The sequence below is a fragment of the Doryrhamphus excisus genome, linkage group LG1 (assembly GCF_037039965.1).
Source record: "Doryrhamphus excisus strain RoL-2023G ecotype Guam linkage group LG1, RoL_Dexc_Guam_v1.1, whole genome shotgun sequence".
NCBI lineage: Eukaryota > Metazoa > Chordata > Actinopteri > Syngnathiformes > Syngnathidae > Doryrhamphus > Doryrhamphus excisus.
In genome coordinates this window covers 2,904,554-3,022,500 of record NC_136357.1, presented here as the reverse complement: position 1 = coordinate 3,022,500, position 117,947 = coordinate 2,904,554, and the positions used below count along the sequence as shown (strand labels likewise).

Below are 117,947 nucleotides of genomic sequence, written 5' to 3'. Positions count from 1 at the left end.
CAGCTCCCAGGCCCAGGAGAGGGAGCAAGAAATGGTGACCCTCATGAACAAGGAGAAGATCCAGGAGAACGGTAACACAGAGGAGTTCACCGCCATCACGCTAGAGGAGACAGCTGATAAAGAGGCGTGAGGAGGGAAGGCGGGCGGGTCGGATGGCTGGGCGGGTGGGAAAAAGTGGCGTTCTAAATTGCTTTGTTGGTCAGCACTGGAAACACACCGGGAGGGTGTTAGCACATAGATGTGTGTGTAATTTAGAAACCTAGAAATGGCACAGTAATGGACCCTCATGTGCAGCATATTGTTTGTCCGGTGTGCCATAATAGTGAGAAGGGGAAGCATGCGTAGGCTGTGAGTGTGTTGTGTGCCAGTTTTTTGTGACATGTTTCTTTATGACAAAAGGGCTGGGTGTGAAAAAGAAAAAAAAAGTGTTTTTTTTTTTATTATTTCTTATGGAAGTGAACTTAACGTCACCCATCAGCCAAACTGTGGCACTTATCCACCAAACCATGACAATGAAATTGACTGAAGAATCCTGTGTCATATAAAATATGAGTGAAACAATCATTAACAATGTTAATTATCTTGTGTATTTTGCCTGACATTTATTGTAGACTACAGTTTTTTTTTTAAAGACAGCAGGAGATACCACTTTTTTAATTTATATTGACTTTCATGGTCTGTGTATATAACAGTTTTATTCTGAAATGCCCATGCTGTAGTAGCTGCCAGTTCTTATTCTGGTAGGAAGAGCTTTGTGTACCTTTTGAATAAAAGAATGTGCCATTTCCCTTTACTTGTCGTTGACTGTGGTGATCTCAAATATAAATATATAATATATTATGAGATATCTGGCAGTGATGCGTTATCAAAATAACTATAACACCTTACATTTTTCAATTTTTTTTTTACAGTCAGTGGTAAAAACATCCCTCAGTCTGTTATGTCAACACTTCCTGTTTGAGTATTTCCTGCTTTTTGGTCTTACATAGAAGTGTACACTGGCTGTATTAAAAACCAACAAAGCATGAAGCTTGACGGAGTCCCCAACTGAAATAAAGGAATATCATAAAAAAGAAAGAGACTCAATGACAAGAACGTCAAGAGGAAGTGAGGTTTCCATGGCGCCACGGCGATGATGCCAGGACGTGCCAGCACAGGAAATGAAGAGTAAAAGAACGGTTGATATTTTTAAACAGGAAGAAATGTGCCGTGTGAAGATGCCATGCCAGGCACATTAAAATGACAACGTTATTTTGCTCATTATTTGTCAAGGGAACATTTTTTTTTGTTAGAAAATGTGCATGTTACATATTATATTCATATACATTTAGCTCTTATTTTGAGCCCAGTGCCATACAAGCTTAACAAATTAATTAAAATTAATTAAAATTAATAATAAAAAAGATAGATACCAAAAAATATGATGTATCTGTATGAATAACCCTTACTACAAAAATAAAAGAATAAATCATAATACTTACATTTAATTATGATGATGGGAATAATGCATTTTAGTATAATTACATTGAAGGTGATTTTTTTCCTCAATTTGTTGGCGCCCCCTGGAGGCCACGGCACCCTTAGCATCTGCCTATATTACCTAATGGGCCAATCGGACCCCTTTTTTTCCAGTGTGTAATGCAGTCAATCAAGATTGAAAAAAAAAAAAAAACAGAAAGAAGAAAGAAACCCGCATGGAGCTGAAAATGTCCCGTTTTACCGTGACAATCAAAAATAGTTTGTAAAATGTCAATGAATCCATTGACCTTTTAGCTTTGGAACAGCTTGCCACAGGCGGGGTAAAATGGTGAATGGACTTTCACTTGTATGGCACTGTTCTATTTTCAAGGTGCTCAAAGCGCTTTGACACTGTTACTGATGACGCAGCAGCATGGGCAACTGGGGGTTCAGTATCTGGCCCAAGGATATACTCACGGGAGGGGGACAGAGGATTGAACAAGCAACCTTCAGGTTGGGAGACGACCACTCTATTCCACTTCAGCCATGTTAAAGCAGTTAACAATGATCATTAACCTATGTTAAATTCATTGTACACTAAAACTGAGTTACAAAAAATTGGTGTCAAATAGGTATCCTCAATAAGGTGTCCCTTATTTGGCAACCCTACTGTCAAAGCTCCCGTTTTTCCTGGGAAAATTACGCATTTTGCCTCAGAAAACGCCTCAGTCATGCAAAAACTCAATGACTGAAACAAACTTTTACCGTTTTATAATGTTGCAATCGGACAATCGGATGAAAAACCATCATCATACAGAGTCATGCAAAATCATCATTTGTAGGTTAAATAAAAGGCAAATAAAGTAAAGAAACAAAAAAGTGGTTTTATTTCCGAAAAGTACATACAATGCTATTCTGTTTCATTATGTTTTAAAAATGAAATCAGTTGGTAACCCATAACAAGATGGCGTTTCCAGCTGGTACGGGATCATGTCTACCAAGATTGAAGTGCAAACGGAATGCTCGTTGTGTTGAAGTTACAGATTTGTTTGTTTTGATAAACGTTTCCACAATGAAAGCACCAATTCATGGCAGCAACTGAAAAAGAAACGGAAAACGATGGCATTATAAAGAAACGAAGCAAAATGCCATTACATGTACTTTTCGAAAATAAAAACACTTTTTTATTTTACTTTATTTGCCTTTTATTTAACCTACAAATCACCAATTCATGGCAGCAACTGAAAAAGAAACAAAAAACGATGGCATTATAAAGAAACGAAACAAAATGCCATTATATGTACTTTTCGAAAGTAAAAACACTTTTTTGTTTTACTTTATTTGCCTTTTATTTAACCTACAAATCACCAATTCATGGCAACAACTGAAAAAGAAACGAAAAACGATGGCATTATAAAGAAACGAAGCAAAACACCATTATATGTACTTTTTGAAAATAAAAACACTTTTTTGTTTTACTTTATTTGCCTTTTATTTAACCTACAAATCACCAATTCATGGCAGCAACTGAAAAAGAAACGAAAAACGATGGCATTATAAAGAAACGAAGCAAAACGCCATTATATGTACTTTTTGAAAATAAAAACACTTTTTTGTTTTACTTTATTTGCCTTTTATTTAACCTACAAATGTGTCATGGCTGCAACTGAAAAAGAAACGAAAAACAATGGCATTATAAAGAAACGAAGCAAAACGCCATTATATGTACTTTTTGAAAATAAAAACAGTTTTTTGTTTTACTTTATTTGCCTTTTATTTAATCTACAAATGTGTCATGGCTGCAACTGAAAAAGAAATGAAAAACGATGGCATTATAAAGAAACAAAGCAAAATGCCATTATATATACTTTTCGAAAATAAAAACATTTTTTTTGTTTTACTTTATTTGCCTTTTATTTAACCTACAAATCACCAATTCATGGCAGCAACTGAAAAAGAAACGAAAAACGATGGCATTATAAAGAAACGAAGCAAAACGCCATTATATGTACTTTTTGAAAATAAAAACAGTTTTTTGTTTTACTTTATTTGCCTTTTATTTAACCTACAAATGTGGCATGGCTGCAACTGAAAAAGAAACGAAAAACGATGGCATTATAAAGAAACAAAGCAAAACGCCATTATATGTACTTTTTGAAAATAAAAACACTTTTTTGTTTTACTTTATTTGCCTTTTATTTAATCTACAAATGTGTCATGGCTGCAACTGAAAAAGAAACGAAAAACGATGGCATTATAAAGAAACAAAGCAAAATGACATTATATATACTTTTTGAAAATAAAAACACTTTTTTGTTTTACTTTATTTGCCTTTTATTTAACCTACAAATCACCAATTCATGGCTGCAACTGAAAAAGAAACGAAAAACGATGGCATTATAGAGAAACAAAGCAAAATGCCATTACATGTACTTTTTGAAAATGAAAACACTTTTTTGTTTTACTTTATTTGCCTTTTATTTAACCTACAAATGTGTCATGGCAGCAACTGAAAAAGAAACGTAAAACAATGACCTTATAAAGAAACAAAGCAAAATGGCATTATATGTACTTTTCGAAAAATAAAATAAAATAAATAAATTTTTGTTTTGCTTTATTTGCCTTTTATTTAACCTACTAATGTGTCAGATCATTTTGCCTGACCATGTATAAAGCACCTATCTCCCAACAGAAGAGCGAGTGGAATGGCAGATTACTATCACTGCCCTGCTTCACTATCTATTAGGAATCAATAATATAAACAAAACAGCAGCCAATATTAGTTATGAATCAACATTTATTAGTGATATTTGTATATGTACACCAAAGGTACAGCACATTTAGATATGTAGAAACATTTTTTTTATGTATAGCATAATATCGAGGAAAGAATTTTTTTTTTTGTCTTTTTCTCAAAGTCTCCCTCACACGTACTTTCTGCCTTTACATCAAAATAACAGCAAAAGCTTTACAAAGAAGGGAAGGCCTCGAAAAGTAAGATCAGGAAGGCAAGTTCTTAGTTATTGTAGACAGGTCGGTTATCTCCGTTTAAGGGCTTTTCCTTTCACAATAAAGACGCATTTCGATAGAAACGCAAGTGTGGAGATGGACGTACTGGCTTTTAAGTTGAAGTGTCGTTTTTTTTTCCTTTTCGTAGCGGTACCGTTAACTCAGCAGGTATCAGGTGGCTTTTTGTGCATATTGTGCATTGCGTATTGGAAAAAAAGGCAAGCGGGTAAAGGCAGGTTAACTATTGGATATGTTGGACGGTAAAGGCATGATGACGGAGTTTGCATGTGTGGCGATGGTGGTAATGTGGCACTTTAACAAAGAACCGAAAAGCAGTCTGGAGAGATATAATGCTACTACCCAAGCACCTTTATGATGCCTATATACGTATATATATGACAGAAGGCTGTTCTTTGTAATGGAACAGACACAACAGATGATTCACCTGAGGAATTTTACTCAATACTATAAAGTGATATTTAAAAAAATGTTCGTTCACTCCAGCCTACGTACAGGTATCGAATTTGTACCCTCTTTTCGACAACTTTTCTCACACCACAACTAAGTCATGTTGGCCCCTTTTTTCACAAACTCTCGTTTTTCCCTCCTCATGCTTCAGGATATTCTGTATTTCCACGGAACAGAACATTTATATATTTATGTATATACAATGATATGAATGCACGCTGCTTATCATCATTGAACAAACATTCAAAAGGCTTACATTAGATACAAAAAAAAAAGATATTTATACTGTATATTGTTGAGTGACAGATAAGTAAAGCAGCTAGTTGACAATTATTAGAGAATACAAAAAGAATAAACAAGCAGTTTGTTACACAATTTCCTGCAATTTCTCTAATCTAGCTCTACTCGGGACATAATTGATATATTTCCTAGAGGATTACTTGTCATCAAACTATAGTCCTACAAACCATTTCAACAAAAAAAAAAAAAGATGAAATCCAACAAACAACAACAAAACACTGACTACAATATATACACAAAAGTGCAAGGAGGCACTTCAAATATCATGCTTTTTAAGATAGTGGTGCAAAAAAAAAAAATTATTTTATATAACTCATGCTTCTAAAAATAGCGAGTTTGAACGTAATAGCGCTCCAACTCTTATCGTAACGGTGTTCGATGGTCTCTTCAGCGACTTTGTTCCTGAAGGTCATAAGGGCGTGCTTGTTATGTGCTCGTCAGCGTCTCGTCACTCTTCAACACGTGAGTGTATTATTTATCATGCAATTGTTACGTCGACTGATCTGATGTACTCTGAGTTAGCTTCTCCGTTGTTGCTCTCACATGCGTTTGTCTTTCTTTTATCGGTGCGACACAAAACAAACTTCAAGTCGAGGTTGTCGTGGAGTATAAATGAAGAGAAACAAGACAGGAAGGACACAAATCACAGAATGGTCACGCACACACGTTCATTTGTGCAGGAGTTTTATACAAGAGTGGATTTTATTACTGGATTTTAGTCAAATGTATAAGTGTCCCCTGTATAAGTGTCCCCGGTTGTGCTATTATGAGTGAAATCTTGGATATGGGCACACAGCTGCAGCAATCGAGGGTTTGTAGAAACAGTCTTGAGCTCTGGTGGATTAAAAATACGGAACTGTTTGCCTTTGTACATGTGGCAAAACAAGAATCTTCCAAGGCTCCTCAAGGCTGAGTATAAATATCTATGGTCTGGTCTCTATTTGTGCATGTTATCAATTCCACCTGACAGCCGAATGCTGCTGCACACTTTACACTTTTACACCCCTTCCGAGTTTGATTTAGCATTTAATATCACACACAAAAACGGAGGATCAGTCGATTACCGTAATGTCACAATGTATATACCGATGTTACTTTTACAAATAAGCCATTTGCGCTACACGTGTTCATTATGAAATATTCGATATGTTGTGCTATAATGTCTATTTTCATAACAAGAACAAGCAAACATAAAAGGCCTGAGAAACAGTTAACAGTTACAGCCTCCTGGAATCAAATACGTGCATTATTTTTTTGTGCCGAGTCAATTGTGCTTGAAATAATTTCTTGTTTGTGCCGTCATTGGATTAAAATTTTTTTTTTTTTTTAATTTTGATTGGTATGACTATATCATTTTGGGCAGTGACCAGCTTATTTAATATGGACATACTGATTGTATTCATGTAAATGGACAATGTGTCACTTGTGGCAGATTACAGACTTTTTGAGTCCATTTGACCTGCCAGTTTGGTCCCAGTAACTCACTTGTTCATAATCTATGTCTCTCTCACACACACACACACACAAATATAAAGGTTTTATGTCAAACACAGGAGAAAAACGTCCCTTTTCTAGAGTAAACAAAAAAAAAACACATAGAGGCATAAAATTGTCTCCATGGTGTAATTTGTGCTTAAATGTTCCAGTGAATATTGTCATAAGCGGCTTCACAGGGATTCTGGGTCACATGTTGCCAGGTGTATTCTGACTTGTTAGGATCTTAGCAGATGTGCTTGTGATGCTACTAAAAAAAAAAAAAACAAGGAAGTAGTTGACATGACAATTTCTTCCTCTATTAAATGCCCCCAGGTTTGAGCATGCGGTGTAAAATGCAGACGTGGGTTGTATTGCTAGGAATAGTGAATACTAAGTCATGTACCTGTATTATTTTTCTCTTCCTTCCCTCCCTCGGCCTTGAAGTATATTGTGCAAGTCTGCTATTAAGGACATAATTGTGCTCTACCTTTGTTATAATTTCACGGTTAAGTGAATTAGTAGCATATATCAGTCAGGGAGACAGTTACAAAAACATCTTAAAGGGACTACAAAAAAAATGAAAACTAGACTACATCATAAACAATTAGTAGTTCTGTTCATATGACTTTTTTTTTTTTCATTCACTCCTTTTTCACCAGATAGGAAAGCTTGAGGAGCCCAGGAGCAGGGGATGACTTTGCTGCCATTATTCATGTTTCCATGGTTCCTCCTCAACAAGCGTGCACTCCGCAGCAGAGCCGTTTGTGGCTGAGGTTACCTGCAAGCAGTTAGCAGGTAAATCCAAACAGCACATTGAAGGGAAAATAAAATGACATATATATATATATATATATTTTTTTTTTACATAATAGTTCATTCAGGGCTGATTACATCCCAGGAAAATGGCACCCGGATTTGCACAGCTCTGTTAGATTAGTGTTTTGGAATTTACTACAGTGGAACCTCAAAAGTCAAATGTCTCTAAAGTTTCATTTGGAATTGCTCCAATTTTTTTTTTTATAAATATACGACTCTCTAAAGGCGTAATTGTTAGAATAAATGTGTACATTTCCAAGAAAAAAAACTCATAAAATGCAAATAATGTAATAAATGAATGACAAAATGAAATACTTTATAGGGCCATTTTGTGAAAAAAAACCTATCTGCGATTTAAGTTGTAAATTAATGCAAATAAGGTTGTAAATTTACAAGAAAAAATTTGTAATATTACAAGAATAAATACAAATATAAATTCAAAAGAAAAAACTCGTAACATGATGAGAATAATATCATAGATATACAAGAACTATACAACTTTATGGGCTATTTTGAGAAAAAAATTACCCGAGATTGAAGTTGTAAATTTACGAGAATATAGTCAGAAATTTATAAAAATAATGCTGTAAATTTACAACTTTATAGGGTCAAATTGTAAATAAAATCTGAGGTTTTTGTCGTGAATTTATGTTTTCTTTTTTCAGAAGAGAAAAAAACTCATACAATGATGAGAATAATGTCATAGATATACAAGAAATATATAACTTTATGGGGCTATTTTGAGAAAAAAAATTACCAGACATTTAAGTTGTAAAATTTGCGAAAAAAGTTGTAAATTTTCGAAAAAAAAATTGTAATATTAAAAGAATAAATATATGAAAAAACTCGTAACATGATGAGAATAATGTCATCGATATAAAAGAAATATATTTTATGGGCTATTTTGAGAAAAATAAATAACCCAAGACTGAAGTTGTAAATTCACGAGAATAAAGTCGGAAATTTACGAGAATAATGTTGCACATTTACAACTTTATAGGGTCAAATTGTGTTGAGTTTTTTGTTGTGAATTTATGTTTTCTTTTTTCAGAAGAAAAAACTCGTAACATGATGAGAATACTGTCGTAGATATACAAGAAATATACAAGTTTATGGGGCTATTTTGAGAAAAAAAATTACCCAAGATTTAAGTTAAAAATTTACGAGAAAAATTTTGTAATAATAAAGTTATAATTACATGAAAAAACTCATAACATGATGAGAATAATGTCGTAGATATAAAAGAAATATACTTTATGGGCTATTTTGAGAAAAAAACAATAACCAGTTGTAAATTCACGAGAATAAAGTCGGAAATTTACGAAAATAATGTTGTACATTTACAACTTTATAGAGTCAAATTGTGAATAAAATCAGAGGTTTTGGTCGTGAATTTTTGAGAATAAAGTCTTAAATTTATGACACACAACAAATGTAAATGTACAAGAAAAAACTTGTAACAGTACAAGAATAAAATCGTAAATGTACGAATTTTCAGGGCTACGTTGAGAAAAAAATTATGCTCTATTTTCCCTCTGACATGTAATCTTATGACTTTTTTCTTATAAATGTTCAACTTTATACTTGTAATGTTAGAAGCGTTTTTCTCCGAAAAATTCAATTTTACTTAAATTTTTTTCTCTCAATGTGGCCCAAACATTCATTTCTACTGTTCGGAGTTTTTAATCAATTTATTCTGACCGATCTCAGAAAGGGGGAGAATTGACTCACATTCAAAACAATAATACTTTCTTAACAACGTTAAGGCACAGTTTTAACAGTTGTTTACTTCTTTTGTGAATAAAATGATATATATTTGGATGTAATATTTTTAAAATGCTGATTATTGCTTCCTATGTACATATACACTTTTTCTTACACTTGTATGATTGCTAAGAATATTAAAATATTACCTATAATTGCCAGCACATTTAATAAATGTCTTAGAATAGTCCACTGTATGATAAAAATGACTTATTTCTATATCCTATGTAGGGATACGTATGGAAACTCTGTACTGTAAAGGCACCCATGCTGACATACACGCTAGTGTAGACTGGAAAACGTGAAATTAATAAATTAATCATTGATTTTGGATTACGTTTTAACATTTTTTTGTACTTTTTACCATTACAAAACATGTAAACAATAATCATTCCTAATGGTATAGACCATGAATGGATTGTCTTTGACCTCTAAGGTCCCACTGTGTTTGGGGTAATAAAAGCCACATTCAGGTTACTGTATTATCAAGTGCTACAGTAATGTAAAGTACTGTACTTTGGAAATATAATAGCAGCAATATTACTGTACAGTATATGCAAACACTATAATGGAATGCTGGAACCCCAGGAGGACCACATGATTATAATAGTCCTTCGAGTGACGTTACTGACCTGGGAACAGACCAAACATTTACAATAAACAAAACCTGAAAATCCAGTAAAAAAAAAAAAAAACGGAAAACTAAACCAACAAAACACGTTTTCATGCAAAACAGTGGCACGGAATTTAGTACAACCATTTCTGAATGAATACGTTGTTATGTTTAGGCTACTGTGCAGGCACTCAAAAGGATGTTTGCATGCTCAGGCGAGAAATGTGAATCACATGATTAACAGACAACAAATGAACAAAAATAGCCAGAGGAGAAACTGGAAATAGCAAGCCTTTGTGCCACATGAATATGTATGCGTCTGCTGATAAATGGAGCCATAAAAAGTGGATGTAACTTATCACTAAACAGATTGCAGGTGCCGGCGTTACTAGGCAACACGCCCCATCCTTTAAAAAATGAATAGCGTGTACGCATGTTTCACTGAACATACATGCACCAGCACTCCCGTGTATTGTCATAGACCCCTAAACACATTCAAATATGGGAGTGTGTTTTTTTTTTTTTTTACATGGTACGATCCTCACAAAAAAAAAGCTTTTGTCTAAAATAGGAATCCCCGTGTGGAAACGGCTCGGTGGATATGTGGTTGATGTGTCTCGGGAAAATATGAGCCGCTAATTATCTGCAGCACTTTCCATCTTTGGATTTCAAATGCCTGCAAAAGGTGACCCATTGGAAATCTGTTAATAATTAAAATAACCTATAATTAGATGAATAGCAGAGTACATGAGGGAGTGAGCCCAGGAAAAAAAAATGTCTGCAGGAACTGAAGCAAATTAGAGGAACAATTTCTTATTAAAATGGGTTTTTAAAAATGGACGTAGAATGAACGTTTGATAGATGAGACCACTGTTGAATAATTTCTCAGTAGGAAGTAATGAGGATGGCTTTTTAGAGCCAATCCACAACAGGCTAAAAATATCAAAAAAGGCTGAATAGTTGCATACAGTAGATCACCACACATTCGCAAAAATTGTCCAAAAATAGGCTGTAAAGACATCTATTTCGTCATTGTAATATTTTTAAAATATGTGATAATATAGGTAAAATATACAGCATACGTGCAATAATGTTTAAAAGAAACACAATATTGCTATGTTTATGTCTTGTGTCATTTCATGATTTCATATCTGTTCATTGGTTCTTGAACGCACCATAGTTGCGGCAGACACAAGGGAGCTTCAGAGTGAGGTGGAGGCAGCCCCACAACAGACTCGAGCCCTTGACTTTGATTCATCTGCTATATCAATCATCATTATCATTATCATTTTTTGGCGGCACGGTGGACGAGTGGTTAGCGTGCAGACCTCACAGCTAGGAGACCATGGTTCAATTCCACGCTCGGCCATGTCTGTGTGGAGTTTGCATGTTCTCCCCGTGCATGCGTGGGTTTTCTCCGGGTACTCCGGTTTCCTCCCACATTCCAAAAACATGCTAGGTTAATTGTCCAAATTGTCCATGAGTGTGAATGGTTGTTTGTCTATATGTGCCCTGTGATTGGCTGAATAGTAATTGAATCAATAGTCATTTTTTCCATGTTCGGGATTAACCGTGATTGTGTATTTAACCGAGCGAACAATGACAATAGACAAGCGGGTCCTGGAACTGAATCCAGTCTAATAATTACAGCATTCACTTTTATCGCAAATGTTGATCTGAAATCGGATGAGAACATCAATGTCAAGCTAGCTGGATTTCGGACATTTGTGTAGAAGAAAAAGGATCTACCGTATAGCAAACTTTCAATACTTTTGGATGTGTGCTTTTTATATGAACACAAAAGCTGCTTTTTTTAAAAAAAAAAAAAGACAAACATGCAATGTGCCCATGCTTCAATTCCATCAAGTTAGTGTGTTACAGTTGAAAAAGTCAAGCAAAGATGCAGAGTGAGCATGCAACTACAGAGATGATTATATACAAGTCTCTAGATCAGTAAGCATTAATTGTACCTTGCATTCATCTACTACAACAGAAGTGTTAGCATTTGCGGTAGGCGTTAAGACGCACTGGTTGGAATTGTTTTCGTGGTGGTTCTTCATGTCGTCGTAATAAGACTGGGTCTTTGTCATCATTTCGATGTCGTCCGATTTAGCCGTGTGCGCATCCAGCTCGTCGAGCTCCGCCTTGGACATGTGGTACACGATGCCTGCACCGTAGGAGTCCCCAACCACATTCACAGAGGTCCTGAATCGATCCCTGAAAAAATGGCATTCGTGTAAAAAAATTGATATCTGTGGACATTGGGGAAAACTGCTCGAAGAATTGTTTTGTCCTTTTTTTTCAGCATATATGCTATAATTAATTTATTGGGTGTGACTGCGCTATTGTACTATGGTGCACATACTGTAAGGTTCTACTACACAGATTCTACCTTGTGGCCACAAATACAGATATAAAAGTAATCCAAGTATTTCTGCTAAAACATGTCTGTGCATCTGCTAGTTCACTAAAACATACATCGTATTAGTTCTGAATTCTGGAAGAGATATTGGAAAAAAAAACACATGAGACAGTAGCCACGTTTACATGGACCCAAATATTCCAATTCCGTTCGAGTTGTTTGCTCAAACGGAAAGAATCTAACCTTTGTATACACCTCATTCCGAAAGAAAAGTGCCAATCCGAATGAATATATAATGGGATTCACAGGGGTGGAATATTTCTTTCCCTAATCCGATTGAGGTATCTTGTACCCAGTCAATCGGAAAGTTGTCAAGGTGTGACGTAACACGCAGATGTCTCTTGAAAATGGCGTCGAGCAGTCATGACTGGACTACAGCGGAAAGTTTGTTTTTGATACAAACTTTAAAAGAACTGAACTGAACTGAGATTGGAATAGTCCTTTCCATGTATACACTGTTTTCTGGTACGTCTTTCGGAAAGATTCCATTCGGAAAAAGGAAATCTCCTCATGTAAACGTGGCTATTGAAAGAAAGTACTGTATTATAGTATGTAGTAGTGGCGGATCTTTCCCATTGTCTTGTGTTTATTATGACACTCACAGCAGCCAGTCGACAGCAACCAGCAGACTGATGTCCTGGGTTGGAAGCCCCACAGCAGTCAGGATCAAAAGCATGGTCACCAGTCCAGCACTGGGAATACTGGCAGCTCCAACACTGGCCAGTGTAGCTGTGAGACTGGGAGAAGAAAGGAAAGTCAGTACGATTCCTGAAGAGTAAAGCAACCAGAGTGAGTTGGTCCTTCATCTAGTCGTTCTAGAAGATTGTAGAGTCTATCTATGGGAAATTGTGTCCATTAATTGATAGTAGAAGAACATTGTGAGGTCAAGTGACACTGACATTAGACGGGAGAGTCTAGCACACAATCTCGTTGATGTCTTGGAATGGGTCGAAGGCAGGACTCTCGGTTTCTTCCACATCCATCCATCCATCTTGTAACGCTTATCCATCTCTCATTCATGTGCTCACTGCAGATCCTGAAGTGTTCAAAGACCAGTTGAGAGACCTAGTCTCAAAGTGTTCTGGGTCTTCCCTGAAGCCTCCTACCGATCGGTTGTGCCTTGAACACCTTCCCAGGGAGGCATCCTGAATTCATCCTAACCAGATACAAGCCCCGTCATCTGGATCTTCTCAATGCGAAGGATCAGCAATTCTACTCTGGATCTCTCCCAGATGACAGTGTTTCTTAACTTTTCTCTAAGGGAGAGCCCAGCTACCCTACGGATAAAAACGCATTTCAACCGCTTGAACTTGGATCTTGTCCTTTCCGTCACTACCCAAAGCTCATGACCATAGGTGAACGTAGGAACATAGATGGACTGGTACATTGGGAGCTTCCGTTTCTGTTCAGCTGTCGCTTTACCGATGTCTGTATCATCACGAATATGCCTCTTGAGTTCACCTTCCATCCTTCTATCACTCGTGAACAAGTTTCTTCCACTAGCTTGTGCAACGACGCATCGTAACGACCAAAATGTAAACAACGCAAGTTGCAGAGAAGTAAGCACAGAATTGACATTGGCAGCCATCTGTAATTTGAAATGATATCATGGTACTTTGAATATTAAATACACTGATATACCACAATGTGTACTTTCTGACCTGACAGTGACAATCTGACCAGGGTCCAAGTGGACACCATTCATCTGGGCAATAAAGATAGCAGCCACGGCCTCGTACAGAGCAGTTCCGTCCATGTTGATGGTGGCGCCGACCGGAAGCACAAAACGAGTGACTCTTTTGTCAATTCCGAGATTCTCCTCCAGGCAGCGGAAAGTGACGGGCAGTGTGCCGGCACTGGAGAACAAAAAAACAGTTTACCAAAATGTTCTGATTATCTGCATGGACGTTCGTTAATGCTGACCTTGATGCAGTTCCCAGGGCAGTGATCCAAGCCTGGAATATACCCAAGAAGAATTTGAAGGGATTCTTCCTGACGATTACAAAATAGATGCTGGGCAGGAAGATAGCTCCATGAATGATGAGGCCAACGATCACAGTGACCATGTACATGCCCAGTTGCCTGGCCACCACCTCCAAGTCATTGATGGAGATGATCTTACCACAGATCAGGCAAGCGATACCAAAGGGAGAATACCTGGTAAAAAAGCAACAAAGCTTTGATTCTATTTATATCATCATCTCAGTGTACTTTTGATTAATATTACCAAACCCTAAACAAAATACACAGCAAATGAGTTCACTAACCACATGATCATGATGACAAGTTTCATCACAATCTCATTGAGGATGTTGAAAAAATCAATCATCAGTCTGGCCCTCTCGCCCATCTTGCCCATGCAGATGCCAAAGGCAATAAAGAAACCAATCAGACCTGTGAGATTAAAAATTCCCACAGTGTCAGACATTAACGATTCAAGTGGACCAGAGAAAGAAAATGAATTCCAACACAAAATATGAACATTTTAACGTAATACAAACCCAGAACATTCATGCCGCTCTTGAACTGCAGGGACTTTTTGATGACAAACTGAGGCTCCTTGGTAATATTAGCCAGTAGGCCCTCCACGGTGGTGGCATTAACATTCTCCTCCACAACCACTTCCACCTTCTTTGTCACCGTTTGGATCTAGAGTGAAAATGTCATTTACGTAAGTGATTCTGGATTTTGGCGATAGAATCTGGAGAGGCTCTGTTTTGGTTTTATGGGTCAAATTGTTGTCCTACCTGTTGGAAACAAGCCTGCACCAGGTTCTCGGGGAACAGGTTCCTGATTAAATCAAAAAAGGCATCCAAACTGGACACATCATCGTTTTTCTCGCCCTCTCCCAGATTCTCCTTCAGTTTGGGGTTGCCGGGGTGGATGACTAAGACCAGGATGACTCCCAAGATGGCGGCAATAATGGTGGTGCTCATGTAGTAGACCATCGCCCTGGTTCCCAGACGGCCACTAGATTTTGCATCCAAACCCGCCAGACCTGTAGCCAGGGAACGAGAGAATCTGTTCTTTTCTGTTCATACCTGAAATGTGAATGTTGAATGTTTCTTGGCAGATCGTGTGTCTAAAGTTACATCTTTTAAAATTACACCAGCCTAGACAAAATCTGTCAAAAACTAATTGTGATTATCCATATGAGCTGTAAAAAAATATGGTAATGGTTTTATTTCATTTGAACATGCATCAGATTACAATTGAATGCATCACATAATCAGTTCACAGTTCCACATGTCCAAAAGGAGTAGGAAGAAGCAAAGCTTATTAAATACTACCCCTCCATCTGGTATTTAATTTAATTTAATTTAATTTAATTTAATTTAATTTAATTTAATTTAATTTAATTTAATTTAATTTAATTTAATTTAATTTAATTTAATTTAATTTAATTTAATTTAATTTAATTTAATTTAATTTAATTTAATTTAATTTAGTTTAGTTTAGTTTAGTTTAGTTTAGTTTAGTTTAATTCAATTCAATTCAATTCAATTCAATTCAATTCAATTCAATTCTATTCTATTCTATTCTATTCTATTCTATTTTATTTTATTTTATTTTATTTTATTTTATTTTATTTTATTTTATTTTATTTTATTTTATTTTATTTTATTTTATTTTATTTTATTTTATTTTATTTTATTTTATTTTATTTTATTTTATTTTATTTGCCTCAGATAACTATAACTAACTATAACTAGAGCAAATATATTGATTTCAAATGTGTGGAAAGTGGTGTGGAAAAAGTATGAACGCCGCATTTCAGAAGAAAACATCATACCAACAGTAAAATACTGTGGCGGTAGTGTGATGGAGCTGTCTTGCTGCTTAAGGACTTGATCTATTACGTTATAGCAGTCAAGCATGTGACGAGTTATGACTCTTGGAAAAATAACGCATGTACGGAGGTACCTGTGATTAAACTAGAGATGATAAGAGGCAGGATCAGCATCTTCAGCATCCTCATGAGGATATCTCCAGGAAAGGCGATCACCATGACAATGTCTGGGTGAATTGGGGAGGCAACACGAAGCAACATCCCTGACACTGCTCCTAAGATCACACCTGAAGTAGAAGCACAAAGAAAGTAGTAGTACCATACCAAAACAATACCTTATTGTACTGTACGTTATATTTCATTTAATTTAACTTTAGCGGTACTGCAAAGATATGTGAGCTGCAGTCCCACAAGAAACGACAAGCATTGATGTGCACACAATGGAGGCTCATAGAAATGCATTGACAGGCAGCAGTTAAAGTAATGACATTTTTGTGGGTGGAGAATGTTTTTGACTGACTGGCGATTATAATGCTGGGCATGTTGCACAAAAAGGCAGTTAGTGAACAGATTTTGGGATGCCATAAAACTTAATGCTAATATGTCATAATAATGTTTTTACTTCTTTATCCGGTTTTCTGGCCTACAAAATAGTGAGATTTATACATCTCCCCTCCATAACCCCCCCCAAACCCAGCGCCGCACTTCCTCCCCTTCAACGTCTACTGCCAAAGACCACACAACCCAAGAGGTTGTTTTATAACACACGCTGGAATGAAACGCCTTCCATCTTTTGTAAGCTGTCCTCCATCCATCCTCCAGCAGCATCCTGTGGATTCTTGACATGCAAGTGATGGCGCTTGATTTCCATTTGCAAGTTCCCCATTCAGGCTCTTTTGCACCCGGTGGCAGATGATCAATGATGCTGCTTGCTCGCTCGAATCGTGAGAATCCTTCAAAGTAGCGTGAGATGTACACATACCTAAATACCCACATTATAGTATAAGCACCCGTGCATTTTAAACCCATGTTTGTATATACGGTGTTGACGGAGGGGGCCCAGACGCTAAATGCTATACGTGGCTGCAGGCCATGCATTCTTGCATCTCCTGTCAAAGAAAAAGCCTCCTTTTATGCGAGCTCGCTGGAATCATAATAATTTTCATGCACCACCAGAGACTGTTTGGGTGACTGGATGAGTGCTGCCGAGAGCTTATAATTACAACAGGTGGTGAGGAGGGGAGGAAGGTCAGGACAGCCAGTCATCTCACTGTCTGGTATGTTGAAACAGTACAGATGGCTGCTCCTATTATTTACAAGCTGCAGCCAACTGAACAGCGTACAAGAGAAATGAGGAGAAAGATGCAAAAAAAAAAAAGAGGTACTGACCAAGGACGGTGAGAGTTAGCAGAAGGTTCTTGAACATCTTGGAACACAGTCTGGCGCATTTGGACTGAGGTCGGGCCTCGATGGGCTCCAGGTGACTCTCATGCATCCTCACCTCCACTTGTTTAGGCATACTGTTGGCACTGTGATGCAAAGAGAATACAATCATTGGTTAAAAATACAACATCAGTGAATAAAACTGGACATATACTGCAAATACTTGATAGCTAGTACACTCACTAAAAGATGTCAACAAAACCATTTAATATAATACATTTAATAATACATTTACAGAGAAAAAGCTACTGTTAGGCACCTAAGTGTGATGGTGAACCGCCATTCCAATATTATGCTTCACGGTTGCTATGGCAGCAAACAGATGGAAGCTGACGACAATCTGCTGCCTGTAACATCGAAGCCTCTTCAGCAAGTTTATTAAGAGAAGATTTCTTTTATGTTCTCTAGTGTATCATTTCGTAACTCGATACGATATTTTATGAGGTCCATTTGTGCAGCATGATCCATGACAACTCTGAAATAAGAGATTATTATTTCAATATTTTGTTGCTACAGCAGCAATATAGTTTGTTATTACTAATAACATTAAATGTGTGACTTGTTTTGTTATTGTAAGCAAAGGTTTTCAGTGTTTGGGTAATCATCATCCAGCGACACCAGATCCACGTTAGAGGATAAGACAGGCAAAGACAACCCTTGAAAGTACTCAATTTCCACACATGATTGCATGTCGGCATAATTGAAATCATACAAAACCTCAAATACAATGGCAGAATCAGGCAGATTAGTCACACAGCCTTATTAATTCAACGAGAAGTCATTTTTCCGGAGGCGTTTGTCTGCTTTTCCGTTATGTGAATGCAAGACGACAGCCAGCTGTGTCAGTCACCAAGTCACTAAGGCAGGTGTGCAACTATGTATAGATGGCAGGAGATGGAACTGTCTGCAGAAGTCCATTGTAACGGCAGCAGTGAAACCCTTGGGGTTCGAGGCCAAAACCTAAAAGTTGCAGTTTATTCATTCATTCATTTTCTACCGCTTATCCTCAAGATTGCAGTGGTGCTGGAGCCTATCCCAGCCGTCTTCGAGCGAGAGTCGGGGTACACCTTGGACTGTTCGCCAACCAATCACAGGGCACATATAGACAAACAACCATTCACACTCACATTCATACCTATGGACAATTTGGAGTCGCTAATTAACCTAGCATGTTTTTGGAATGTGGGAAGAAAACCGGAGTACCCGTCGAAAACCCACGCATGCACAGAGAGAACATGTGGGGTGGAATTGAACTCGGGTCTCCTAGCTGTGAGGCCTCAGTGCCAACCACTCGACCACCGTGCAGCCCCTCACTCCATCAGTTATTAGTAATTCATTAAGTGGGAACTATTTATCTGTTTGCATATAAACTCCACACAAAAATGGTCGAGAGTGGAATTGAACTCGTGTCCCCAAGCTGTGAGGCCTGAGTGCTAACCACTCTCTGCTGTGTCGCGCCACATTTTTATTATTTCACAATTATATTCTGACATGCATACAACTTTCTAAAGGAATATAACTGATACATTGGGTAAAATTTATTTGGTTAACATCCGTTTTGGTTAGAGTCAGACCTTCTGGAATGAATGAATGACTCTAACCAAGGTTTAATGTTTTCACCACTTCAGTGCCCGTGTTCGCATCACCAACATCACCAACATTTTAAAGTACTGCTTGTTTTACAAAATGTCAGCAAATGTACAGTATTTGGAATTTACTGTCCAAGTTGTATCAGGTCTCCTAACTGTGAGGCCCGTGTGCTAACCACTCGCCCACCGTGCAGCCCCAGATTCCATCAGTTATTAGTAATTCATTATGTGGGAACTGTTTATCTGTTTGCATGTAAACTCCACACAGAGATGGTCGAGGGTGGAATTGAACTCGGGTCTCCTAGCTGTGAGGCCTACGTGCTAACCACTCGTCCACTGTGCAGCCCCAGATTCCATCAGTTATTAGTAATTAATTATTTGGGAACTATTTATCTGTTTGCATGCAAACTCCACACAGAGATGGTCGAGGTTGGAATTGAACTCGGGTCTCCTAGCTGTGAGCCCTGCGTGCTAACCACTCCTCCACTGTGCAGCCCCAGATTCCATCAGTTATTAGTAATTAATTATTTGGGAACTATTTATCTGTTTGCATGCAAACTCCACACAGAGATGGTCGAGGTTGGAATTGAACTCGGGTCTCCTAGCTGTGAGCCCTGCGTGCTAACCACTCATCCACTGCGCAGCCCCAGATTCCATCAGTTATTAGTAATTAATTATTTGGGAACTATTTATCTGTTTGCATGCAAACTCCACACAGAGATGGTCGAGGTTGGAATTGAACTTGGGTCTCCTAGCTGTGAGACCCGCTTGCTCACCACTCACCCACCGTGCAGTACCAGTTTCAGTTTAGGACATTATTATTTTGGTGCCCTGCTATCCTCCGCCCCATCAGCTCATGACTTAATTTCTGTGACATGAAGCACTTATAAATCATGCTGCTGTGAAATGTTTCTTTTCAATAGTGATGGAAGGCCTTGCAGGGGGTCATCACATTGTGAAACATTCCTTACAATCAAAGGGCTTTTTATGGTCTTATGTGTTGGTGCATAAGTAGCCACTAATAATTGCATAGTATTACACAAACGCTCACAATAGCTCCTCAAGCTTTGTGGATTGCTGTAAGATTGACTATAGAAAGACCACCTGGGAAGCTTCCAGGCACACAGATGGAGTGTTCCTATCTCTTCTTATTAACTTCAAAGCCAAGTGTGAAATACTGAAAGTACATGCAAACAGCAGGCAAATCATTCCCATCAAAATTCAACTCTGCATGTTTTTAATGCTTCGTACGAATTGCTGAAAGTGCTGAAAAAAAAAAAGGTTGAAAAAACGAGCAGGATGGCGGCTGCCGTTCCATAGGAGTGATGGGAGCAGTTAATTACATTTTTAGCCCTTCTCTCCTGGTTTGATATTTTTAGCAGTCTAACGCGAGGGAGCAGATGTTAAAAGTCATAGAGGTCGGATATTACTCCGCCTTGATATTCTCATTAGCGTTTCCCTCACACACACATGTGTGTGAACCGAAGGAAAAAAATGTTTAGTGAATAAAAAATTTCAAATTATATGAATATATATAATTTCTAATGAATTCAATATTAATAATACATAATGCTGATTATAGGGAACACACAAAATTCATAGAACGGATTGCGTAAAAATCTCATGCAATGAGCCAGAATGTCTGATATCAGTTATTCCTGCATCAATTCATATTTAAAAAGTTGTCATTTATAATATATTCGAAATGTATTCATTCATTATACAATGTTTCTGTTTATTTACTGAACTATCTATTTATTATATATTATTATGTTCATTCCCTTATAGAAAATAGTGAGCAAATAAGTTATTGGAAGTGTGAAGATGTTAAAGACGTGCATAGACTATTTATCATTGCTGACATGGTTTCTTCCTATTTTATTTCAGGTATGTTGAAAGTGAAATTTAATTACAGAAAATTAAATGAATATAATAATATAAAAAAATAACATGAAAATATATAAATAAAAAATTATAAATATTATTATATTATATAAATAATAAATATATATATAAATAATAATTTATAAATATTATTATACTATATAAATAATAATTTATAAATTTTATTATATTGTATAAATAATAAAAACATATAAATAATAATTTATAAATATTATTTTAATATATAAATAATGTAAAAAATATATATAATCCTGCATAATTCTCTGACAACACTCAGCAGTCAATAACTATCTCACAGGTTCAATAAATTAAAGGACAGGAACTAAATCAATCACTGACTGACTTGTACTTACTTCATTTCATGTGATGTTGAGGTAAGAGCTATGTACACTGACCAGGATCACTTCTCCAGGCTTTGGTAGTCAGTCGTGCATCAGTTCAGTAACATTGCGAATCCTCCATTTAAAAAATAAAAATATCTAGCAACAGATGATAGCTTCCCAAGTATGGCTCTCGGCGGGTGGACACCAGGGATCTTGCTGGGATCTCTCAGATGTCCATCAACTCTTCCTAAGCACCCACAGAAGAGAAGCCCACTCGGACCAGACCACTGACCAAGTCACTGTTGGGGCCACCTTCATCGCCCCCATCCTGAAGTCTGCAGCCCCCCCACTTTCTAGCTTAGCCCCCACCCACCTGACTCCACCACCAAACATTCCCTGCTCAAAGACAGATAATAATAAACCCAGATAAATAAATCAAATGTGTAGGGAGGAGTTAATATCTGAGATTACAAGTACAATCCCTAGGAACCTCCATTCCCGGGACATAGTAATCCCCGGTTTGAACTGATCCACCTCCATGGAATATAGTCATAATGATGCCTGCTAATGGCACAATATGCAGACCTTTTACTGAAAATGCCGTCTTGATGGACAGCAGATGGGCGGTCCATGCTTACAGTTCTATGTATGATTATGCAACAATATATAGCGTCTCCCTGGTGATAAACACCAACCGCAAATGTCATCAAGTGAGTTATATAAATGCTTATGGTACATGAAGGCTAACCATCAATTCACGTCTTTGTAAAGCCCAGCAAAAAAAAAAAAAACCCGGGAGAACAAATGACCATCGTGATTCATGTGAGGATCGAGTCACGCTGATTTCTCTCTCGTCTCCCAGCAGCATGGGACTTCACTGCATTCAGCAGTATCGCATTATTCTAATTAGGGAAATGTGTTGGAAAGCTATTTCCTCTCCAAACAAATACCCGGCTGCACAACAAAAGCAGGCGGAATGTCATCTTTGTCGGGAAAGGTTGTGTCATGAGAAATCCCTCATCCTTAATCCCTTGACATGTCATACACATTCAAAAGGCTTTCTCCGGAAAAGGTAGCATTTTTTTTTTATATGAGAGTAGGAGGGCACAGAGAGGAAGGGGTTACAAGGGGACACTCAGAAGGAAAAGGGGGTGCCGCGGTCCCACAACCTCCTCTCAGCCAAAAGAGGGGCCTAAAATGGGGCGAGCTGAGGCAGCCATCCCTGCTCTTGGCTGGTACCATGTGAAGCGCTCCGTTTCCTCTCTCTTCCTTCTGAGCGGCTTTGTTTCACATGCAAACAGTGGAAGTGGCCCCAACTTGCCTGGCCAAGCACTGCATCCAAACTGGCAGGGGTGAGAAAACCGAGTGGGGGGTGCAAATTTGAGGATAAGAATATAGCCAGAAGGGAGGGCAATGGGCACGCCGGTTCTTTCAGGCCGCTGATGTCATGCCTGTGCCCACCGTGGGAGAGCAGCGGAGGGACCAAGACGCCCCTTTTCTCTTTCTCCCTCTTTTTTAACCCGGGATGAATGAATCTTTCAGAAGCCGCGGCTCATTGTGAGCCGTAATCGACGGCGATTATCCCGATTTTATGCTGCCTTCCCAGTGTGAGGAGGTTCCCTGAGTGCCGGCTTTCAGGGCCGCTGTGATGCAGCCAGGACCACAAGGGGTTGTCCTGGCAACACTCTGCAGCTTAGAGAGAAGGGGGATGAAGAGAAAGGAGGTCTCAGCTCCCAGCCATACAAATACACTGCATACGGACATTAGCATACACCCACGGGGCTAGCATCTAAGGATGGGGTACAGCCTGACTGAATAGCAAGCACATAAGCACCTAAATGACTCCCAAAGAAAATAGCAATTTAAGGAGCTGCTTTAAAAATTCAACAAGTTAATTGAATTGCATTTGTGTCTGTGATCTACCCGTTGTGTCCAGTACACATACTGACCTTTCCATTACATAACAGTTTGTATTGAAGCCAAATTATCTGTACCGTTGCTGTCAGGTGTATTTTTTTTTTTTTTTTACGAAACCAAGAACACAGAAGAAGATGTAAATGAGAATACAAGATTCCCATTGGTGTCTCAGCGGGGGGTCCAATGCCAGTTCTCATGACTGGAGCATCACAATATACTGCGAGGTAAAGACAACTGGAGCCGGGCCAGGCTCCGGATATATCAGGCCCCACTGGGCCTCACAACTACTTTGCTATGTAGTGGGAAGAAATGGGCTCACACATACTGGCTGCCTAGGAGCTGCGAAAAAAAAACAAAAAAATGAAGCCCTCAGCAAACACTTCAGGTTGTGCGGCGCATAGGAAGTGGGAGATAAATTCCAGCATCTAAAGAAAGGGGACTTTTCTCATTCTGTGCCTTTTAATTACACTTTATACCCCAAGATGGTTAGTTAAGTGAATGCATCCAGGAAACAGAAGTGATGCAACCTCCAGTCAGCAATAATGAAATCATCTTTGGGGTTCTACTTTACATTTGCAGGGATTTACACTCACCGACCACAACAGTAGAACACCAAGTACAATCCAATAAACTTCTATAACGATTTTCTCCCCGATGACATAAACACCAGAATCAACTGGTGGTTCAGTATCTTGCTGGAGGCTGCTTCGACATCGTGGGAGAATGGAGGATCGAACTAGCAATCTTCAGGTTGGGAGACGACCAGAAACCAGCAACAGGTAGCACTAGCCTGTAAAAATTATTGTTATAGCCATTATTACTACAATTTACTTACATTTATTTACCAAAGTGGTAAGTGGTAATAGCGTAAAATATTAAATTGTCTCCATTCCAACTAATATAAAAACTAAGGTTGTCCCGATCCACATTTTTTGGCTTTAGATTTTTACCTATCTGATCCAATCTGACCTGGTACCAATTATTTTTTAAGTATTATATATATTATAATAGATATAAACTACATTATATACATTATAGTTTTTTTCAGGTTGCATGGTGATCGAGTGGTTAGCAAGCAGACCACACAGCTAGGAGACCTGGATTCAATTCCACCCTCGGACATCTCTGTGTGGACTTTGCATGTTCTCCCCCTGTTTTCTCCCACATTCCAAAAACATGCTAGGTTAATTAGCGACTCCAAATTGTCCATAGGTATGAATGTGAGTGTGAATGGTTGTTTGTCTATATGTGCCCTGTGATTGGCTGGGTGTACCCCAGTAGGCTCCAGCACCCCCTGTGACCCTCGTGAGGAAAAAGCTGAGTGAACAATGACAATAGACAAGCGGGTCCTGGAGCGGAATCTAGTCTAATAATTACAACAGTCACTTTTATCGCAAATGTTGATCTGAAATCAGATGAGAATGTCAAGCTAGCTGGATTTCGGACATTTGTGTGGAACAAAAAGGATAGGAAATTAATGAATGAATAGTTTTTTTTCAACATTCTTTTATTACAAACATGAATTTGTGGCGTTGAATATGGTTATGAAAATAGCTCTGGAAAGTATTAATAATGCAACCAAAACATTTGACATGGTTATAGATATAAATTTCTAATTTTAATAATAAAATTAAACAAATTGTCTGCAACGCAATTGTAATTTATTGATGGTCCCTAGTATTAACAACCAAAAGTTATTCCTCTGAGAGCTCCCCACACCAGGACACAGCAGTCCATCACACGGTGAGGGGGAACTACCGCTGTAGCAAAAGATATCCAACGTCCAACTTGAAACAATTACACAACCACCTTTGATCCTGAAGATCGGATCGGGACATCCGGGACATCGGACATACGGCATCTGTAACTTGTAGCCATGGTATATATTTTTTTCTTGCTTTCTTAGTCATGCTTTCTTAGCAGGGCAATAATTCAGTACCATGGTCAGTGACCAACCAGTCCTGAAGGAGCTGATCCTTCAGAAAGATTTCAACAAGTATAGTTTCCATACAAATCCACACATGGAATGCGTATTAAAATCCAATCTAATGTGTTCCTGAACATCAGAAACCCTGACTTGGAAACGACCATTACAGAGGCTGCTGTTGTTATCAAAACAACAACTCGTTTTTGTATTTTAACCATATCCTTTCCATTTTTATCATCCACTCCCCCAATCAGGTTGCATCGCATCCTGGCGACACATGACTGAACAATATTTCGCCGCCCTGTAAGGTTTCCCTTTGTGTTCATAATGAGGCAGTCATTAGAGAGAGAGAGAGAGAGCCTCTGGGAATCTTGAGGCTCGTGTTGTAGTCTGCATACTGTAGGTCTCTCAGATGTGACCAGTTCAACTCTAATTATGCGCCAAACTGCCTATTACGCTGGAGAGGGGCCGGGATAGACTGGATTGCATCCTTTCCATTCATCTGAGTAAAGCTGCAGAGATACTTGAGTTAAATTAAATGTAATCCATCTCCACTCTTCACCACCGGAGCCACAGTAAATATCAATTATTATTCCCACGTGACTTTACTACACGTCTCGTATGTTGTCTTCTTAAATGAGGCATTCCAAGACTCAGAATCTCCTTTGTGGTCAACATATGAGGCATTTTTTTACTCAGGATGAGCTTCAAAAACTCTGTCATTGTCGTATTTCCCAGATCCTAACTGCCATCGATCTCCCACAGCTGCACAGATGAAAGGCCAGAAAAGAAAAGAAGACCATCCATATTCATGGTTGCTTTTTCTGTGTGGGTTTCTACACCTTTAGCAGACGCCCTCATCTCTCTTTTTTTTTTCTTATAGCTGCACGACTCTTCATGCAAGTACAAAGCAGCGCCGCTATCATTAGCAAAAAGGCGCATCTGTTTAACAGATCTGTAGATATGGCAGCATACAGCTTCTGATGGCTTCGGCCCGATTCCCCACAGGAGCTCATTAAATCAGCTAGTAAGGCAGGACCACCCCACCCCCCCCCCTACTACAAGCGGCGATATTACTCGCTGCATAGCTTCGAGGAGAATGCCAGAAGATGAGGGAGAGGTGTATAGCAGACAGAAAGGTACAAGGGGGGGGCAGGCAGGAATGCCATATAAAGATAGATGTACAGCCATGTATGGACAAGCGTAACCAATAAAAGAAGGGCGGGGTAAGAATGAAGGTGTGGCTTCTGCGAACAAAGACAAAGGAAGTGAAGAAGAGTTGAGAAAACGAGGGTGGAGATCAAATTAAAAGCAATCACTGAAAGTGTCTCGCATGCACGGTTCATCAAGGGGTTCTATGTTATCAGGTTATTTGTTGGCTATATAAAGAACCCACAGCTGTGTTGGGTAGCTCCGCCTGTTAAATGGGATTACTGCACAAATCATGTTTCATACATCGATAGACTCACCTGCCGCTATCAAAAATAGACACACGACGACCGTGTGACATGCCTTCACTCGGACTGTCTTGCACATTTCCTTCACGTTAAACATGAAATTGCCTGGCAGTTACACACAATATATTACACTCTCGTTTCTTGTCATAAATCTCAGTTGGATAGAGTCCCGAGGCGGAGGTGAGGGGTCTCGGTATAGTTTGAGATTTGCCAATAAGAGGAGTAAGGGGGATGGATGTTCTCGAACTAATTAAACATTGGAGTCTGTTGGGACTGTGCACACCGCCTGCAGCAGTAGCAATGCTAGGCTCTCCTCACACCACCCCTCAGTGTTGACAGAAAGGGCATTCCTCCACACATATACACACAGCTCATTACATCAGTCAGCTAAGCCAGACAACTACACACACACACACACACATATATATGCACTACTCCACAATCCTGGAGCACTGGGAGCACTGGGGTGTACCTCCAAGAAGCCCATGACTTGTTTGAGCATGACAAATTCTCACTGAAAAAAAATCATGTTTGCTACAGGATACACCATCCAATTCAAATTTCACCAAAATTATTATATTGTAATCATCAATAAATACTACATGTACTACTGTTACAAAAATGTACCCAATTTTACATGCCTAAGTCTTTGTTTCAGCTGCACGGAGGTCGAGTGGTTAGCGCACAGACCTCACTGCTCAGCCTCACCCTCTGCCATCTTTGTGTGGGTTTTCTCCGGGTACTCCAGTTTCCTCCCAAATTCCAAAAACATGCTAGGTTAATTAGCGACTCCAAATTGTCCATAGGTATGAATGTGAGTGTGAATGGTTGTTTGTCTATATGTGCCCTGTGATTGGCTGGAGGATAAGCGGTAGAAAATGAATGAATGAATGAAGTCTTTGCTTCATATTTTTCTATCAAGCGTTGAGATTTCGCACTTTGTTTGGCGGTACGTGAACACATCATAGTTGTGTGCCGTGACTTTCCACACCATGACTCCATCTGTTCATCAATCATCTTCCATTGTCCATATTCCATACACTTTATTGCTCTCTGGTATTAATTGAATTAGCTCACAGCAACCACAATAATCCCTAACATGGGCTACTGTTGTTGTCGCAAACCAAAGCCAAGCATGCACTCAACGACAATAACACTTCCTGTTCCTAGCACGGGAACGCATTTACTGCAACACACACAAGCAAGAGTCTTATTTATGTCTTAAAAGCCTTATTTTCTCTCATTATGCCTACTATATTGGGTAACAGGAGGGTTATTTCATGATTAGAGATAATGTTAAAAACCTTATTTAGAAGGTCGTACACAGAAATATTTATACATAAGGAATTAGGGATTACCGTATATGAATTGGCAATATGTCTGACAAAGAGCAGGTATCTACTAAGACAAGAAACAAATACAAATGTCATTGCTTTTACTGATATTCCAGCTATAGTTTAAGAATAGTTTCCTATTTACTACGGAACACAGCCTATCCCATTGTAAAGACGTTTTCTGAATTCCTGCAAAAGCATTTTTAAGCATGGGAATCCGCCTCAGCAGAGATGGAAGCTTACAACAGAAAGTGTCAGAAACACTGGTGTGACTCAGATTACATGAGAAACGCAAGCTGGCTTTGATCCTTGATGGTGCGAAAACTGCTATGTTGTTTGTAAATGTAATTATTCTTTAAGCTTCTGTCATCATTGAGGTTTGAAGTCAATTTGGATGGATGGACGAAGGGATGGATGGACCGACAGACAAATGGATGGATATGGATGGATATGGATGGATATGGATGGATATGGATGGATATGGATGGATATGGATGGATATGGATGGATATGGATGGATATGGATGGATATGGATGGATATGGATGGATATGGATGGATATGGATGGATATGGATGGATATGGATGGATATGGATGGATATGGATGGATATGGATGGATATGGATGGATATGGATGGACGGATTGATGGATGGATTGACAGATGGATAGATATGGATGGACAGATGAATGGATGGATGGACTGACGGACAAATGGATGGATGGATGGATGGATGGATGGCTGACAGACAAATGGATGGATATGGATGGATATGGATGGATATGGATGGATATGGATGGATATGGATGGATATGGATGGATATGGATGGATATGGATGGATATGGATGGATATGGATGGATATGGATGGATATGGATGGATATGGATGGATATGGATGGATATGGATGGATATGGATGGACAGATTGATGGATGGATTGACAGACGGATAGATATGGATGGATAGATGGATGCATGGATGGACTGGACGAATGGATGGACGGACAGACAAATGGATGGATATGGATGGATAGATGGATGGATTGACAGATGGATAGATATGGATGGACAGATGAATGGATGGATGGACCGACAGACAAATGGATGGATATGGATGGATGGATGGATGGATGGATGGATGGATGGATGGCTGGATGGATGGATGAACGAACAGATGGATTGACAGATGGATAGATATGGACGGATGGATGGATCGACAGACAAATGGATGGATGGATGGATGGATGGATACTGATAGATAGCTAGATAGATAAATGGATGGATGGATGAATAGATGGATGCATGGATGGATGGATGGATGACTGGATGGACGAATGGATGGACTGACAGATTAATGCATGGATATGGATGGACCGACAGACAAATGGATGGATGGATGAACAGATGGATGGACAGATGGATGGATACTGATAGATAACTAGATAGCTAGATAGCTAGATAGCTAGATAGCTAGATAGATGGATAGATAGATAGATAGATAGATAGATAGATAGATAGATAGATAGATAGATAGATAGATAGATAGATAGATAGATAGATAGATAGATAGATAGATAGATAGATAGATAGATAGATAGATAGATAGATAGATAGATAGATAGATAGATAGATAGATAGATAGATAGATAGATAGATAGATAGATAGATAGATAGATAGATAGATAGATAGATAGATAGATAGATAGATAGATAGATAGATAGAAGCAAGTCCTAATTAAGCAGTGTATAAAGTGGTGAGCCAAAAGCTGCAAACAAAACCCCCTCTGTGTTCATCGGCCATTGATGCAGAGCGCTCTTGGAACACGCCATCCCTACTAGAATAATGGGCCACTTTACAGGCCTCCAAGTTAGTTCACAGAATATCAAGCTGGGAAACCGCTAGCATAGGGTTCATGGGGAGGAGGGGTAATTTAATTGTTTCCTTCGCTTTTTGTTTTTGCGAGCTCCACCGCCCCTCTCTCGCCTCTTTCCCCTTTCGGTTCTGAAAAGGGGTTCTGACAAACAGGCAATGAAGGGGATTGTTGTGTGTCCCGCTGCACAAGTGGGTGAGGTAAACAAACTAGACAGTACGCTCTATCAGCTGTGCTTTTGGGGATGGGATAGGCTAAGCGACGGGAGACGCTCATAAGGTGAAGGCTGATTGGTTAGGGATCCTGGGGTAAGTGGGGTGCAGGGTGATGGGGCACAGAAGGGAGACATAGAAAGGGGTGACGGGTAAAAGCTCCTGAGAGGGGGTTATTCCGGAAGAAATGTGAGGTGGGTATGGGTGCAAGGTTCTCTTCTTCAAGTGTGGTCATTGTGCTCGATGCTGAAGTTCCGTTAGGGCTCCCTAAAATGTCCACAAGTGATAGAGCTCTCCCACATCTGAGCAAACAAGCGGCGGTCCGGCTCTTTTTGCTCCCACAGCCCAAAGCCATTTACATGCTCAAGAGGAACATTAATGCCTGCCGATTCACTCGGAGTGAACAAAGACGCACACAGACTTTCCTCAGAGGCCCGTTGCGCACTTTATTGAGGATTTGTGAACTAGAAAAGCAGACTAAAAGGATGTGGGTTGCAAGGACGGGCGAGACTGAAAACAATTTGAAAAATGATGTTTTTTTTTTGTGATGATGAATCGATTCCCTCTTTTCCCCTTCATCCGCCACTCAACCCCCCACTTACAGTATATTTACCAACAGGTCAAAACCAACTGAAGTATAATCGATTCCTTCTGGATGCATCCTGAAGTATCTTTGAACTGAAGTTTAAAAAGTCTTCTTTGAACAAATCAATTACAGAGCTTTAATTATCATTCTTGGTTTTCGCATAATGGCTTGATTGTTCTCAGTGGCATAGGGGTGCCACCCCCTCCCCCCCATTCCTGGGTCATTTTACCCCCCGCCCCATCCCAATCCTCTTTAACATTCACTGTCAGTGCAATACCGTGACTCCCACTGCTGACCTGAATTCTGATAGAGCTGGTGCCAAAAAGTGGTTGCGTTCGTTGGATCAACGTAAACACGTTTCACTCCCACCCCGAATGTATCTAAATGATGGTGTTTAGAAGGGGCAATCAATCACGTTATTGATCATGTGTAATTCTACTTACAGATATATGGTGATAGTATAAGGTGTCAAGGTGCAATACTGTTACTGTGACTATGATAGATCTTTTTTAGCAGGCTATTTTTCCTGCATCCGCTTGGTTAAAACTTGGTTAAAACTCCATCCACAATTTTGGATTTGGTGCCAATACAGCATTTCTATCTAACATTTCCCAGTTGGATGCTACAAAAAAGTAAACCTTTCCATGATTATATGGGGTATTATATCTGATATCTGTTGTTTCATAGCAAAAAATGAAAGACATGTCCTAACCACGGGCCATATCACCCAGAAGCATGTGTTGTCCTGTTCCTGTGCAGTCAGACAGAAGTGAAGGGAACGGGGCTCTTTGTTTAGTCAACCCATGGGAAAGACCTCATTCTGTGAAGCCCTCTGAGAACTGAAACACCGATTCTATAGGCGAGACTACACAAGCGACAAAAAGGACATATACCCCATATATTGGAAGATTTATTCTACGGATTTGCTGATGAATACCATGAATAAAAAAAAAAGCCCTAGTCAATGAATGACAATATATACAGATAAAAGTGTCTGAACCAAAAGTGAAAGTAACTAATAAAAAGATGAGTGCAGATGTGAGAAAAAGAGAAACAAGTATAGACAAGGCAGAGGGTGGTAGAGAGTGAAAAGAGGAGTTGGATGGGACTTTGGCATCCTCTGTGTGTTCCCAGGAGGATTACACAAGCAGTGGCGTCCACACAATGACGGTAGGAACTCCGTGAATGGAAAATACCAACATGGAAGTGAAGAGGGAATTCTGGTGTCTAATTCACATTATTTTTCTCTCTTGTATTCAGTTTTTGTCTCGTTTTTTAAATGCTGCATTTCAGCAGTCGGCCCACCACGAGCAGGTAACATATGCTGAACCTTCCGGCTGATTGTGCTGCCCTTCTATCTCACCACACAGCCACCACTCTGAGTCTCAGATTGCCCCCCTTTATCATCAACATTTTGAATATGTATTTATCAATTCTAATGTCTGCACTCTTTTTGCGTCACTCCCACTTTGACGCCCACTCTAGATCACACGTCTGGCGGTGTTACATCGCAAGTTTATCTGGCAGTAACGAATGCTTGAGCATGTTCTATAAGGAATAAAAGTTCAGACTAGCTTTAGTCCAACTGTTGGGTTTTACTGTAAGAATACATTTATACCTTAAATCATGTTTGAGCTTATTAAAATCTATAAAATATGTTTTTAACCAAGTTGCACGGTAGTCAAGTGGTTAGCGCATAGAACTCACAACTAGGAGACCAGGGTTCATTTCCACCCTCGGCCATCTCTGTGGGTTTTCTCCGGTTTCCTCCCACATTCCAAAAACATGCTAGGTTAATTAGCGACTCCAAATTGTCCATAGGTATGAATGTGAGTGTGAATGGTTGTTTGTCTATATGTGCCCTGTGATTGGCTGGCGACCAGTCCAGGGTGTACCCCGCCTCTCGCCAAAAAAGACAGCTGGGATAGGCTCCAGCACCCCTCGCGACCCTCGTGAGGAAAAGCGGTAGAAAATGAATGAATGAATGTTTTAACCAAGCTGCACGGTAGTCGAGTGGTTAGCGCATAGACCTCACAACTAGGAGACCAGGGTTCAATTCCACCCTCGGCCATCTCTGTGGGTTTTCTCCGGTTTCCTCCCACATTCCAAAAACATGCTAGGTTAATTAGCGACTCCAAATTGTCCATAGGTATGAATGTGAGTGTGAATGGTTGTTTGTCTATATGTGCCCTGTGATTGGCTTGCAACCAGTCTCACCCGAAGACAGCTGGGATAGGCTCCAGCATCCACGTGACCCTCATGAGAATAAGCGGTAGAAAATGAATAAATTAATTTTTAAACCCATGTAGCTTCTGAAACATATTAGTGATATTTTTATTTCTATCGCTCATATTGATTTTTTTTTAAAACCAGTAAGCTATTATTGGCTTGTTTCTACTCATGTTATTAACCCCTGGCTTGGTTTGTGCGTTCCAACCATGACCCTCCCCCTATGTGTGTGTGTGTGTGTGTAAGTCCTAGAACAGCCTGGACATAAACACACACTAGCAAACACACACATATTCGTGTAAACATACAAGGTACCCTGAGCAATGTCTACCCTAATTAAAGCGTTGTCTTCCCAGATGGCTGACATTAATAACGTGGATGTTATGTGGATTTTATTATCTCATTAATAAGTGGCTTAGGAATGAAAAAAGATGAAATAAAGCATATGTTACGAGCATGGGCATCGGTATGATAGACACACACAAGTATATTATCAAAAAGGAACTCCAGTTTCATTTAAGCAGAGCTTGAAATAATTCACGTTTAAATTTATTCATGTGAGTCTGTTTCATAAACACTAGGGATGCCCGTATTTCTATGAAGTTACTACAAGATTAAATTGAATACGCTGAAGTGGAAATGTTTGGTGGCATCCTTGACAAGCGTTTGAGCGTATTACATTCTAGTAGTGTTTTGATTCTCGAAAAAAATAAATATAAAAAGGCACATCATGAACCCAAACTGTTATGATTTCAGTTATTATGGGTCACATTGATTTATACATAAAATGACTCATACTGCCTTTGAGCATGTCTGTGCTCATTCATGTAAGGCAGCAAATGCCACAGTACGGTACTGTAGTTTAGAGAGTAGCCTCTGGGAAAAGGACAAAACGCATTAGCTGCATGGACACTTTTCAATACAGATTCTCCCCGCAATTACACTGAACACCAGCCCCCCCTGTTCAGATCCCGCCCCTGTGACGAAATGGCCACACGGTCCAGCCTGTTTGTCTCAACCGGGACCACCGACGGACGGAAGATCTCTTGATCGTTAATAATCCAACATCCACACTGATTTCCTGTACAGGTCACATTCGTCACCGTGCTGTTGACAGAAGCGTCCACTCACACACTCCAAACACGTTCTCTCAATTGACGAGCTGAAGGCGATAAACTGATGGTGCCAAGGGAGTTGGTTGCCATGGTGACATTGGTGCTGCTGTTGGGAAACTGTTCTTTGTGTGTGTGTGTGTGTTTTAAAATGAAAAAAGGGAATGGGCTGCAACCATTGGCTCAAGAGGTGGGTGGTGATAGTAAGGTTGTGAGCTTTTCCAGGAGATGTTCCTCCGTCTGTACATTATTAAAACGCAAATGCATTGTATGGCAAAACACAATACTCTCACACCCGACACTGCACATTTCATGGTATTTTTTATCACTCTTTGCATACATTTCCCTGAGGAAACCAACTTCTTTGTTAGTCTTTTAACTTACTTGCTATAAAACATACAAAGACGTGTTATTTTAATACAAATAAACTATTGCCTTAACAGTTTAAGCCAAAAATAATTAAACCATAAGCAACTTTCTTTACTTTTATAACAAAAAAAAAACACACATACTGAGATTTAATGGTCAAAATTAAGCCAACCATTGATTATTTTGACTAAATCAAAGAAAGTGTGAAGCAAATTGTACAGTGATGTGATGTTATTCTATGTGACAGGACATAAAGGTTAACTGGCGTCAATCATTGCTTGCAACTCGACATGCATGTCTGATCATTTCAAATTAATGAACCCAACTGGATGGAAGTCAAAGCAGCCCTGATAGAATGTGCACTTGTTTCCATTAATGAATATTTGCTGCACATTATTTTAAACTGAATAAAAATAATAAATAAATTAATAATAAATAAATATAAAATAAATAAAAAATAAATTAATAAAATAAAAAAATTAAAAATAATAATAATACATTTTATTTATATTGCACTTTACATTACAGAAATCTCAAAGTGTTATAAAGAGAGCATAAAGCCTACGGTGAAGCAATAAAACAAAAATCAAAAAAATTAAAAATAAATAAAAATATGCACCTTTGCTAAATTGAAGTGTAGGTTTTAATTTTTTGTAAAGAAAAAAAAAACAACCCGTCCAAAAAGGAGATGAAAAACAGCATCTTACCTTTGTTCCAAACCTCACTGGAGAAAGTTTTCGGTGCAGCCCCTAAACAGGGTCTTGTTGCATCCGCGTCACGGAGGCTGAAAGCAGCACAGGGAGCCACTGCGGTCCACCACAGCAGCGCTTCACGGAGCTATCACGGAAGGGGAGGGGAGGGGGGTTTGGTCTCAGTAGAATCCGAGGTGCTGTGCAGCTTAACGAGCCCACACGGAATGAGCTCTGCCTCACCTCAGCCCTCAAACGCCTGACTCCGCCGCTTGCTTGCCTCCGCCCGCCCCCTCCTCTTTTTTGTCCTCTCAATGGAGATGCAATCTCCTGTTGGTGGAAGATGCAGCCTATACCTGAAAGGGGTGGGGGGGGTTAGGGGGGTGGACACACACATTCCCATACACTCATTTGCATCCCATTGACAACTTCATCCAGACCCTCACAGTCACTTACATATATTTACATATATATATATTCATAAGGGCATCATTACATCATCAATCTCATTTATTTATGTTGCCCAACTCAACAGAAATACTGTATATTAAAAATATGTGAAAAAATACAGAAACGGGCTGCACAGTGGTCTAGTGGTTAGCGCGCAGACCTCACAGCTAGGAGACCCGAGTTCAATTCCACCCTCGGCCATCTTTGTGTGGAGTTTGCATGTTCTTGTGAGAACATCCATCTCGCTCCTTCCAAAACGTCAACCGAGGCACCAAAACTTGTTTCATGGACAAAAAAAAAAAACCCTTGAAGAATAACAATAACCATAACAATGATGAAAGAAGATATTTATCATGTTCTGTGAAGATTTCTATGGAGTTATTTTGTAAATACAGTAGGCATTATTAATATATGGACTGCTCTTCTGTGACTAATCTTCTGAAGGTTACATCATTTGGACCAGAAATGGGAAAATTGGCTCCGGTTTCCTCCCACATTCCAAAAACATGCTAGGTTAATTAGCGACTCCAAATTGTCCATAGGTATGAATGTGAGTGTGAATGGTTGTTTGTCTATATGTGCCCTGTGATTGGCTGGCCACCAGTCCTGGGTGTACCCCGCCTCTCGTCCCGAAGACAACTAGGATAGGCTCCAGCACCCTCGTGAGGATAAGCGGTAGAAAATGAATGAATGAAAATACAGAAACGACTAAAACAGGCCTCCATAGTTCAGTGTAGGCCTACACTGGAGCAGCCAACACCAAAATACAGTAGTTACTGAGGAACTAAGAAAGAACTAATTAGGAACTAATGAGCAGTGGTTGGGGTTAGGTAGGTTCGTTTCATACACATTGTGTAAAAAAACAGCTCCACACTATATTTCTCTTTACAGGAAGAGAGGTAAAATGTCTCTTTTGATGTTAAAGGTTGCAGACCCCTTAAAGGTTGCAGACCCCTGCCTTGTTGGAGGCTTACATTAGCTCCATCTCTGGAGGAAAGAATCAGTTTGGGGTTGAACTTTTTTTCAGATGTCGGAGCACTCTTTGGTCAAGCAAGAACACAAAAAAGCAATTCAACCATTAAGATGTTGTTGTTGGAGGTCGTTGGGGCTGAAAATGAGCTATCAACATATCAATGGGGATCAGAATCTCCTGTATTTGTACTCAATGTTACAGAACTAAGAATTAATTTGCAGGATTTTGCTTTTGATCCAGAACAGTATAACGTAAAACACCATCTCGGTCATGCTAGTCCTAAAAACAGTGTCCAATGTCCACCTGGACAGAGAAGAATGAATAAGTCAAAAATATCGCAACCAGAAATGGATTCTTACCACAATGAGAGATGGTGTTAGTTTTGCCTGGAACTTCCTCATGTTCAGTATCTCCTTGGAATGGTAGCGCCAAGTCCAACAAATCCACATTGTAGATACCCACAAACTCAATGTAGTTGATGTAGTTTTTGGTGGTTTTGTCCCAGCATTAAATCACCTGCAAAAATTGTTGTCTTACCATTTGAAGTCAAACAAACATCAAAATCAAGCATTAACATCGAGATTCCAGCTTTCACCCATACATTGAACCCCCATGGGTGTGGCTCGATGTTGAGGGGATGAGGGGATGCTGATGAGGACGGAGACTGATTTCAATATGAAGTGTTTACACATTGCACTGAAGTAACCTATTCACACATTTAACTGGATACACGATCGTCAATACCACAATCAGTGTCAACTCTGATACCAAAAGGTATGCAGGTAGCTTCCAACGACTTTCTTTGGTGGTTACAAATCATGAGTAAATGAAAATGATTAGCTATGGCTTCATATCTTTGCACACTAATACTATTTAATCTTCAAAAAATGTACTTGTGTATAACATATAATAAGGGCTGTTGGATGTTGTGTGAAATCCAATGAGCATTCAAATTTACATGGATGGAGTTGCAAAATATGCAAAACTGCGGTATGATAAAAATACAAATACATAGTCGTTGATATTGGCAATGGCTGGAAACCATTTGTTTGGTGTTCATTTGTAGCTGTATATCTATAATATCTTCAAAGTATACATTTTTGCAAATGGTCCAAGGAATAGCAACATTCCCTGAGGATGTGCTTGCCCATCCGTCACAGACAATTATTCGTCCCCTAACGCAAGTAACATCTTAATGGACCTGACCGCATTATGATACATAATCAATGTTGAAATGACTTTTTTTTAAATCAGATGTAAAACAACAATGCAAATAATGTGAATATATTTATAATATAGAAGACATGCAAAATCTTACAATTCTGACCTCATTTGACTCACTTAGCATCCTGAAGTTAAACCAGTTCTATTTCATCATTTAACCGTTCGGTATTTGGGAGTGTCCGACACAAAAGACTCACATCTTGCACAGTCTTGCTCAGTCTTGCACACGTTCCTCAATTCAGGGTCCCTGATAAACGGCATCGTTCCAAGCTGCACATAGATGAAAATATGGCCGCATCACTACATCAATATAGGACAATTGCTTTGTGTGTGTGTGTGTGTGTGTAGAGCTATATGGACATGTGTAGCAATAGAATTCTTGCAGTCTGGGTGTTGATTCAGCAATGAATGAATGAATGAATGAAAAAAATAGCTTGTAGCTTGGGGGTTTGTGTAAAGAAAATGCTGCCACCACAACAGTATTCTGGTTACTAGGCATCACTAATGTTAAAGAGACATGACGCTACATTACATTACCTTTCACACTGCATGGAGACGAACTAATGAAGCAGCATAGCAAGCCAACATGGGTGAGATCAAGTGGAAAAATAGGTTCTCCTCTCATTCAGTGTGGAAGTGGTCCTTCTTCTCCACTTTGTATCTTAAGTTTGGAAGTAAATTAATATACAGTTTGCATTTTCTCCCCATTTTCTTCCCATAATCCAAAATATGCATGCTAGGTTAATTGGAAACACAAAGACTGTTGGGATAGGTTCCAGCATACATGTTAGAAATAATGTAAAAAAACGTAAAAAGGTCACTGTTAATACAATGCAAAACATTAAAACTATGTCATGTTATTACAGGTACATGACGCTGAAGTCTTATTATGAGTCATTGTACTTGACGTTTGTTTTTTTTTTCACATTTCTGGGGAATATTTGTGTTCTCTTCTCACCTTCTCTTCTCACCTGCTCCTTCATATGCGTTAAGTGTTGAAAGAAAGCCACAAAATGCAGATGGTTGAGCTCTTGTGAGGTTTGCTGAGTTTTTGTGCAATATGCGTCATGCCTTGCATGACGTATACAGTACATGATGGCGTTATTTTAAGGTTCAAAAACTGGTTCCATTGTGAATTGAAGAACGTCAGGTATGTGGGATTTACAGTTTCTATCTAAACCAATTATTAACATAACAACAGTGCTCTAGAAATGAAATACCACCACTATAGTCACATTTACACATGCATAAATAAATATAGTAGTCATAACAAGAGACATTTAATGTTTAATGGCTTGTATATGTTGCTGTAAATGTGTTCCGGCACGAGAGGATGAGGGATAGTGGCAGACAAGAAGTGATGTAAAGTTGAATTTTGTGAGGGATTATTGTGCCCGTAGTGTGCCTGTGTCTTAGCAACATTACTGACATCTAGTGGCTAGTGTAGAATATCACATTTCAACGCTATAAATGCGTCTTCTGCATGCCTTATATTTGTATCTTTTATACTAAAAGTCCACTGTGCCGGCGCCAGTTGGTTCCAGTTCGCGCCAATGTAATTTGATGTGGCACCTAGTGTCGCTAATAAGGTGCCTAGTGGCGTGCAGTGGCTCAAACTGACTCCCAACTGGCTCGTTGTGGCCCGTAACGGCGGCAAAAATTGAGTTTGGTTGCAAAAAAATTTAAAAATGTTTAAAATCTTCGTCGCTCCACTTGCATCAAGCAATTGCCACAAAGTGTCCACCTAGTGGAACTAAACGTCACAAACAATCCATCTATTGGAATCCACTGGAATGTAATGGAGCGAGCCAAGTTGCGTCAATGATGCTTGGAGTTCACCGGGCCGGCGCCAGTTGGTGCCAGTTCACGTCAAAGATTATGTGATTGGCACGTAGTGGCTCGCCATGGGGCCGAATAACGGCGCGAACTGGCACCAACTGGTGCCGGCCCAGTGGACTCCTAGCATTAGCTAATTTTATGCTTGGAGATGCTTCATTTTGGGAATAAAAATATGTATACTTAAATGTGCATTTAATTTTCCAAAATGTTCTCTATTTTTTACTAAATGTTTTCTCCAAGAGTAAATGACCAGCGTTTTTTAAATATTCAGCCTGAAGTTTGCATTTTAAATAATGTCTCCTAAATCACATCCAAGCACCTTCACGTTGCTTCTGAACACAGAATGGAGATGTTCTTTTTATTGCTTCATATGGAGATACAAACTGAGTAATGGAGGAGGGTCAGATTGGAAGTAATTGATTTAATTTGTGCACAGAGGAGTGAAATGATATGTGAATAATATGCTCCTTTTATGCTTGTGGAAATGCTTCAGCTTTGACCTGGATTCATTTGCTTCATAACACAGAATGTGCTTCACAGAGCAGGCAGGTTTTTTTTTTTTTTCTATTCCGAGCGTCAATTCAATTAATTTTTATTTTTCCTGAATGTGAATAGATATTACACGTTGACACGACACAACAACCAGAATCACAAACTCTCCTTTTAATTAAAAAGCATCCTGTTTTCCTTGTTTTTCAATACAATATCTACATCACTTTCATAGTCATATTAGTTAATATAAAAGTCAGTACATTATAACATACTGTATTTACAGTACAATAGATCCTCACCTGAGGATGGTCATTGGTGGTCATTTTCAAGTCTGTAACCTCAAATTGAGGGACGAGACGTCATCTGATGCTACACACATTGCATGTGTGAGCGTCCTTTTTTTTTTTAGAGCACTGCGTTGTCCAGTGTTGCCCTTGTGCAAGACATTACACAAATGAGATGATAAGGTGACCAGATTGAACAAAGGAGAACAGAAAGATACAGTAGATTCCTGTTTTTTACAGGGTTTACATTGCGGGACTACTTTGTGAATGGCGAAAAACCATGACCAATTGTTAAGCCCATAAAATGCTTGCGTTCTCCTCCAATTTTAGATCAACATTTGCAAGAAAAGTGACTAATTATTGGATTATATTCAGCTCCATAGCCCTCCCCTTTTCGCTTCAATTGCCATTATTAACTCGCGACACAACGCAGGTATAAGTCCTGAATATGAATCCAACACTTATTAAACACGGTTAAAGAATACAATGTAGAGGTACTCACCTCTAATGAATGATAATGTAAGATGATCAATGAACAGATGGAATCTGAGTCAGTACACAGCAATGGTGTGTTCAAGGCATGCCAATAAAGTGTGAAATCTCAACACTGGATGGAAAAACATTCATTCATTTTCTACCGCTTATCCTCACGAGGGTCGCATTCCTCATTCCGGCGCAAAAGGCGGGGTACACCCTGGACTGGTCGCCAGCCAATCACAGGGCACATATAGTCAAACAACCATTCACACTCACATTCATACCTATGGACAATTTGGAGTTGCCAATTAACCTAGCATGTTTTTGGAATGTGGGAGGAAACCGGAGTACATGGAGTAAACCCGCTCTGCAAAAGATGCCCGAGGTTGGAATCGAACTCGGGTCTCCTAGCTGTGAGGCCTGCATACTAACCACTTAAACACAGTGTAGCTTCTTGTTATTATTCATTCATTTTCTGCCGCTTATCCTCACGAGGGTCGCGAGGGTGCTGGAGCCTATCCCAGCTGTCTTCGGGTGAGAGGCGGGGTACACCCTGGACTGGTGGCCAGCCAATCACAGGGCACATATAGACAAACAACCATTCACACTCACATTCATACCTATGGACAATTTGGAGTCGCTAATTAACCTAGCATGTTTTTGGAATGTGGGAGGAAACCGGAGTACATGGAGTAAACCCGCTCTGCAAAAGATGCCCGAGGTTGGAATCGAACTCGGGTCTCCTAGCTGTGAGGCCTGCATACTAACCAATTAAACACCGTGTAGCTTCTTGTTATTTTTCATTCATTTTCTGCCGCTTATCCTCACGAGGGTCGCGAGGGTGCTGGAGCCTATCCCAGCTGTCTTCGGGTGAGAGGCGGGGTACACCCTGGACTGGTCACCAGCCAATCACAGGGCACATATAGTCAAACAACCATTCACACTCACATTCATACCTATGGACAATTTGGAGTCGCCGATTAACCTAGCATGTTTTTGGAATGTGGGAGGAAACCGGAGTACCCGGAAAAAACCCACGCATGCATGGGTAGAACATGCAAACTCCACGCAGACATGGCCGAGGGTGGAATTGAACTCGGGTCTCCTAGCTGTGAGGTCTGTATGTTAACCACTTGGACACCGTGCAGCCTGTACCCAAACAAGTATGTATCGGCCATGAAAAAACATGAAATGTGAAAATCGGGGGCTTTCTAACAGTTTTACGGGTATAAATGATCACAGACTTAAACTGACCAAAATCCATGAATTTGCTGGACTGTAAATGCTGAATCACAAATGTACGTGGATCCACCGTCCATGTACACTTAAACAGTATGAGTCACACAGTACTATTTCATACAACTCTCTATCCACACTTTGAAATTTGCTACATGTGTGTAAACCGTATAGAGTGCAGGATCACACTCTCCTTGGTCATAGCCAAAGCTAACCAGTCCCAGAAGTCTCCAAAGTCCTTTGTTCCTCCCTTGATTAAAGCCAACAGAGGGATTACGGCCGTTGTCAGTGTGAGCAGGAAGCACAAGAACCCCCCCGGTGTCAGAGGGACATATGTTCGAGGGTCCATAGTCAGGCTTCTGGCTTGCACACAACATGTTGTCCGTAACACTGATTGGCACACCATTACGGGCATATTGCTGCTCGCATGGGACAATGTCAGCGAGGTGGACAAGTCCCACTCTTGCCTTCTCGTCAGCGCCTAAACCCGAGTCAGGAAGCGGGGACCAGCCTGTCACAAGCCCTTGTCCGGAGATCTCCGCCTCACCCTGACTGTCTGATAAGCAGAGCGGCAACACTTTCTCTCCGATTTTTGCCTTGTCCAATAACTTAATGACGGCTATGTCCGAGTCAAGAATATGGGGGTCGTAGTTCGGGTGAACGACGACAGAGGCCACCTGGTGGGGAAATTGACAAGTCATTATAGCCCTGAACATAACAGAATCGAACCTTAAGAGATGATTATATCTTACCCTCAGGGGTTGGGAACCTTTATTCTCCCTGTCATCATTACGATAGTATTTCCCAACCACTACTTTGATTTTGCCTGCATCCAGAGGATAAACCTTCCCCAGGTCCGTTACGCAGTGTGCTGCAACCACGACGCTCCTTTGGTTCACCAGAGCCCCACTGCACACCAGCTGCCAGTCAGAATCCCGAATATGGTTCCCAGTTCTTGCATCGCCATCCTTCTTCACAGATCCTGAGTTCCTGTCTGTCTTGGTCACCTTGGTGCCGGCGCCATTGGTGGTACGGCGGTAGATGGCTGCCAGCCAAGGCCAGTGAGCCTCTCCCGGCCTCTCAGGGTTAAAGGTTGGATGCTTCCCACACACTGCCAAAGAGGAGGTGACAGGAAACGAGGACAGAAGAGGAAGACCATGATGAAGAGGGAGGACAGGGTAAATGTGACTTACATTGAAGTTGTGTCAACACAAAGTGTTGTCCTTCTTTCAGTTATCCTCTGAATGCTTTTACCGTGAAGAGTTAGAGCATTGCTACTGTGAAGCTTGTTGGCCAAAATGCTAATTACTTTAAGATGGAAACAACGATTTCTGATAAAATAACTGAACATAAAAAGCATTTTTTTAAATAAAACTTTTTATTTTTAAGGGGGAAAAAATCGCCCACTTGTTAAAACATAACTTAACTAACTATTATAATTAATTAAGATCTATTCGTCTGGAAAAGGTTATAAAGCCATTTCTAAAGCTTTAGGACTCCAGCAAACCACAGTGAGCGCAATTTAACACAAACCGAGTAAACATGGAAGAGTGATGAACCTTCCCAGGATTGGATTCCCACATTGGCCTTTGGGAAAAAATGACCGCCCCAAACCCCCCCCACCCCTGGACCTCAGCCAACCACAGCAAGAGCCATTATCCACAAGTGCCGAAAATATTAAACATTGTTGAACCTTCTAAGAGGTGGCCGACCAACCAGAGTGTGACCCCAAGAGTGCAGGGGCGACTTATGCAAGAGGTCACAAAAGACCCCGCAACAACATCCAAACTGCAGACCTCACTTGGCTCAGTTAAGATGATGCCACCATCAGAAAGAGTTCCAAGACAAAAAACACTGCTGAACAAAAAAAATATTAAGGCTTATCTCAATTTCGCCAGAAAACAATTTGATGACCACAACAAGACTTTTGAGAAGTTGAACTTTTTCAGAAAACTGGATTTCAGAAAAAGAACATCAAGACCCGAAGGATAAATGGAAGCATTAATTCTGCTGTCTATCAAAAACTCCTGAAAAAACACTTGCGACCTCAAGCTGAAACCAACTTGGGTTTGATGATCCAAAACACACCAGGAAGTCCACTTCCGAATGGCTGAAGAAAAACAAAATGAAGACTTTGGAGCGGCCTAGTCCTAGTCCTAGTCCTAGTCCTAGCCCTAGTCCTCCAATTTGGCTGAATTATAACAATTCTGCAAAGCTGAGTGGGCCGAAACTCATCTCAAGGGTCCAGCCAAGTCTTGATACTTTGAATGGGGACACATTTTACGCAACACACTCACTGAAAATATTGGTCCTTCTGGTTTCATCAAAACATGATCTCCTGGCATCTGGTTTCATCCCAGACAAGAGGTGTTCAGGGACCATCTGATATTGTATGATCACGGTTCTCTACAGTATGTACAATTGCATGTTCTGTATATCAACTAATCTATAAACTAAACTACACTTCACTGGATTATGTACGTACTTACTGGTCTATATGACAATACTGATATGAATATAATAACAATTTTGCAAGGGTTGCTGGATGGCTTTTGTGGGGGATCTAATATTATGGACATCTGCTGCCCTCACCTGGTGAACATGAGACATGGCGCCCACTCCATTTGCCTGTTTTCAGGCATGTCCGCCTCTGGCTGCCATTGTGGTGGTAGAAAGGAGACACACAGTCATATTCTATATGTGTGTAAAGGTGATGGAAGCCTTGGGCCAACTGGGAAGGTACTGGCGGACTTTTGGTGGTGCCCTCTGACTGGATTTGCCTCCCCAGTGCAGAGGAGTATAGTTTGTGTACTGGTGTCTTTCTGGGAAGGGAAACCATTAGGACAAGTTAATACAAACATATTTTTCTCAGAACATTTATTGTTTTAATTGGAAATTGAATGCAACATACCTGAATGGCTCTTGAGGGGGAAGAATTCGTTGTCTGACTAATTCTGACACTTTGGGCTCCCGGCATGCTTGCAAATAAAAATGACACATGAATACAAACGGCAATTTCCAGTGGGTGTGTTGTGAGGAAGTGTGCAAATTACATGTAATTACTTGGAGGTATTTATATTATTTTGCTATAATTTTATATTAAAACTGCCCTTTAGTTATTTCAGAATCATGACACAACATCCGGGCCACAAGATGGCTTAGTGGTTAGTCTCACAGTTGGAAGATCAGAGTACAAATCTATGTTGGAACAACTCTGTGGAGTTTGTGTATTCCCATTGTTTGTATGGGTTTTTCCCAAGTATTCCAAAAATATGCATGCTAAATTGTGTGAAATAGAAGTTATTCTGCTTGTGTGTGGCGAGTTTGACTGTGGTGTGGATGAGCCATGGCATTTTGTTTTCTTACACAATAATGTGATGTCCAACTAGAGGTGTATCAAAGTGTTAGCAATTTTCCAGACAATAGAGTAAAACATCTGAAGTTGATTGCCCCTGAGGTTGAACAACTCGTAATTTGACCACATTTTCAGTTTCTAAAATTGCCCAAGAACTTGATGTGTTCGGCAGCATCGGGGGTCAGCTGCATCAGTCTCTATTTTGCAACTTTTGTCTTTTTACATGAGATTCAAAGCTAAGACAGTATGGAAGCCCGTTTCCACCACTGAAAATAAAAAAATTATCCCAATGGTAAGTCAAAATAATGAGATAAAAAGTCGAAATCCTGAGATAGAAAGTCAAAATTATGAGATACAAAATCGAAATAACGAGATAAAGTCAAAATTATGAGATACAAAGTCAAAATAATGAGATAAAAAGTCAAAATAATGACATACAAAGTCGAAATAACGAGATAAAGTCAAAATTATGAGATACAAAGTCAAAATAACAAAATAATTTTGAGATAGAAAGTCGAAATAATGCGATACAAAGTCGAAATCCTGAGATAGAAAGTCAAAATAATGAGATAAAAAGTCAAAATTTTGAGATAAGAAAGTCAAAATTTTGAGATAAGAAAGTCAAAATTTTGCGATAAGAAAGTCAAAATTATGAGATACAAAGTCAAAATAATGAGATAAAAAGTCAAAATAATGACATACAAAGTCAAAATAACGAGATAAAGTCAAAATTTTGAGATACAAAGTCAAAATAACAAAATAATTTTGAGATAGAAAGTCGAAATAATGAGATACAAAGTCGAAATAACAAGATAAGAAAGTCAAAATTTTGAGATAAGAAAGTCAAAATTTTGAGATAAGAAAGTCAAAATTTTGAGATAAGAAAATCAAAATTTTGCGATAAGAAAGTCAAAATTATGAGATACAAAGTCAAAATAATGAGATACAAAGTCGAAATAACGAGATTAAAAAGTCAAAATTACGAGATAAAAAGTCAACATTTTGAGACAAAGTCTTGAGATAAAAAGGCAAAATAACGAGATAAAAAGTCAAAATTACGAGATAAAAAGTCAAAATTATGAAACAAGAAAGTCGAAATTTTGAGGTAAGAAAGTCGAAATTATGAGATATAAAGTCATAATAATGAGATTAAAAAGTCAAAATTACGAGATAAAAAGTCAAAATTTTGAGACAAAGTCTTGAGATAAAAAGGCAAAATTACGAGATAAACAGTCAAAATTTTGAAACAAGAAAGTCGAAATTTTGAGGTAAGAAAGTCGAAATTATGAGATATAAAGTCATAATAATGAGATAAAAAAGTCAAAACAATGAGATAGCTTTGTCAAAGAGTCACAGCAGCGACTTTCGACTTTTTATGTCATTATTAAGACTTTCTGTCTCAAAATTTTGACATTTTATCTCGTAATTTCAACTTTCTATCTCATAATTTCAACTTTCTATCTCATAATTTCAACTTTCTATCTCGTAATTTCAATTTCCCATTGGATTTTTTTTTTTTTCAGTGGCAGAAACGGGCTTCCATAAGACAGAGACGTCAACCAACGGAGACCCAAACCCTCAATCTCCTGATTGTAAAGCCAAAATGCTAACTCAATGTAATCCCAGATCTTATATTCTCGCCATAAACCATGCAATGTACAAGATGTCGAGTGGTGCATGGGTACCTCTAACACACAGCGGCTGTTTGCCACTCCAGGTACCATTTGGCTGGCATCTCCATTGGGCGTCTCCACTCAGGGCGTAGGAGTGATTACAGAAGAACTGGACTATCTCAGGCTTGGCCCCCGGCACCATGATGTGATAGCCATGATAGAGACGAGGGGGAGGGGGGCACATCCTGTCTGAAGGCAGTTAATGTTGGTTAAGTTAAATGTTACTTTTCTGGATGTTATAATTTGGTCTCTTACCAGTGAAACTTTGGTTTATGTCCTTCCATTGCTCGTTCTCTTCCTGATCCACATCCAGTTTCTCTTTTGGTTTCTCAGTGGGATTTTTCTCTTCTTCAATGATAGGTTTTTCCTTTGGTTTTCCGTCTTCCTCACCCCCTGCTCTGTATAAGGTATACTGTGTAATATTGACTCTTGAGGGAATGGTTTTCCTTTCTGGAAAACCTCTCGTATTATTATGATTCTTTATGTCATTGTTGCCATCCGTGACAGTGTTGTTCTTTGCCCTTCCCCGTTCAAATATGTCTACTGTGTTCATTTCCTCTGAGATGACGGTCCTCAGCTTGGTGTCGTTTGGTCCAACCTTGCCCGAGTCTTTCTTTCCATTCACTTGCTCCTCTTTTCTTTCCTTCTCTCCTTGTCCTTTGTCTTTTATCACCACTATCTCAGTGATATCCGTCTCCGACTTTGGGGAATGGCTGTCGTCTTTCTTCCCAGGTTTTACTATTTCGGGTTCTTTATTCTCAACCGTGTCCTGGCCATTGACGGGGCCGGTACTACCCACTTGATCTTCACTGCTGCTGGTCGTTTTTTTCAATCCATTATTTTTTTCCTCTTGGTTCTGATCCTCAGATCCAGTTTTCCCTGGAAGATTACCAGTGTCTTTGTCTTCTGCTGTTGTATTTCTGTGATCACTTTCTTTTTCTACACTTTTACTGTCTTTGCTGACATCTTTATCACCGTGTATTTCTTTGTCTTTGTCTTTTCCTGTCTCCCTTCCAGTGTCTTTCCCTTCCTTTTCTGCTTGTGTGAGTGTGTTATTCACTGCGGATACAGAAGAAGTTCAAGGTCATTTAGTCATTAGTCATTAGTGCATTGTCAATCATTTGCTGACCAAGCATATTTTGTTCCAAAATTGGTTTGGAATGCGGTGCAAGTCTAGACATTACTTCATTTCACCCATCCAGTTTTTCTTAGACAAAAGCTAACCTATGTATACAAACATAATAGCATTAAACTCTTGCCTTGGGACATTTTTGAGGTAATCCGTAAAATTCCCATGTGTGCAAACTATGTATTTTATTTTTCACATTTTAACCCACACATTGTTTTGCTTTACAAAAGCGAAAGCACAGGTAAAAACTGTTTAAAAAAGGCTACATCCATGAGTGGACTAACAAATCAACACAGCATCCTAATAAAGTCGGCATATGTGGTTGATGATGATCCATTGTTAAAGGGGACCTATTCTGTTGATTTGTATTGAGTTGTAAACTCCTATAGAGCATCTACACACAATAACCCGCAAAGAAAGCTTTCTAGATTTTCCAGATATTTCTTTCTGCAGTGTTTCCATGGATTTCCTGCTTCCCACCCAAAAGGATGTTAAATTTATCTAAACTGATTCAAACGCTTGGTGGGCCGCATGTGGCTCCAGCGCCTTTGTTTGCCCACCACTGGTCTAAATCAACCATCAAACACCATATCACAACTGTGCTACATGATAAGAGTAATACATAATAACACCATTCATATTTGTTCAAATCCAAGTCTTCATCATCCAGACCATTTTCATGGAGTCGTACCTGAGATAGCCGTCAGTGTGCCCTTAAAGAATTCATATTATAAAGATTTTTGAAAAGAAAGTCTTAGCCTGACCTTTCAAACAAACGGGCGGACTTCCACTCCAAGTGTTGTTAGGAAGGCAGGTTCTCTGAGAGACTCCACTGAGTTCATAGGGCTGGTGGCAAAGGTACTGGAGAGCGATTAAAACATCATTGGGTCCATAAACCAAGAAGTGGTCCCCGTGTGTTGGCTTTGGTGGAAGAGCACAAACTCTTTCCACTGGAACTTAGAACAGCAAACGAGCAGAAATAGAAAAATTATAAATTAGATGACAGTATGTTAGCATGTATTATGATAATTCTGCAGAAAATAAATCAATGTAAACAAGTATTATTACCACAACGTGGTGCAGGCGCACTCCAGGTGCCATCAGTCAAGCAGATGGCGGTACGAAACCCTTGTAACTCAAAGCCTGAATCACAGTGGAAAGTGACGCGCGCCCCTGAGTGATGAAACACTCCCTGTGTGGATCCATGGGTGGGCACAGGAGGCCTGTGGCATCCGACCACTGGGTGCAAATGCAAAATACATACATGCTCAGTTATTTTATCAAATAATAAAATGTATCAAGGCATTTGCACACATCGATATAGTGTCCCGCCCTGCAGTCAAGACCCCACAAATACTCACTTCTGTCCAGACTTTTAAAGTACAATATAGCATCACACAGTCCTGTTATTGAATTGTATGAATGGCTCGCAGCATGAATTCAACACATGCCTCGTAAACGCTCAACTAAGCACATGCAATAAAAAAGTTTTAGCTAACTCCTTTTTTTTCAGAGCCGCAGATGTCAATTTTATAAACTGTGAAAATAGTTTATTATGTGTAAAACTAAATCATATTATTAATGCATCCACAACATTGGGCTGCTCATAGAGTGAAATGATGCTGTCTTATTATCTTACTATCTTATTATCAATGTAATACTTTATTTTAATATGTAAATTGGTTAGAAAATCATTTTCAATTTTGCTTGCGATATCATACTTTTCAGCGGCACGGCGGTCGAGTGGTTAGCGCCGACCTCACAGCGAGGAGACTAGGGTTCAATTCCACCCTCGACCATCTCTGTGTGGAGTTTGCATGTTCTCCTCGTGCATGCGTGGGTTTACTTCGGTTTCCTCCCACATTCCAAAAACATGCTAGGTTAATTGGCGACTCCAAATGTGAGTGTGAATGGTTGTTTGACTATATGTGCCCTGTGATTGGTTGGCCACCAGTCCAGGGTGTACCCCGCCTCTCGCCCGAAGACAGCTGGGATAGGCTCCAGCACCCCCCACGACCCTCGTGAGGAAAAAGCGGTAGAAAATGAATGAATGAATGAATGTCGCAGATTTGATATATAGGTCAGCGTTTGAGTGCAGGTAATCTGCAGCCCATATAAGGAAGTCCAGATCAGTAGAAAAAAAAAACCAAGCTATTCTCACTTCCAAATTTCTAGATAAAATTTGACATCATAGCATTATTCATTTTGCTGAAAGAAAATAAACAGGCTGTAATTCCCTGCAGGAATAAAAATGAACTGCTTGCTATTTTTATGAGGAGACTGGTTATTTTGTGATGGGGCAGAATTGTTTCTTTTATAGCATCAACTATAACTGTGAAAATAAAAACACAACAAACCAGTTTTTTGCAAGATCTTCAGGGAGATGTATAAAGTATAAAAACAAGTTAGGGTCCAGACACCTATTAACGTGAAACCATGACGGGCCAAAACTAGTGTAGCCTCTCTTAGGGAACGTAAAAGCTGTTCTTCCATAGTGTTGGGAAATTATTAGTGTTATTAACCAAACAAGGCTTGTCGGAGCCTCTCCCTTTTTACATTGAATCACTGTTTCCAATCCAAACAATCGTTCCTGAGCACGATCACGCTACTGTGGAAAATTGGTTATGGTAACAGCGACATCTGGGCAACCCATGTGAGACTTGAGACTGACTTCCATTGGTCCTGTTTAGTGGGGTTTATGGACATGTTTTCATTGTGTTTGAGTTATGCTGCTAATGTCTTAGAAATTTGTCTTGGTCTGGTAAGCCTGCCCTGTCTTGAACTTTGAACCATGTTCTTGTGTTCTCCCAGCAGCATGATGGTGTATTTCGGTTAGAAATGTGGAGTTGGCATGTTCTCCCCATGCGTGATATTCTAAAAACATCCATCTTAGGTTAATTGGCAACTCTAAATTGTCCATAGGTATGAATGTGAGTGTGGATGGTTGGCTGGCGACCACTTCCGCCTCTCGCCCAAAGACAGCTGGGATAGGCTCCAGCATATCCGCAACCCTAGTGAGGATAAGCGGCATAGAAAATAGATGGAAGGATGGATGTTTTATTTTTAAAAAATCATAAAAAATACATGCATTCCTACCTTAGGCAAGTGTGTGATGTAAGCTGGCTCAGATTGACTGTTAGTCGAGTGCTGGCAGCAGCTCCTGTGACTATTCACTGCATGTGTTCTCTACTAAAGCCATTGAAGTGCATTGAGTCCCTCCTTAGTAGAATCGAGAAGTATTCTACACTGGTCTCGAGATGTCAGTGATATTATATTGATGAGAAAATAGCCCCCAGGTGAGTCTATCTTATCTTATTTATGTCTAAGACGGCTTACTTTCTGTCTTTATTTCTAAAATATTGGGTCATACAAGGGTAAAGGTGACAGTAGTCACATCATTTCGTGTTCTTATAAAGCTACAAAGAATTTTGTTTTCTGATTCTGTTTATATTCTGTGTTTTTTATGCTCTAACTATTGAATCCTACTAAATTCACTTATCACGCTTTGGCCTGGAACCAATTAACCGCGATAAACGAGGGATAACTGTATTTTAAAGTCTTCCTCAGAAAGCAGAGAAGAAAAAAAGACAGAAAACGGATAAATAATGAATTACTGATGGAGTCTGGGGCTGCACGGTGGTAAAAGTGGTTAGCACGCAGGCCTCACAGCTTGGAAACCCGAGTTCAATTCCACCCTCGGCCATCTCTGTGTGGAGTTTGCATGTTCTTCCCGTGCATGCAGGTTTTCTCCGGGTACTCCGGTTTTCTCCCATATTCCAAAAACATGCTAGGTTAATTGGCGACTCCAAATTGTCCATAGGTATGAATGTGAGTGTGAATGGTTGTTTGTCTATATGTGCCCTGTGATTGGCTGGCAACAGACAGCTTGGCTCCAGCATTGTGTTTTTGCTTGAACAGTATGTGTACATATGGTGATAGTGTGTATAGGCTTAGGGCAAGTTATGACATTGAACTAGAATAGGGATATTTTCTGTGATGCCTTGTGGCTATTGAGTCATTTGACATGGGAATAAACGCTAACTGTACTCTCCCACCACAAGTGAAAAGCAGATGTTAATGGGTTTGGTCCACTGTTGTCAAAAACAAAAACTCACCATTTTCACACCTCTTGCCCGTATAGCCAGCCAGACAGGCACAACGATACGCATAAGAGGTATCGAGGATGCAAGTTCCATCGTGTAGGCAAGGAGAGGAGCTGCAAGCTGCCGGAAAACAGATATATTATCAGACTACATTAAATAATGTGTTCATTTAAATGAGTCACAATTGACAATAGAAAGCCTGTTATGTTAGGAAAGGAGCCGCACTCAAAATTGGCACCATTTCAATGTCATTTTCACTTTCCAGTTATAATGTGCGGGCATGTCTAGAAAGACACAAAGCTCCGTTTATGAGATCTGGCTTTGCCGCCGCTACACGTGTGTCTGATTGTGAGCCAAAACAAGGACACATTGAGGGAAAAAAAAAAAGTCAAGCTGGCAGCATGGTATGGAAATACTACATTTGGGCTTTTAAAGGGTTGCCCACAGGCTCCGACATAAACTACGTCAGCCGTGTCCTATTACGGGATAATTTGTGCCTGAACAAGCTAGTGGCCGTTTGATGTGCTTCTTAATGACGCCCTTTAGTTAAACTTAATTTGATGCATGGATGTGCGGAATTATTTACCTGTTGGACAACACACCATGATCCCTGGCCCTCAGGAGGCTCAGGGATCAGATGGATCTTTGGGATGTCAAACATCAGCAACCCATACTATGAACAGGCTGGTTACCATGTGGAGCTTATTTGACATGGTGCATATTTTGAAACACATATGCTAGGACTATGTCAAAAAGCCATAGCATTTCAGTATGTGGAATCAAACTATGGAATGGATTGAGTAAGGAAATCAAACAATGCACAACGATGAGCCAATTCAAGAAACAATACAAGCAGTTGATGTTTGCTAAATACAAGGATGAAGAGTCTTGAACCAGTCATGATGTGCTATATATATCACTATATTGACACTTACTATGGTACCCATTATGGCATTGGATGCTCATATCACCTCGTACTTTGGTATGTGACAAAAAATTATTAAAAAAAAAAAAAAAATTAAAAAAAAACATTTTTTTTATTAAAATTTTGTAATTTTTTTTTAAACTTGAAAAAAATGAAAAAACAATAAAAAAACTTCAACTATATTAGGAAAGCAGGAAGTGAACAAATGTAACAGTTACCGATTGTAAAAGTACCAGAAAAAGTACCAAAAAGTACCTTCCGAGGCCGGCACGGCGGTCTAGTGGTTAGCACGCAGACCTCACAGCTAGGAGACCAGGGTTCAATTCCACCCTCGGCCACCTCTGTGTGGAGTTTGCATGTTCTCCCCGTGCATGCGTGGGTTTTCTCCGAGTACTCCGGTTTCTTCCCACATTACAAAAAGGCTAATTGCCGACTTCAAATTGTCCATAGGTATGAATGTGAGTGTGAATGGTTGGACATGTGGAACTGTGAACTGATTATGTGATGCATTCAATTGTAATCTGATGCATGTTCAAATGAAATAAAACCATTACCATTTTTCTCAAGATATAGTCTTATAGAAATAGTCATGGTACAGCTTGTATAGCGGTACATAGTTACTATCCACTCAAAATCAGTCAACACACGGCCGTTATTATGCCTACAGTCAAGCATGGCGGTGACGGAATCATGGACTGGGGCTGCATTAGTGCACAGCGAAGCTGCCATTCTCTGAGGGAAACATGAATTCCAACATGTTCTGTGACATTCTCGAGCACATCATGACCCCCCACCCCCTCCGTTTGGAAAGGAAAGTGGACCTCATGGCAGTTTTTTTCAGCAACACAACTCTCAAGATGACATCTGCCTACAGCAGAGGCTGAAGGTGATGGTGCGGCCGAGTATGTGTCCTCCAGACCTGAACCCAATGGAGCAGCTGCTGGAGGGGCGTATGGGGGTCTGTTGAACAGGATTTCAGTAACAATCTATTCTGAATTCAATGCCCAAGTGAATTAAGGCAGTGCTTGATAACAATAATACTCACATTAGTGTTGATACTTTGGCCTATAATGGCTGCATGCTGAGTTATTTTCGGAACAAAATTTCCATTCAATAGCATTTAAAAAGTGTGTTGTTCTGCAGTTGTAGGATGCACGCGTATACACACACAAGACATACCTGAGCTCTCCTGGAATGTAGCAAAGAAACCATCAAAATTCTTGTACCCATCCGACTCGAAAAGAATGTGTAGGCTGTTTCCAGAACTCTGAATGGGAGCAGCTCTGTTGTTTCCACACAACCGAGCTATAACACGAGAGTTGATGCTGTTGCCGTCTCGGACTTCCACATAGTCATAGCGACAAGAAGGATGCGACTCCAAACTTAACATCATGAACCTGAAAAGCAGGAAAACAAAGAACCCAACAACTTAGAAACTGCAATGATCAAGTTCTCCTGTTTTTTTGAACGCACCTGTGTTATCTGGCAGCACCGCACCAGCTGCCATCAGTTCTGACGCTTTCACACCAGTCAGAAAGAAACCAGGCAATGAACAGTAATGAATGACAGTGATTACTCTAACAGCTGCTGAGTGTGACTGGCAACGCTAATTTATGTTTTGCTGCTGTGAGTCGGATGTGCCTTACTCTTTACATGACACAAAACAATGACTATTCCAATTGTATTCTATTCCTGTACGGTCATTCTTTCTTTTTCATGATGACATACAAGACCCTGTGGAAAACTGTGCCTTTAGGAACGCTTATAGGAAAGCTTTAGGAACTTTATCACCCTGAAAATTACAAGAATATGTATCATTAACACTGCTTGTGTACCCATTAAATGGGAAGAATGCAGTCATAAATACTACTCCACTTGTGTGATTGATGATAATTACTGCTGATAAACAGAAACACCGCTCCAGTCTGGATAAACTTCTTAATTACATCTGATCAGCGGCTGTTAAATGTCTATAAAACTTGGACAGTAAATTCCAAATACTGTACATTTCCTGACAGTTTGTTGTTGATGGTGGTGATGTGAATAAGGGCGCATAAGTGGTGAAAACATTTAACCTTGGTTAGAGTCATTCATTTATTCCAGAAGGTCTGACTCTAACCAAAACGGATGTTAACCAAATCAATTTTACCCAATGCATCCCTATTATTCATCAATTGTATGCATGTCAAAATATAATTAAGAAATAATAAAAATGTAGGGCTGCATGGTGGTATAGTGGTGAGCGTGCATGCCTCACAGCTAAGGGACCCAAGTTCGATTCCACTCTCGGCCATATCGTTGTTGAGTTTGCATGTCCTCCCCGTGCATGCGTAGGTTTTCTCCGGGTACTCCGGTTTCCTCCCACATTCCAAAAACATGCTACGTTAATTAGCAACTCCAAATTGTCCATAGGTATGAATGTGAGTGTGAATGGTTGTTTGTCTATATGTGCCCTGTGATTGGCTGGCCACCAGTCCAGGGTGTACCCGGCTGGGATAGGTTCCAGCAAAAAAATTTGCACTGCAATCAAGGCTTTCCTGAACCCTGCTTGTAAGCGTTGCTAGGGGTGAAAAAGCATCCATCAAGATGAAATGAGTTAAAAGTTATAAGTCAGGAGAGACTAACAGTCTTGCACTCCCATCTACTGAAAGCTAACTGGCCAGAAAATAGGACTGTGCAGACCTCACCCATGAGTTTGCTGAAAAAAGACCCATTAGTGGGTATCCAAATAGCTTCTTAATGGAAGAACTTGCACTAAGGAAAACCTGTTCTTTTTCATGTTTTATAACGACTATTGAGTAGAATCTTTGGATAATTATGAGATTATGATTTATCATACAGTTGATGCAGAGTTGTAACAATGAAACTTGTTTACATGTGTTTTAAAAGTATCAGTATTTGTATCATTAGAGTATCCTGCACATCACTTCTAGTTAGTCTTGTGTAGAAGTACAGTATATTAGGATTATTAGGAACAAGGATTTGGCTACACACCATTCATAACTCAAATAATACAAATACAAAATAAGCCTGTTATTAATTTGTAGGCTGTCTTTTCAAAAGTAGCTTCATTTCATTTTGGTTCAGTACGTCGTGTGCCATGAAAGACTGATAACTGTTCATTAATTATCTCACACGGCCTTTGAAATCCCTGCATGCCTCATTTAACTCAGTAAAGATCAACACGGAGCCTTAAGCTCATTGTTAAAAGGGCTCTGAATCATGTATTAACGTTTAACATTCATCAAAACCATTCCTCAGTTTACATGTAACTGTATTTAATCCGCCAAAACCTGCACAAATACTTGACTATGAAAAAAAAAACTGGATGCGTAATGGAGAAAACGACAGACTCGGGAGGTTATCACTGAGCCGGAAAGTCATTAGGGAAAAAAAAAAAAAAAAGTTTCCAAACTTTGCTGTAGATTTGCCATCATTAGCGACACGCATACTGTTGAGCAGACATTTAATCCATCATCAGCTATGAATCACTATTGCAGATGGGGCGATGAATATTTCAAGGTAGGGTGTAATACCAGATGAGAAGCATCGTATTAATAACACCCGGTGGTTATGGGGTTATGAACGAGTTCCGTTTCTACGACGCGCTGTAAGTCAAATTGAAGTGGAAGTCGGAAGTCGTGCTTAAATTAACAGCTAAGTCACTGACAAATACGGTGGCAACTTAGCTAGTTATGTGTAATGTTTGTGATTTTCGATGTGAACATGACAGTCCTGACTGTCCTGTGAGCAGAAGATCGGACTTTGCTGATGTTTTTAATAAAACTGGACTTGTGAATGGCGTATAGAAGGGTTTAGATTCTGTTCCACAGATGGCGCTAATGCACATGAAATCTGCTTGCCAACCGCCAATAAACAACAAAAGAAGAAAAACACCACGAAGAAGAACGCAGTCTGACAACTTTCCGATTGAGCGGGTACAAGATACCTCAATCGGATTGGGGAAAGGAATATTCCACCCCTGGGAATCCGATTATATATTCATTCGGATTGGCACTTTTTTTTCGGAATGAGGTGTATACAAAGGTTACATTCTTTCCGCAAATAACCTGAATGGAATTGGAATACAGTAAAGTCTCGTTATATCGATATTCTCGGGAGTCGGAAAAAATACCGATATAACCGGACTATCCATATATCCGATCCTGCGCCGAACTGCATTAAAAGTGAGCGGATCTTTGATATGGCATGTAATTTTCTCCTTGAGTTCATGGATTGCGTATCTAGCATGCTTTTGTACTACAATACATTTTGTACTACAGTAAATAAAAATAAACTTACACTGTAGTGATTACCGGTTACCGGGACATAATTCACCCCGGAACATAATTCACCCCGGAACTATCGATAGGGAAGGTGTTGCCACCCGGAGGGGTAGGCGCGAGGGACGGGTGTTTTCCGCTGTGTGTGCTGCACTCTGGTGGTGGAAGTGTGAAAAATAAAGTTGACTGGAAGCAGCCGTTCGCCGTGTTCTTTTTTGGTATTGAAATCCTTAAGCAAAGATTGATTTAAGCTGCTTTTGTATCGATATAAGCAGACCAAATTGGCTGGCGGGAGATGAAAAGGGCATCCTAGTAACCGGATTATCATAATAACCGTGTATCGTACTAACGGAGCTAATTATATCATAAAAGACTAGAAATTTGCCAGGAAATGAAAATAGTATCGTAATAAGTAGTAATTCATTTTAACCGATATCGATATAACGAGACTTTACTGTATTCGGGTCCATGTAAACGTGGCTATTGATGTGTCAGAAAGTCTCAAGTATTAATGTCTAGTGATCATAAAGTCTAGTATATGCAAAGACTTGAGTACAATCCCACCTGAGTTCTATCGTAAACGGCTGGTCCACCTGTATCGTCCACTCACAGCGAGCATTGTTTGGGTAGCTCTCCAGCACCAAGTGGCCTTGACGTTTGTGGATCACCCCACCACACTCTGTAGGGTGCAACAGAAAGAAATTGCTTAGAGTCTTTTAATTACAGCTTAACTACTACAGTATGATGGTCTATAGTCTGCGGTTTTGGCTCCCCATGCAACAAACAGTTGTATTTGTTTTTGTTTCCAATTGTTGAATGGGTATCCACAGTATTGACTGTCTCTCTGTGTCAGCTCTTAATAGAAAGCCCCCTAGGCATGGCATTGGTCCAAGTCGGCATTGTTATCCAGGATGTAGACTGATCCACAGGCAAGGAAAGGGCATTGACTTCATCATATAGAAATGTAAAGTAGAACCATACAGTAAAGAAATGACTTCACTCACTCATGCAATCCCCACCAGACCATCCAGGACGGCACTCAGCACAGTACTGGCCCCTGACGAAGAAGTCATCTTTGGGGCCCCATGTTCCATTGTTGCACCGCTTACAGTTCTCGAATATGCTGCAACCTGTAATAAAACAACCACAGCATGTATGAACCGTCATTTTTACATAGCGATGACACCAGAAAGTGAGAAAAAAATTCTTAGAAGCTTTGAACGGTATTGGCGGTTTCTCGTCAATGCTTTTCTGAAGGGACTGTTTGCAGTTTAACTTAATTGAAATATTAATTTGTTGCTAATATACATAAAAATGCACAAAAAATTGGCATATTTTAGACATAGTTGTAGGTTGTAAGTGATGATAAACAGCAATTAATTATTTGAAAACTGTGATAAACTAATTCCATCCCAGCCATTTTTCAAAAGCCATCCCTCTCGGTACCAGACATTTTTTATTAACATAGAATATAGGTAAGTTTCAACTAATATCAGTTCTTTTGTGAAAGGATACTGTATATTTGAAGCATAACTTTTAGTTTGACACAAATTTACCCATTTATATTGAGCCAAAATATGAATGAAAATATGAAATATGATTTTTTATTTTTTTATAGCTATAAACACCATAAAGTATTACAATTACCATATTTTCTTGACTATAAGTCACTCCGGAGTATAAGTCCCACAAGGCCAAAAATTCATTATTAGGTAGAAATAATGCGGGTAACCAGTACCAGTTATTTTACAAACTACTTGACCAAAACAGACATTACGTCCTCTTGGAAGGCAAGTTCTAACAATAAAAAAATAGAGAACAGGCTGAATAGGTGTAAGATATGCTAACACAATGGTTATTCAGCTACACAAAAAATAAACATGAACAGAAAAGGTGTCCAGTGTTTATGTAACATAAACAGTTTTTGTCGCTCTGGAGTATAAGTCGCAGGACCAGCCAACCTATAAAAAAAAGTGTCCGGAAAATACGGTAGATTTTTCTCATTTGCAACTAAACTGTGATCTGTAGTCCACAAATGGCCCTGTGCTGCACTTTGAACATCCCTCCCTACATCATTCCTTTGAATAAACGCTGTTAAACTCATTACAATCACCTTCCACTGCGACGTAATGCTGAAACATTTTGCTAGTCCTTTAAATAGAAATGTGGTGAAAACCCCCCCTGAAACAGTTTCCTGAGAGGATGGATTTTCACTCAAGTGGTTTGTTGGTCAAGGTCAAAATATCAAATGTGAATTTAAACAGCAAATGTGGACACACAGGGATTTATGACTGTACACGTCCCTTGTGAGCATGTTTGGGGGCTTTACAGTTAAAAAAAAAAAAAGGTAGTTGTATCCATCTTAATTCTAAACATCTGTTTTCCCCTATAAAAGCTAGTGCATTCATGCTATGTAAAAAAACACAAAAAACAAAAAAAACATTACATTCTTCTGTAAGAAAATGGTATTTCATAAAACAACATGAAGAGAAAATCAGGTTTAGCTGCAAAGTGAAACATGTGTGCAGACATGACAGGTATGGTCAGCATTGTTAGACGTAAACACCATGACTCCCATGAGACACTGTGAAGATTTATAAGTTAAGCAATGTTATGATGTGAGTTTGGCCTGGAAACAAATTAGATCAGACATAATGGAGTTGTTTTTCAGGTTTTCCATCACACTTATTTGTCTCTCTACGGTGCAGAGGGCAGACAAGGAGGCAGACAGCTCTTGGTGATGGGCCAAGAACATGGCAGGCAGTACTGAAAGACTCACCTCCAGGATGAAACTGACTAAGATCAACATAGCCTCACCGTCTATCATTTTTGTGTATAAAAACATGCCACTCAGCTGGTCATGATACATTGACTTTTAAGGTTTGGTTGTTTGCAATGTATGTATTAATGCTACTGAATAGTCCAAAAAAAGTGTTTTCAATGATGTAGAAATAGTCAAAATGTATTTGTAGCTGTTAGAATAAAATGTAGATAGAATGAATATAATATTAGTTATCACCGTTATATCCATTTGCTTAGACAATAGAAAGTGTTTGAATGTGCTGAAGAAGAAATGTTCCCGTTACCCTGACCAGAGACCCCCAGCGACCCCCAGGTCCTGGAGGTGCCTGGATGTGCCAACAGCAACCCTGCAGATGTTCATGTTAATACTGCAAGAATGTGTCAAGATAAGAACTCATAAAACAATAAAAGTAATTACTCTCACATATACACACACACATGGACAAACATAGACAGAGTACCAGCTGTCTTCGGGCGAGAGGCGGGGTACACCACAACCAGCCAATCACAGGGCACATATAGACAAACAACCATTCACACTCACATTCATACCTATGGACAATTTGGAGTCGCCAATTAACCTAGCATGTTTTTGGAATGTGGGGGGAAACCGGAGTACCCGGAGAAAACATGAGAAAACATGCAAACTCCACACATGGAATTAAACCCTGGTCTCCTAGCTGTGAGCGCTAACCACTCAACCACCGTGCAGCTTCATGGAACAAGAACTTCCATGCAAAACATTGACTTTATCAACGAATGACGTACCAGGATGGATGATGCAGGGGTCGCACTCGTTGATGGCGTTGCGGCAGCAGGGCACGGAATAGCCCACTGAAGTCCCCTGCAGGGGGCATTTGCAGCGGATCACGTCGTACTCACAGCAGCCCGTACACATAGCGTTCCACTCTGGTCCTGGGCAGTGGTTGTACAAATACCTGTAATCTAAATAAGATAATACTTTAGTCCAGGGGTCTCAAACTCAATTTAACTGGGGGCCACTGGAGCTAGGGTCTGAGCAAGGCTGGGCTGCATCAGGTTTTCCAAAAAAAAACAAAAACGCATTTATTAAAAACAGAAAAATATACAAACTTTTTCAGTGCTTTGATTCCGATTTTCTACAAGAAAAGCTCTGATAAAACATTCCACTGTTCTCAAATATCTTACTTTTTATTTTTCTGCACAAAATAAGATGAAAAATAAATAAACAAATCAAGAATAAAGAAAATCAATCAATCAGTAATAAATAAATATAATAATAATAATAATAAAATGGCAAATAATACAAACTTAAAAAACCACATATAGTTGGTGGGTAGACAAATTATTTTTTTCAGATTAAAATGAACAAAGCATTATTAGAGCCCTGTAGACATGACAAAACACGACTATAGTCACATTTATACTTGAGACACATGCTAACTCGCAAACTAGAGAGCTAGCGACCTAAACGGTAGCCTTCAAGTTATTTCCTTTAAACTTAAATAGCCAACAAACTTACCACTTCCACACGGATAGGGAGGATAACAGTTATTTAACCTTTAACATGAACATTAATCAAATGTAATAATTTTTTCTGGGTACATGATACCATACAGCATCTATATCAAACTAGTGTCCTGCGGGCCACATTTGGCCCGCGGGCCGCGTGTTTGAGTCCCCTGCTTTAGTCTGACTGGAGTAATTTTTTTTTGTTGGGAAAAAATATTTACATAAGAATTGTGTAGAGAAATAGAGAGGAAAATAATCAGGCGTGACAAGGAGGAAAGATGTGATATTTGCGTGAGCAGACTTGCTTTAATGTCCGCAGAGGGATGCAGTGTTTACTTGTCCTGTGTTTATGCGAACGGCTGCCTACTGGTGCTCTGGTTATTTCTACAACCATATGGCCTCTAGCGTCTCTCACAGAGGGTTACCATCTCAGTGTGTTTGCATTCTGCTGTGCATCAAACACAATTAATCAAGCAACAGGCAGCAAAAGGGAAAGTCAACACAAGAGACAGAGTTTATTGGGTTGGGGGTTGAGGGACGCATTTAAGGTACGTTGAGCATTTTTGTGTGATTATGTATTTGTGAAATTCGGTGCTGAAACTGACAAGTGGAATTTTCCGTGTGGCAGAAGAAGGATGAACAGATGCAGCACTTTAAACTTGGCAGAGGGTTCCGCCAACATTTAGCTCATCATTTCAGCTCTGATATTACAATCATTTATATAATATAAACAGATGCTTCAAATGTTTTGGTCATTTTTTTACAGAAAAAAGCCATAATTAAGGGGTTGATCATTTTTGGTTTGAATTAATACATTGGTTTTCAATTACAGGGGATAGTAGGGTGAGGTGTTCTGCTCAGATTGACAGGTTATCAATAAAGACTCCTATGGAGGTTTTTAAATACACTTTACACTTACTTACTTCCTACAATTATTACACTTAGGGGGGGAAAGTGGGCTAATAAATTCACAATAAAAGCACAAATACTGCGGATTTTCGAAAACAACAGATGGAATGATACAGCACTCTACAAGAAGCAATGAAGTCTGTAAATAATTTTTTAAAAAATCCAAAAATTGTTACGATTATAATGATGAAAATGGTAATATTAATAATGATTATTCATTCATTCATTCATTTTCTGCCGCTTTTCCTCACGAGGGTCGCGGGGGTGCTGGAGCCTATCCCAGCTGTCTTTGGGCGAGAGGCGGGGTACACCAGCCAATCACAGGGCACATATAGACAAACAACCATTCACACTCACATTCATACCTACGGACAATTAGCATGTTTTTGGAATGTAGTAGGAAACCGGAGTACCCGGAGAAAACCCACACATGCACGGGGAGAACATGCAAACTCCACACAGAGATGGCCGAGGGTGGAATTGAACTCTGGTCTCCTAGCTGTGAGGTCTGCACGCTAACCACTCGTCCCCCGTGCTGCCCTAATGATGATTATAATAATGGTAATAATGATAAAGATTATTACAATAATGATAATAACAATAATATTACAATAATAATAACAAGGGAAAACAAGACTGTGGCATGAACATGATTATATCCTGCAAAAAGGGGTAGGCATTTATAAGCTTTTGCTTCAGCCTACTCCTTTTGGGCTTGTGATCAGATAGTTGAATACAAATGATGTAAGAAATGCACTGTAATATTTCATATATTTGTTCCATATATTGTTTCATATATTTGCCCCCCCAAAAAATAGGCTTCATACAGTTACCTTATGCTGGTTTATGTTTGTTCGACAGCTGGTGAAGTCATTTATTTGTTTTACAATGTGGGTACGGTTGAATTTGTACTTCAACCTTGAAAGCGTCACCAGTCTTTGACACCATCTGTCTGAGGTCTCAGGAATATATGATTAATGCCGCCCGTCATCCACGCCAAGCCCTTCGTACTTATTATCCAGGCTGTCACACTAACCAGTAGTTGCAGCTTCTTGTTGTGGCAACAAATGTAAACTCACCACGGCTTCATTTTTCTTTCTGTGCACTGGTGTCCTTGTGTTGTTCTATTATATTTAGAGTTGTCTGTTTCCCTTTGACCAAAAAAGGCAAACTCATGCTTTCTGTCCAGATGGTCATTTTTGGAGGATCTGCATTAGCGAACCACAAACATGCATGTCTGGGCGGGCAGGGCATCACAAAACTACATAATAGCGTCCAACACAACCAGATCTTGTTGACAATTTTAACACATGCTAGAATGAAACCATTCTGCAGAAGAAAGGAAAAATATGCTATTAAACCAGGAGGACATGATGTATTGTACAGTGGAATCAAACTATGGAATGGATTGAGTAAGACCCTCAAATGATAAGCCAATTCAAGAAACAATACAAGCAGTTGATGTTTGCTAAATACAAGGATGAAGAGTCTTGAACCAGTCATGATGTGCTATATATAACACTATATTGACACCTCGTACTTCGGTACGTGACAAAAAAAAAACTAAAAAAAAAAATTTAAATATATATTAGGAAAGCAGGAAGTGAACAAATGTAACAGTTAACAGGATTTAATAAGCTTTGCTTCTTCCTACTCCTTTTGGACATGTGGAACTGTGAACTGATTATGTGATGCATTCAATTGTAATCGGATGCATGTTCAAATGAAATAAAACCATTACAGTCAATTCCAATTTTGTAGCTCATATTTCACCTGTATCTGATTTTTATATGTCCATGTGAACAGTACGATTCAATGTCACCATTCGATGTCGATTATGACCTTGACTCATTAGCAATCATGAGGATGGTGAAAGTGAAGACAGATTTGCCTCCTCCCTTTTCCTCCCTCCTCTTTGCGAAAAGACACTCCTCCAGAAGAGTCTAAAAGGTGAATTATGGGACATAAACATGAAAGAAAAAGAAGATTTTTAAGAGCTAGTCTGGTAATGTCGTTAAAGAGAGATGCTTTCTGAACCCATATTCGGATGCTCAGGAATAAACGCTTTTTTTCACTTGGTTGTCATACAAAAGATTTGGGTTTGTTTATTCGTAGGATTACAGGAATTCCGGCAAAACTTTGTCAAACTCATCACCTTTTAGGGCAAATTTGTAAAATAAATGGAGCCCTTTGAGTTGAAATAAAACTATTAATTCAAGCTCAGAATGCAAAAGGTACTTTGTTTAATTTTAAAGTCTAATTTAGTGATGCACTATATTTTGACTGCTATTAGCATAAAAATGACATATCAGATTATATTGGTGTTAGTTTTCTGCCAATATTCATATCAGGTGTGACCTCAGTATGCCCGTGGTTTGAAATGATTTTGCTACTACTGTTTTAGTTTTTGCATGTATTAATGTAGGATTTAATAAGTTGCAAAGCAGTTGCACATCATGCCAAACAGGAAACAGAAAGGCAAAAAAACAGGAAACGATGTGAAAACTGAAGAAAACCAAAACTACAGTCCACACGCCATAAAATGCTGGTTATGTAACAATGAAGTATGGTGTCTTTCTTCAATACTTGGAATTGTGTGTTATGATTTTGTAGTTTTTACTTTGGAAATGCATTCAGTGGCATCAAACCAGAAGAAGCATAATGTGTTCAGTTCAGTTAATTAGTTAATAAAGGGAGGAGATGCTGCCTTTATCTGTATTGGTTGGTATCGGTAATGACCAACATTGGAAATCGGTAAGAAAGCCAATATTGAGCATCTCTACTCTTATGTAGGTTTAGACATCGAGTCTTGAGCATCAATGTGATTTGATGGTCACATCAAAAACCGGAAGAACTTGGACTTGGACTTCCTCAAAGCAATCAGAATCACGTTGACAAGGTTTGACCCGACACAAAATAAGGCCACATGCATTCAGCTATCATTAACTAACTACGGGTGCTACACTGACCTGACTAAATTAACATTTAGCATCACTTCAGCTGACATGAATAAACATGGACTTATAATAGAAATAGGATGAAGTTGACCTAATTGTTCTCAGTGTCCTTGGGGTGAAGGAAAACAGGCAGGACTGTTGTGTTTAAACCGGATTCTAACTAGCGACCTTTGGTCCATATAATAGGATGTTGTTATTTCTTTAAGGTGTCATTCCATATTATTATTGTTAGTAATTATTGGACCCAGTCGTGGTCACACAGTGGACTGCACTGTTCGTTGCAGATCCAAAATCATATGGAACGGTATCTCAAAACCGTATTCAACACAACAGTGAGGTCATTTTTGGCCATTTAGGCCATTGTGTTACGTCTTCTTCTTTCTCTTTGGGTTTTTCCCTTCAGGGGTCACCATCAAATCAAATCAATCTCCTCCATCCAATCTGCCCTCATGTCCTCCTCTTTGGTCTTCCTCTATACATCTTACCTGGCAGCATCGTTCTACTTATATGAAGAGCTTGCAACCAAAAGGCGCTAAATCCATTTTGACTGATTTAGAGAAAATCAATGATTTTTAGCTACGCACATATCAATCTATTTGGTCATCAAGTCTATATTGCAAATGAAAGAGCTATCAATATAGGTCATAAAAATGCATGCTATAAAAATCCTGCACACACCATGTATTTTATATCTTTTTTTAATTTTTTTTTTTTTTCGGATTTAGCGCCTTTTGGCTGAAATAAATTTGAAGTCACCTTTAACTTCTTCAATGGCATTGTTGTAAAAGAATGTAAATAATTAAGAATTAAAATAATTACAACACAGAAGCCATTCTCAACATACAGTACAAAATAATTATTATTAATTAAATTAATAAAAAAATTATTAAAAGCAGTGCTCATATTTGACTGCACCATGAAGGTGACAGTGACAAAAATCATCTCATTACAAACTCTTTACATTGTATGTTTTTTAGTGCAAGTAAAATAATGTTTCTCATGAAAGTTGGAGGTGTCAAGGTAGAGAACATGCCTTTTATGGCGTAAAAAAAAACTTCCATGTTACAGAATACTGTAAAAACACAATTTGTGTTCTCCTGAATTGCATAACATACTGTAACTATCATACGTGTACTTAATGTACACAAACAAAACAGGATGCACACTGATACTGGCTTTCTGTATGTGCAGTACCAATTGTATTCTTCTCTCTGCTTGGTCAGATTATCAATAGATGGGAAACTTGGGCCAATCAGATTTAGCACCTTTTGGTTGAAATCTGAAATGGAAATAGCGCCTTTTGGTTGAAAGCATAAATTTCATATCACTTTTTTTCATATTTTTAAAAATGATTTCAAGACCAAACTATGTGATTTGGATACACATGACAGAGATCTATTAAACTCATGAAAAACATGCAACTTAGTGAAAATTGGATTTAGCGCCTTTTGGTTGCAAGCTCTTCATATATTCACTATCTCTCTTCTGGACATGTCCAAACCGTCTCAGTCTGGCCTCTCTGACTTTATCTCCAAAGCTTCTAACATGTAATGTACCTCTGATGTACTCGTTCCTGATCCTATCCATCCTGGTCACTCCCAATGAGAACCTCAGCATCCTCATCTCTACTACCTCCAGTTCTGCTTCTTTTCCTCGGAGGCACTGTCTCTAGACCAAACAACATCGCTGGTCTCACCACAGTTATGTAAGGCCATTGTGTTGTGTTTCATGTCAAATATGTTTCATAATTAGTCAGTGCCGGTCAGGACACATTCACATTGTTATGATATTTAGATGTGTTATGTTTTCATGCGTGTTCATTGACATGATACAAGCACTCCTGTGTACACGAGCCAGCTTGTATGTCACATATTGTAGTTGGTTGACTTCTCAGATAAACCCACTTCAGGGTACCCACTTGTCATTGACAACCTCACATTGTGTGTTCACTTTAAAAGTTACTGTTAACATATATTTTTTAATGCTTATAAATAATACTTTGTCCGACCTTTGTGTTCCCTAGAATCAGATAATTCTTATGGTTGTTTCCACTTTGGCTTGGCTGCAGAATATGCGTGTGTTGCTGCGGTTTTCGTAAGTGGTGTTTGCTTTTCCTCTTCCAGATGTTGGAAACTCCTGACAGGAATGTAAAAAAAAAAAGTAATAGAAATAGCAGTCACACTCTCCATCGATCCATGCGCCACGCAACACATGCATCCAATGAAAAGCAGTCAGCTGAACACTCAGCTTAGCTCAGCTGAACACTTTTGATGTAAATACAGACGATGACATCATCGCTAAACGTGCCAGGAAGCGGTCACGGAAATTGCCTGCTTTGCTCCATTATCGAGGTTGACCTAAAAGGCATTAAGTGTGGACATGGGGTCAAAAACCGATGACCCCTAACCTTTTTTCGTGGTCAGAAATGTTTCATTATGGGTTTTTTCAAGCGTTAAATCTGGTCCAGCTATAGACCAAATTATGCATGCATTGCAGTGAAATGTGTCTTCGTCCATATTTCCTTTGTAAGAAATATTCCAAAATATCTACATATAATTTATCCAAAAGGTTTTACACGCGTCCTCACAAGCCTGCATCCACTTTAAATCCGTCACTATTTACAAGCTTCCCTCTACTAAGCTAGAAAATTGGCTTTTGCATCAGATGACATTTATAAAAAATGAAAAAAAAAACAGCTATCGCTAGAATTACAGATTATTTGCATAAGTGAAGTATGTGCTCGCTGCTGTCTGTGGCATTTGCAGCAGTTATCAAATTTGACATTTTTTCCCTCAAAGCTCGGAACATTCCGCGTCCTACTTTGCATCACGGCTGTGTTATATCACTTATGGCGGATAAAGACAGCTGCATGTTAGCAATAGGGCAACATATTGATATTCACTGACGTTACTAATGTTGTTATTGGTTTCCGGTAATAGCTAATAAACTAATTAGTATTTCAAATGTTACAACGCTGTTATGGTTATAGACAGTGAAATTTACATCAGCCGCCTTCTCCAGGAAAAGTTCTGATATTTTGTTGTTGATCAATATAATTTGCAAATTTTCATTCATTCAACAGAAAAAAAAAAATCTTGCATTTGACAATGCTGAGCGCTAACCACTCAACCACCGTGCAGCCTTATATATTCATTCATTCATTCATTTTCTACCGCTTTTTCCTCACGAGGGTCGCGGGGGGTGCTGGGAGCCTATCCCAGCTGTCTTTGGGCGAGAGGCGGGGTACACCCTGCACGGGGAGAACATTCTCCCCGTGCATGTGTGGGTTTTCTCCGGGTACTCCGGTTTCCTCCCACATTCCAAAAACATGCTAGGTTAACTAGCAACTCCAAATTGTCCATAGGTATGAATGTGAGTGTGAATGGTTGTTTGTCTATATGTGCCCTGTAATTGGCTGGCTGGCAATCAGTCCAGGGTGTACCCCGCCTCTGGCCCAAAGACAGCTGGGATAGGCTCCAGCACCCCTGCGACCCTGGATGGATGGATGTTTGTGGGAGGAAGACATACACACACGGAAACGTCACACAGCAATGTTAATATTACATAATGAATTATGACATTATGATGAGCTGGGACTGATTGTCCTGTCGATACTGTCTCGCTTCCTGAACCCCACCAAGGTGCACCAAACCCAGCTACTTTTGGCATAACCCCTCACTCTGACATCTTTCCTTTTGTGCACGACTGATTGATAATTGCTGTAACAGGATATACAGTACATGGAATTTCTCTTTTGTGTCACAATTAAAAGGCTGCTCTTTTTCTTGCCAAGCACGTGACATTACGCAGTTACATTACACAGTACATATACATAATGAAATGATTTCCGCAAGACACAAAAAAAGTGCTTATTTTAGCCATGACGGATTGTGGAAAAATATTTTAAATAGGAGCTGAGAGTGTGTAGTGTACAGTTCTCTTTGCACAGTCTCCAGAGCAGCTGCCTGGTATTTTGAGGTCAGTGTGATTTAGCCATCATGGAAAAGGCAAAACTCCCGGGGGAACCTCTGTGGGCAGCGCACATCAGAGGGGCGGCTTATCCCACCGCTCATCCTGGAGATTGCCCTCAGTAAACTTCTCCCTGCTAGGAAACCACTAATGAAGTGTAATATCATTCACTCAGTTATGCGCTTTGATAAATGACATGTACAATATCTAAGCTATACAGTGAACGTGTATTGTGTTCTGAGTCCTGATTGGCTAACGGACTGTTAGACCATTGAATATCAATCTCCTCCATGCCTTCCTGTGCAGTGCAGCATGCGTTCGGCTTGCCAAAATTACATAAATGTTCGATCGCTAGCAGTGTGACTCTGAAGTGCCGTAAGTTTACAATTTTTATCCCCAAAAACATCCAGAATATTGACGAAATATTCTGCATTGTCAAAAGTGCCTGTTTTTGGCCCCAAAAGGCATAGGAGAAAGAATTGGGGGGTGTAGGACACCATTACGGAAGAAGGAAAAAATATGTTTTAAGAAGGATATAAAAACACTACAGTACGGCGGAACGGTCAGAGAGTGTAATATGTGTGAGTAACTTAATAATTTCTTGCGTCCAACCTTGTAAGTTAATCAAATAAATTCAACTTTTACTTTTTTGAGCATTTAAAAATGTTAATGTCTTTTTTTCTTTTGTTTTGTAGAAAAAAAATATCTGTCTGAAAAAAAGTGTATAAAGTGTATAGTGAGGGTTTTTACAGCCTTAAAAAGTTATAAATAATTAAGGCTACCTCATGGATTTCACTTATTACGTGTCATTTTGGGATCTATCCAATGCAATAAACGAGGTGTGTAATATTCTTTATGGCATGAATATTCTGCTATTGTAAAAACACAATACTAGAGATACAAGAGACATGAACAAAAATATTATGGGATAATATAAAAATTTATATATAAATATAAAATCTTTTTTTATATTTATTTATATATATTTATTTATATTTTATATATATAATTTTAAATATAAAATCAAAATAAATGTATATATAAATTTATTTATATATGTATATATAAATTTATATTTAAAAAAGTACAATAAATAAAAACATCTATTTGCAGCCGCTCCATAGAAAATATCCATCATCAGATAATTACACAAGATTATGCAACAAGCCGTCTCCAGAGTGACTCAGCTGACAGAAATGTCTGAAAGGGGAACTCTACTAATCACAGCCAGTCAACTAAGATGCCTTCACTGGCCAGCATGACTTCAGTGTTTATTGGCTGCTTGAGAATTTAGCAAAGACGAGTAAGAGGGCAGAAAAGTCTTTGGCGCAAAACATCACCGCAGTCAGCATAATCGATTCAAAACGTCTCTCTCTACTTCCTGTTGACAAGCACAAGCGATCGTTGAGGGTAAACACTGAGACTATTCCAAGAACTCCTTTTGACATCCAAAGAGAAATTGCTGAACAAATGAGGATCAGTGCCAAGTCTGAACACTATTAGGACTCACACTACCTGAAGGAATGTGTGGTAACAACATTTTTTTTTTTTTTTTTATCCAAGCGTGGATAAACAAGCTTTGTTTTTTATTTTCACAACATCATGAATGTATATTTTATATAAAGACAATAATACAGCATCATACCTCTCTTTCTATATCAACACAATAACAACAACATCTCAGTTTCTGTTAACAAAAGTGCTTTGTCATCTTCCAGACTACTTTTCTACCCTTAAGGGATTAAAAGATTGGATTAAGAGAAAAGGGAAAGATGTTGGCCTCTTGAGAACAAAAGAACCCCAACCAAAAGAAATGGGAGAACTAAACTTCTCTTACTGTACGGCCAGGATGTCCCTTGAGGTACGAAGATGAAGATGAGAAGGGAAATGAAGAGGAACCAGCCTTCCCTCCCACTGATAATTGCGCTGGTCCAGGGGATTGCGTGGGAGCCCCCATAGGTTTGCCCCAGCTGTAGTCCTGTATCGGCAAACAGCATGCTGTAGTCTGGAACTCTGTTTACTTTCTGAACTCGGCTGACATCACCATCTCAAACTCCTTTAATGCTTCCCGCCCCCTCCTTTCCAATTTTCTCTCTCTCTTTCTCACTTCTCTCTCAGTCTCTCTCTCTCTCGCTCACTATCTTGGGTTCAGGTTACAGTCCAGTCTTCCTAAAAAGTCTGCTCACTCCAGCTCCGGTACCACAAGTGTTGCTCTTGAATGAATGCAGCCTCCAGCCTTTTGTGCTAAAGTCATTGTGGTTGTCATTCACACACACACACACACACACACACTTCCACATGCAATAACTGCAAGTTGCACACTCTGCACCCAATCATGTGATGGAATTCACGTCTGGTGGACTACTTGAGTGTTTAAAAAAAAAAAACAATCTTAGTCAGTGTAATTCAAGTTCAGAGTATTCTGATACTGATAGCAGGTGTTAGAGTGCACCGTGTGCAACAAAGTGTCTTTGTTTTCTCCCGACATCGAGTGAGCGCTCTAATGTCGCTGAGGTCTGAAAGAAGTAATGATGAAATAGTACATAGAATATCAAAAGATCATTCAGCGTACCTGAGATGGGAGTTTGAGAGTCCCGAATGCAAAGTAATGGTAAGAAAAAGTGTGTTTTGTTATTTATTGTGCTATCTCTAGCTACAGACAACCATCAGGTGTCACATCACAGCTATAGTTACTTATATCCCTATATATATACATATATATGTATATCCACATTGTATCATAGTCACTTCATTGCACTACTGTACATATTACTGTTATTATATATTGTCACAGTCATACTGTACATACTGTTTATAATCTGTATAATCTACAATAGCCATACTATAGTCATTTATATTCTTGTATATATCCGCATATTTATTATAGTTTGTACGTAGAGCTGTCCATTTACAGCTCTATTCTATTTCTACATTAATTTACTTATAAATTTGCACTTCTGGTTGGATGCTAACTGCATTTTGTTTCCCTGTACAAGTGACATGAGCAATAACAATAAACTTTAATCTAATCTAATCATCAAAACATTTTGACTTTTTGTCTCCTCCAAGGTTGGTCATGCATGCTTACTTCATGGACGGTTAAGTCATTTACGTTTTTTTGTTTTTGATTTTTTTTTTTTTGCATGAGAGGCATAAAGAGGTGATGATGCAACTCCACATTAGAAGAGATCATGTTTAATGCAGTTTTAAGACGAAAAAAAAAAAACGGTGCATTTTATAAGAGCTCGGCATGCATCTCTCCCATAGAAGCCCATACCCATATGACCTGGAACCAAGAAAATACAACAAAATGTAGTGTCAAGAACTATGAACTGGTCTGGAACCCAAGATGCGGAGACAGGAAATACAACAAAAATGTTTCACAAAAAGAGTCCAGGGGTAGGGTTAGGGGTAGGGTTAGGATCCCGCCCAAGTATTTAAGGGTTAGGGTTTTAGGGATATTAGGGATATAGTAGGGATATTAGGGATATTAGGGATATATTAGGGATATTACACTACATATTACACACATAAAAGTGGGAAGCTGAGTCTGTGTTTATACTGTTGCGCAACTTTGGAAAGGTGTTTTGCTTCTTGAGTCAAATGTAAAAAAAATAATACAATTTTGTTCAGATTTTCATTGTTGAATGATTTTACTGTAACTGAGTATAGTAAGAAATACTGTATGTATTTTCAGTATGCAGCATCAGTGTTGTGCAGTGCTTGCTAGGTTTATGGTATTTGTGTACTCAGCAGTGCCTCAGCAGCCATGAACTTCACTGCACATCACAGCTATGCACATATACAGTACATTATGTGTGCATATGTTGGTAGAACATAAAACAGGACGATGGAAATAATCAAAATATAGTGGGGGGTCAAGTAAATATTGTAGTTTCACCATGACATCCACCTTTCACCACCCTTCTACTGTTTGTCCAGATGCACAAGAGTTTATTATGCAAAACCCAAATCTTTCAGCGTTGCAGCTTGTGTAATCTGTCAAAAGAGTACATGTTTTCCTAGAAAATGTATATCATCATTGATTTTTGATTGAGCATAACTTTGCGTAATTGTAACCTGAAGTATTTGTTGAAACAAATACAAATGGCATCAAGTCAGCAAATTGCTTATTTATATGAACTGATTGTTTTCTAACTTTCAGTGCATAGAGAACCTCGAGGAGGCAAATGACGTCCCCACCAAAAGTACTTCAGATCATTCGTTGATTGTGTCACGGATGCCTGCTGTTCCAACTTGACCACACTGTTAGTTTGGTCACCTTGCCAGGCAAATACACGCCCGCTAATTCATCCATCATGTTACTGTAGCCGTGGAAGGGAAACAATTTCCCATGACCCGCAGATCAGTTTCATCCTGAGCAGCTTGACTGAGCTTGTTGAGGTCTTTTGTTGAAACATGTCAGTTGGCACCGAGGTGGCTACGTGGCTGGTCAAAGAGGATAGGGAGTCTGGCCAAGGCACACAGTAAAATTTCATTACCTTGTTAAAAAAGTGAATGAGTTATCCAAGAAAAATTACACGACAAGCAAGCAAGTTTAAAGGATTCCACTATACCAGGGGTGGGCAAATATTTTGATATGTGGGCTGCATTGAGTACACACAACAAAATTATCCAGGGGGCCAGAACATATATTTAACACACACTATTTTATGCTTATAATTTTCCTTGAATTATTTGTCTAATTTTATCTGTAAATGTGTTGTACTATCACCTGTATGTTTTAATGTCCCTCATTAATGTGTTCCAGAAAGGCTGACTCTAACCAAAACAGACTCTAACCAAATAAATGTTTCCCATTCATAAATGTGCATATAAATATATACTTTTACAAAAATACTAGCAACTGGCGGGCCGGATTCAAACACTTGGTGGGCTTCATGTGGCCCCCGGACCGTAGTTTGCCCACCCCTGCACTATACAGTGGAATCTTGGTTAGCGTCATTAATGTGTTCCAGAAAGGCTGACTCTAACCAAAACGGACTCTAACCAGATAAATGTTTCCCATTCATAAATGTGCATATAAATACATACTTTTACAAAAATACTAGCAACTGGCGGGCCGGATTCAAATGCTTGGTGGGCCACATGTGGCCCCCAGACCGTAGTTTGCCCACCCCTGCACTATTCAGTGGAATCTTGGTTAGCGTCATTAATGTGTTCCAGAAAGGCTGACTCTAACCAAAACGGACTCTAACCAGATAAATGTTTCCCATTCATAAATGTGCATATAAATATATACTTTTACAAAAATACTAGCAACTGGCGGGCCGGATTCAAACGCTTGGTGGGCCTCATGTGGCCCCCAGACCGTAGTTTGCCCACCCCTGCACTATACAGTGGAATCTTGGTTAGCGTCATTAATGTGTTCCAGAAAGGCTGACTCTAACCAAAACGGACTCTAACCAGATAAATGTTTCCCATTCATAAATGTGCATATAAATATATACTTTTACAAAAATACTAGCAACTGGCGGGCCGGATTCAAACACTTGGTGGGCCTCATGTGGCCCCCAGACCGTAGTTTGCCCACCCCTGCACTATACAGTGGAATCTTGGTTAGCGTCATTAATGTGTTCCAGAAAGGCTGACTCTAACCAAAACGGACTCTAACCAGATAAATGTTTCCCATTCATAAATGTGCATATAAATATATACTTTTACAAAAATACTAGCAACTGGCGGGCCGGATTCAAACGCTTGGTGGGCCTCATGTGGCCCCCAGACCGTAGTTTGCCCACCCCTGCACTATACAGTGAAATCTTGGTTAGCGTCATTAATGTGTTCCAGAAAGGCTGACTCTAACCAAAACGGACTCTAACCAGATAAATGTTTCCCATTCATAAATGTGCATATAAATATATACTTTTACAAAAATACTAGCAACTGGCGGGCCGGATTCAAACACTTGGTGGGCCTCATGTGGCCCCCAGACCGTAGTTTGCCCACCCCTGCACTATACGGTGAAATCTTGGTTAGCGTCATTAATGTGTTCCAGAAAGGCTGACTCTAACCAAAACAGACTCTAACCAAATAAATGTTTCCCATTCATAAATGTGCATATAAATATATACTTTTACAAAAATACTAGCAACTGGCGGGCCGGATTCAAACGCTTGGTGGGCCTCATGTGGCCTCCGGACCGTAGTTTGCCCACCCCTGCACTATACAGTGGAATCTTGGTTAGCGTTATTAATGTGTTCCAGAAAGGCTGACTCTAACCAAAACGGACTCTAACCAGATAAATGTTTCCCATTCATAAATGTGCATATAAATATATACTTTTACAAAAATACTAGCAACTGGCGGGCCGCATTCAAACGCTTGGTGGGCCTCATGTGGCCCCTGGACCGTAGTTTGCCCACCCCCTGCACTATGACTAGGCTGACTCTAACCAAAACGGACTCTAACCAAATAAATGTTTCCCATTCATAAATGTGCATATAAATTCATATAAATATTAAACACAGACAACCACCGTCCTGTTTTAGTGTTTCTCACCTCAATAATGTAATTCAAAATGGAGCCAAAGAATGTTGAAAGTGTATTTTGATAAAAAGGTGAGAAACACCCATCCGTCCATTTACTTATATTTGTGATAAAAATACATAAGAATGTATTAAAAACACAGCTGACCTTACACAGTGTATTAATAACACAACAAGACATGTGCCATATTGTACTTTTATTGAAATTGAATGCAAACCGAGGCAAAAAATTTTATGTTAACCAAAAAACACGGATGCTAACCAAGGTTCTACTGTATACACAATCCAAAAAAACATTATTGATGACATATACGCTTATCCTCAGACATGTCCACTTTTTGGCACAAATGTCCGTATTACCTCTTGAATTTTAGCTCATGTTTTTCTCTGTAGATCCTGACTCTTGACTTTAGTCCTTGGCTAGCATCTCACTCACTGTTCATGCGACCAAACCGGTGTCTTGAAAAATGATCACAGAATCATATCCTTCTCATTTCTATGGATACACTTTGAACAAAGAACAAACAAAGACCTTTTCCCTTGTGTGCACTTAGCTCAACCTGCTGTCTCCATCAGATGGAGAGTTGGAAACTCGGCGGTCAGGTGACAGGAAAGACAAAAGGCTGCAGCAGTTTTGGGTTGTTTTCCGTTTTTTTAAGTACTTGTTTGGGCACAGGATGCATGGTGGACGAGTGGGTACCGCGTAGGCCTCACAGCTTGGAGACCCGAGTTCAATTCCACCCTTGGCAATCTCTGTGTGGAGTTTGCATGTTCTCCGGGTACTCTGGTTTCCTCCCATATTTCAAAAACATGCTAGGTTAATTGGCGACTCCAAATTGTCCATAGGTATGAATGTGAGTGTGAATGGTTGTTTGTCTATATGTGCCCTGTGATTGGCTGGCCACCAGTCCAGCGGGTGTACCCCGCCTCTCGCCCGAAGACAGTTGGGATAGGCTCCAGCACCCCTTGCAACCATCATGAGGATAAGCGGTAGAAAATGAATGAATGAATGAGTTCTCCTCCTATTTTGTGTGGAAGTGGTAATTTTTTGGCTTCTTATTTTATCTTTCCCCACCCTCGGCCATCTCTGTGTGGAGTTTCCATGTTCTCCCCGTGCATGCGTGGGTTTTCTCCGGCTACTCCGGTTTCCTCCCACATTCCAAAAACATGCTAGGTTAATTTGCGACTCCAAATTGTCCGTCGGTATGAATGTGAGTGTGAATGGTTGTTTGACTATATGTGCCCTGTGATTGGCTGGCGACCCCCCTCTCGCCTGAAGATAGCTGGGATAGGCTCCAGCACCACCGTGACCCTCGTGATGATTAGTGGTAAAAATGAATGAATAGTTTGGGCACCATCTAAGCACAGACACCCATTTGGCACCAGTAAGAAGATATGGTCCAATTGCCATGACTCCCACTGACTTTAAATCCAACATTAAATCCATGCCTTAGTTCCAATGGAAATCTACAAATAGAGGAGAAACATGGTTGTGTTGCTCCATGATGTCATTCAGAAATGATCGGCCTTCACAGACATAATCAAGACCTCAGTGGAAAACAATCTAATAAATTTGGAACAGAGCAGCTGTTTAACCGCACAGGAAGTGCGTATCTTTTTGGCAAAATTGAGCTGATCCCCTGCGGTAAGGTTACTCCCTTGAAAAGAAAATACATAATCATCAAGGTCATATCCTCATCCTCTCCACCAAATTAATGATCGTAAATCTCGGATAAGTCATGTTTATACGACGACTTTTGACCCTTTGTGCATCAGCGTTTTATAAGCATAACTACAAATCCTTGAATTGCTGACTAAGCTCCTTGCAAGAAAGACGTCAGCACACTGGAAGAATAAAAAAAATATATCATTCTTATAATGGATATTTCAGAATGAAGGAGAAGTGAATGTCACCAGGGGGTGGAAAATGTCTAACAAATCCGCCCACAGGTTCGAGACACAGCCAGAAGGTCTTAGATATGAACCACGGGGCTATCCACACCGCCGCCTGTTGTTTATCACACATTTCCGTCACTGTATTCCTGTTTAGAATGACTGTTGCTGGGCGATTTGGGGCAAAGAATAAGGAACACGACAACAATCCTACATTGACAATGTGTTGTTTGCAAACCATGACAACCAGCAGTCTGTCATGTGGATCTTTTTTTTTTTTATCGTCTTCCCTCCACTAGCAAGGCATCATTTCTACATGATTATGTAGGAAAAATGTGTCCTTACAGTGGAAGACAAATGTGTTACAAGAGAAATGAGCCAATTGATATCACTTTGGACCTGAAGTGGACCCATTAAGCAGTTGTAAAGTTGAAAAAACACCCACCAAATATCCATTAAAAAAATTCAATATTTTACAGCACATAACCATCCCGTTCCAGTATTCTCCTCTTGTCCAATGAGGGCACCAAAGGGGCCATTTCCTCTCCCAGAGCTCCCTTTGTCATCCACATCGGTAGGTTATAAGTCCAGACAGGAGTCGGGGATCTCAACAAGCGCTCTGTAATTTAAGAGTTGTGTGAGCAAGACTTGACGGAAAATAAAAAGCCCACTTAAATTGAACACAAGCCACTTAATGAGGCCTTACATGGAAAACAAACAGGAGAAAAATCGCGCTCTATAAAAGGCATGTCAGTACGCAGGGTGTGGCACCAGAGCTCTTGTGTGTATTTATAATGGCATTCATTTTTTTGTTTTATGTTCCCTAGCCACCACAATAACACCGGAGGTGTCCTTCTGTGAACTAAATATACTCACATCACATCACAAGTACTGTATGTTGTTACCAATAAACAAAACGGCAAAGAAAAATGCATCAAAAATTTTGATTATGAGACATTAAAATGCACCAGTGTGCCGACACAGGCAGTAAAAGTTCACATTATGCAAGTTCCGCCTGTGATGGACGACACTTCAGGCTGAGTCTCGTTAAAAACTTTTTTTAGTATCTGACAAACTACTTCATAATTGACTTTGCATCGTCGATCAATACGGACTTACAGTACTACTTACATCTGAGCCATGTGACATATTTGCACTGTGAGCATTACTGTGATTAAGGTTTTATTACTCTGTCAGGACCTGCTGGGGAACAATAATATACTGTACTAATACTAATATTGGCTGCACGGTGGTTTAGTGGTTAGCACTAAAAGACCTGAGTTCAAAATTCCAAAAACATGCTAGGTTAATTGGCGACTCCAAATTGTCCATAGGTATGAATGTGAGTGTGAATGGTTGTTTGACTATATGTGCCCTGTGATTGGCTGCCGACCAGTCCAGTCCCGCCTCTCGCCCGAAGACAGCTGGGATAGGCTCCAGCACCCCCCACCCCCCTTGTGAGGATAAGCGGTAGAAAATTAAAGAATAATACGGTGGTTGAGTGGTTAGTGCGCACACCTCACAGCTAAAAGACCTGAGTTCAAATGTGGTTTCCTCCCACATTCCAAAAACATGCTAGGTTAATTAGCCACTCCAAATTGTCCATAGGTATGAATTTGAGTGTGAATGGTTGTTTGACTATATGTGCCCTGTGATTGGCTGGCGACCAGTCCAGTCCCGCCTCTTGCCGGAAGACAGCTGGGATAGGCTCCAGCACCCCCGCTACCCTGTGAGGATAAGCGGTAGAAAATTAAAGAATACTACTACTACGACTAATACTACTTCTAATACTAATACTAATACTAATACTAATACTAATACTAATACTAATACTAATTGGCCACCACAGAACACAATATACTGTAATTATACAATATATACAGTATATTGTAGTATATACCATATACTTTCATTATCATTATTATTCCTTTTCTACCTATTCCATAGGTATGAATGTGAGTGTGAATGGTTGTTTGACTATATGTACCCTGTGATTGGCTGGCGACCAGTCCAATCCCGCCTCTTACCGGAAAACAGCTGGGATAGGCTCCAGCACCCTCCGCTACCCTGTGAGGATAAGCGGTAGAAAATTAAAGAATAATACTACTAATACTAATACTAATACTAATACTAATACTAATACTAATACTAATACTAATACTAATACTAATACTAATACTAATACTAATACTAATACTAATACTAATACTAATTGGCCACCACAGTACACCTGCACAATATACTGTAATTATACAATATATACAGTATATTGTAGTATATACAATATACTGTATTCCTTTTACTGTTAATATACTGTTGTTTTTTCTATGCCATAACTATAAATATATTCAATGTATAATGAAAGAATCCTACTTTGTATAAATTCACTGATCACGGTCAGGTCTGGAATCAATTAACCACGATAAACGAGGTATTACTGTAATTTGGTTATGGACATGGATGGAAATGCTGGGTTTGTATTGAAAATGTTATTTATTCAACAATATTTTTTATTGGTGTGGTATCAGTTTGTTGTCGACTGATCAGCATCATACTGAGAGGCATTTTCTAATATCCCGTCTCGCTTGTGTAAAAAGGCGACCAACACAAAAACAACTCTGAGTGTGAGCCGGTCTTGTTTTACACTACAAACAACAATAGTGAAGGTTTTGTTAAATTAATCTTAATTTGTGATAAAGCTGAATGCAAACACATAATGTCGTCATACTGTATATATACAGTACTTTAAACACAAAAAGAATAAGCATTCATGTTTCATATTAGACTCATATATCCATCTGAAATATGTCCATAGCAGACTCTTGTGGCAAAGCATGGAAATGCATGTATTTTTTGGAAAATTGGGACAAAGGTTTGACCTTTCAAAATAAATGTAAATTAGTTATTCAGAATCAGAGTATCCAAAACTGGTTGTATAAATCTATTTCATACAAATGCATACAAATCTTTCAAATAAAAGCCATGAAAAGAAAAGAAAAAACAGGTCCTGCTACCCATCTTGAATGAATCCATGACTAAAACAACCACATTATTGGAAAAAAAACATCTACAAGCTGATCAAACTGGAATATTTCAAGATGCTGAAGATATTTTCCAGAAATAGCATAACGCTCTCGAGAAAATTATGCTGTTGAAGTGGATATCTGTCTCTAATTTGCACTTGCAGAACTATTACATCATACTTGGCTTACATATAAAACACCATTAGTGATATAACAGAGATACTGTATAACTTTGATGTTTAAATGAATATACTGTATATAAGACTGCACATCACCATCATCATCCCTGAAGAAATAAGTGTCTATTTGTCATGAATGCTGTGTAGGCACAACTATAAAAAAGTAGCAGAATGCATGAATGAACAAGTCTTGGTATTCACAGATAATTAAACACATTTAGAAATATTGATTCTTTGAAATGAATATACATTCTAATAAAAAAAAGAAAAAAGTAGAGAAAGCACAAAAATGTAATTTGGCAACTGAGTGTTGAGCTACTCTTAATGAAAGGTCACATTTAATCAGCATCATGCAGCTTTATGTTTATACTGTTTATACTGTTTATACTGTTTATACTGTATGTGCAGAGAAGTGGATTTTGATGCGGTTTCTCTCCCTTTCCCTCTAGAGGGAGGCAGAGCATATAAATCCATAAACTGTCTTCAAGGGAGCATGAGCTGAATCCTAAATAGATCTGGACAGTAAAGAATATGGAACAGATGCCTTGACTTCTTCCCTCCCACTCGTAAAAATCTGCAGGGACCAAAATAAAAAGGATTGAAACCGCATGAATAACGCCACGACACCAAGACTAAAACAACAAGAATATGAACAAGTGAAACTAAGGTAGTCATCAGCATATCTAATCATTTTCAGTTCATAATTTCGATGATATTCCCACATCTTTGTGAAGGCACACTGATGAATTCTCTCCTCCTTCCTTTTGTCAGCAACGAGCCGTGGAATTCCGCTACCCACAACATTAAATTATTCAATTGGGCCTGCTTTGGTCTTAATAGGAGTGATCACTCTTGCTTAAACAGCATAATCTATGTTCTGACAGCCAACAGTGAACCAAACCTATCCCCGGGGACACATATCTATCACAGGAGAGATTCTAGGCTCTGGTGAAGCATGGTAAAAGTAAAATACACTCAACGCCTATGGAAAAGGCGGGTTCAAGTACCGCCAACCATCCCCAACGTGGACAACCTTGAGTAAAATATAGTGGATTCCGATTGACTGCAGTGTTGAAATAATTAAAAAATAAGTCTAATACGGCGGGTTAAGAGTGTGTCAGATGTACCGATACGGCAAAGGAAGTGGAGTGTTAATCATGCAGCTTAGTTCGAATAGGAATAAAGCTGAAACGATAACATATGGATTTCTGCAAGAGTGATTTTTTTTTCTTTTTAATTAAACTATCCAATTGCTTAAATCGTGTTATACGGCTTTTATGTTCAACAAAGCTGAAAAGATGTATTTGGGTGCTGAAAGGGTTTTTGCATATGGTTTGTTTGTTTATGTATCCATCACCCTACCAGGGTCGAGTCAACAAAGACCACCTTTAAGGTCAAAACTGCAAAAGGTGGTCACTTTTCTTTCCTTAACACATCTAGAATCCACACATCCACAATGCATCTAGAATATATCACAAAAGCGAGGTGATTATATTTTTCCAAGGGACCGCCATCCATCCATCCATTTTCAATGCCACTTGTTGCTGGAGCCTATCCCACCCTGGAATGGTTCATTTTCTTCATTCATTCATTTTCTACCGCTTATCCTCACAAGGGTTGCAGGGGATGCTGGAGCCTATCCCAGTTATCTTCGGGCAGGAGGCGGGGTACACCCTGGACTGGTTGCCAGCCAATCACATATAGACAAACAACCATTCACACTCACATTCATACCTATGGACAATTTGGAGTCGCTAATTAACCTAGCATGTTTTTGGAATGTGGGAGGAAATCATAAATCAGAGTACCCGGAGAAAACCCACGGTAATCAAAGCTGAGTCTCTGAGCTGTGTGGCCTGACTGCTAACCACTCTTACACCGTGCAGCCATGCTGTTATTTTTAATGTTATTATTTTTTGTATTAATGTCATTTGGAGACATTTATTCATTCATTCATTTTCCACCACTTATCCTCACAAGGGTTGCAGAGGTGCTGGAGCCTATCCCAGCTGTTTTCTACACCCTGGACTGGTCGCCAGCCAATCACAGGGCACATATAGACAAACAACCATTCACACTCACATTCATACCTATGGACAATTTGGAGTCGCTAATTAACCTAGCATGTTTTTGGAATGTGGGAGGAAACCGGAGTACCCGGAGAAAACGCACAGGGAGAACATGCAAACTCCACACAGAGATGCCGAACGGTAATCGAACCTCGTTAAAATTGTATCGCTATCTCTCACAGTGTTCATCAATACATCAGCATCAGATGTCCATAATGTTTCTGTCCAAAAAAATCACAGAGCTGAGTTTTTAAACAGATTGTTGCGAAAAGTATGTTTGTATATTTCCACTGCCTCTTATTGATGTTCATAAGTCAAAGTTCAGAGCCGCATGGATAACTACAATGGTGATGACATCAGCGCCAGAATGTGCTGCAATATATGAAATAGTTGTGGCACGGTGAGATTGCTTTTAACACAGCAGGGTGGCAGAAGGGACTGGTGAGGGTGAAACTTGCCTGTGCTGGCATCAACTTTCTCAGGCAGTACTGGTTCTGAATATTGGGGGAACAACTTGTCCTTCCCATTATACTGAAGCGGAATGCAAAAATTCATGAAAGTTAACAGATAATTTCTCAATAAAACATACACAAACACAAATGTTGTTCCATTATCATTTATCAGCTTGTAACAACATGCAATACACTGAGTTTTCACATATAAGACGAGTTTTCAGACAGAAACATATAAGTCCAATACGTAAAATACAGTAATTAACAAAATAATGTAATTCAAGAAAACTATACAGTAGGGGTTTTTCGACGAGATTCAGATGGTTCATAGTTTGAGACCATGGCTCATTTGGTTTGACGTTGCGAGTAAAGTAAAATACGCTTTGCTGTCTGTTTGAACTCACTCATATACAAAATATGATGTTTTAAACGGGTTCAATACGAGGTCACAAGGTCACCAAGGTCCAATGAATGAATGCTCAAACACAAAATTAGAGGGACAAGACAGATACAGTAATTTCCGTATTTTCTGGACTATAAGTCACTCCAGAGTATAAAGTCGCACAAGGCCAAAAATGCATAATTAGGTAGAAAAAAAACTGGAGTATAAGTTGCATTTTTTGCCAGTAATTTATTTTACTACTTGACCAAAACAGACATTACGTCCTCTTGGAAGGCAAGTTCTAACATTAAAAGAATAGAGAACAATTTGAATAGGTGTAAGATATGCTACGCAAAAAATAAACATAAAGGTCTCCAGTGTTTATGTAACATAAACAGTTTTTTCATTTATAAGTTGCTCTGGAGTATAAGTCGCAGGAACAGCCAACCTATGAAAAAAAGTGTGAGTTTTCGTTCGAAAAATACAGTAATTTTATCCACTTTCCAAAGTTCCTATACTTTGCCAATATTATCTGTGCAGGAGAAATTGTGTGCATATTTTGCAAAGTGCACATCAATAATGACTTCCACTGCTAATCATTCTACAGGATGTAATTACAGTTAATATAAGAGCCACTCAATAAAACCAGGTTAGGTTTTTTTGTCCTTTTCCCTCCTAATATCCAGGATTTACATTAACCGAGATTCATTTTGTCATCATCGTAAAAATTACAACCATGGAATTTTCATTCCTTTTATGACAAACAATGTCAAAATATCTATAATATAATCTATAATAACCATAATAGAAGATCCTTATCACGACCTCTGCAGGTTTGGCGAACATATCATCTTGTTTTCCCACTGCGGGTGTACGTCAGAATTTAAAAAAAAGTGTTTTTAATGCAATAATTCTTTAATTCTATTCCACATAAACATACTTAACGTAATCTATGTGGCTGCTTGTTTTCAATTATGCAGCTGTACTAATAAAAGAACAAGCACAGCGCCACACTGACACATTCCAAAGATTCATTCCAGTGTGATATGATGAGAGAAAATCCTTCACGCTTTTCGCCCATTAGGCTTCAAGCTGCAAAATTATTACTGAAACGTTAGCGGGACATGAAACTACCATCTCTAATCCTTACTGACCGGCTGACCCTTGGGGAGCTGTTAGATACCGTACAAATAAGCATGACATGTGAAGTACATAGTGTAAAGTATGTTCAATAAATACAAGTACAATTGAATGTCCTTGAACTCTCCCTGTGGAGATTTAAAGGAAAACATTGTCATTACACACGAAGCACACTTGAGTCAATAAGTCAGTTACCACAAAGGAAAAGTAAAACAATTCACCGATTTATTTAACAGAGGCTTTAGCATGCAGGTCGGGAGGTGAAATCCACAAGCTCGGACACTGATGCTTTAATCAAGTGGCTGGACTACATCCCCTTGCTCCGCTACTGACGTGTCGTGCATAACAGGACCCCCCCCCTGTGCATTAGAATGTCAATGGACCACTCTTCAACTGGTTAACCCGCCAGCCCTTTTTACTGCCACGGCAAGAACACCAAATGGAATGAGTACAGTAGATCGATGGCCAGGCCTTCAGTGTTTCCTCCATGGCTGGACGAGAAAGGCGGCATTCTCTGTTTTCATTAGCAACCATTAATTGATTGCTCATTGAATATGGGAAAATTGGCAAAGCATTAAAATTGCAGTGAATAGTGACAAAAAAAAAAAGTGGCTTGATGGCTGCATGCCGAGCACAAATCCCTGCAGAGCAACAGCTCGCTCATCCAGCACCATAGTTTGATTCTTCATGTAAGCTGGCTGCCTGATTCTCCTCAGTGCCTCAGAGACTTCAGTTTCCATCTTGACATAATCAGGCAGGAGACTGCTTATAAAATGCCAACATCCTGGAAAATACCGGAAGGGAAAACTGACTGGCCTGGAGAATTATGCAAATACTACATTTCTATTACAGTGTTCCTTCATTCCATCGTGGTTCACCTTTCGCAGGATTTTTTAATAGCAATTTTAGTGCTGTTTTTATCATGAACGTGCATTGTGATTGGCTGAGGTGAAACCCACACATTGTCCTTTGCGTCCTTATTGGCGGTCAATCCATCTCTGTGTTTCCTGGTGTTTTCCTGGTTTGTCCAGATTTCTCTCCGACAAAACCCAATAATGTTGATGAAACATTCTGCAACCAAAAGGCAGAGGAAGATACTACTTGTGGACATGCTGAAGTAAGGTAGACATCACAAGAAGGTTTGACATTACACAGATATAGGGCGCTATTACAGAATACTCTAAATGAGTTCATTTGGAGGAGGAAAAGGACGACATGTATATAGCAACAATATGCTTTAACAAGGATACAAAAACGCTTCAGCGGAAAAGCACCAGGACAAACAGGAAAGGTGAAATATCTTGGGTCACTTACTAATTTTAATACCTGTCTGGGAAAAGTGTATAAAATGTCTGGTTAGGGGTTTTTACAGCTTTAAACAGAACCTAGTATGCTCATTTTTTGACCTTTTGTATTGAGTTGTGGTCTCCTGTAGAGCAGCTACACACAATAACTCGCACAAAAAACTTTTTTAGATTTTGCAGAATCTACACCTATTCCATCTGTATTTCCTTGGAAAGCAGGAAGTGAACAAATGTAACAGTTACTGATTGTAAAAGTACCAGATGAAGGGGTAGGATTTAATAAGCTGTGCTTCTTCCAACTCCTTTTGGACATGTGGAACTGGGAACTGATTATGTGATGCACTCAATTGGAATCTGATGCATGTTCAAATGAAATAAAACCATTACCATTACCATAAAACACAAACTGAGAAGCCCACCCATTGTCCCTTTGTGTCCTTATTGGCGGTCAATCAATCTATGTGCCGAACTGACGTGTTTCCTGGTGTCTCATCACCAGCAAACCGCTTGCCTTGTAGATTTCTCTCCGACAAAACCCAACAATGTTGATGAAACATTCTGCACCCAAAAGGCAGAGGAAGATGCTACTTGGGGACATGCTGAAGGAAGGTAAACATCACAAAAAGGTTTGACATTACACGGATATACGGCGCTATTACGGAATACTCAGAGGAGGAAAAGGAGGACATGCATATAACAACAATGTGCTTTAACAAGGATATAAAAACGCTTCAGCTGAGAAACACCAGGATGAACAGGAAAGGTGAAATATCATGGGTCATGTTAATACCTGTCTGGGAAAAGTGTATAAAGTGTCTGGTTAGGGGGTTTTACAACTTTAAACAGAACCTAGTATGCTCATTTTTTGACCTTTTGTATTGAGTTGTGGTCTCCTGTAGAGCAGCTACACACAATAACTCGCACAAAAACCTTTTTAGATTTTGCAGAATCTACACCTACTCCATCTGTATTTCCTTGGAAAGCAGGAAGTGAACAAATGTAACAGTTACTGATTGTAAAAGTACCAGATGAAAGGGTAGGATTTAATAAGCTGTGCTTCTTCCTACTCCTTTTGGACATGTGGAACTGTGAACTGATTATGTGATGCACTCAATTGGAATCTGAATTTTATTTCAAATGAAATAAAACCATAAAACACAAACTGAGAAACACCTATTGGTCTCTATATTTATAATAGACACTAACTATGATCACTACAGACTAGTACACTGATTTTAGAATCAGCATTGGCATTCAGACAAGCCTAAAAGAGCCCCGGTTTAAACAGTTTTCAACACATTTCATAACCACAAGACAATGACTTCCTCCCAAAAGATGCCCCCCACCCTGTCCTGAATCCCATCGCATGAGTAATTGTCAGTCCCTGTGAAATAATTGTAGCTTTCAACGCTAATGGAAAACGTGCACATTCATTATTCAGTCCAGAAGACAGAGTGCTGCAAAGTGTCAGGGGAACTATGAGTTATTGCTCAGTGTGAACTAACCTTAGACTATGAAGGAGGCAACAGAGGCCCAGTGCACTTTCTCTTCCTCTGTCCTGATCCCTAATATGTCTCCTCGTTCCCTTGTCTGACCATCTGCACAGGCAGAGCGGCACCATGCAGAGATCCAGACATCGTATCGCAGCTGTGGCGAGCTCAAAGGGCAGCTGATGGGCGCATTGCGTCTTTACGGACGGAATGACAGACGGGTGTGGGTTCTCTCGTGTCACTGCTGCATATGACCACAGGCAGCCATGACGGGTGAAGAAAAGCCAGCCCGCCGTCATGACCCTCTGGGGAGCGCTGTGGGGTTTTACGAGGAAGGAAAGGGAGGAGGAATGTGGTTGTGTTGACCTGGAAGATAACACATGGCGAGAAACAGATAGCTTTGATATGTGAACATGCCCGCACTTGTGCTGAGGGAACGAGTCACTAGAAAGTGTTGTTGCCGCTGCACACTGCAACCAGTCCATCCATTTATACTCAACGCCCAGCCGACAGAATTCCAGCAATGCACTTAAGCCTTATTTGTTTCCCGTGTCGAGACCCCTGGAGACCGTTGCTGTTATTTAGTCCCACATTGGAAGTGAAAGCAACAGATTTAATAAGCAGATACAAAAGAAAATGTGCCATTCTCATATATAATACGCATGAATTCAAGTACTACAGTGACCTTGTCCTTGTGGCTTACTCTGAATGTCTATTTAAGAGCCTTGCTACCTACTTATCTGGGACATTCACACTTTTGCAAAGGCTAATTTGATTTTAACAGCTCTTTACTTTATATTGTAAAAAAAAAACACATCCACTTGAGGAATTACTTTTTTTTGTGAGCTGTGTTAGAAAAGCGCAATCAGGCAAAATACAAAATATTTCCTGGTGGATTTCCAGCCAGAGCATTTAGCACCTCCAAAGTATTTATTTTCCCTCTTTAGTGCCACTATTGCTGCTCTGTGGCACATCAAACTAAATAGAGAAACAATACGTGATGTATTTGTACAATTAATGTATAAATATAAATAAAAATTATGTATAATAAAAATATAAAAAATATATAATTTTTATATATAAAATATATATAATATAAAATATAATATATAAAATATATATATATATATATAAATAAATATACATACATATATGAATAAATATATTATATAATATATATATTGTATATGATATAAATATAATATAAATATATAAATGTATATAAATAAATATATAATATAAAATAAATATAAATAAAAAGGATATATGAATTATGTATAATAAAAATAAAATAAAGTAATAAAAAATACAACTATATATAATTTGTATATATAAATATATATATAATATAATATAAAATATTATATATAAATAAATATACATATATATATAAATAAATATATTATATAATACATATAATGTTTTGTACATTATATAAATATAATATAAATATATATAAATAAATATATACTATAAAATATAATTAATTATATATATAATTGTATATAAAATTATATAATAATTGTATAATTAATAATTATAAAATATAATAAACAAAAAATATGTATAAATTAAAATGGTAGGAAAAACGAACTGTTTCAGGTGAATGTCGCTCGAGCAAGTCTAAACACAGAACAGGAAGTCGGGAGGAAATAAAAGGAGAAACCGATAACAATTTTTTATATTTTTTTTTTAAGTAAAAGTTGCTGAATTTGCACATTTCCTGAGCCAATCCAGGGCAGAAACTTAAAATTGAAGTTGACGTGAGCATCTCTTCTCAACTTGGTCCGCAAGACCCGCCTACAATCTGACATTTCATAATATCGTGTTGCAGAAACATTTATTATGCAGCATAACTTTCTTCAGTCTGTGTATTGTCTTTAATGCAAGAGTGTCATCATTATTGTTACTAATAAAACAATAAAATACAGATGTCATTCAAACAAACTCACCAGTCTACTTAGAATGAATGATGCATTTATCTGCTTTAGGGTGGGGACAATTTGAAAGTTGTAGAAATTTGGGCAAGGCCAAATCTACACCTGGTGTATATAAATACATCTTCAAAAATACTGAAGATCAATGGAAGGTCATATACATTAAGTCTATATTTTTATAAGTTTATATTTTTAAACCAACTGTTTTCTTTTTTACTAATAAGAACCACTTCTGTCAAATGCACACAGCCCTTTTTCAGAACACACACAAGGATGGTGCACTTGCTCCGCTCCTCCCGACGACCCGCCCACCAACCCGGGACAGGAGTCACGTGTCCCGCCGCCCAGCTTCACAAATCAAACTCACCCAACACCACCAAGCAGTTGTGTGGAAAGAGAGAGAGAGAGAGAGCGAGGACGATGAGACGCAGAGATGCGTTCAGGGACAGAGAGCCACTCCATCACCCACAGAGTGACGATGAAGAGGGTTCAGTAGAGGACGAATCCAAAATGTCTCCCCAAAGAGGAGGCTTGGTGATAAGCATCTGAACAGGAGCCATGAGGGTTCTGACGTCCAACTTGTTCGCTCTGCTCTTCCTGGGCGCCTTCGCGGGGGTTTTCTATGTATGGAGCGCACTGGAGGACCGCTTGCAGCGACACAAACGGGGCTTGGGTGCTTTTTACCCTAAATTGCTTGTGGACTTCACGGCTAAAACTTCCCGGGCTCTGCTTACGGTTCCATTGGCGCAAAGAACCGGATCCGAACTCAAGGTTCACAACCTGAGCGCTGCGTCTGTAGGGAGTCGAAATCACAATATGATCGGGAATACGTCGACTCGGCAGCGGGTGTCTGTTAACTTGGACTCCCCTTTAGAGGATGGGGTATTTTGGAGCGACTGGCTGGAGGGTCTACTCCCGGTTGGCTTCACGGAGGAATACGCACGGACATGGCGCGACAGGGCGAGGACAGCACGGGTAGTGAAGCTGGAACCAGGATGCGGTAGGGTGTCCAATCAGCTCGCTACGTTCTCGGACGGCTCCAAAGCGTGCGTCCGTTACGGCATCAACGCGGATCAGGTGCAAGGTGAAACTTTGACGTATTACCTAGCGTGTTTGCTGGGGATAACGAACCTGCCCCCTTTGGTGTTGTCCCAACTCAACACTTACAGTGAACAATGGGCGGCTGTGAGGACGCGTGTGGAGGGATTACAATGGAGCGAGCGCGCAGTGGTTTCTCTCACCGAGTGGGTCTCGGACCTCAGCGGGGTTGTCACACCTGCTCCTCTCAGACAGGAGAGCAGCGGGCTTCACCCTGAGCTCCGTAACAAAACCACAGCGGAGCTCTTGGATCTCATGCAGTGGAGCGATCTCATCATATTTGACTACCTGACAGCCAACTTTGACCGGCTGGTGAGCAATCTCTTCAGTCTTCAGTGGGACCCACGCATTATGGAAAGAGACACCAACAATCTCCTTAAAACACCCCGTGGAGACCTAGTCTTCATCGATAACGAAGCCGGACTAGTGCACGGTTTCCGGGTGTTGAACATGTGGGAGAAATACCACCAGAAGGTCCTGAGCTCCGTGTGCGTGTTCAGGAACAGGACGGCGCAGCGTGTGGCTGAGCTCCACGGGCGCAGGGACACCAGAAGAAGGTTGCTGGAGCTCTACAGAGACAGCGAGCCTTTGTCCGCCAAGTTGGGGTTCCTTTCCGACGAGCACGCTGCCTTGCTCCAGGACAGGATAGAAATAGTTCACACTCATATTTTACACTGCAAAAAGAAGTATAGCCGGCTGTAAGCATGGCGTGGGTTGTACCATCTCCAACTGGGACGTTTTGTTTTCATGATCCAACTGAACTACCTCTTAGGGATGAAATGCAATGCCTAATTTCTATAACTATTTGTACTGTATATGTCTAATATGTCTAATTCCCAGCACATTTCACTATGAAGTCCACTTTGTACAGCGTTGTACAGGAACACTATAGTGACTGGAATAGACCACACTAGTGACTGAGGGGGGGTACATCATGTAGCCCCTATTGCTGTATATGCGTTGAAATTGTTGCCTTGTGGTATATTATCTTCAAAAATGGACTCCCAAGCCTTAATATTTACAGTCCATTATTAAACAATGCAGTTTATGTTAGAATCCAGTCGCTTTTATAGAAAATATAAAAAAATATATTGCACAGTAAATTGTCATAGGCATCATGTGCACTATTGTAATTTGAATTTTTTTTAATTCTGCCTTAAAAGTGTAGCATATTCATTCACGGTGAACACTGTCATGTTGTAATTAATGTACAGCAACTTGTGTTTAATTGTAACATTCCATATAAGATTTTTTTTTTTTCTGAAATACACACTAATTTATGTTAATGCTGTGTTCTGTTTTACTGTCCTACAGTGCATCAAACATTTATTTTGCTGTGCTTGATGATGACAGTGCGCTCATTGTGTTGTATAAACGCATGGAACTGGCATGAATGTTCCCTCTGAGCCATTCTGTCAGCCAAAGGCACGCTACAATGGCAAAAACGCTAATCCTTTCTAATCTTACCAGGAATTATAAAGGAGGAGACAAGTGACACCGTTTGATACATTTTCAGAAGGATTTGCTGCATTAAAATAAGTTGTAATTTTTGTCCTCTACCTGAATTAAGATCTTTTTTAATAGTTTCAGCTGAAGAATGAACTAAATACAGTAAAGTCTCGTTATATCGATATTCTCGGGAGTCGGAAAAAAATAGCGATATAACCGGACTATCCATATATCCGATCCTGCGCCGAACTGCATTAAAAGTGGGCAATAATGCACTCGCTTAAATCAATCTTTGCTTAAGGATTTCAATACCAAAAAAGAACACGGCGAACGGCTGCTTCCAGTCACACCGATTCCTGCACTTCCTGGTTCACAGGTCATGCTCAACCCGCCCCACATAGCTGGCCAAACACATGCCTGCAACAGAAGAACCAACAAACGCCAGCATGTACATATGAAAAACAGTGATTATTGCAAGCGATAAAAAGATATCTGAATACAACACAATTAAGTACATGTATTTGTACGCTTGTGTCTTCGTTGGAATAGGTGTGTATGCTATGTCAGTTGGTTCTTCTGTTGCAGGCATGTGTTTGGCCAGCTATGTGGGGCGGGTTGAGCATGACCTGTGAACCAGGAAGTGCGGGAATCGGTGTGTGTGCTGCACTCTGGTGGTGGAAGTGTGAAAAATAAAGTTGACTGGAAGCAGCCGTTCGCCGTGTTCTTTTTTGGTATTGAAATCCTTAAGCAAAGATTGATTTAAGCTGCTTTTGTATCGATATAAGCAGACCAAATTGGCAAAAGGGCATCGTAGTAACCGGATTATCATAATAACCGGGTATCGTACTAACTGAACTAATTATATCATAAAAGAATAGAAATTTGCCGGGAAATGAAAATAGTATCGTAATAAGTAGTAATTCGTTATAACCGATATCGATATAACGAGACTTTACTGTATATGGGAAATTAAGATGATGAGAGGCTAATTAATGATGTTTTTCAATCAGCGGAGGGCTTTGTTTACAGTTTTTCAAAGGTTACATTAGCACAGTGAAATGTATTGGCATTAGGGGTATGTATTGGTAAGAATCTGATGATATGATACGTATCATGATACTAGGCTCACAATATGATATATCACAATATATCACGATACTGTTAACAAGGTGATATTTTTTTGTTTTTCTTGTAGTTAAAGATTATTTCCTGGAAAAAAATGAATTACACCAGCAATATGCACTTACTCAACACATTTTTATTCCATTAGAACAGTATGTTATGCTGTATCACAAACTTAAAGTGTAGCATTTGGATAAATAAAGCTTTAAATTTACAAAAAAAAACCATAAAAAAAATAAATTAAATTATGTCTCAAGATCCTGCTCAAATGTTCACATTTTATTAGCTGTGAAAAAATGCAGAGTATACATTCATTCATTCATTTTCTACCGCTTTTCCTCATGAGGGTCGCGGCTGTCTTTGGGCGAGAGGCGGGGTACACCCTGGACTGGTCGCCAGCCAATCACAGGGCACATATAGACAAACAACCATTCACACTCACATTCATACCTATGGACAATTTGGAGTCACCAATTAACCTAGCATGTTTTTGGCATGTGGGAGAAAACCCACGCATGCACGGGGAGAACATGCAAACTCCACACAGAGACGGCCGAGGGTGGAATTGAACTGGGGTCTCCTAGCTGTGAGGCCTGCGTGCTAACCACTTGCTTCGCAGACCCCCCAAAATATACATAGAAAAGATTCATATGCAAAAGGTAATTTATTTTGGAATTGAACCCTGGATTCCTAGCTGTGAGGTCTGCACACTAACCACTCGACCGCCGTGCCGCCTGCAAAGTATACAGTCCCTGACTTATCTACCATCAGAAGAGTATTTTTGTGGAACAAAGTAACTAACATCAGTTAAAAAGTCCTTTATGATGCTTAAAATAACCATTATTTAACAAAATAGTGATATCAATTTGAAAAACAAAATACCCGCAATATCACAGTATTACTTTTGAAGTATACAAAAGGACCTTCGCATTTCTTGCTTTAAGTCCTCATGGTGTCTGGCTAAGTGGACTCGCAGATTTGTCGTGTTTCCCCGAATACTTTATTCGGGCATGACACATTTTACAAACGACATGGATTTTTGTCAATTTCTGCACTTTGTGTAGTGCTACTTTGTGTAGAAATCCAAAATGTGTCCAAAATGTGTGATCGGAGGTTTCAATTAAAATCGGAAATGAGCCTTTTGCACTTGAATAAAAACCATATACAGTAGGGGTCTCAAACACGCGGCCCGCGGGCCAAATGTGGCCCGCAGGACACTAATTTGAGGCCCCCGCCTTGATATGAAAGTTTAATGTTATATATTACGTTTGATTAATGTTCATGTTAAAGGTTAAATAACTGTTAATAGTTATCCTCCCTATCTGTGTGGAAGTGGTAAGTTTTTGGCTATTTAAGTTTAAAGGAAATAACTTGAAGGCTACCGTTTAGGTCGCTAGCTTTCTAGTTTGCGATTATTATTATTATATTTATTTATTTATTACTGATTGATTGATTTTCTTTATTCTTGATTTGTTTATTTATTTTTCATCTTATTTTGTGTAGAAAAATAAAAAGTAAGATATTTGAGAACAGTGGAATGTTTTATCAGAGCTTTTATTGTAGAAAATTGGAACCAAAGTCAAGTTTTACATTTTTTTTTGTTTTTAATAAATTTTTTTTTTTTTTTTGGAAAACCTGATGCGACCCAGTCTCACCCAGTAAATTGAGTTTGAGACCCCTGGTATACAGTCTATGATAAATGCCTAAAAATATCCATATCATACTTTTTAATATCGATACAGTATCGTGGAACGAAATATTGTGATATATATCCGAAACGATATTTTCTTACACCCCTAATCGGCATGAGTGCCTGCAGGTCAGTATTATTATCTCAGGCTTTCGCTGCAACACCACATGAGTTTTTAATTTAGCCCTTTCAGAAAGACCCCTTCCCTATTAGTTCCAACACATATTGGACTTCTCTGAGCTTCACAGGAAGAAACATATTGGGAAAGTCTGTATCTTGGAAATGGTTTCTTTTACTACTTTTAATGTTCAGCCAACTTCGGGGAACATCACTGCGTGTACGGCTCTGTATTCGGATGAAAGGATTACAGCTTCCTGTTCCAATAGTGCCTTATCTTTGACTTCGCTATTTGGGGCATGTGGCAGTGATTTGCGGTTTTTCACAACAGAGATGCAGTGTACAGGGTTAAGCAGGTATAACTAGACCCCCGACCCCCACATCCCCAGTCCAACCACCTGCTTCAGCTGCTGGGAGATCAATATGTGCACTGGCTGTGGGGAAAAAGGAGGTCATGGTAATGGCTTGGGTGCTGGTTCTACAGTGAGTACGCTGACTTGAATTTCAGTGAGGGGGGGGGGGGTTATGTGGATTCTGAGTGCAGCTGGGCACCGTCTAAGCATGCCTGTTCATGCTGAACCCTGCAGGAGATTTACGACAGGCTGCAGACACCAGGGATTAAACACAATGTTTAACTGAGGTCTGCATGTGTAAACCAGACTCACAAGCTTCCTGTCCTGCCTTTTAAGAATTCCCTCAAATCTTACCCTTTGTGCTTCATCTAGTTAGACTTAAATGAACCTCCTAAATGTATTGAGATGTTGTTTTTTTTTAATCCATGACCATAGCAGCTGCAGTCAAGTTAACCCTTAGATGCATGAGTGACTGGACCTACACTCTTCCATAAGTGGGTCAAAAATTACCCATACTAGAATCAATGCGTTTTTATTCAAATTTTGCCATTTTGGTTAGGAATAATCACTTGTATGATATTTAGTATTATATTTAGGAGTTGATAAGTTGATAAGAATCAAAGGTTCCAATTGGATTCCATAGAAAATGCACGCAGGTCATTTTTGACCCACTTATGGAAGGTTGGGGTAGTAACACAAAAACAAAAAAGTTAAAAATGTGAATGGCATGATATCAAAAACATGTTTTTTGAGGAATACCTGGAATATTAAACGATAAAAAATTTCAATTACAAAGATACTTCCAAAAAAAAACCTGACCAGGTCATTTTTGACCCACTTATGGAAGGTTGGGGTAGTAACACAAAAACAAAAATTTCTTAAAATGTATAAAAAGTAAGTTAAAAATGTGAATGACATGATATCAAAAACATGTTTTTTGAGGAATACCTGGAATATGAAATGATAAAAAATGTTAATTACGAAGATATTTCAAGAAAACAACCTGACCGGGTCATTTTTGACCCAATATTGGAAGGTTGGGGTAGTAACACAAAAACAAAAAATTCTTAAAATGTATAAAAAGGTAAGTTAAAAATGTGAATGGCATGATATCAAAAACATGTTTTTTGAGGAATACCTGGAATATGAAATGATGAAAAAAAATTTCATTACAAAGATATTTCAAGAAAACAACCTGACCGGGTCATTTTTGGCCCACTTATGGAAGGTTGGGGTAGTAACACAAAAACGAAAATTTCTTAAAATGTATAAAAGGTAAGTTAAAATGTGAATGGTATGACATCAAAAACATGTTTATTGAGGAATACCTGGAATATGAAATGATAATTTTTTTTAATTATGAAGATATTTCAAGAAAACAACCTGACCGGGTCATTTTTGACCCACTTATGGAAGGTTGGGGTAGTAACACAAAAACAAAAATTTCTTAAAATGTATAAAAGTTAAGTTAAAAATGTGAATGGTATGACATCAAAAACGTGTTTTTTGAGGAATACCTGGAATATGAAATGATGAAAAAAATTTCATTACAAAGATATTTCAAGAAAACAATCTGACCGGGTCATTTTTGACCCACTTATGCATCTAAGGGTTAATGGACACTTTATAAATCACCATTAACTTTTTACCGGATTACTCACACTTCCTTCTTGGTTTATTCAAAGCTTTTCAAGTCTGCACTCAATTTCTTCTCAAACTCCGAATCAACAGAATCTGGTGTAACGCAGTCAAACAAATGAAACTTTTCCTCTCGCTCATGGCAGTAGAGTAGTATGCGGTACTTAATTGCACCCTTCCAAATGCCAACGAGCTGTGGTTGTCTTCACATGTGGTACTTTTGTGTGTCGGTACAAAGAACCGCCAGCTCAGATGGTGATGCAGCCCAGGAGCCCGCAGCAGGTCCGAGCCCAGATCTGCAGGTACTTGAACGGATCTTCCTCTTATTTGTGCACATTGCAAACATTCCAGAGGGGCAGAGGGAGGATCATCACCATGGACACACACATGCACGGAACAGGAAAATGAAACAGGAACCAGCTGTGTACACAGGCTGTCTTTAATGTTGAAAATTTAACCCTTGAGCCCTTTTTTTTCCTCTTGCTTTTTACAGATGCGACTATACAATCATTGTTAATATTGGCATATAGAAATTGATAATGGTAATGGTTTTATTTAATTTGAACATACATCAGATTACAATTGAGTGCATCACATAATCAGTTCACAGTTCCACATGTCCGAAAGGAGTAGGAAGAAGCACAGCTTATTAAATCTTACCCGTTCATCTGGTACTTACAATTTTCTTTTACAACTTTCTTCTCCTGCTTTCCATAATACAGTTTAAGTTTTTTGTTTGTTTGTTTGTTTTTTTTAAATCAGTAACTGTTACATTTGTTCACTTCCTGCTTTCCTAATTTAATTTAATTTAATTTAATTTAATTTAATTTAATTTAATTTAATTTAATTTAATTTAATTTAATTTAATTTAATTTAATTTAATTTAATTTAATTTTGGTTTACTTTAGTTTACTTTAGTTTACTTTAGTTTACTTTAGTTTGACCATACAATGTCATAATGGGTACCATAGTAACTGTCAATATAGTGATATTTTTAGCCTTATGCATTATTTTAGCTGTTTAGCTAAATAAATGTTAAATTAGCTGTTTAATAAACAGATTGTAGGCATAATTCCATTAAAAAAGTGATATGTAATATTATACCGGGTTGTTTTGTCCTACAACAAGTGTGTGTCTCCCCATCGGTGGACTCGACATATATGAGTGGAGAGACATAACCGGCATTCTTTCAAGGCTACATAGTGCAGGGGACTTCCTGTGCATGGCTGAATGATTTCATTATAAAACACAGCACATAGGGGGAGAGTCACTTAGTCACAGCTGAGTGAATGCCGACCATAAAGGGTCAATCGGGGTGGGGGAGGCCGGGGCAACAACTAGAGGGGCTTTCACGTTGTGGGCTTGGACATCCAGGCGCTGGTGTGCTGGGAGAGCTGGCACAAAGCCTGACTGTGTTCAAACCAGGGGGCGCGGGCGTAAGGTCAGGGCCTTTGGGTTTTGTTCCTCAAGAAAGAAAAAGTTGTCATCAGGAAAGGGAACAACACATTGCTTTGCTGAAATGCAAGGATGAATACTTTCTTTGTGATTGACGGAATTTTATTTTGATTTGACTGAATTATTATGTTTCATTATGATAGCAGAATTCCCAGATATGAGCAAAAGTAATGGATTTTCTGATTGTATATTCACAAATGTCATGTAGCTTGCATTATACAATAATCCATGTCACCGTAATCAAAATAAGACGTGTTATAACCTCATTTGAGCTTTTCTCTATTTTCCCTTAATACGATTAGCTTCATGGTCGTCTATGCACACATAAAATAAATCCAGATTAATTTCAACACTTAATTCCATCCTATTTGTTATGCTGCGCCCTTCAAAGTCTGTCTCAAAGTGTCATGTCCTGCAAAAATTTGTCAGTTTATTATAATCGAGTCTAAACATTTACATTTCATTACATAAGGAGAATAAGAGTATGGTATTTGTTGTTTTTTACTTAAACGACTTTTGTGTAAATTACATTACTATTACTCTGGTGTTAAGCTCCTCGTACTTAAGTTGTACACTCCCAAAATATCACTGTCTAAAACCATATCAAATTATAATGTATGTCATATTTTTCCATAGGAAACCATGATAACTCGATCTGTTCCAGACCCTCACAAATTGTAACATACTGTATATCACTTTCATTCATTCATTCATTTTCTACCGCTTTTTCCTCACGAGGGTCGCAGGGGGTGCTGGAGCCTATCCCAGCTGTCTTCGGGTGAACTTTGAATCTACCGCCATTAATACAACAAAATTTTGCTGTGTTGGTCGCATTTTTGCTTGATTGAAAAATATGTTGAAGAGGTCGTCAGACAAGTAAACAAGTTTACAGTTTGGAGTTGTACTACCCAGCATGCTTTGCGGGCATTTGGAGTTCATTCATTCATTTTCTACCGCTTTTCCTCACGAAGGTCGCGGGGGTGCTGGAGCCTATCCCAGCTGTCTTTGAGCGAGAGGACAAGTAAACAAGTTTACAACATACATCGTTGTTGCAGTTGTACTACCCAGCATGCCTTGCGGGCATTTGGAGTTCATTCATTCATTTTCTACCGCTGTTCCTCACGAGGGTCACTGGGGGAGCTGGAGCCTATCCCAGCTGTCTTCGAGCAAGAGGACAAATAAACAAGTTTATAACATACATTGTTGTTGCAGTTGTACTACCCAGCATGCCTTGCGGGCATTTGGAGTTCATTCATTCATTTTCTACCGCTGTTCCCCACGAGGGTCACGGGGGGAGCTGGAGCCTATCCCAGCTGTCTTCAAGCGAGAGGACAAGTAAACAAGTTTATAACATACATCGTTGTTGCAGTTGTACTACCCAGCATGCCTTGCGGGCATTTGGAGTTCATTCATTCATTTTCTACCGCTGTTCCTCACGAGGGTCATGGGGGGAGCTGGAGCCTATCCCAGCTGTCTTCAAGCGAGAGGACAAGTAAACAAGTTTATAACATACATCGTTGTTGCAGTTGTACTACCCAGCATGCCTTGCGGGCATTTGGAGTTCATTCATTCATTTTCTATTGCTGTTCCTCACAAGGGTCACGGGGGGAGCTGGAGCCTATCCCAGCTGTCTTCAAGCGAGAGGACAAGTAAACAAGTTTATAACATACATTGTTGTTGCAGTTGTACTACCCAGCATGCCTTGCGGGCATTTGGAGTTCATTCATTCATTTTCTACCGCTGTTCCTCACGAGGGTCACGGGGGGAGCTGGAGCCTATCCCAGCTGTCTTCAAGCGAGAGGACAAGTAAACAAGTTTATAACATACATCGTTGTTGCAGTTGTACTACCCAGCATGCCTTGCGGGCATTTGGAGTTCATTCATTCATTTTCTACCGCTGTTCCTCACGAGGGTCATGGGGGGAGCTGGAGCCTATCCCAGCTGTCTTCAAGCGAGAGGACAAGTAAACAAGTTTATAACATACATCGTTGTTGCAGTTGTACTACCCAGCATGCCTTGCGGGCATTTGGAGTTCATTCATTCATTGTCTACCGCTTTTCCTCACGAGGGTCACAGGGGTGAGCTGGAGCCTATCCCAGCTGTCTTCGGGCGAGAGGCGGGGTACACCCTGGACTGGTCGCCAGCCAATCACAGGGCACATATAGACAAACAACCATTCACACTCACATTCATACCTATGGACAATTTGGAGTCGCTAATTAACCTAGCATGTTTTTGGAATGTGGGAGGAAACCGGCGTACCCGGAGAACATGCAAACTCCACACAGAGATGGCCGAGGGTGGAATTGAACCCTGGTCTCCTAGCTGTGCAGTCTGCATGCTAACCACTCGACCACCGTGCCGCCCTATATCACTTTCAATAGAACAATTATACGTAGGAACAAGGAGGTCCGGTTTCCTCCCACATTCCAAAAACATGCTAGGTTAATTAGCGACTCCAAATTGTGTGTTTACCATGCAGGCCTCACAGCTAGGAGATCCGAGTTCAATTCCACCCTCGGCCGTCTTTGTGTGGAGTTTGCATGTTCTCCCCGTGCATGCGTGGGTTTTCTCCGGGTAGTCCGATAGTCCGACAGCTGGGATAGGCTCCAGCACCCCCATGACCCTCATGAGGATAAGTGGTAGAAAATGAATGAATGAATGAATTAATATATTTTGGAGGTATATTTTGTTTATACAATGTTCGAGAGTTCCAGACAAGTATTTGTTATGACTTGCAAAGTTTTCTATTTTGTTAAATGAACTCATATTTCACACGGCATTTGATTGGCATTTGATTGATATTTCTCTTTTGATGCTTTGCTGCAGCTTGGGTGCTACTTTCTAGAGCACGCTCATTTGCATCAGGCTCATCTCTATGTAAATGAGAATTAGTGTGCTTATGGAAATGACTCTTGAGTTTTCTTTTTTTAACTCAAGTTTAAAAGAATAGCTGGTCACATACACATTTTACTGCAGAATGTGTCTAAAGACACAGATACAGTATTTCTTTATGCAAATATTATTAGTGGCATCACAGCTCAAATGATTGTATATACTGAAATTATTGGAAAAAAATAAATAGATAGATAATAAATATAAAAATTAGTGACTTGACTACACTATAAACACACACACAAAAAACAAAAAACTCCCAAACAAAACTCACTTATCAGCTGCTATATAAACATGGAACCTATCAAAAGAAAAATTAGATTTCCATTTTTCATCAGAAGAAAATGTTTCTAACTTTTTCTGTACTTAAATTTTCCGTTGTGGAACATAAGTACATTTCAGGGAAATATTAGTTGCCAACTAAAAAAAAAGCGAGAATTTTTTTTTGTGTGTGAAAATACCCATTTTACTTTGACACATATATTTAGCTATTGTGACAGCTAATTACAATCTCAATTACAGTATTTATTTATGCAAATATTAATTGTGGCATCACAGCTCAAATGGTTGTATATACTGAAATTATTGGAAAAAAATAAGCATCAAAGTGAGAGTAGATAATAAATATAAAAATTAGTGACTTGACTACACTATAAACACACACAAAAAAAACAAAAAACTCCCAAACAAAACTCACTTATCAGCTGCTGATGGTGCTTGTTTGACAAAGGAGGATGAAGTTTTGTGATTTGCTTTGTTTGCCGTGACAAAGTCGTACCGGCTTTGTGCCAGACATGCCTGAAGTGCAGAGAGAATCAATACACAGAAGGGCAAGAGGACGTGTGATGACAAAATTTTTCGACCCTGCTGAAAAAGCACATTCCTCCAGGCGAGCTTGATCCTTTACTCTCTCCCTTGCACTGCTTGCCTTCAGACTCTACCCTGTACAAGGTGGTCACTCATAGTCGTCTTTGTGAATTATAGCACCCATCGACAGTCCCGGAGCTCTGTAATTTGGTCATTTGTATGTAAATTGTGCTTTGTACAACTATTGCAGTGTGTTGTACCGCACAAATACTGTCCTACCTTGCTCCATAAAATGCTGTGCTTTCACACAGGAATTATTGCACTGCGGAGATGTCAGAAGAGTCAATCAGTGAAGTAGATAGGTGACAAAGAGTAGCAAGAGAAGCAGACGGAACCTTGTGAGTGCAGGGCTGAGAAGAGACATAAAAGGTAGTTATTTTGAGGTTAGATCCAGGTGCTATCCTCTCTCTCTCTCTCTCTCTCTCTCTCTCCCGCAGTGTCAGTCGGATGAGGCAACGGCTCGCCAGAGGCAAACATTCGAGGGGGGGCTTATGGCTGACTCTGTAGTTTCATTGTCATTCCAACAAGATTTGACATGCCTTGCTCATGGTGAGATGACACCACAGAGTATAAGGTCCAGACGACTTGGGGGCAGTCTGTCCTAATTGTCGCATGATGCTGAATGAAACTGATGTGAGCGGATGAATAGTCTGCTTTGGCATGGGTGTAAAAACAGACCATAAACCAAATGGATGTCGCCTTTGAGTACGGAGAGGAAAAACAACAGACGCGCTTTGTTTCTAAAGGTCAACGCACTGGCGAGAAAAATCACCCCCAGTTCTCATGTGATTCATTACCTTAGTAAATAACAAGGTTAAAATGTCCCTTTTAAAATGATGGTCTCATTCTGAGTCACAGACAAAATAAAAGACTGGGTGTTGTCTGTCGCTACACTGGAACCTTTTGAACAACAGCTACTTTTGTATGGTGTTCTTCGGTTTCTCCACCAGATTCAACCGTCACTCCTCGCCAACACTTCTGGCATAAAATAAAACAAAGTGGTGACAGTCAAAATACCAAAGACGAGACTTCAAAGCAAATCCACATTACCAATTTGTTGAATCCAATTCTTCTATAAGGCGACATATTTCAAAAGATCACTTTCAATATTATTTGTCTGGAATGTCTGGAATTGCTCTAAACAGGTCATTTTAGTGAATACAGGATGATGACAATGAAGTGAAAAAAGGTCATAACAACAATAAATAATACAAGATGTGCACTTAAAAGAATTACACAAAGCCAATATTCACTGAACTTCACAGCAAGGACAAAGAAACCTTTTCTAATTCGGGAAGGAGTTGAATAAAAATGCACATAGTTTACAACTGGATCACTTTTTTTCATAGCATAAAAACGCTTTAATTTTTACAGTAGCGGCAGTAGTGCTATTTCTTTCACTCTTCAGTAATGACATGGAGACTAAGAATCATCTTGAAATAGTAAATTATATTAATAACATATTGTATAGATTTAGGCTTTGAGTCAAACACTAAAGCATAACCTTGAATTACCTGAAAGCAGTGCTTCAATTATTTTGCTCCCCTTGTGACAGAATTTTTTTTTCATTGAATTATTCATTTTATTTTACAGTGTAACCTTGGTTAGCATGTTTTTTGGTTATCAACAAAAAAATATGCAAAATTTTTCCTTGGTTTGCATACATTCTATAGTTAGCATGTATTTATGTCAAGCTTCTTGTCCTGTTATTAACTCATTGAAGTCATTTGTCAAAAGACAACCCCATTTTAGAAGAGATGCTCCCCTTGTGAACAGACATGTTTTATTTTTTTATTGAATTATTTATTTTATTTTACAGTGGAACCTTGGTTAGCAGGTTTTTTGGTTAACAACAAAAAATAATGCAAAATTTTGCCTTGGTTTACATACATTCTTCAGTTAGCATGTATTATGTCAAATATCTTGTCCTGTTATTAACTCATTGAAGTCATTTGTCAAAAGACAACCCCATTTTAGAAGAGATGCTCTCCTTGTGAACAGAAATGTTTTATTTTTCATTGAATTATTCATTTTATTTTACAGTGGAACCTTGGTTAGCAGGTTTTTTTGGTTAACAACAAAAAATAATGCAAAATTTTGCCTTGGTTTACATACATTCTTCAGTTAGCATGTATTTATGTCAAGCATCTTGTCCTGTTATTAACTCATTGAAGTCATTTGTCAAAATACAACCCCATTTTAGAAGAGATGCTCCCCTTGTGAAAAGACATGTTTTATTTTTTTATTGAAATTTTTATTTTATTTTTTACAGAGTAACCTTGGTTAGCATGTTTTTTGGTTAACAACAAAAAATAATGCAAAATTTTGCCTTGGTTTACATACATTCTTCAGTTAGCATGTATTATGTCAAGCATCTTGTCCTGTTATTAACTCATTGAAGTCATTTGTCAAAAGACAACCCCATTTTAAAAGAGATGTTCCCCTTGTGAACAGACATGTTTTATTTTTTTATTGAATTATTTATTTTATTTTACAGTGGAACCTTGGTTAGCAGGTTTTTTGGTTAACAACAAAAAATAATGCAAAATTTTGCCTTGGTTTACATACATTCTTCAGTTAGCATGTATTATGTCAAGCATCTTGTCCTGTTGTTAACTCATTGAAGTCATTTGTCAAAAGACAACCCCATTTTAGAAGAGATGCTCTCCTTGTGGACAGAAATTTTTTAGTTTTCATTGAATTATTCATTTTATTTTACAGTGTAACCTTGGTTAGCATGTTTTTTGGTTAACAACAAAAAATAATGCAAAATTTTGCCTTGATTTGCATACATTCTCCAATTAGCATGTATTATGTCAAGCATCTTGTCCTGTTGTTAACTCATTGAAGTCATTTGTCAAAAGACAACGCCATTTTAGAAGATTTTGACCGATATGTTCAGACACACGGAATATTACGTTCTTTGGCAATATAAACATGGAACCTATCGAAAGAAAGATTAGACTTCCATTTTTCATCAAAAGAAAATGTTTCTAACTTGTTTTGTACTTTATTTATCCGTTGTGGAACATAAGTACATTTCAGGAAAATATTAGTTGCCAACTAAAAAAGTGAGATTTTTTTTTTTGTGAAAATACACATTTCAAGCATAACTTTTACTTTGACACAAATATTTAGCTATTGTGACAGCTCAAATATCTGAACCTGGGGTTGGCAAACTACAGCTCGGGGGCCACATCCGGCCCGCTAAGTGTTTAAATACGGCCCGTCCATTCTTTCCAAAGTATTTCATTGAAACTTAACATACAACTTGGCATCATGACTTGAGCCAAAAACATCATGGATGTTTTTCCCATTCAAATTCAAGAAAAGTTCTTATCAAACACATTTCTGCTACCTTGTGGCCGTTGTTATTTTACAATACTCCAATGTGCTTTTATAATTCAGCACTTTCTTCCACAGAGGCACTCGTTTTGTCTGCTGTCATTCATTTCATTCTTTCAGTTTGAAACACCTCATAGAGTACCATTTATCTTATTGAACACCCGGGGTTTGAAATATATGTTATGCTTAATCGCAAAATTCACAGCTACCTAGTGGGACATAAAAAAAAAAAACACATACAGACTGCAATTTTTGAAGGCAAAAAAAAAAACAAAAACAATGCTTACAAAGTGCAGTGTTGACTTGAAGAACTCTGATGAACACTTCACTTTTCATTGAATAACAAGGAGCTTGTCATCTGCATGGCTTCATTCCAGACATTTTGAATAAATGTTGTTAGCATTGAATGCCTTTTAGCATATGAATGGTTGCATGCAGCTCTCAGCCAGTCTATTAATTAAAACATCAATAGTTGGCATAGAGCTGGCCAATTCAGGGTGTACAGCTGGGATAGGCTCCAGCATACCCATAGTGAGGACAAGTGTTGTAGAAAATGGATAACCTTGAGTATTAATTCTTCATAACTAAAAAGTTTTTGTGGCGCTCTGGGGGCCCAAGTATAGTCCGCGGCGCAAAGAATTTATTAGTGGTTACCACTTTTTGATTTAAACCTGGTTTGTGCTTCTACGTTTGTATTTAGATTGTTAGCTCTTCAATTGAGATGAATTGAAGATTCTAATTCAGATCTTCCCATTCTCTTGAAAGCGTGGCCAACGTGCTAACCACTTGACCACCATGCAGCACACTAGGACAAGCCATCAAATATATATGCTAAATGATTTATATGATGCTTTTTGCCATAAATTATGGCTTTGAATATCACCTCAGCTGTGCAACTTTTCCTGGGGTTATTTTCATTTTTTTCATAAAGCTTAGACTTTAAATATGCAGACAAGCACCAGTTGCTTAAACGCTGTTACAAGCAAAACATTATTGTAATTGAGCATGGATGGTGAATATAATGCATGGTGCTTTGCAATATTTGGTTAAAATATAGCGAAGAACAAGGAGAAGAAGAAGAAGAATAAGAAGAGAAAGGGTAATAAAGAACCAGACAAAAAACAAATAAGTATCCTGTATAGCATTCTAATAATAATTATTATTATTATTCTAATTCTAATAATAATAATAATAATAATAATTATTATTATTATTATAATATTATTATAATATTATTATTATATTATTATTATATTATTATTACATATTATTATATTATATATTATTATTATTATTATTATTAGAATTATTATTAGAATTAGAAATAATAATAATAATAATAATAATTATTATTATTATTATTATTATTAGAACAATAACAATGATTTAATAATAATAATTATTATTATTATTATTAGAACAGTAATGATGATTTAATAATAATAATAATAATAATTGTTATTATTATTATTATTATTATTATTATTAGAATGCTATACAGGACACTTATTTGTTTTTATAATATTATATGTATATATATATGTATATATATATATATATATATAATTTGTAGAATATTTTTATAATATAATATTTATATAATAATAGTAATAATATAAAAATAATATTAATTATTATTATTATTATTACTATTATTATTATTATTATTATTATTATTATTATTAAGCATTCTAATATAAGGACATTTTCAATAATAAAGGTGTCCCTTTTTTAATTAGACAAATGATCTGACCTGACCTCCCCAAACTGAGTTGAGCTTCTTTGCAAGGGTTTTTCCTGTTAGCCGGGAACTTTTTCCTTGCCACACTTGCCACAGTGCTTTCCCATGAGAAATGGTTGTATCCCTTTTAAATGTAAAAGGGTGTGGTTCATAATATGCACCATATGAAAACATACATGTTGGGAGTTGGCGTCACGGATAGTACAGTGCAAAAGTGTGTGGCACTTTTATATATATATACGTATATATATATATTGCAATGCTATGATGACTGTATATAATTAGAATGTACCACAGAGGGTCAATCAATATATACATAGTCAGGCAAAATGATCTGACATATTTGTAGGTTAAATAAAAGGCAAATAAAGTAAAGAAACAAAAAAGTGTTTTTATTTTCAAAAAGTACGTATAATGCAATTTTGCTTTGTTTCTTTATAATGCTATTGTTTTTCATTTCTTTTTCAGTTGTTGCCATGAATTGAACTGGTTAGCATCGTGCTTTTATTGTGGAAATGTTTATCAAAACAAACAAATCTGTAACTTCAACACGAAGTGTTCCGTTTGCACTTCAATCTTGGTAGACATGATCCTGTATCAGCTGGAAACGCCATCTTGTTATGGGTTACCAACTTCAGAGCTACCGGATGACCTTGCACCGCCAGAAGTGATTTAATTTTTAAAACATAATGAAACAGAATGGCATAATGTGTACTTTTCGAAAATAAAAACACCTTTTTGTTACTTTACTTTATTTGCCTTTTATTTAAGCTACAAATGTGTCACATCATTTTGCCTGACCCTGTATATATATAGGTGGTATCATGTAGAGCAGCGATACAAAAACCACACATCCATAGCAACTTAATGCTAAACATAACTCAAAATGCCCGCAAGGCATGCTGGGTAGTACAACTGCAACAACGATGTATGTTGTAAACTTGTATACTTGTCTGATGACCTCTTCAAAATATTTTTTTTAATTAAGCAAAAATGCAAAAACACAGCAAAATGTTGGGAGAAAAAGTACCACAAACTGTTGTATTAATGGCGGCAGATTCAAAGTTTCCTTTCACACTCCTTCCACTTTCTTAAAACCTGATTTTAGTAGTTTCAACAATCCCCTCGGATGTTTCCTCGTGCTTGATGCATGCCAATAACTTGACCAGCCTGAAACAGATTAACCTCGTTTCCAGAGTCACAGGATGTGTCTTTCAACGGGGTTGTTTAACAAATGAGAAGCGCCTCATTGCATCAGTTGGGGTTAAATAACTTGTTGCCAGCTGAAACCTAATCACCTATACAGTTGTTATCCAATGGGAGGCTATTACCTATTTGCTTAGTTAAATCCATGTGGTGACCCTTTTTTTTTTTTTTTTGGTCAGACAGTGAGAAACTACAGAAGATGTTAATGACTTGTTTTAATTTGTAGCCAGTGTTTCTTCAATCAATTCAACATTGCATCAGAGAATACAAAAACAACATCAGGGCCATTGTCTTCTTTTTGCCAGTTTACCGGTAGTATGTATATCTACATGCACACTAATTGGTTACTCCAAATGCAATAGATACATCTTCAACACCCTTACCTGTCACTGTAAAGCTCAAACAGAAGCGTGCAACACACTAGAACAATAACCGAGGGCATGTGGTGTGCAGACTTTTGCCCTCAGTGCAATGTAACGCAACAGTTCTACAGGGACGGGTGCTTGGGTGACTTTAGGCATGCAGACTTGATCTTCCTGTGCAGCACTGAAAAGTCAGGTCAGTCACTGACCCCAGTCATGTTGTGTTTTTATAACCCGCAGGCTTTCAAAACAAACTCCCTCTCCACCGGCCTCTGCTCTTTTTTTTCCCCCCCATATGATGCTCCTACTTGGCAGACAACATATATCTCAGGATCAGGCTTGTAATCTATGGTTTTTCCATAATTAGAATTTTAATTAGGAGTCCTAAGATAGTTAACCACTCTCTAATCCATCAAGATAGTAACACGTCAGCATGTTGCTTTTCATAGGTTTAATGATGCCCCTCCCTTTTTCTCCAACCCTGCCCCCCTTTCATGCGTTCCAGGTGTTCCCATAATTCACTTGGCCTCAAATACCACCAGAGCATTCCTGAACTTCAGAGGCGCACCAGCAGATGAGAGCATGGATTTATGGTGAACGGCGTATGGAAGCAGGGAGGGGGGTGTTGTATGGGTGAGAAAGAGGTAGGGGCCACTTCAAAGACCAGGAAGCATTTGTTGTTCTCTCCAGTGCTCGCATAAAAAGATCCACAATTCTTTCCCTGGCTGCGCTTTTGACAGATGCAGTGTTCAATCACTGCTTTGCACACATTCAATACAGCTTTAGTTTCATTTTTATCCACCGTGACAAGATCGGCTGGCAGCGTGCACGGTGCCACGTCTGTCTTACTCTAATGCACATAATTATTTAAGACAAGGTTTAGCCTTTCATTTTTCATGATTTCAAAGGTGACCCTTTGTGGATTGCGTTCTAGTCTTTTTTTTTTTTTTATTGCACCTGCATAAAATATCACATTCTTACGCCGTCCTGTGACTTTGGGTATAAAATCCAAGGTTACAGACAAATGCCTATCAAGCTCTATTTGTGCATATGTTAATTTTGCATTTGCATATCTGCTACTATCCTGCAGTAGTATAGTCTATAAGAGTAGCCACGTATACATGGACCCAAATATTCCAATTGCATTCGGTTTATTTGCACAAAGAGAAAGATTGAACCTTTGTATACACCTCATTCCGAAAGAAAAGTGCCAATCCGAATGAATATATAATCGGATTCACAGGGGTGGAATATTCCTTTCCCCAATCCGATTGAGCTATCTTGTACCCGCTCAATCAGAAAGTTGTCAGACTGCGTTCTTCTTCGTGGTGTTTTTCTTCTTCTGTTGTTTATTGGCAGTTGGCAAGCAGCTTCCGGTGTGCATTAGCGCCATCTGTGGAACAGAATCTAAACACATCTATACTTATATATACTATACTTACAGTAAAGTCTCGTTATATCGATATCGGTTATATCGAAGTACTGCTTATTACGACACTATTTTCATTTCCCGGCAAATTTCTAGTCTTTTATGATATAATTAGTTCCGTTAGTACGATACACGGTTATTATGATAATCCGGTTACTACGATGCCCTTTTCATCTCCCGCCAGCCAATTTGGTCTGCTTATATCGATACAAAAGCAGCTTAAATCAATCTTTGCTTAAGGATTTCAATACCAAAAAAGAACACGGCAAACTTTATTTTTCACACTTCCACCACCAGAGCGCAGCACACACACCGATTCCCGCACTTCCTGGTTCACATTCTTCTATACTATAGAACAATGTCAAGTGCATTATTGCCCACTTTTAATGCAGTTCGGCGCAGGATCGGATATATCGACAGTCCGGTTATATCGATATTTTTTCAGACTCCCGACAATATCGATATAACGAGACTTTACTGTATATATAAAGAAAATATATATCTATATAAAAAGCCTGTCCCAAGTTTAATTGTAAAATATTAGCAAGATTGAATTTTATCTATTCCTGTTTAAGTTCTTTCAGCGCATGCTCAGATATGACGTAACACGCAGCTCGAGACGTTCTTTAGTTTTAAGAAAAACTCAAGGAAGTCGGTATCACGTGATGTTGACGTTTACGTTTTACTGGGCATGCCCCATTGACTATTCTGGTTGATTATAGCAGCGCATGTAGACACGCGATTGGAATATTCCTTTCCATGTATACCATTGCTTTCGGAAAGGTCATTTGGAAAGATCCCATTCGGAAAGAAGAAAAACTCCTCATGTAAACGTGGCTAGTGACAGTTAAATTATTGTGTGATGTTTTTAAGTATGATTGTATCCTGGGGGGGTGCAACCGAATTTTTAATTGAATCCGAGCTGGGAAAAAGTCTGAGAAATCATCAGTCTAGGCTGATTGGTTTGACACTAAAGGAAGTCAGTTTGTCATGCAATTGTGCTGACTGTGCAGATAAAAGATAACACAAATTCCCATGGATGTGAACACTTTGCATGTTGTCAAAAATATTTATTTTCGTACGTGACAATCATAAAGTAATCACAATATCCATCCATATTATGTCACCTACCCTCATCAGAGTCTTTCTGCCATATTGTGTCTGACCTTGTGGAACAAATTAATCTGAACTAAGCTTTACTTTCCCAATGGTAATTACCGAAGGGAAGTGTTTATACCAGTTTTAGATGCAGTTTCCAGGAACTAGTTTGATTCAAAAGGCACTGTTTGATATCATTTTTACTTCTCCCGAGGCAATGTGGCCTGCCAACTTTGCCTCATGGAAGCAAAAATTACATTTATATTATAATATATGTAATATTACACAATAAATGGGCTTTCACTTGTATCAAGAATACTTCAAAATGGTCAAGGGTGAAGGAATGAGGATAGAACCAGCAACATTAACAATGCCGCTTTATTCTATTCTTTATTTATAAATATAACTTGAAATGTTTTGGTTTGAGACCAGGGTTCAATTCCACCCTGTGTGGAGTTCTCCCCATGCATGCATGGGTTTTCTTCGGGTACTCCGGTTTGCTCCCACATTCCAAAAACATGCTAGGTTAATTGGCGACTCCAAATTGTCCATAGGTATGAATGTGAGTGTGAATGGTTGTTTGACTATATGTGCCCTGTGATTGGCTGGCCACCAAGACAGCTGGGATAGGCTCCAGCAACCCCGCGAACGTGGTAGAAAATTAATGAATGGTGATTAATGCAGTGCCTGGACGGTGGAGGAGTGGTTACCACTACCACTCAGCTAGGAGACTCGGGTTCGATTCCACGCTCGGGCATATCTATGTGGAGTTTCCATACTTCCTTACTCCGGTTTGCTCCCACATTCCAAAAACATGCTAGGTTAATTGACGACTCCAAATTGTCCATAGGTATGAATGTGAGTGTGAATGGTTGTTTGTCTATATGTGCCCTGTGATTGGCTGTCAACCAGTCCAGGGTGTACACTGGCCCTCTCGCCCGAAGACAGCTGGGATAGGCTCCAGCAACCCCCGCGAACCTGGTAGAAAATGAATGAATGGTCTGAGCGGCGCCTGGACGGTGGACGAGTGGTTACCACTACCACTCAGCTAGGAGACTCGGGTTCGATTCCCCCCTCGGGCATCTCCATGCGGAGTTTCCATACTTCCGTACTCCGGTTTGCTCCCACATTCATAAAAACATGCTAGGTTAATTAGTGACTCCAAATTTTCCATAGGTATGAATGTGAGTGTGAATGGTTGTTTGTCTATATGTGCCCTGTGATTGGCTGTCAACCAGTCCAGGGTGTACCCTGGCCCTCTTGACAGCTGGGATAGGCTCCAGCAACCCCCGCGACCTTTGTGAGGATAAGCGGTAGAAAATGAATGAATGGTCTGTGCAGCGCCTGGATGGTGGACGAGTGGTTATCACTGCCACTCAGCTAGGAGACTCGGGTTCGATTCCCCCCAGGCATCTCTATGTGGAGTTTCCATACTTCCTTACTCCGGTTTTCTCCCACATTCCAAAAACATGCTAGGTTAATTGGCGACTCCAAATTGTCCATAGGTATGAATGTGAGTGTGAATGGTTGTTTGACTATATGTGCCCTGTGATTGGCTGGCAACCAGTCCAGGGTGTACCCTGGCCCTCTCGCCCGAAGGCAGCTGGGATAGGCTCCAGCATCCTCGTGAGGAAAAGCGATAGAAAATGAATGAATGAATGTTTTGGTTTGAAGCTTTCATAGAAATATTATTCTTGATTTTCCTGTCAATTTTCCACATTTTTATATCGAGAGAGACATTGTTGAAGGGCTGCAAAAGCGTGTGCTTTCCCTGAAGTGACACAGTGAGGGTATAAATAGAGCCGGCCCACATATCACTGTACCAGACAGAATGCTGGCATCTGTTGTGCAAAGTATATGAGAACCTCTAAACTGCTCGCCATTTCTTTCTCTTCTCATTTCCCTCCTTCTGATCACTCCTTCTATTCTGTGATCCCACTCCTCCATCCTCTCCTCCATTTCCTCATTTGTTGCAGTAGTTTTCCTTTTATATTTCCTTTTCTTTTACCGTCTTACCCCTTTGCATCAGACTAATTTCCCCTTTGACCCCCACCTTTGCACTTACTCTCACACATCTGTTGCCATGTGTTGAGTGTTGAGTGATAGGAACCCAATATCTGTGCAGGCAAAGGATCCTATTTCTAAACATACAGTGGGAAGCAAGATAAATAGGGAGGGGACATGTGGACTAAAACGATGATACCGTGTCTTCCAGTGATTGAAATCCTGATTTCATATTTACATTAGTGAACAAATGTCTCCTCAGGGAGCAACACATGCATGCAAATACAAGTTAATCCCATGGGATTATGTGATGTATTTGCGAGGCAATTTTGTAAAGGATTACAAGTCCATAAGAGATAAAAGCAAAGTCATTGTGATTCTCGGCAGGTTACTTCCGAAACCGAAGTCAATGGTAATTATTTAGCGATCCTATTCTTTGCTGTACCAACCTGTACAAAGGCCGTTTAACCTCTGTGGTTCTACAGCAGGGGTCTCAAACTCAATTTACCTGGGGGGCCACTGGGGTTAGGGTCTGGGCAAGGCTGGGCTGCATCAGGTTTTCAAAAAAAAAAAAAAAACACATTTATTAAAAACAGAAAAATATACAAACTTTTTCAGTGCTTTCGTTCCGATATCTTAATTTTTATTTTTCTGCACAAAATAAGATGAAAAATAAATAAACAAATCAAGAATAAAGAAAATCAATCAGTAATAAATAAATAAATATAATAATAATAATAATAAAACGGCAAATAATAAAAACTTAAGAAACCACATATAGTTGGTGGGTAGGCAAATTATTTTTTTCAGATTAAAATTACCAAAGCATTATTAGAGCCCTGTAGACATGACAAAACACGACTATAGTCACATTTATACTCTTTTTATTTACAACATATTGCGCAACTGCAGGGTCTTGAGACACATGCTAACTCTCAAACTAGAGAACTAGCGACCTAAACGGTAGCCTTCAAGTTATTTCCTTTAAACTTAAATAGCCAAAAACTTACCACTTCCACACGGATCGGGAGGATAACTATTAACAGTTATTTAACCTTTAACATGAACATTAATCAAACGTAATAATTTTTTTCTGGGTACATGATACCATACAGCATCCATATCAAACTTGCGCAGGCAGCCCGCGGGCCACATGTTTGAGACCCCTGTTCTACAGTACTTTGTCTTGTAATGTGTTCGACATATGTATAACATTTATACATTGCGTACAATGCATGCATTTGCCATGGAATTGGCTTCCTTCAACTTGCCGCATTCATTCAACTACAGTAACAGCTTTTGTTTTTTTTTTCCCAGAAGCACACCACTTAATCTCATAATCTGCTTTCACTGTGACTAGTGTTGAATTCATTCAGAGGCAGGGACAAAGAGCGGCCGACTGCAAAGGCATCTGCACGCAGAGACTGAGTCACGTTGCCAGCCAAACTAATAAGCGGCTTAACAGTCATTAGATTTCATTTTTTTTTTTTTAATGATTCATCCATTCTTTCTTCTTCATCCCTCTTTCATTTTCATCCGATATGCCTTTCATAGCTCCCACTCCCGTCTTTGACAGGTATTCTTCCATTACTGTTTGCTGACACAGCACTGTGTTTGCCCTCTGGCGGACCAGTCATTGCTTTAAGAGTTGACAGTGGAGAGTCGCAGTTGGATGGCGATCTCGAGAGAGGGAGGGGGGGGGCACATCAGGAAGATGGCATCCTGTCCAACTGTCAATCGGAGAAAAGCTGCAGGTCATCGTTTCATCCTTTGTTTGCTCACAGCAACGTTCCCATCTGTGAAGACAAAATTCAATCTCCATCCTTTCAGTCAGTGTTTTCCTATCCCGTCCACCCAACCCTTTTGATAAATCTATTCTCTCCTTACGCTCTTCCATTTTATTCCCTTATTTTCTGTTCCCACCTCTGCAAGTGACTACTGCAGCACATTCACTAAAGATTCTTTTTTTTTTTTTTTTTTTTTTTTAGCCTTGGGAAAGGTTGTTCGAGCGGAGATTGAATAAATGTCTCTCACCTTTAAATCTGTAATTACCTCAGTGATTGTGCCAAATGCATTTGCAGTCACTCATCTTCCTCCAGCTCTTATTTCCCTCTGCGGCAAGAAGAGAAATAAGGCATGCCGAGCCAACTTTTGACTGGCAGGTAAAGCGCTACCTTTTAGATCAATGCTAGACTTAAGGCCACGGAAGCAGTTACTTTATCCTGAATGCTAAAATAAAGCGGCTTGTGATTTCAAAGCTTTTGGCATTAAGACAGGTGTGCTTTCTTTGGGGAATGTGTTTCCTATTTCTTTTCCAAGCAAGCACTGTGTGAAAGCCCTCAAGGAAATCATCTTTAAAGCTTTGCTGGTTGGGGAAGTCGGAACAAGCAAATACACACATAAATTATTTATCGCTCTTTCATGCATTGCCTATTTCATACCGGCGTTTAAATAGTGTTCTTTTATTTAGCATTAGCGACAATTAAAGTCCTAGTATTGATCCATCTAAAATTTAGCTGTTTGCCATCAGATTGACTCAACGTGTTTGGAGGCTGAAACGCTGAATACGAAATACGACCCCTGAACGTGCATTTAAAAAGGAGTAGGAAGAAAGAAACAAACCCACTCTCTGTTTCACAACAATTGCTAATGCATTTGTTCACTTCCTGTATTCCAAATCTACTATTTGACAATTGTGGAATACATAAGGAAATAATAAGATATATAAGATAATGGGCGGCACGGTGGTCGAGTGGTTAGCGCGCAGACCTCACAGCTAGGAGACCAGTGTTCAATTCCACTCTCGGCCATCTCTGTGTGGAGTTTGCATGTTCTCCCCGTGCATGCGTGGGTTTTCTCCGGGTACTCCGGTTTCCTCCCACATTCCAAAAACATGCTAGGTTAATTGGCGACTCCAAATTGTCCATAGGTATGAATGTGAGTGTGAATGGTTGTTTGTCTATATGTGCCCTGTGATTGGCTGGCGACCAGTCCAGGGTGTACCCGAGCTGGGATAGGCTCCAGCACCCCCCGCGACCCTTGTGAGGAAAAAGCGGTAGAAAATGAATGAATGAAATATAATATAATAATAATACCTGAACTCAGACATACAACGAGCCCGGTCATTAGCATAATTTTTTAAAAAAAAGTATTCAGTTTTGACATTAATATTTCAAAAAGTAGTATCTTGAAAAGGGTTAGAGATAAGTGCATATTGTAAATGAGAAAGTTACACAAAAAAGTTACCAAATGAAGTTATTTTGACGGCTCTACTACAGTATACATAAAGTATATGTGTGCGTACATATGTTAAAATTTCCCAACAATGTGCAACCTTCTGCATGCTACACTCCTCCATGCTCCTGCTTCCTGAAATCTGGGATTCAGCCCTCATGATCTCTGCTACCATATGGACGTTTTATTAATATTGCTCTGAAGTGTCATCCATTAGTGGAGAGTTGCATCATTCCCGTGTGCTAAAATATGTGTAAATATGTTGTTGGGTTAGAGCATTCGGATTTATAAAAATGTATACCCACATCTCTGGCATTGAGTGAGTAAAATTACACCTGCATGGAGTGATATTAAATATTTAGCAATGGTCTGTGGAACACAATTTGAACTCGAAACCGTTGGTCGTTAAATTACCCAGATTTCTGCAAACTGTGCAGTCAAGTCTGCTGCATGTCAACCACATCAATTTACTTACTTGTCTCGGTGCCAAATACCACAACACCCCATCTGGAGGCCCACCCCACCCCATCTATAGAAGTACTTTGGTGCCAGAAGGTCGACCCACACAAATAAACAGGTTTATATGATGTTGTGTCTGATATGGACACATTGTGTTTTCTCGCAAGAATTCAACTTCATTTTAATTGAAAACCCAATGCAACACAGACAACCTCCCACTCCTATCTTTAATCACTTGCACTAATCATGTACAGTCATCCCTTGATACTCCATTTCTGCCTCTCCCTTTTCTCAAGCATGGACGGTGCAGGCAAACTGCTGGTTGTACACGGTCGCCCTATAATTAGCGGCGTAAGAGA

The 117,947-nt window shown here is 39.1% G+C and overlaps 4 protein-coding genes across 7 annotated transcripts in view; 2 read left to right on the top strand and 2 right to left on the bottom strand.

Annotated features, from left to right (window-relative positions):
- Positions 1-793, top strand: part of LOC131131639 (CD44 molecule (IN blood group) b) — a 20,068-nt gene extending 19,275 nt beyond the window's left edge. For all 3 annotated transcript variants that reach the window (XM_058076511.2, XM_058076510.2, XM_058076513.2), the window contains exon 8: positions 1-793. This exon is cut by the window's left edge and continues 78 nt beyond it. In XM_058076511.2, the coding sequence (XP_057932494.2) occupies positions 1-130 (130 nt within the window). In that variant the 3' untranslated portion in view covers positions 131-793.
- Positions 794-6,844: 6,051 nt separating this feature from the next.
- LOC131131357 (excitatory amino acid transporter 2) lies at positions 6,845-21,686 on the bottom strand. The gene is made up of 11 exons (XM_058076012.2): positions 21,407-21,686; positions 17,506-17,645; positions 16,251-16,403; positions 15,074-15,324; positions 14,828-14,975; positions 14,594-14,720; positions 14,250-14,483; positions 13,988-14,182; positions 12,929-13,063; positions 11,875-12,121; positions 6,845-7,489 (listed from the first exon to the last, which is right to left on the bottom strand). Exons 1-11 carry the CDS (start codon positions 21,409-21,411, stop codon positions 7,418-7,420), a joined length of 1,707 nt encoding a protein of 568 aa, XP_057931995.2. The 5' UTR covers positions 21,412-21,686; the 3' UTR covers positions 6,845-7,417.
- An 18,525-nt stretch (positions 21,687-40,211) lies between these two features.
- pamr1b (peptidase domain containing associated with muscle regeneration 1b) lies at positions 40,212-88,328 on the bottom strand. 2 transcript variants are annotated; one of them, XM_078793792.1, is made up of 14 exons: positions 88,105-88,328; positions 61,091-61,267; positions 58,525-58,650; positions 58,085-58,199; positions 54,417-54,634; positions 52,325-52,432; positions 49,278-49,448; positions 48,974-49,165; positions 47,336-48,139; positions 47,093-47,269; positions 44,964-45,030; positions 44,645-44,874; positions 42,805-43,163; positions 40,212-42,729 (listed from the first exon to the last, which is right to left on the bottom strand). In XM_078793792.1, exons 2-14 carry the CDS (start codon positions 61,218-61,220, stop codon positions 42,166-42,168), a joined length of 3,261 nt encoding a protein of 1,086 aa, XP_078649918.1. In that variant the 5' UTR covers positions 61,221-61,267; positions 88,105-88,328; the 3' UTR covers positions 40,212-42,165. The 2 variants fall into 2 exon arrangements, with proteins under 2 accessions (XP_078649918.1, XP_078649915.1); XM_078793789.1 differs by lacking the exon at positions 88,105-88,328 and adding an exon at positions 71,486-71,927.
- Positions 88,329-90,406: 2,078 nt separating this feature from the next.
- Positions 90,407-92,751, top strand: fjx1 (four-jointed box kinase 1). Its single transcript, XM_058076015.2, has one exon. The coding sequence runs from the start codon at positions 90,585-90,587 to the stop codon at positions 91,824-91,826; it is 1,242 nt and encodes a 413-aa protein (XP_057931998.2). The 5' UTR covers positions 90,407-90,584; the 3' UTR covers positions 91,827-92,751.
- Positions 92,752-117,947: the final 25,196 nt, after the last annotated feature.

What these genes read in the sequence shown, in the direction of transcription:
- LOC131131357 (XM_058076012.2), bottom strand. An exon ending in GGTCAGATTGTCACTGTCAG is followed by an intron (nt 13,064 to 13,987) that starts GTCAGAAAGTAC and finishes TTCTTCTCCCAG; the next exon opens with TCTCACAGCTACACTGGCCA. An exon ending in GTTGCTGTCGACTGGCTGCT is followed by an intron (nt 12,122 to 12,928) that starts GTGAGTGTCATA and finishes CCATTTTTTCAG; the next exon opens with GGATCGATTCAGGACCTCTG.
- pamr1b (XM_078793789.1), bottom strand. Translation starts at nt 71,645, where the DNA reads ATGCTGTTTGCCGATACAGGACTACAGCTGGGGCAAACCTATGGGGGC. An exon ending in AGGGACATCCTGGCCGTACA is followed by an intron (nt 61,268 to 71,485) that starts GTAAGAGAAGTT and finishes TATCTTATTTAG; the next exon opens with ATTACAGGTATTTGTACAAC. An exon ending in CCATGTCTCATGTTCACCAG is followed by an intron (nt 43,164 to 44,644) that starts GTGAGGGCAGCA and finishes CCTCTTTGGCAG; the next exon opens with TGTGTGGGAAGCATCCAACC.
- fjx1 (XM_058076015.2), top strand. Translation starts at nt 90,585, where the DNA reads ATGAGGGTTCTGACGTCCAACTTGTTCGCTCTGCTCTTCCTGGGCGCC.